This window comes from Eumetopias jubatus, unplaced genomic scaffold, assembly GCF_037043125.1.
Source record: "Eumetopias jubatus isolate StellerSeaLion01/CBP00866 unplaced genomic scaffold, mEumJub1_p1.0 scaffold_6, whole genome shotgun sequence".
NCBI classification, from domain to species: domain Eukaryota; kingdom Metazoa; phylum Chordata; class Mammalia; order Carnivora; family Otariidae; genus Eumetopias; species Eumetopias jubatus.
In genome coordinates, this window is record NW_028274812.1 from 71,719,597 (window position 1) to 71,863,775 (window position 144,179).

Consider the following 144,179-nt stretch of genomic DNA (forward strand, 5'->3'; position numbering starts at 1 on the left):
CTGCTCAGTGGGAAGTCTGCTTCTCCCTCTGCCCCTCACCCTGCTCGTGTTCTCTCTCTCTCTGTCTCTCTCTCAAATAAATAAATAAAATCTTAAAAAAATTTAAAAAATTGGTAGTTATCCTTAGTGGCTTAAGAAAAGGGATAAATAAAGACCTTTATTAAAAATAAAGAGACAATCTGAATTATTATTAAGAGATAAGAATGATGAGCTAATGACTTCAAACCAATAATGACTGCTTTCAAATGCTTAAAGGACTATTGTATGGAGATTCTTAATTTATCGACCTTCATAGGAAAAAACCTAGAGAAAAAAATATACTTAACTTGCAATTGGAAAGACTTCCAGTTTGACATCAAGGAAAGGCTTTTAATGGCAAAATAATAATGATGATGATAATAATAATGCTTGTGGATCAGCTACCATGTGTCAGACTCTGTTTTAAGCCTCACGTGGCTGGTTCTATTATGATCAGAGATGAACTTGGACTTGAACCCATTGAGTCCAACACTGTGCCCAGGCTCTTATCCATTATGCTAAACCACCTTTGTTAAAATTGCACTAACATTAGAAAACCTCTCCCTCCTGAGAAAAGCCATTACCTTTCCATCAGCAGAGAACTTCAAAATAGGATAGACATCTATCAGTCAAATGAAATTCATAATCCTGTCACATTTGATGGTATCAGTCTTCCAATTCTTCTCAAACACCAGTTGCTTTTTTACTGCTTTCCTTTTAGCAAAAAAGTCTAAACCTACTCTTGCCTTCCTCCCTTCTCTAAAACACCCAACAGGGTACTTTCAAATGTTTTGTAACATTACATAAATATCTTTTTGAATAATATGGACAAATGCCCAATGACACATGTTATAGGAAAACATAACACTTTTTGTTTTCCCTTTTTAATCTTTGGGACTTTGTTTTAATAATTCATGGAGACATTAACCTTTCAGGTGGATTTGAGAACGCTTTTTATTTAATACAATTTTGTTTGTGTTCTGAAAACCCAAGGACATTGAAGTATTTATTCCCTGCTGAATAGAGCACTGTGCACATGTATCTTTGTTTTCTCTGAAAACATCTCTTAACCTTCATACATTTCCTCAGGGCTCTAGCGTGTGGGCTTACTACATATTGTTCCCTCTGTAAGAGGTAATGTGACATGCTCCGACAGGTGTGCTGCTATAACAATATCCCAATTTTCTTAACCTCCTCATTCCCCTCACACCATTTCCATGATACTCTTTCAGCTGAGTTATAAAGCAAAAAGTAATAATTTTGTAATAGAAAACAAGACATGAAATGGCAAGGATTTCACCTGAGAAATCACAAAGTATATTAGTGGCAGATCTGGAGCTCTGGCCCACATCTTCTGATGATAGTAGAAAGTTAAACGAAGTGATTTTTACTTGGAGAGATTTTGCCTCATCTCCACAGGGTACATTTGGAAATGTCTGGACTACATTTTTGGTTGTCTGAAATGGGGGCAGGAGGTGGTACTACTGGCATCTAGCTCGTAGAGGCCAGGAGTACTGCTAAACAACCTACAATGCACAGGGCAGCTGCTCGAACAAAGAATTATCCAGCCCCAAATTTAATAATGTCACTGTTGAGAAGCTCTGTTTTAGAGTGATGGAAATTCAATTTGAACACTGTTCTGCATCTTATTTTTTAAATGTGGGAAAGTGGCTTCATTTTTTAGAATCTGCTTTCTCATGTGAAAGAACAAAACATCCATCACCATAAACAAACAAACCAAACCAAAAAACAGAACTCCCACTTTCTAGGGTAGTTGTGAGAGACCTAACTCAAAAGCACTGAACAGAGAGTGCTGAGTATGTAATGGGCCCAACAAACAAATTGGGGGCTACACCACAGAATTCAATTATAAGACAAAATAGAAGGCAGAAAGACAACATCACTGAAATGAAAAAGAAGGCTCTCTAGCATCCTATCAACTTTTTTAAAATTATTTTTTAATTTAAATTCAATTTAGTTAACATATAGTGTATTATTAGTTTCAGGAGAACTTAATGATTCATGAGTTGCATCAGAGCACGCAGTGTTTATTACATCAAGTGCCCTCCTTAATACCCATCACCCAGTTACCCCAACCCCCAACCACCTCCCCTCCAGCAACCCTCAGTTTGTTTCCTATAGTTAGGAGTTTCTCATGGTTTGCCACCCTGTTTTATCTTATTTTTCCTTCCCTTCTCCCATGTTCATGTTTTGTTTCTTAAATTCCACATGAGTGAAATCATATGGTATTTGCCTTTCTCTGACTGACTTATTTCACTTAGCATAATACCCTCTAGTTCCATCCACGTTGTTGTAAATGGCAAGATTTCATTCTTTTTATGGCTGAGTAGTATTCCCTATTTTATATATGCCAAATCTTCTTTATCCATTCATCTGTCTATGAACATCTGGGTTCTTTCCATAGTTTGTCTATTGTGGACATTGCTTCTGTAAACATTGGGGTGCATGTGCCCCTTTGAAACACTATTTTTGTATCCATTGGATAAATACTTACTAATGCAATTGCTGGGTCATAGGGCAGTTTTATTTTTAACTCTTTGAGGAACCTCCATACTGTTTTCCAGAGTGGCTGTACCCAGTTTGGATTCCTACCTACAGTGTAAGAGGGTTCCCCTTTCTCTGAGTCCTTTGCCAACATCCCTTGTTTCCTGACTTGTTAATTTTAGCCATTCTGACCTATGTGAGGTGGTATCTCATTGTGGTTTTGATTTGATGCTGAGTGATGTTGAACATTTTTTCATGTGTCTGTTGGCCATCTGTATGTCTTCTTTGGAGAAATGTCTGTTCATGTTTTCTGCCCATTTCTTGACTGGATTTTTTGTCCTATCAGCTTTTATATGGAAAAGAGCAAAAAAGATGGAAAGAGTTGCAAGATAATTAAGCAGCATCAAGAACATACTAGGAGGAGAGGGGAAGAGATGATGAGACTGGAAATAGAAAGCTGTGGGAAGGCTGTATAGGTGAGAGATATTTCAGCAGTGACCTGGAGGGGAATTTGAGAGATATTTAGGAGGAATCAGAAGAATTTGGTGAGCAATTAAAAAGAGTCACGAGAAAGGAGTCCAGGATGAATATGAGATATCCAACTTGGGTGCTTGGGTATTGGTGATGCCATTAAGCAAGAAAATCAAAGGGCAGGACAGACAATAAATTCAGCTGTAGATATATCAAGTTTGAGATGCCTGTGACATATTTAAATGATAACAAAGAGGCAGTGAGATATGGAAATCTGGGGAGAAGCTGAAGATTTGAGAGTCAGGAATCTGAAAGCAGCAGTTGAATCCATGGGAATGAATGAGATTTTCTAGGGAGAGAATATGGAGTGAGAAAAGAACAGAGGACAGAGCTTTTAAGAACTAGACAAAGAAACCTAAGATGGCACAATCAAGAGGATCAGAACAATAGAAAGAGAAGAGAGAGTAATACGGATGTCAAGGCTGAAAGAGTTTTAAGAACACAAGTTTCAAGAACACAACAGGATCATAGAAAAATTAAATGAGATCCAGAGCATCCAGAAGATTTGGTAGTTGAGTGGTAGTGCTAATTTTAGTGTGCAATGGTGAGCAGAAAAAACTGGACTCAGTGAGTTGAAGAGTAAATAATAACTGAGGAAGTAGAAATAAGGGATAAAGGAAGATGGGGGCTTGTCAGAGAGATAAGCTATGCAGATTTCTCCCATTAAAAAATGGATAACACTTAAGTACACTTATATGCTGAGATGATTAAAATGGTGAGGGTTGGAGATATAGAATATAGAACCAGGGAAAATGGATAGATCAAGAATGGGCTGTAGCGCTGGAATGATCATTTTGAGGCAATATGAGACTGACCCCTCCCTCTAAACTGGGTGGAACAGGTTAAGTTGGGCATGGATGTAAGTCTGGAGGGGTGAGGAAACATGAGTTTGGAGAAGTTCATATTGGAGAGCCTCACTTATCACTGTCAGAATGTAGGCAAGCTCAGCTGTTGGTATGGCATACAGGACACAAAGGGAGGTAGGTGCAGAGAATAACCTTTAGGGATTGGGGAGGGGCGTTGACAAAGTAGAAAAAGTGAGTAGAGATTACAACTTCAAGAAGTGGGTATGTGAGGGCTATCTCAAGGTACCAAAGTCACCTTGGGATTCATATCTAATTTTTTCTAGATCAGTAACAGAATCCATCCATCCTTAGAGAGAAGCAATAAACTGAAGAATTTGTTTGAAAATGGGATAGTGTGTGTGGGATCACCAACCAAATTCCAGATTAAACTGGGCATGAGATAAATTACATCTGTGGACCAATTGTATTATCTCCTTGTTTGAAAGTGTGTCCTCAACATCCAGAGTTGAAATTTGAATTTATCTTCCATAATCCCGTAATCAAGTAAGACAGTGGAAATGATCAATGAAATAAAAATAAGTGAATCATGATGACATTGTTTTCTTTTGCAGAATCTTACCTTCTTTTGAACCCAAGTCATGAGTTGGATGTTCCTCAGGGACCTCCTAACTGGAGTAAACAAATACTCAACCGGGATTGGGCGGATTTGGCTTGCTGTTGTGTTCATCTTCCGTTTGCTGGTCTACATGGTGGCGGCAGAGCATGTGTGGAAAGATGAGCAGAGAGAGTTTGCATGCAACGTTAAACAGCCTGGTTGTGAAAATGTGTGTTTTGATCACTTCTTCCCCATCTCCCAGGTCAGACTTTGGGCCTTACAACTGGTCATGGTCTCCACGCCTTCACTTCTGGTGGTTCTACATGTAGCCTATCGTGAGGGTAGAGAGAAAAGGCACAGAAAGAAACTCTATGTCAGCCCAGGTATGATGGACGGGGGCCTGTGGTACACTTACCTTATCAGCCTTATTGTTAAAACTGGTTTTGAAATTGGCTTCCTGGCTTTATTTTACAAACTGTATGATGGCTTTAGTGTTCCCTACCTTATGAAGTGTGATTTGAAGCCTTGTCCCAACACTGTGGACTGCTTCATCTCCAAACCCACTGAGAAAACGATCTTCATACTCTTCTTGGTTATTACCTCATGCCTGTGCATTGTGTTGAATTTCATCGAACTGAGCTTTTTGGTTCTCAAGTGCCTTATTAAGTGCTGTCTCCAAAAATACTCTAAAAGACTCAAGTCCTCAGCATGTGAGTGCCACAGCCTCAGATATGTTGAATGTGGTGAGATAGGGGCTCCTCCCCTGCTCCAGAATCGCCATTCAGATTTGGCCGTGAGCTCACCCCAGCGAGGTGAAACAAAGCTGCTTTTTGATGTACAAGAGGGTTAGACAAGGAGAACCTGCATCCTTTCTAAGCAAGACCTGGGCTACATTGGAAAACAAAGGGCGTCAGCCTTTATGTCACTTGGGACATTTTTTAAAATTTTCAATATGTGCTCAGTTGTATACACTAGACAGAGATCTCATTGTTGTAGGATTCAGGTATGTATGTGAGTTGTGTTTGAATAGTTAATTGCAAATTAGTCTGAAGAAATTCAACAAGCAGCATTCTCTTAAATGCTTAGATCTGTCAACTGGAAAATATAAAATGTGACAGTTCTGAAAAATGTGATGGCTTCTAAGCTGAGGTTAAGTGCTGGCGGTCTTTCCATAGTGGCAGCCGAGGCTCCCCTCACTCAGCCCTGCTTAATCTTTGCAGAGAAAGAGCATGTTGAGGGTGGGGCAGCAGCTAACCAAGGACACAAAAAAGCACACACAGTGACACTCAGTGAGAAGGCCTGGCTTGGGGAAATGACCACAGAGCCCAGGACTCTGCAGGTTAGGGCTCCCTGGATATAAGTGGAGTAGGGGAGAGGGAAGAAAGCCATCATCTGTGGTCTCCAAGTTGATACAAATATTACTGGGAGATATTCTGCTTAAGCCTGAACTAGGAGACACCTGAAAGGGTCACTCTAGAGTCACACAGGAAGGCAGGCCCCATTGAGTACATTGACCGGGAGCAGGGTAGGACCCAGAAAGAGAACATACCTAACTTGAGAATTACTTGACACTTCTACCACTGAACATTGAAATACTTTTTAAATTTCTGTATTTGTTGAACCTTTCTATAATCAGGAATTCAGAATGTAGTCTACAATATATCATAGTTTGCCCACAATTTACTAGTACATCTCTCTCTAGAATAGATAATAAAATGTGTACTATGCTGTTACATTGGTGTGGAAAAATGCAAAAAAAAAGATGTTTATTATTACTTGATTTGGAGCCTAGCTTTTAGTTTATTTTTATTTTTTTTCCTTTAAAGAAAGAGAGAGAGAGAGAGAGAGAGAGCATGTGAGTACAAGGGGGACAGGTGGGAGGCAGATGAGGAGGGAGAGAGAGAATCTTAAGCAGGCTCCACGCCCAGCATGGAGCTCGGCGTGGGGCAGGATTTCATGACCCTGAGATCATGACCTGAATGGAAATCAAGAGTTGGAGGCTCAACCGACTGACCCACCCAAGCACTCCTTTCTTATTTTTTTAAAAAAATCACAGATATATCATCTTTGGATTTAATACTCTAATGGATGTGCATTTCTCCAGAATAAAATGAAGTGGTTTTGTTGTCTGTCATTGATATTGTTACTTGACTGCACCGAGTGTTATTATTCTGGGAAATAAACTTTTGACAGTTTTAGAACATGACTTGGAACCCTGCTTGGTAAGGATAGCTCAGAAATCATTCTCCACTGGGAATTTTTTAATGAGAAGTCAGTGCATAAAAATGTAATTTTAACTAAAACCGATTATGTCATGTCTTCCATGGCCTTGCCCTCTTCAGCAGAAAGCCACTGTGATACATGCATAATGAGGGTTATTTCTGTCATTATCTACAAACCGTGTCACCAACAGTGGTCATAATCTGTCTTAAAGACTGTGCCCTGGACAAGACAGAGAAAGGTGAACTTTGTGGTTTTCCCCATCTATCAATTTATGCCTCAGATCACTCACTGTTGCACTCATGAACCTACGTCCATTTGATATGAAAACACCTCACCTTCAAAAATGCAGGTAACCACTGAAGGACTTAAAGGAATACACCTAAATTTTTGACAGTGATAAGGGGTTAAAGAAGTTCAAGGTTTTTGAGGCCCCGATCATGGCACATAATCTAGAAAATAGGGTTTTAGTGCACAGAACTGGAATGGAGACAATTTTTCAGTCTGAGGGTAAGTTTGCTGCCAAAAATGTTTTTGAGAAGCTCAGCCTTGTAACATCAGTTATGACAACCAGTTCTGCTCTAGGGAAAAGGATTGGTGGGACATTAGCATTGCTTGCTCTCCCACTTCCCTTGGAGAGGAGATGGAAAGGTAACGGGAGCAAGGACTGTGAATGAAGTTGTTTAGACAGGAAGGGGAATGATTTTTTTTTTTCCCTCCTCTAAGCTTAGTTTACAAAATGAGTTTCCTATAAGAATACTCTGGAACTTGTCTTGGTGCCAGTGAAGACCCAAAGCATTTGGTTGAGAGAAACTAGCGTTTAAATTTTGGCATCTTTATTGTTTCTCTTATCATTAAAGTAATATTTACTGAGTTGTGATCAATAGAAACAAGACACTGTGCTATGTACCTTCAGAGATCTACAATACCTGCCTCAAGAAAATCTCCACCTTCAGGGAGGAGCACGGAGGTGAAGATGGGGGGAGTATCTCACATCTCACACCATGTCCTGTATTGACAGGGTCACCTTCCTTGACTTGACCCCCCCCCCACCACTGGTGCTCAGAAAGCAGACGATAACCTTCGAGATGAAGAAAGTGAGAACCCCAAGTTCAGTCACTTTCTTTCAGGGATCTACATCTAGTAGAAGCAGAGTTAACGATCAACCGAGGTTCTTCCTTTAAACCACTTTCTCACCTCATGAGGCTGCCCAGATCACTAAACAGACATCTTAATTTCATTCAAGCCATTCCTGACCTGCAGGTAGTTTGGCTTTCTAGCACTCAACCCCAAAATCTTTCTGGCTACAAATTTTGTCTGTGGCCACAGGGTTCCTTCTTTTTTCCTTTAAAGAAAGAAAGAGAGCATTGGAGCTGAAGGGAATTTTTTTTCTTTTCCAAGTGCTTGTATGAAAGAATGCCTAGGGTTGCAAGTAGCTACGGTTCCAGTCTTCCCAAGGAAATTAAACCAACTTCAAGACAGAAAGACTGCAAAGTTAAGAGGAGAGGAGAAAAAGGCAAAGACCTGAGGATGTTTGAACTTTTCAGTCCTGCTGTCCCTGACACAGGCTCCCCACTACCCTCTTCCACCCCTGCTTTCTGCAGTTTATATGAAAGATAATTTCCCCACTTTTGCTTGCAACTGGAAGAATTCTAATAAAACCATGTTCTTCATACATTTCTTTCCTGTACAGTTAAAAAAAGAGGAGATAGGACACATCCTTTGTACTTATTCCCTTTCTAGGCATTGAGCAACCTAACTTTGACATGTGTGTATGTATAGAGTGTTTGTGTGAATAGGGTGAGAGATGTGGAAGGATCTCAACATTGGTTACGATAAAGGAGAGGTGAATTTTTTCTTTATAAATCTTTTGTTTCACATATTATTTTCATTCTTAAAATTTTTTTAAGATTATTTTATTTAGATTTTTTATTTAGATTAAGATTAAAATTATTTATTTGAGAGAATGAAAGAGAGAGCGAGAGAGAGCATGAGAGGGGGGGAAGGGTCAGAGGGAGAAGCAGACTCTCTGCTCAGCAGGGAGTCTGATGTGGGACTCGATCCCGGGACTCCAGGATCGCCTGAGCTGAAGGCAGTCGTTTAACCACCTGAGCCACCCAGGTGCCCCTCGTTCTTAAAATTTTAATAAAAAAATAAAGTAATTAAAAGCCCAAAGTGCCCCATCCCATCACATGCATAGCACACCTTCCCCAAATATTGATGCCAACTTATTCCTAGTTTATATTTCATTTTGTTTGTATATTTAATACTGCCCAGAGCACAAAAGAGAGGGTGTGTCCCACCTCTGTAAAAAAATTGGTGAGGAAAGAACGAACCAGTGGTGGAGCATGTAAAGGCAAAAAGTGTCAGCATTCCTTTGGATTTTATGACAAAATCCCAAGGGAGGTGTTCTGGGAGAAACCTACCAGAAGCTCTTTCTTTAGTATAAAATTGGGTCTTTTCTCACAGAGCAAATCTTCCTTCAGCTGTAAGGGACAATGGTGATTGTGGGGGAGTTCTGAGAATTTTCCACAGACCTATCTTGTTTCCACTGTGTCAGGGAAATTTTCCTATTGTAAGTAAAGATTACTTTTTAAAAGGCTGTGATGTATCCATATACTCTGTTTGAAAGCAAAGTAAAATGAATTCTGTATGTTACCCCAAATAGGTCAACATTCTCATCTACTTAAAGGTGAAGTATCTGATCCTTCCCCTACTATGAAGATTTAATTTTATATTAAAAAGGAAAAATAATTGTTCAGAGAAAAGTAATATATATAACTTCTCTTAATTGTCTTGAAAATGTTTTTCAGACATTAATGCCATCAGTCGAGATGGACAGATGGCTGTGGTATAGAATTGTCTGTACAGAGTAAGAGGAAATTGAAGAAGAGGATTCCAGTTTTCTATCCTTTAGAAAAAGGTCATTGTTGAACTCTGTGCAATAGATTGGGTCCAGAGGAGACAAATATTAAGCAATCCCATTTTCACTTTCTTGCTATAAAAATTTCACTAAATTGATGGTCATCAATGCCTTATAACTAAAAGAAGTATTAGTCATTAGGTTAAACAAATGCTTTCATTTATAAAGCATTTATTTTAAAGGAGAGTCAGTGCAGTAACTTGAGATTTGACTTTCTATGGATGTCTAGCAAATGTGATAAAGCAATCTCAGAGAAAATGGCTTCTAATTAGATTTGATGATGACATTAAAAACTACTCACTGTGGCTAAGGTGAAGGTTGTCTTATTCATCTTTTCGTATCCTGTATCCCCACAGCTTAGGTCCCTGGTACTTAGAAGTTCAAGGTTTCTTGGGAAAAAAATCTGTTCCTCTTGCTTCTTCTTCTGTCTACCCACCCATTTACTCTTCTTCACCTAAAAGAATTGATTTTGTTGGAGATGGCAATGTCCCCAGCTAAAAAGTCACATTTCCAGGTCTCCTTTCCATGTAAAAGTAGCAGTGTGAAATCTTCTTGTCAAAACAAGATTTTTTGACCGATGCTCTGGGTAAAAGTTAAAAAGTAGGCCTGACCTAGCTTGAATGCATCTTTTCACTTCCCAGCCCCTTCCTGCCTGAGACATCATAGCCAGAGCTGTAGTAAACATCTTTCTACCATGAGGCGACTTTGAGGATGGAAGCGTGACGTTATGCACGAAGAAACAGAAAGACAGCTCCTGGGACATTTGCTGCCGTCTGTCATGGAACTGCCATATTAACTCTGAACTGCCTATTTCCATGCTTTTGTTTTTGTTGTTATGTGAGAGAGAACTCCTACCTGATGTAAACCATTGCCTTGTTAGGCTCTTTTACTTATAGCCAAAAATAGTTCCTGACTACATTCATGTTAAGTGATTAGGATGAAGACACAGAAGATATGCTTATAACTACTGAAGACAAAAGAAATGACCGGTATGTTGAATGCCAGACATAAAGCATGACTAAAAAATCTCAGAATTTTGTTCAGAACAAGTCAGATGAAATGGAACATGTAGCCATTCTGTATCAAGATTTAAAATTTTAATATGAGACAAGGATTGATATTAGTTCATGACATAAAGTCCTTGGAGTTTAAGCTTGCACCTTAGAAATGAGCAAAGTGTAGTATAAGACTATTGAAAACAAGTTAATCTTATGTTAGAAGTTTGTGTCCAGACTATAGGGAATGATTTTCCCAATCCTGAAAAGAGAAATACCTTGTTACATGTTCCAGTGTTTCAGAACCAGTATTGGTGAACATCAAAGAGATAAACATTTTATCTAATATAGAAATATTCTATTAATTTGAACTACCTCAAAATGAAATGACTGCCCAATAAAGTAGTGAGAACCCTGAAAGCGATGATCAAGAATATTCCTGAATTGTACAGCAGGTATAGCTGCTAAATGACCTCCAAATTACCTTTTGACTCTCCAAGATTCTATGGTTCTCAAACCTACAACATATACTTGGCAATGGCAAAATAAGACTTTGTATTGGTTATCTCATTATATAAACCTGATACCATTGAAAGATCTCTAATAGAGAATTGCCTTAAAAAACAAATTTCATGTACAATACTAAGACACCTCTTTAAACAATTCAGGCAGTTCCATAGAACTGATTATAACAAGATTTATCTTTTTTTTTTTTTTAAAGATTTTGTCAGAGAGAGAGAAAGAGAAAGAGAGAGAGAGCACAAGCAGTGGGAGGGACAGAGGGAGAAGCAGACTCCCCACTGAGCAAGGAGCCCGACCCGGGACTCGATCCCAGGACCCCAGGACCACGACCTGCGCTGAAGGCAGATGCTTAACTGAGCCATCCAGGCATCCCAAGATTTATCTTTATAATCATAGCATTGTAGTAACATGTAAGGTACTTAATATTTTCTATAATTTCATTCTTTTCTCCACCTTGAGAAATCTAATTTCATTTCAAGGCTTGGATAAATATTTCTACCAGAGAGCATTTTTTAAAAAAATGTAAAATGGGGATAAATAATACCTATGTCATAGGTTGTTAACCAAAGATGATCCATGCAAAGCGTTGGTAAGTGGATTTTTTAAAAAAAGTTAGATATTGTAATTAACAATACATGGCTTTATTATATCACTTATCCCTATATAATTTGCTTGTGCATTTGTATCCCCCTCTAAATTATGAGCATATTGAATGTAGGCAAGAGCCATGTCCTTTGCCATTGTACCCTCAAGGCTTAACCCACAGAAGTAGCTCAGCAATAATTAACATATCCACGAATCTTATACCCTATGTTGCATGAACTAAAAAAATCATGGTATTCTGGAATGGAAGAAATCTTTAAAATGTTTATAATGAGAAGAGTACAACTCAGAATGATAAAGTGACTTGCCTAATATTACATGAAGTGATAGAGTAAGAATACAGGATTTTTTCTTTTTTAACTCCAAATCTCTTCGTTCAAAAGTTTTCTGTACAAAATTGTTTCAAAGATCTTTGGAATATTGGCATCCCATATAATAACCAACCGCACTGCATTTTTTTTTTTTTTTTACCATAGTGGTCAATAAAATTCTTATTTTGTTGGCATTGACAATGTGCCTAGCTAAAAAAAAATACACATTTCCAAGTCTCCTTTGCATGTAGAGGTAGCAGTGTGACTTACCTTGCTGTCAAAACAAGATTTTTTGGTGCTTTCTGGAAAGTTAAAAATATGTGTAATACATGCAAGGTGACTCTAGCCTGTTTCATTATAAATGGTGGTCTATTAAAAAATATACATCATAGTCATTTAGTTTTCAAAATTGTACTTCAGTAACTGTTCAATTTATCATAAGTACTTAAAAATATAAATGACCACATCTTAGTGTATGTCCTTTATAACGTATAAATAAAAAATGGAAAAGTAATTTCTAGTTCAATTTCTAGAGCCTAGCTCTACACATTTCCTATGTTAGCTTGCCATCTTGTGGCCTCTTACTCCTGTGCAACTCAGTATCTGACCACCACACACTCACACATCCACTTTTTCATTTGTTTTATATGCAGCATGTAAGTTAGGTGCACATCCAATTTCACTCCGAGACCAACTTCATTCCAGCGAAGGTTGACAAACCTGTAGTCAGAAATACAAATGCTGGCAGCTACAAGTGAATCACCTAATTAAAAAAATATGCTCGGAGAGACAAGTACTTAAAAAACATCTGAATATTTATTGAATAGAACATGCATACGTTTGCTGAAAAGGTGTACGTAATTTTTTTTTTGTGAAGTCAATATGAACATGGCCTCTGATAAAGATGGGAAAGCAAGGTAATAACAGGATTTAGATGCAGACTTTACCAAATCAAAATGGTGAGATGGTCTTTCTTCCCATTCTGACAGAATTATGAAATCTACTACATTTACTTTCTCTGAAGGTATACATGTGTGTATGTGTACACGCACCTATCTACCATTGTAACTACAATTTAAATTTTCCTTCAAGCAGTATTCTAGGTTTGACCTCAGTAAGAGCACATGGGTCTTTCAGAATAGATGAGTCAGGTGGTGACAACTGAATAAAAATTGTGACAATTACCTCCAATACCAGCTACTTCCTTTCTATGGCTGTGATTAAATGAGTTGACATATAATGAACTTAGAGGTCTGACACAACTGTTTATTAAATATAATCTATTGCCCATATGAGATAGATAACGCCAGATTTCAGTCTTTGGCTTCCCAAGCCTCCCTTTAGGATCTTTGAGCTCAGTACTTTTAACTGTTGCTCCCCTTGACAGCCCAATTCAATGTACCAAAGACCTGAAAGCTCTGACGAATGGAGCATATCTGCCCTTCGCTTTAGTGTTGTACTTCTGAGAAAAGCTGCCTACACAGATGTTAGAGCTTGGTCAACGAAAAGGGAAAGAAAAAAAATGTATACATCCTATAGGACTGGGTTTCTGCCGACAGTTTTAAAATCAAAATTCAATTTTTCTTTCATTGTTGGGAATATTGGCTTAGAAAGAATAACAGTTAAAATCTCAGTGATTTTACCATTTTGTGGTAGAAAGGCTCACACCATTAGGTTGAACATTCTGGATGTTTCTGGTCATTTCACTTCTAGCAAAACAGTTGCTGCCTCTCATACTTCTGGCTCATCAACTTTGGCTGGGGAGCTGGTGTAGGATCAAGATTTTAGAATTGCTTGTTTCTCATTTTATACTGGTAACATGTAGGCTACATTAAGAAACCTATTTTTAAAGTGTAAGACATCAACATATGCCGCAACATATGACAGTACTTAGAATTTTGCCTTATTTACTAAGTATATTGCACCGCCTTCCATATTTGCAATGATAAATTTCACCATATAATCCTGACACTCTCCACATTCATCCTTCTGCTTTGAATCTCCACTTTCAGCCAGCAGGACAGTAGAGAAAGCATTCTAAGTGAGGGGTCAGACCTGTTTTGTATGTTTACTATTACAAGTCATTACTTTTCCCCACGTCACTGTCCTCATCTATAAAAAGGCTTACTTTTTCCTCTTATGGGGCAGGGCTTGAGAATTCATTTTAAACTGCCTAAATAAGGTTAGACCCACCACCCAAATGCCATCATGGGATGAGAAAATTCCCTTTGAGGGCATATATACTTGAGAAAAACTTTGTAATGCTCCAGCTTTAAGAAGCTGTTAAGTAGGTTTAGTAAACACTCTTAAGGATTGCTTTGAAATTTTCAAATAAGTAAATATAATAATGTGTTTACCAGGTAACTGTGTTTTAGGGTTGGAGGTAACAGATAAGAACTGCCAAAATGACTTGTTTGAATATTTGGACTGTATTGACTGTCGAAATATTTTTGCAAATACATAAGAGATTGATTCTCTTTATATCCCATCCCCCTTCCTGTGTTTAGGTGTTGGTTAACATCTTGAAGCCTCCACATAAAAGGGGTTACTTTGGCTTGGTGAGAAGGGGGGCACTCTCCTTGTAGGGATGACTCTTAGGTACCTGTTTCCAATGAAGAATTTCCTGGTGTGATCCGCTCCTTAATAGTTTGAAAGCTACTCTGTGTCCTCAAAAGCCCAGTGATGTAAACACTTCACTGCTGTAGAGGGACCACAGCACATGAGGGCTATCATTATCACCCTGACGCCCCATTCCTCTTTTCCAACAAACCCCTGGGTGACAGGGGTTTTTAGGGGATCTAGGGATGGTAGTACTAAAGGCTGTTTTAAGGGCAGCTTGCATAGTGAACATCCTTCTAACATGCCCATAGTTACTTTGAGGGAACACAAGAACCTGGAAGCTGAACTGGCAGCAAACAAAACGTCTACTAATTTAATTATAGGGCTCCCAATACACATCAGCTATAGAGTGAAAAGACAGCTAGCTGGTCAGAATCCATTCAACCCCTCCACAACTGCTTATTTTCCTTTCTCTTAGCTTTTTTTGGCTTAAGAGTGCACAGCTGCAGCAAAGATCTCTAGTAGTGAGCCCTTTGTTCTTCTGTGCTCCCTACTTTCATCAACACAGCTACCTTCTTCATGGTGCCAGACTTGATTCCAGAAGTTCTTTTTTTTTCCCCTTTGGAATCAATATTGATTAACTGTAAACAACAACAAACAATATATATATGTATGTAACATTAAAAATATCATTTACGAATCATATACTAATCGCCTGGGGGAGAATTCTCTTCAGCTATCACGACATTTTTTTACATCGTTCCAAATAAAGACACTGAGCAACTTGTTACTTCATTTGGCAGCCTATGTTTTCCAAATAAAGGCATATACAAGCTCTGGAGTCAATGAACATAGTTTGAACTCTCGGCTATGCCACATACTAGCTGTTTAACTCAGGCAAGATACTTAAGCCTTTCCTCACCTTACTCAATTTCATCTTAAAATGAGAATATAAGCACATAAGAATTGATGTAACAATTATTACGGAAATACAAGGAAAGCTCTTAAGCACAGTCTAGCACATAGTAGCAGCCAATAAATATTAACTGTTACTGTCATTAGCACATCTGATACATGGGACCTAGGCCTGGGAGAGCTAGAAACAGCAGATTCTTGTTAGACTGTAGCCTTGGTCTTGAAGTACTCAAAGCTTCTCTCTCTTCTTGGTCACTATAAATGCCCTCTCCCTACTATCTCCATTCTTACTATTCTAATTCCTCTCCCTGACTTCTGCTTACGCGTTCCAATTCTATTATGTTCTTTCAAGGGTTATCTCTAGAACTGTTGGCTACTTCACAAATTTGTATTCTGCAACCTTAACTGAATCCGGATCTCCCAAGACTTCTGGGCCAAGAGGATGCAAGAATCTACTTCCCCAAAATCCTTACATGTCCCACACAGCCTGGAAGCATTCTCCCTGACAAACCTCTTAATTAAGGACTTCAGCACTTGACGCTCTCCTTACACCCAGTTCCTACTAGGGATATCTTCTGTACACAGTCCATTCAATAAATTAGACAAAAATTCTTTAAATTTTTCAACTCCAGTAACTTTCATCTACATTCTAATTCAGCGATCTACTACAGCTATTTCCAAACACTGCAAGCTGCATTACTCCTAAAATCTTAAATTTCAATGCCCTGGTCTTTCATACCTAAATCTTGGCTTTATTCCCATTATACCCTTTCTTTGGTGCCACAAAGACCTCTAGTCCCTTGACCACGCTCTTCTCTTCAGTCCTTTTGGCTTTGTTTCCTACTCTAATTGGGCTCAATTCATTGATGTATTTACTCCTGCCAGAACTATCCAACCTCTTCTTTCTCCTCCATTCAAGCTGAAGAACAGTACTGGAAATAGTACATAATCATACAGATGGTGCCACTACAAGTTCATGCTCTCAGTTCAGCTGTGCATTGAATGCTGATCAGTAATCCTTTTATATCTGCTACTTAGCTCCTTCCCCCATTCTTCAACTCAAACCTTTACCATTTAAACCTTGGTCTCCTACTTTTCCAAGGCTTGCTATCCTGTATATTTCTGTTTCCTTTCTTCAAGACAAGGAGCTCAACATTTCTACTTAACAATAGTCTAAGAAAGTAGGGTGCATGGGTGGCTCAGTTGGTTGAGCATTTCCCTTCGGCTCAGATTATGATCCGAGGGTCCTGGGATCGAGCCCAACATCGTGATCCCTGCTCAGTGGGGAGCCTGCTTCTCCCTCTCCCTCTGCTTGTGCTGTCAAATAAATAAAATCTTAAAAAACAAACACAAAAACAAGTCTAAGAGATGTCATTTTTAATTGTGTAAAGCTAGTATTTCTAACCTGTATTCTTAAGACCAGGTTCCATCTACTACTCAAACTTCAACCTCTTTAACAGGTACGTCCCCAGAATCCACAAATATTTTAAGACTTATCTTAAAATCTCTCTATAAATAAGGGAAAGCACTGGCCAATTTCCTTTTCTTTCGTGCAAGATACTTAATTCATTGCCTTGACTTCCTTAGCTCATTCACCAATGAAATATAACTAAACAAACATTACTTGGCATCCACCAAAACTTCTTTAAAGATCAATGACTACCAAAGATTAATTCTAGTAGCCTCTTTATTCTTAATGATCTCCCAGTGGCACAATACAGGACCAACTATCCTCAACATTCTCCTCCAGCTTCCATAATGCCCCACACCCTACCTCCATTCCTAGTCCTCACCTAACTTAAACCTTCCTTTCCAAGTCTTCTTTGCTAGTTTCTTTTTTTCCTGCCCACTAAGTGTTGGTGTTCCTCAGGGTTCTCTCCTTGGTGATTTATCTTTCCTTACATGCTTGCTATTTCTTTCAATTCCAGCAAAGTAAGTGCTCACTGTACCTCAGATTGAGCAAAATGCTGATGAGACAGAAGTCAAAATACTTGTACTCAAGGGATTAAAGCCCACAACTGTAGTTTCAGACCCCTATAAAGAACTGATCACTATTCCTCTCTGCCTTAATGACGTATAAGAACCTCAAACTCAGTATTAACCTTTCTTCCAATCCTATTCCTTCTATATTACCTTGGCAAACAGAGTCACCATTCACAATTACCCAAGCTAAAACCTAAGAATTTTACAACATATGCTATTTTTCACATCTTAACCCCTTCTCTCTACCAAATCCTTCTCAATGCAACTTGAATATGCTCGATTTGCCTATACTATGAAAAACTGGTTGGACTCCATGACACTCTTTAGCAACCATTGTTATCAGTCCTCTCTTGTCATTTCAATAAAACACCAAAAATAGGTGTTTACACTTGCTTTCTACACTTCTCAAACTGACTTCCACTCAAACTAAGTAATTGCAAAGGTCACGGATTACTTTCTTACCACTAAATCCAAAGGGTACTTTACAATTTCCTTATCTCAGGAGAATGTGATACCTTGAAATAGTTCCAACCTACAAGTCTCATGATTCTTCTTATTTCTATCTACTTTGAAATTCTGAGTTTCTCAGAGTTAGGTCCTGGATCCTTTTCTATACTCTTCCCTTAGGCAATCATCAACTCACAAAACTGCTCTTTTATCCTCACGTACCTAAATAACATTTCTTCAATCATTTATTCAAACCAAAACCTGTAAATTTTCTCAATTTCTATCCTCTTCCTCTTTCCCCATAACCCATAATGATCAAGTCCTGTCAAATATCCTAGATCTTTCAAGTCTGTCCACTTTTCTCCTTCAGCTATCACCACTCTTCAAGACAGTATTTGTTCTTCCCTGGACAACTTAGCCTCCTTAACTGGTTTCCTTGAATTTTCCACTGGAACACTCCCTCACCAGAATGAACTTTTAAAACAAGCCTGAAGTTTTCTCTAACTTCCCTCCCCTTATCGCCTTCTTTAGAGAAGTCTTTACTAACTTTTCCCTCGCCACAGACTACATAGTACCAAATTCTCACCCTATTATATATTCTTATAATGCCCTTAGTACTAATAATTATAGTAATTGTGTAGACTCTGAGCTCCAGGAGAGTCAGAATCAAGGTCTCTTTATCTCCCATTTAAGCATTCAAGAAGTTTTCACTACCACTAAATATGTAGCATGTGCAAGGTACCGGATTGTTCCATGGCAGAGAATAAAAAGCAATTACAACCTGATAAATGCTATCAAGGAAAGCTGAATGGTGCAATGGAGTAATTGATAATGGGGCTGAGGCCTAAGGCCTAAAGAATGAGTGAGTACACAGTAAAATATAGCATTCCAAGTCAAAGAACAGCTAGTGCAAGGACCTTGAGATGTGAAAGAGCCTGGCTTGAGGAACTCAAGAGAAAGCAATGTGGCTAGAACACAATGGGCAAAGAGGAGCAACAAGATGTATTTAGATAGGCAGGCATCATAGTAAAACACACCTTATTTTATTCAAAGGGCAATGTGAAGAAAAAATTTTTTCTCCACTCACTCCCCACAAACTAAAATTACTTAAAATAAATTAACCTAGCTTTTCGTGGGGAATATTCCGAAGAAAGCTCGTAAGAATATTACAGTGGTCTATGCAAGAAATGATTTGATGAGAAGTGGGTTCCTTTTCGCTTGAGGTAAAAATGCCTATACTTGTGACCAAACATAGAGAAAGGGTATGAAGTGGTTACCATGATGATGTTAGAGAACCTAGACTGAGAAACCTAGGTAGTGATTTCACTTATCCAAATAGGGATACTGGGAGAGGAACAGATTGAAGCTGGGGTAGGGAAAGAAATGATTTGGGGTGTTAATTTTGAGGTAGGCAGTTGAAATTACAAGCCTGGAACTATGAACAGTTTGGTCTTAGAGGTATAAATTTGGGTGTGATGGTACATTCATACTGAACGCCAGAGAAGGGACTAAATCATCGAGAGAGAGTGGAGACATATACAATAAGCCAAGGTCAGGTATTGGGAGAGGAAACAGGGTTGGACTCACTGATGGAGCAGCCAGAAAAGGTAAGACAACCAAGAGAGAATATTTCCAGGAGTAAGTCATTAACCCTGATGAATGCTCCTAAGACAGTGAATGAGCAGAAAAAAGAACAGATACGGCAGCATGGAAAAGAATGGTGATCCTGATGAAAGCAATTTCGTAACAGTTGTGGGATGATATATAAAGTGGGATTAAATGAGAAGAAATGGAATGTTTGACAACTCAGATTAGCTCTGATGGGAACTAAATAAAAAGGATTATAGTTAGATGGAATCGCCCTCCCCATATTAACCCCCCCTTTTTAAAAAAAGATCTTATTTGACAGAGACACAGTGAAAGAGGGAACACAAGCAGGGGGAGTGAGAGAGGGAGAAGTAGGCTTTTCACGGAGCAGGGAGCCCAATGCAGGGCTCGATCCCAGGACCCTGGCATCATGACCTGAGCCGAAGGCAGACGCTTAACGACTGAGCCACCCAGGCGCCCCCCCACCCCCCTTTTTTAAGAATAGTAGCTACTAGGGCACATACATAGACTGTTGAAAAGGATCTAGTAGGAGAAAGTTTGATGAAAACAGAGTAGCTAATTCAAAGTTTTTGAGGTGAGGAAGGATTGATTTTTGGTTAAGAGTGCAGATCTGTAGATGGGCTTATAAATTTGGTGGTGAAAAGTGGAGAAAATTCCGGTCACGTTTTTCTAGTTTCTCAGCAAATGTGATTAAAAGCGCATTGATGAAGGGAGTAGGAAAACTGGGAAAAAAGGAAATCATTTAAGTTTGTGGAAGCAAGGTATTACAGTAACACTGCAGAAAAACTGCCAGGCAGTTTTGAGTCTCTTTGAGATTATAAACTTGCCTGTTGTAGTAATTTCCTCCCACTCAACTGCTCAAAGGCAGACAGGTTTTGAAAATTGTTCTAGAACACGACAGAGAGAGGGGCATGATCTGAGGATACCTGCAAAGGAGTGCATGTAACAGTTGAATCTAGTCTCTAAGTAGGACAAGTTGAGGACAGGGTGAGTGGATGAATAATGAGCAAGTGGTAGGATTAACTGACTAGTTGAGATGAGGTAGAAGTATCTTTTAGTGGAGATATCCCAAGCAGGTGAGCTACCAGTTTGTGGCTGGACAAAGGGAATCTGAATTCCAAATATGGAAGTGATACATGTAGGGCTCCCATTTATGGAGAGCAAATCACTGAAATGAAGCACCTCTAATGAGCAAAACCACTGAGAAATAAAGCAGATACTATCATTTTGTTCATTGAGAGGTAGGTAGTGTTGGGAGGCACAGATAATAAACAATATAAAATTAAAAAAATTGTTGTAAAAGGACATGTGAAACTTATCAATTGGAATGGATAAATTGGCCAATCAGAAAAATCACCACTTGTAAACAGCTGATACATGCTGCACTGGTGCACACACCTGCTGATTCTCAGCCCTGGTTTAATGAATGCCATTTCAGAGGACTGTTCCCTAAAATGTGCTCCTTAGAACACTTAGTAGGTTATATCTGAGTATTAACATTAAAAAAGAAAAATATTTTCCTTGTCAGTTAAGTCTGAAAAATTCCCATTTAACAGTTAACATGTTCTCTGCACAGAACTTTCAGTCTTTAATATACTACTGTGCATTGGATTCTTTTAAGAGCGAGCTAGAACATGCAGTTTAGAAAACTCTGATGACAGAAGTTCCAACCTGGTAGTAACTCATTACAATAAGCATTTTGAAAAAGGTTGCCTGCCTGACTGTTCTACTGCTTCTCAACTCTGTTAACATCTTTTCTTCTGGCCCCCACCATTTTTTGCCTCAAGCCTCCCTGCTTTTAACTTCCAACTTATCCAATCTATCCTCTATATAATACCAATTATCTTTCTAAAATTGGCATCTGGTCAAATCGTTGAACTTAAATGCATTCAGTAACCACTTAATAAATCAAAACTGAAAACTATATGGCATACAAGAACCTTCATGATCTGGCTCATTTCCTCTTCAGCTTCTCCAACCCCCTATCTTTCCACATAAACCACTTGCAATACTGCAAATGCACTATGCTGCTTCATCATACCTCCATACCTAGAATTCGTTTCCCCTATGACCATCCAAGGACTGGTCCTTCATCTTTCAAGAATCACTTTTCTACAGACTTTCATAAACACCCACCCCTGCAATAGCGCATTCCCTCTTTGTTATCTCTAGCTATAGTATTTATGTAGTCTTAACAGCTATAGCAACTGTTTGCTTACCCATGATCAAAACACTGCCTTGCCAAAACTCGATCTCTGTCTAGCCCTTTAAAATAATTTATGCTGAATTTAACATTGCTGAAAATCTCCCAAACTGTTACCTTTTCACTTCACGATACATTTTGAATACGTTCTGATCTGTAGATTCATATTCTTTGGGTTTAGAAGAGGGGAAAAAAATCCATTTTTAAATGATAAAACCTAGGCAAACTAAGGCTGTAGGAAGACAGTATCTCAAGACAACAGACTGAGGAAAAGTATACATGAAAAATATATACTTTAAGATTACTTTTTTAATACTTAGGCATTACATTCCATATCAAATTTTACCAACATGCTGTTCTATAAATTAATATTTTATACCATAACTTGATTTTTCTGTTCCATGCTAAAAAGCCCACTCTGCCGTAATTACTTTTAGCAAACAGTACCTGGAATATAAAAAATATTAATTCGGTGTTGGCAAACCTTCTCCTGACATGTAGAACAATTACAGAAATGTCTAAGGGTGAATTTTCTTGAGCTAATGAGCAAAAGAAAAGCCCCAATACAATGGTATTTTCACTTAACGGTGGCTCATCACTACATTCACCAGAAATAAATCTCCTTGCTACTGTACTATTTAGGGCAGTTTTGCCAAATGCCTATCTTTAAGAGCTAGGTCAACTTCCAAGAAAACTGTACAGAAACATTCAGTTGTTAACAAAAATTTAATATTAAAAATTATTCAGTTAAGTTATTGTTAATTTAGGAAAAAAACATGTATTAATTACCCATAAGAACAACTTTTATTTTAATAAATAACAGTGGGCTTACCAAAGGGAAGGGATTTTAGTTTGTCAAGTTTTATGCATATTGGTAATAAACCTTAAGGAGGTGAAACCAACTATTCAATATAACCCATTAGGCCCTAAAAATAAAACTATAATACTTTAATAAAACTTAAAAAAATATTTTCCAAAAGAAAATAATTCACTCCTTGACCATGCTTATTTATTCAGAGTACCAGCAATTTCAGTTAAGTGCTTCACTTTTCCTGCAAATCTGATGTTGCACAGGGAATATACACATTTTCATATTATTACAACATAGTCAATATCTCAGGCTAATAATATTGTGAATGCAACTGGTTTATAACAAACACAAAGTCAAAAATCAATGCTACTATATATGGCAAACAGAAACAAAAGTAAATTCAAAAGATGTTTTCTTTTGTTTCCAGTACTGACTTTAGTTGGACTTCAAATGAAGGTAATAAACTCTCCTGAAATAACCTCTATCTCTGCCGTGAATCCACAGTATAAATATGGTGAATAAAGCTAAACTGTAAAAGCTAACTATATACTGAATAACCAAAATAATCAATTATAACAACTAATACTGCTCTGGAAGACCAATCTAATGAAAAAAGTATCATTAGATGTGGTGGGAAAATACAAATCTGTACAATCTAACATCTATAAACAGTAAAATCAAAACATCCAACTTCCTTATAGAAAGTGTTTCATCTATGTAATTATAAATGTTAAGGACTCTTGCATTTTATAAACACAAGATGGGCTCACTTTGATGATATCAATTTTAAGATTTATAAAAATGTTTAAAAAAATCTTTCCACAAAAGTTTATACAGTTTAAAGCTATACACCAATCTATAAATCTCAGAAAATGGAAAAAAAAAACTTTATAAGATCACATGTATAAAACAAGAAATGAAATGTGATTTTATTTAAGGCAATACTGGGCTACTTCACAAATCACCACCTCAAATATTTACACTGCTCCACACTACTAGTTTCTATCACATTCACAAAGGATTTTTTTTTAATACCAAATGTTTAAAATCTTTGATGTAGTAAATTCTTTATTCACATTTCCATTATATTTCATGGAATCATAGTAACTATATCCAATTAGAAGCATTGAAAAAAACCTGTAGCTATAGGAAACTGCTAAAGAATCTGCTATAATTTCACATGAATACCATCCCAAAATCCTGGAGGATAAATTTACAAAGCAGAGCAAGGTGTTGATATAATGTGCCTACTTTGTGAAAAGTAATTTTGAGATCTTGTAAATAAATGTTTTATGTAAAAAAAAAAAAAATCAATGAACCATGGCAGAGTTTCTACTTTTAGTTCAAAAAATTCTTAATTTAAAACAATAAAAGAACAGTTTTAAAAACTTGATCACTTAGTTAAAAATTAAAATTCCAAATATAAATGTGTCATTTAATAGTTTAGACTTACACACTGCTGGTGGCAGCAAATGATTTACAATAATAAATATGTACAAAAAAGATATCTACAAAGACTACTGTTCTACATGAGCAGTGACCTGGTGAAACATAACAATCACACAGATAATTCAATTTAGTTCATGGAAAGGGCAACTGGCTGATAGAAATTTGAGGTGTAGCTCAACTATTTACAATAACTGAAGTATTGATTCTGTTCCTCAAGTCCCATAGGGATAAAAAAAAAAAGTTTTACATGACAAATGTCATGTTTTTTTTTTCTTTTTCCTTTTTTTGGCCAGGTTAATTCATGTCAGCAACAAAAATTAATGAGAAAGTTTCACAACTCTAGCATGCTTGATGGCTTCTACTTAAAATAAAACCGTAAATAATGTATTTATAGTACATTAGTTATCAGTACTGCCCTCTACCTGTGGCTTTACCCATACTAATTTCTTTCATAACAGACACATCTGGATCATCTGAATGTACTTCAAGTTTTTTCAGACTGACGGTAGGTTTCATTTCCTGAAGTTGTTTTAACACAAGTTCAGTGCAATCTTTAAGAGTCTTGTCTAAAACAATTTTTACATTATCACTGCACTGAAGCTGTGATGGATTGGCAAACTGTACAAAGGTTTCACTTTCTTTACAAGAGCATACATGATTTCCACTAGTCACAGCAGTCTTATCAGTATTTTTTCTTGAATTTGAATGGGATCCTTTCTTATTTCCACTATTTGGATGGTCTTTGTCAGAATTTTTCTTCTGCTTCACTGCAGACTCCTCAAGAAACTTCAGAAATGATACTTCAAATCCCATTGGTTTAAATGAGCTCCAGTCAAAAGATGCAGGATGCTCCTCCGTGGTTTGAATTGCAACAGCAGTTTCTTCTTCTTTGTGTGTACTACTTAACTCAACTGCTGATGCTGGTTCTGCTTTTTCAACTTTTCTCTTTTTATTTTGGGAGACATTTTTTTCTTTATTAACTCTCTTCAAATTACTTGTTTTTTGTTTTTCTGACTGGCAGGGGTTATTTTCCTGAAAATCATTACTTACATTTGAAGAGGTATGAGCTTGGGTCTCCACACTTGCATTATCTTCATTTATTAATTTTGTAATAAATAATTCTGTTAGCTCATCCATTTCATCTTTCTCGTTTTTTTCACTTTCTCTCTGTGGAACTGTAGCTGTTCTGGAGTTATCGTTGCTCTCTGATACACATGCGTCAGAATTTTTCACATCACTCTTATCACCTTCTTGCTCAGAAGTGTCCTTTAGTTGTGAGCTGCAACACCGTTTGAAGACAATGAGAAGATTACGGTGTTGTGATGTAAATGCCTTTGATAATTTATGGCATTTATAATGTCTAATTATATTGCTTTCACTTGTAACAACCGATGTACACCCTTTTATCATACATGGATACTGGGTCACAAATCTGCTTGTACACTCAGATAAGGCATCATTTCTAGCCTTTATAGAATATACGTGCTTTCCACGTTTCAGAGAATAAGGCTTATTTTCTTCAATCTGCACAATTTTCGCAGTTTTGTTTTCTAAATTATTTTTTTTCTTTCGTTTCGTCTTAGGCATTTTGATTCCTTCCTTTCCTGATCTGTGTTTTGTCCCCCGATGCTTAGACTTTGTCTTTTCTTGGTTTGCTTTGCTTGATATATTTTCCTGACCAGGTGTTAATCTTCTTGGCCGAATCAAATGAGCTTTGTGTTTGTCATTATGCTTATTAAAAATGTGTCGGAGAAGATTTGACCGAGTTGCATATATACGGTCACAGCCTTCACAGTCACACTTGTATATGCCATCTTCTTCAGTTTTACTTCCCCTTATCCCAATTCCATGATCTGCCTCAAGATGAACAACATAGTTCAAGTATGTGGTAAATGAAGACTTACACTCTAACTGGTCACATGGAAATTTCCCAACATCCACAGAAGCAGTCATACTTTCAATCTCCTCAGGAGTCATTTCATGAAGTTTCATGTAGTGTTGTATCAGGCCAGTAATTGCTTGGAAAATTCGAGAACAGTCACTCACCTGACATCGAAATTCTTTCACAGTCTGTTTAGTTTCAATTTCTTCACTTTCTTTACCAGCTTCACTTTCTTCTTCAACCTCTGCAGAAAACGCAGGTAGATCTGACTTGTGTACAGCCTGGTAATGCAGAATTAAGTTTTGCTGTATAGTAAAAGCGGCAAAGCAACCCTGGTGAACACATCGATAAGGTCTGTAGGGACTGTATCTTGTTGGAAACTCAAGGGAGTGAGAAACTGGCTTCTTGCGTTTTTTCTCCTCCTTTTCTTTTTTATGTCTCCTAATTTTCCGTCCTTTGGTTTGTATGTTTGCGAGAGAATTTGTATTACCTTGTTCTGAAGTAACTGTGATCACTTGCACAGAACTTTCTGTTTTTTCAGGACTTTTTTTTTCTACAAGTTGTTTTTCTGGGATCACTGCTACATTACTGAGGGCATTTTCCTTCATTGCTCCCAAGTCTAAAGTGGGCTGCAATTCTCTTTTATTTTCCTCTGTCATAGTTAGCTGTCTTTTTGCTTGTGTAACTCTTGGGGCTGACAAATTTTCACTCTGAGATTTTCTTCCATAAGGCCGTTTTATTTTTAACTTTACCATTTCTTCTGTTGTAAAATGATGGACCAACTGACAGTGTGCCCGGAGATTAGAATTTCTTGTAAATGTTTTTGTACAGGTAGGTACTACACATTTAAATGGAGCAAATTTCAACTGATTCTTCTTAATTTCAAGAATCATCTCTGCAGTGTACTGATGAATCTTACCATAGTGCTTAAATAAAGCATCCTTTGTCATAGCACTGTAATTACAGCCTTGGTTTTGACACACAAAGGGTTTATTAACTTTGTCACTAAACTGAATGTTGCTTATCATTTCGGAAACTGGCTGAATAACTGTGACATTTGGAACTGGTTTAACAGGATTGGGAGTCAGTGTCACTGATGTATTTATTAGTACGCACTGGGGTGCTGGAGTGGACAGGTCATTTTCTAATTTTAATTTCTGCAAGCCTTCTAAAATTTCCTGTATTTGATCCTCCTTATGTAATACTTCAGATGGAGGAATGTTACTTTTTGCTGGCATGACACCTATGAAGGAAGAAAACTGAGAAGAATCAGGTAACTTGTTATTTTGTACAGCATTTACTGAAGGAAGCTGAATGTTATAATTTATTTGGGCATTCTGTGATGTTTCACCAACACTGTGAGATCCACTTTTTACCTCAAGTATTTGAGAATTCATAGCACTTTTAATAATTTCAAGAGTCTTTTCAAAGTTTTGTATAACATTGTCTTCAGAAATCTGCAAATCAGAATTTATTGAAGTTGTGCACGAATTCAAAGCCATCATTTGGGAATCACCATTTTCAGTTTTTAATGTTAAAGGAGCTAACACTGTATGGGACTCAAGATTGGTTTTAAAGTTTTCTTTCACATCAGTAATAAATAACTGATTGTCAACATTATTTAATTTCTGTGTTAGGTTTTCCACCAAACCCTGAGGCTCACAATTTGGAATTACATTTGAATGGAGGTTACTAGTTGGTATCTCTATACTCTTTGCTATAAGTCCCATTGCTGTTAAGTCACTTGTTACCAAGTTTTGGGAAGCATTAGGTGCAATTAGGGGAGGAGCAACTTTCTTTCTTCTCTTCGAAGCACTGTTTCCCTTCTTATTTAAATGACTAGACCTCGTGTTCTGAGGACCACTTATAACTGAAACACGTGAACTGTTATTGGTAAAATTTTGTGATGGCCCATTAGAATTGGGGAATGAACTAGAACACAAACCATTTTCAACAGTCTTCAGTAGTAAGTCATTTGTTGGGAAAACAGGCAAACTGCTGCATTCCTCAATGGAGGAAGTTTTGGAGTTTGGTGTCCTATTCTGGTTTGTCAGCAGGGGGTTTGGGTGGCATACAGTCTGCAACAGGGGTGGCACAGCTGGATTTGGCATCACTGTTGCACTTACTTGTGCCGCATCTGAAACACAACCTGTTGGAACATGAGAAAGCATTTCGGCACCCTCAAATGTACTGGGAATGCCAGCAGTTTCCAAAGCCTGTTTAATTATTTCACTTCCTTCTTGACTAACACTGGTACTAAAACTAGTCACACCAGTCCGAGGAAATGTATTTGGTAAAAATGTAGATGAGCGATTTTCAGCAGCAAGAAGTTGCAGGAACGATGGATCTTTAAAACATGCTTCTGGACTGAAGGTAGACTGTTGCGGCTGCTGCAAATTTACCGCATTTGTGGAGAGAATCATGCTGGCAAGAAGAGAAGGCTGTCCATTATTCTGTAGAAGTTCTTGAGCAATTTCTGCTCCATCCAGTGGTTTACAGTAAGATCGCTTAGATAAGTGTCCACCCAGAGATCTGGGATTAGTAAAAGCCCTGTAACACCTGCTACAGATAAATTTCCCATCTCTGATAATTGCAGGCCATTTAGCCCTTTTGTTGTGCTTGGGTTTTCTTTCCTTCCCATTTGGGACCCGCCCACGGTCTTTTTTCACCTTTTCAGGTGCTGACTGTTGGGCACTGGTGCTATTAAAGTCATTTGCAACATTGACTTGTGAAGGAAAAACTGCATTTTCACCATTACCTCCCTTTAGAAAGGAGGAATTAGTGTTTCCTTCAATCTGTGAGGAAAAATGATTTGTACTATTTTCCAGTTGGGAAAAAACAGAATTAGCCCCATTATCTGCTGGTGAAGGGAAGAGAGACATTGAACTACTTTCTGCAGGTAGAGGAAGGAAAGGATCTGAGCCACTGTCAATATTCAAAGGCAAAACTGTTTTGGTTAGATCTTCCATTTGTGCTGGCAAGGTAGTAGTAGATAAATTTTCCATTTGGGAACATATAATACCACCACCTTGTTCATTTTTATCCTGAGAAGGTATATTTGGATTTATGACACTTTCCACTGAGGGCAACAGCGGAGTTGACACACTTGTTAAATGAGCTGGAAAAATGGAAGGCGAGACATGCTGCAACTGATTTGAACAAGTAGGATTCCCGTTGGCTTTGGTCTGTGGTGTAAAAAATGCATTGTTAGAGCTGCTCACCTGTGATGGCAAAAAATAAATAAACTTTCCATTATTTGGTGTATTTAAGTTGTTAGATTTCTGACCTTTTTTACTTTTGCGCTGCATTTTAAATGCAGCATACTGGTCAGGGTGTGCTGTCTTCATGTGTTTCCCAATACTCTGTGAAGAATTATAGGTTCGAGTACATCCCTCAACCTGGCAACTGAATTTCTGAACTGGCGCTTTTGGAGGCACTGATGGAGTTCCTAAAGAACTACTTGGGTTGGGCTGTGGTGGAACAAATGTGATACTTTCCAATGTCTTAAGAGGTAAATTATAAAGATTGGATGATGTTTTAACATTACCTCCACACTCAAACTTGGAAGCTGGTAAACTGTTTTGAAATCCTGCCTGATTTTGCACAGAAAAGGTCATCAGGCTGTTCACTTGTCTTTCTAAGTTTTGTGGGGTAAGGTCACCTATTTTGAGGGTTTCTGAATTTACTAAAGAATTCTGAGTAATCTGGGCTTCATTAAAGCAATCCTGTTTTCTTTCTTGAAAACCTGGACGACACAAATCATTACAAGTATCTCTAACTGGTGTATGTAAGTCTGTGACCAGTGATTCAGCAGTGCCTTCCAAAGTTGAGTTTTCTTGCTTTCCAAAGTTATCCTCGATCCCCTGATTGAGAGACACTTTAATGGATACAGCTACTTCACTGGCCTGAAGCAGAGGAGTAGTCACAGGGTTTTCCAAACCATTTGACAATGGTCCATCAGCTGGCCTGAGCTCTGATGCAGAAATCTGGTCTTGTTTGGTCACAGCTGATTCTGCTTTGCTTTTATCCCAAGCATCACTTCTATCTGCCGGTATGGTGTTTTCAATATTATTTTCTGAGGGAAGCACAGACCCCTCTTTCTCGATGCTAACTTCTGTGTTCGGATTCACTTTAGAAGGCTGAACACAATCTCCAGATGAAATATGTTGGTCTTCAGGAGGCAGCATTTTTTCAGGAGTACTGTGATCGTCCAGATGCTTTTCTAGCTCACTCTGAGAACGATAAACCTTACCGCAACCTGTGAACTTACAAGTATAGGTATTGTAATGCTGTGCCTCATGATCATACAGTAAATAAGCTTCTGAAAAAATTCTGCCGCATTTAGGAAACATACACTTTGCTCTAAAGACTTGATGTTCCTTTCGGTGTGTTAAGAGCTCTGCGTAACTATTAAAACCAGCCTTACATTTCATCTGTATACAGATATATGGTTTACTGCCACAGTGCATTTGTAGGTGATCATTAAGATGAGTAACACTTACAAAATGCCGTCTACAGTACTGGCAAATAACTTTTTTGCTTTGCATTTCAAGAAAGCGCTTGGCATCTTCATTATCCTTATGCCCCTTTACATGAGCAATTAAATTTTTAAAGTACTTAAAGCCCTTTTTACAAAAAGTTACAGGGCAATTAAATTCATTAACAGGTACTGGTTTCTGGACTGGGATCACTTCTGGTTCATAAGATTTATCTTTGTCATCAGTCTCATCATCTGAACCATCATTGTCATTAAATACTATGAAGTCTGTTGAATAGAGACTATTCTTTTTTATAGGCCGCTGTTCCTGCTTGGTCACAGCATTAGTCTTCTGATTCTCATTGGTAGTTGCGATCTTAGGTGGCCTTCCCAGTCTTCTTAGTGGTTTCATAGCTGCTAGTCTCTCTTTACTAGATTGTTTAACATGCAATGTGACATGAGGGACAAAAGTTTCTTTAGAATTGAAGTTCTTTGCACATATAGGGCAACTGTAAATCCCATCTTTGTAATGTTTTTGAGCATGTCGTACTATTCTATGACCAAGGAATTCTTTGTCACATAGCACACAATATTGCATGTAGGCTTGCCAATTCCTAAACCTAGCAGAAATAAATCCCCTCTCTCTTAATTGTTTTATCTCTCTCTTCTTCTGCTTTTCATCACAGATGTCTTTAAGAAGGCCAGAATTAGCACCAATTCCATCAGAAAGTCCATTCACAGAAGTTTCTTTAATCTCTTCCTGGTAGTCCACTACTTTCTCATAAACTTCACTGTCGTTTAGTTCATCTATTGAAGACACAATAGATGCTTCTTCTCCCATTAATGCAAGACATTGTCGTTTTAATGTTTTCCAATCCCAGAATTCTGGATCAAAGGGCCACTGAGTTTTCAATACAAGTAAGAGCTCACAGCGTAGAGAATTTGGTATTGGAAGATTCTCTTCATCATATTTCTGGTCTGGCTGGTTATACAGCATTTCCACAGCATAATATGCATCTACTGTAGGCTCAATAAGAAATTCACTCAGTTGACAAGCACGTTTAACTTCCAGATCATCAGGCAACAAGCACGAAATGGTCTTGCAAATAGATATTTTCACTTCAGTATTTTCTGTAGATTCCAAACGAAGGGCTTTTACACATAATTCTATACAGGTGGCAAGTCCAGCCCCTTCAGTCTGTGAAAAAGCAAATAGGAAATGTTAATTTAATCTATACTAACACAGGTTTGTGAATTTAGTAATTTTGAAACTGACGTTTGCTATTCTCAAATTTTGCAGCAGCAACATATGAAATGCTGCCTCCTCTAAAGCACTGTAGCTTAGCCTTGTGTATGCGTGTGTGTGTAAAATGAACTATAAAGAATAGCAGAAAAAGGATAAGCATTGGGAACAAAGAGAAGACCTGGGTATAAAGTCATCTAATATAGCTAGGCAAACTTGGAAGTTATTAACTTCTCTAACCGTTCACAGCCCACTCATAAAGATCAAAATAGCATTTAAACTTCATAAAACTGCTGTGAGCATTAATGAATATTATGTATCTAAAGTATCTGATACAGTTTAGTATAATGGTACTAGTGCATAGGAAGTAATCAATAAATATCAACTTTAACAGCATCTTATTTCCTAAGTTTGTATTTACAATCTTTCTAAAATAAGCACCTTGAACTATTATTATAAGATACCAGTAATGAAGGTTAAGAGTCATCTGAAGATATATGTAGTAAAGACATAAAAATGGGTTTTAAAAGGACTAAGAGAACATAAATATAAGAAATAAGCCAGCTATTAAGATGTGGCCACATTCATGGGAATGGAGTATGTATTATACAGGATCAAAGGCAGAAAAGAAATAAGTAAAAAAAGCTGATAGGGTCTGTATTTTCACAGGCTAAGAAGGAAATAAAATATTTTACTAAAACAGAAGCTTAGATTTGTAGGCCAGTAGGAAAGTGAGGGGAGGATACTAAATCGGCCTGACTTTAGGAAAAGCAAGGGCACAAAGACCAAGAAGAAAATGGACAAGAATAGGTATGAGACCTATTTTTAAAAGTGACAGTGAGGAAAGGACAACAGGGAAAGAAGCGGGACCATATGGTTGTCTCCAGCTTTTACGTCAAACCTGTCTAGTTATTTTCTACTATTTTGAGATAAATCTGAGCCAGAAAACTTTTACAGCAAAATATCTGCACCTCTCTTACATGCCTTAGGGACTACTACTAACGGATAATTAGGTCACTCTGTCATAATATGAAGGGGAAAAAAAGACATGTGGTGAGGAAAGGTGCATATTAGAGAGGACGTCTTGGAGAAATCAAAGGTCAAGTCAACCATAAAGATGATCTCAAGTGATAATGCAGACATATACCAGAAGGACTAGTAGATACGTACAGGACGAGAATTCTGGAAAAGGCTATATTTATTTAGAGAATTCAGGAAATGATGGAGAAAGAAATGATTTTAAGAAAGGATTCAGGAAACAGGTTTTGTGGATGCCATCTGCATTGAGGAAGAAGACTGTAACTATTCTGTCATGTGACTGCTGATCCCTTCATAAACAACAAAAGCAGATTCAAAAATTCTACTTACTGCTTATAAAATGCAACTAAGATTATTTCAGAGAGAAACTCAACAGTTCTATTCTAATACAGTCTGCTATTGGATTCAAGGGTGCATTTCAACTCATTAAGGGCAAATGGCTTTGAATAAATTTGCTTTAAAAATATCTTTTTTTTTTAAGATTTATTTATTTATTTTGAGAGAGTGAGAATGAGGGGGAGAGAGAGTACATGAGAGCGGGGAGGGTTAGAGGGAGAAGCAGGCTCTTCGCTGAGCAGGGAGCCTGACGCGGGACTCAATCCCAGGACTCCGGGATCATGACCTGAACCGAAGGCAGTTGCTTAACCAACTGAGCCACCCATGTCTTAATGTTGTAATTAAATGTGAAATCTTAATGCCAACAAAACTATAACAAAGTTTTTATTTTTGTTGAGTTTTTCATCTTTGTGATTAAAAATTGTTGCTGGGTGTATAACAAGTGTTTTTAAAGATGAATTTGAATTAATAAGTTCCCATAAATATGTGATTAAGCAATTAGCCTATAAAAATCTACTTAATTCATATCATTAGTTAATAAAAGTTACTGATAACACCAACTTGAATTTAAGAGTGACAGGAGCAGAAGAAAGCTAAGTGCTAAAAATTCAGAGGAGGAATGGAGATTCACCCCCGACTGACAATGATCCATCATGAGGCAACCTTCTGAAAGATACAAGGTTTTATCTTTGGTAACCCCCCACTTTTCTGTTCCTTTCCTCTGACTCCCTAGTATCCTTGGCCCTAAGCTACCCGAGGCTTACAGACTGATTAGTTCTCTCATGTACATCCTATTTAGCCCTTCTCCATCCACACACAGCATCACGTCTTACCCCGCTTTAAATTCTTAAATGGTTACCTTTGTACCTCAGAATTAAATATATATATATATATATATAAAAGATTGTATTTATTTGAGAGAGAGAATGAGAGAGAGAGTGCATATGAGAGGGGGGAAGGTCAGAGGGAGAAGCAGACTCCCTGCTGAGCAGGGAGCCCGATGCAGGACTCAATCCTGGGACTCCAGGATCATGACCTGAGCCGAAGGCAGTTGCTTAACCAAACTGAGCCACCCAGGCACCCGAATTAAATATATTCTTAATGGGGAATACAAAAAGGCCTTCACAATCTTTAACAATGCCTCATCTGGTCTAGACTCATCTTTTATCTTTTGCCCTACCCAAATAGCCTATAGACCAGGTAAACTGAGCTAACTGTAATTCCTCAAATATGCCATTCTCTCATTTGTCTTGATACCACTTGTGATACTGTGATATAATACATACATACATATTTTGGTTTTCATCCAGGGTTCCCAGCAAATAGCTCCTAAAACCTTTGTAATTTCCCAAGTGATAAGAGCTATAAGGGCATCTTTTGTTCCCAGCTCCTGAAACAGCTCCAGAGCCTTAAACTGTGAAAAGGTGCTATTATTAATAAGGCCCTTCTAACCACAAAAGAGTTTATGTTAATGAGGCGATTTTTGGAAATCCCCTAGATAACCCCCGGACGGGGGCTGATAGGGGAACAAACCTGTGATTAGAGGGTTGGAACTTTCAGCTCTTGCCCACACCCCCACCCTCAAGGAAGGGAGAAAAGCTGGGGTCTGAATCAATCGCCAACGGTGGCTGATGATTTAATCAATTATGCTTATGTAATGAAGCCTCTATAAAAACAAAAAAGAAGGGGGGTTCAGGGACCTTTTGTACTGGTAAACATGTGGAGATCTGGGAAGGCAGATTGCTCCTTGCCCTATGCATATCTTCCATCTGCTTCTTCCTGAGTTGTATCCTTTCATAAAACCAGTAATCTAGTAGGTAAACTATCTTCTTGAATTCTGTGAACACTCTAGCAAATTAATCAAATCTGAGGAGGAGGTTGTAGGAACTTTTGATTTTAGCCAGTTGGTCAGAAGCACAGGTGACAAACTGGACTTGTGATTAGCATCTGAAGAGGGGGGTGTGTGTGGCAGTCTTATGGGACTGTGCTATCTCCAGGTAAACAGTGCTAGATTTAAGTTGTAGGATACCCAGCTGGTGTCCACAGAATCAGATCTGCTTGATGTGGAGAAAATCCCCACACATTTGATGACCCAAAGTATTCAGTGAGTAGTAAAAAGAGGAGAAAAGTTTTTTTCTTTATACCACTTTCTATGCTTTTTCTATTACTAGGAACACTTTCCCCTCAGAGTCAACACAGACAAGTGGGTTAGAATGCCCACCTCTTTTACTCATTCAGCACTACTTTATACCAGGCACTATGCTAAGCAAGGTGCTTTCACAGGAGTCTTAGCACTCCACCAAAACTGAAAGACCCATACTATATTACAACTGTTTGTGTGTCTCCATTAGTAGACTATGAAAGCCTTAAGGGCAGGGCTGTATTTTTCAACTTTTAATTTCAAGGGTCTAGGAAAAAAGCATGAATAACCGGCCAATAGTCTTCAATAGGTCCTGGAATTCTGAAAGAGGGCTGCCAGTTAACCCAAACCACTAACCTTGAGACTAAATTACATCATGTGAAAAATAAGGAGTTATACTAGAACCTAGTTACTAGAGCATAACTTTAAGGTCTCTTTTAGTCCTAATACAATAATAATCTATGATTCTACTTTTTGTTGTTTTTTAAATATTTATTTATTTGAGAGAGAGTGTGATGCATGCATGCCACTGGGGGTAGGGGCACAGGGAAAGAATCTCAAGTAGACTCCCCACTGAGCCCCAAAGCAGGGCTCGCTCTCACTGAGATCCTGACTGGAGCCGAGATCAAGAGTCAGATGCCTAACCAACTGAGATACCACCCAGGCGCCCCTATGATTCTAGTTTTAAGATAAAACCTCTAGGGGCACCTGGGTGGCTCAGCTGGTTAAGTGGCTGCCTTCAGCTCGTCATGATCCCAGGATCCTAGGATGAAGCCCCGCATCACGCTCCCTGCTCGATGGGAAGCCTGCTTCTCCCTCTCCACCGCTTGTGCTCTCTCTTGTGCATGCTCTCTCTCAAATAAATAAATAAATAAAATCTTAAAAAAAGATAAAACCTCTGATCAGATTTCAGAAAGTAAAAAACAAAGGGAAAAACATTTTATGCAATAGGAAACAAGATTTTTGGGGCAGAGTACTTAATTAGCAAGTTGCAAGTCACTCTTGTGAACAGGTGAGCTTCCCTGGCCCAACTTTCTAAGCTATTATTCATGCTTTTAACTGCTCTTTTATGGACTTTACTTCTGAACCCAAAGTCTCTCCAGAAAGGTACTATTCAACAGAACTGTCTGTGATGACAGAAGTATTCTTTATGCTATTCAATACGTCACTAGCCACTAGCCAGAGCTATTGAGCACCTAAAATGTGGCTACTGGTTACCATAATGGAAAGTGTAGCTCTTGTCCAAGATTTTCCCTCTCCAACACAATCTCCTTGTGAGAGGGGTGTAAGGTTGAGGGAGGAGAGTCACTTTTACCTAATCTCCTTGATTAATCGAAGTAAGGAATGAAATACAAAGTGGTTAGAGTTACCAGGTGGTCAACAGAAAGTCAAGATTTATACCCAATCTGTCTGGCTTCTAGTTTCAAGCTCTTTCCACTTTGCTATACTGCTCTTCAAGTTAGACATAAAGCAGTGGCACAACCTGTATTTTATTTTTTTTTAATTTTTTATTGTTATGTTAATCACCATATATTACATCATTAGTTTTTGATGTAGTGTTCCATGATTCTTTGTGCATAACACCCAGTGCTCCGTGCAGTACATGCCCTCTTTAATACCCATCACCAGGCTAACCCATCCCCCTACCCTCCTCCCCTCTAGAACCCTAAGTTTGTTTTTCAGAGTCCATCGTCTCTCATGGTTTGTCTCCCCCTCTGACTTACTCCCCTTCATTCTTCTCCTCCTGCTATCTTCTTCTTTTTCTTTTTTCTTAACATATGTTGCATTATTTGTTTCAGAAGTACAGATCTGTGATTCAACAGTCTTGCACAATTCACAGCGCTGACCATAGCACATACCCTACCCAATGTCTATCACCCAGCCACCCCATCCCTCCCACCCCCCACCACTCCAGCAACACTCAGTTTGTTTCCACAACCTGTATTTTAAAATTGCACATAATTTTTAAAGGAATTTACTATTAAGTTCATTATTTTAACTACAGCACAATATATAAAATGAAAAATCAGAATGAATTAAAACAAGGTTGATAGAAAAAAAAACAACTAGAAAGCAGATGAATTCACTCCTGTTCTTTACTCCTGAAAGAGAAATTCTATTCTCCTGAAAAGCAATTATTTCAAGGGGCACCTGGGTGGCTCAGTCATTAAGCGTCTGCCTTCAGCTCAGGTCATGATCCCGGGGTCCTGGGATTGAGCCCCGCCTCAGGCTCCCTGCTCAGCGGGAAGCCTGCTTCTCCCTCTCCCACTCCCCCTGGTTGTGTTCCCTCTCTCGCTGTGTCTCTGTCAAATAAATAAATAAAATCTTAAAATTAACAAATCAGGAAACGACAGATGTTGGCGGGGATGTGGAGAAAGGGGAACCCTCCTACACTGCTGGTGGGAATGCAAGCTGGTGCAACCACTCTGGAAAACAGTATGGAGGTTCCTCAAACAGTTGAAAATAGAGCTACCATACGATCCAGCAATTGCACTACTGGGTATTTACCACAAAGATACAAATGTAGGGATCCGAAGGGGTATGTGCACCCCAATGTTTATAGCAGCAATGTCCACAATAGCCAAACTGTGGAAAGAGCCAAGATGTCCATCGACAGATGAATGGATAAAGAAGATGTGGTATATATACACGATGGAATATTATGCAGCCATCAAAAGGAATGAGATCTTGCCATTTGCAACAACGTGGATGGAACTGGAGGGTGTTATGCTGAGTGAAATAAGTCAATCAGAGAAAGACATGTATCATATGACCTCACTGATATGAGGAATTCTTAATCTCAGGAAACAAACTGAGGGTTGCTGGAGTGGTGGGGGGTGGGAGGGATTGGGTGGCTGGGTGATAGACATTGGGGAGGGTATGTGCTATGGTGAGCACTGTGAATTGTACAAGACTGATGAATCACGGATCTGTACTTCTGAAACAAATAATGCAATATATGTTAAGAAAAAAAAAAGAAGAAGATAGGGGAAGAATGAAGGGGAGTAAGTCGGAGGGGGAAACGAACCATTAGAGACGATGGACTCTGAAAAACAAACTGAGGGTTCTAGAGGGAAGGGGGATGGGGGATGGGTTAGCCTGGTGATGGGTATTAAGGAGGGCACATTCTGCGTGGAGCACTGGTGTTATGCACAAACAATGAATCATGGAACACTACATCAAAAACTAATGATGTAATGTATGGTGATATAACAATAAAAAATTATAAAAAAAATAAATAAAATCTTAAAAAAAAGAAAAAAATTATTTCAAGAGAAAAAGTGAAGATATATGTAAGATTTACTGACCAACTACAGATTTTAAAAGTTACTTTTAAAGGGGGACAGGAGAGTATCTTCCAGTCTCTCCTTTCAAAAAAAAAATTACAGATGAATTAAAAAATACTTCTTGGGGCTTCTGGGTGGCTCAGTCGATTAGGCTTCTGACTTGATTTTGGCTCAGGTCATGATCTCAGGGTCCTGTGATGGAGATTTTCTCTCTCCCTCTCCATCTGCCCCCCCTCCCCCACTCGTGTCTCTTTCTCTCACAAATAAGTAAATGAATCTTAAAAAAATACTTCTTTCATGCTGCATCCCTGTTAAGGATTTCTAAACACTGTTTGGCACTCCATTCTATGCAATGGCAGCAACTTTGGAAAATGTCTTCTGGGTACATTTAAAATGGAAACCAATTGCATTAATACTACAAGGGTTACTATTAGAAAGTAAATTAATTTTGGGGCACCTGGGTGGCTCAGTCCGTTAAGCAGCTGCCTTCAGCTTGGGTCATGATCCCAGGGTCCTGGGATCGAGCTCCATGTCAGGCCCCTGGCTCAGTGAGGAGTCTGTTTCCTCCCTCTCCCTCTCTCCCCTGCTCATGCTTGCTCCCTCTCTGTCTCAAATGAATAAATAAAAAAACTTAAAAAAAATTCTGTAAAACGTGGATTCCAATTGAGATAATTAGAAACACATATGCAACCCCTGCTTATCACTTTCCTCTTCACTTGTTATCTAATCTGTTTAATCTACTTATTAATAAGTGTTTTCATTTCAATGACTATATTTCTAAAAGTTCTTTTGACTTTAAAATCTGTTTGATCACTTTCATAGTGTCTTTCTCATGCTTTAATTATTTTATGTCTTTAAATATATGTATTTTAGGGGAGCCTGGGTGGCCCAGTTGGTTGGACAACTGCCTTTGGCTCAGGTCATGATCCCAGAGTCCTGGATCGAGTCCCACACATCGGGCTCCCAGCTCAGTGGGGAGCCTGCTTCTCACTCTGACCCTCTCCCCTCTCATGCTGTTCCTCTCTCTCTCAAATAAATAAATAAATCTTTAAATATATGTATTTTATAGAACTTCCCATAATTGTGTTAAAGTGTTAGGCAAATAATATTTCTCTACTGAAATTCATTCATGCCAGTCTGTTTCATATGCTTTACAAATCTTTTTTTAAAAGATTTTATTTATTTGAGAGAGAAAGAGAGAGAGCACAAGCAGATGGAGGGCAGAGGGAGAGGGAGAAGCAGGTTCCCCGCTGAGCAGGGAGCCCGACATGGGGCTCAATCCCAGGACCCTGGGATCATGACCGAGAGCCAAAGGCAGCTGCTTAACGGACTGAGCCACCCAGGCGCTCCTGCTGTATAAATCTTGACGGTTAAATTTATTTATGTCTTTATCTTTTTTTTTAATATTTTATTTATTTGACAGAGAGCGAGAGAGTGAACACAAACAGGGGGAGTGGGAGAGGGAGAAGCAGGCTTCCCGTGGAGCAGGGAGCCCAATGTGGGGCTTGATCCTAGGACCCTGGGATCATGACCTGAGCCGAAGGCAGACGCTTAACGACGGAGCCACCCAGGGGCCCCTATGTATTTATTTATTTATTTTTGGTTTTTTTTTTTGTTTTTTTTTTTTAAAGATTTTATTTATTTGAGAGAGAGAGAATGAGAGATAGAGAGCACGAGAGGGAAGAGGGTCAGAGGGAGAAGCAGACTCCCTGCTGAGCAGGGAGCCCGATGTGGGACTCGATCCTGGGACTCCAGGATCATGACCTGAGCCGAAGGCAGTTGCTTAACCAACTGAGCCACCCAGGCGCCCCCCTATGTATTTAAATATACATAATTTACAGTGTCTATCCTTGTATATTTAATCCTATTCTTATTTTTCTCTGCCAAAATTTCCTCATGAGAAACTGTTTCATGTTCCATAATTCCTGACATGAACTCATCTCAAGCGGAGCCTTACCTGAGGATCCTGCACTGAGTATACGTCCCTCCAAAGAAGTTCTGCATTCTGCCAGGTGTTACCAGCCCAGTACTCCACTCTTTACCTTCTTAAACATTACTTACTCGGCATGGGGATTTCTAGACTATATAAATAGGGTAAATTTATTTATTTATATTTTTATTTTTTTTTTAAGATCTTACTTATTTATTTGACAGAGAGAGAACAAGTAGGCAGAGAGGGAGGCAGAGGGAGAGGGAGAAGCACGCTCCCCGCCGAGCAGGGAGCCCGATGCGGGGCTCGATCCCAGGACCCCGGGATCATGACCTGAGCCGAAGGCAGCCGCTTAACCGACTGAGCCACCCAGGCGCCCCTAAATAGGGTAAATTTAGACCCCAAATCTGTGTGAGGGGTAGACCTATGGTTACAACTGCTTAAGTGAAACATTTTTCCTTCTCTGACCCACAGCCCAGTAGGACATGCACAAGCTTCCCTATCATCTATCTATATTAAAAAGTAGTATTTTTTTTGGTCTACTTTTTCAATGAAATTCTAGGACTTCCCAGGTGGGGTGGGGGGCCAGAGAGCTCAGCTGCAACTCCCCAACTTGAGAGGGCCCAAAAATCTTATCTTTTATCCCCATAAAGCTATCTCTTGTCCCAATGTGCAAACCCCTTAGTTACTGCAAGTCGTTTAACATATCCCAATACCCATCAGGAGAGACCCAGCAGCAGCTTAAGCTTTCTGCTCCAGCTTTTAAGTTCCTCTTCATTTTGGGCCTATGGATTTCCCCTAATCCCCTTGCAATCTTAGTTGCTATACATCAAAAGAAATGTTTATTTTATTTCATCAAGTATTTTGGGGCATTGTGTAGAAGGATTTTTAGATAATGTAATCTGCCAGACTGCTAGTAAAGGAAGCTATCTCTATTATTTCTCTTTATACTTTCTAAATTTCTACAAAGCGAAATTATCAAAACAGTGTTAACACCTAGGAGTAAAAATTGTAGAATGATACTTTTCTTTAGGTCAAGAGCAAACCCCTGGCTCTCATCTGTATTTTTAAGTTCTTCTGTACCAAATGCCTATTATAAGACTAATAAGAAAAGCAATGTTCAGAACTCCAAATGAAATAACAAAAGTCACTGGAAGAGGTGCCAAAATAATACAGTTTTTTATTAAAGATAATTAATATTATCTTAAGAAAAATAGCTTGGTTATTCTTACCTCTGAATTAATAACTTTAATCAGGAAGAAAATGTGATATACCGTCTTGGTTAACAGAGAAAGTTGCCGACATCTTTCTAGGTACACTTGTATAGATGGTTCTACTCTTTGCTGTAATTTACTCCAAAAGAGAGTGAGTTCCCTAAAAAAAATGTATAAAAAATAAGTTGGAGCCATAATATAATAATCATGGACTATGTTGGTCTAGTCATTACATTTGAAATTAAAACTGGTTTTAGATTCCAATTTTACATGTGGAAATTAAATTTAAATTAGATACAAAATACAAAATATTTCTCAATTTTTTAGAGACTAAATAAAATCAGATTTTGATTTATCATTCTTTTAATATTTTTCAATGTCAGAGAGAAGCACTGCTTGTTACTTGTAAAGCACCTCTCATTTAAACAAGTTATACAAATGGTAACTGAGCCACATCTGAAATTTATTTAATAAAGTACGAAATGTGTGTGTATATATAAAATGCACATATAGATCAATGGCATATTTTTAAAAGCATTTAATTTTATCTTCTACCTGAAACTGAAAATTGACCAATTTAATTGGTCAATTAAATTTAAAATTTATTATTAGATGAATGTTAATCAATGATGACACAGAACTCAAAAGTAACTTAAACTAATTTCTGTCCAATTGGTGAAATAAGACACTTTGAAAAATGAACTTTGAAACTTATTTCAAATACAATTAGAATGTATTTTTCACAGAAAATAATCCTACTGAAATGATGAATTTTCCTCCCTTTTACCTATCGTCCTATTTCTCTTCTGTCCTCCGTGGTTAATTTCCACAAAAATCTTCTTCCTTGCTTCAACTTTTTTCATCAAGTATTCTCCTCAGTACAGGCCTTTCCTAGTATTATTTCCTCAGTATGCACTCCTAGGAACTCTGCCCTTTCACCACCCACTTGAATAACTTGCTCATTTACTGGATTTTAAGTCCTATATATTGAGGACTTCAAAATCTGTCTCTCCAGTCTTGACCACTTTCACCTCTCTAGTTCTTTATAAGACTTCTCCACTTTGATCTCTTCTGAAACCTGAAACTTAATATATGAAAAAGATGATTAACATTCTTTCCAGTTCACCATCTTTGTAATTTAATGCATCATTATCAATGACCCTATAAGCCTCTGCTTTCTATAATCCTAAAGACTGTTGTTACCTTCAACATTTTTTCAACCCATCCTACATCCAGAAGGAAGCCTTCATAACTTCCCAGCTGGACTGTTAACTGGTTTTCTGGTTGACTTTTCTAGCTTAACTCTGTTCTGCCACTTCTTCCCCCCAACTCTGTCCTCACTGTTCAGACCCCAATCCATTCTCAAGTACTTGTATTAAACAGCATTTCTTAAACATAAATTTCTTTTTTGCCCTCCTACTTAAGAGCTTATAATAGATTGCCTTTGATGACTTTTTTAAAGCAGAGTGAGAGTTAAATTTTTAGTCACTACTACTATTTATGTTACATAGAAAATCTACTTCTCCTCAGTAAGTGCATGCTTTTTATTCTCCCTTCAGAATCTTTCTACCCTTTTATATCAATCCTCTGTGTACTGCATATATGATTTTCCCTTCATAACAAAACTCATAACTGCTAATAGTGAACTTTATTCTTCTTTACACATTTATTTAGCTTGCCTGTCCCATATTCATGGGATTTGTATGTCATATGTCATTTGGTAAAAATTCTTAAATGTCAGAATGTTGTAAACTAAATTTTGTGTTTCCAATATTACCAACACTGAAGACTAATAATGCAGTTCACCGACCAGATAAATTGCCAGTTTTAGCTAACACATTAATTTAAGACAGCTGATCTTAAGATTTTTTGAGTCAGTTGAAGTCAACATCTCTATTAGTTCTATGTTCCCAAAAGAATATAACAGGCTCTGCACACTTGAAAATGTACCATATAAAGAAATGTGCACTCAAGAAGTTAGTGAAATAGAATGATATCTCACAGATGGAAAGTTAACTGTATTTCCATACATGAATGACTAAGCTAGTTATGTAGTTAAAAGTATGTAAAATGCAGAGGAAAAAAAATACACAATCACAGATGGCTTACATTTCTGAAAAAATTGTGGCATTAGACAAAATAAACCTTTCTTTCATCTTCTAACATCTAAAAATTTCCTGATCATTATTAATCATTATATAATCATTACTGGTATACTAAGGAGTTGTCCTTAATATAAAAAAATTTTAAAGTTATAATATGAACTATTTGATAATCAGTTTGCACAGCATGTAATATCTGAAAATAAGCTTTTGTTTTGGTAAGATTTTAAAGGATTAAAAAATACATCCTTAAGCTCTCTGAATTCTCACAACCTATCTTGTATTCTTATTTAACAACTTTTCTTTACAAAATAAAACCAACTCACCAAGCACAGTACATATCTCCTTGTTGGAGCTGACGTGATAAAAATGCAGTACATAAGACAAGAGCACTTTTTTCATCACCCTCAGATTCTAAGTTACAAATCATTTCTAGTGCATCTTTGCAATCAACTTCTGAAATCTACAGAAAAAAGGGTATAGAAAACATGCCATAAAATGGTTTTATTATTAGGATATATAGTAATATACTTTAGAATCTTCACTAGATATTTACAGATCATTTTTATCAGTAAAACCTCATTGACTCATATACTGTCAATTCATAGTTTGTCATTACTGGGCTGCAGTAAAGAAATAGTCTTTCTTCAAGTCAGAGAACCAACTATTTTCATGAACTTTACAAATATTTACTTATTTGCAATGACTAATGCTAATTATAAGTACCCTCTACCCATTAATCAGGTCTATGATACTGAAAAAGAAAAGCTGTATTTTCCCCCTTTTATCTGGTAATTTAAAAATCATCAACATCAGCAAAAAGGCAAAGAAAGGTCTACTGGATATAGACTAATAAAGTGTCTATTCATCTGAGGGGAAAAAAGTATACTATGAAACATTTTATGTAGTTATACCACCTTTAAATTAAGCTCACCTCAGTGTTCTATAAATCTCCATTATTTTTCTTTTCATATAAATTCATTCCATCTCAAAGCCTGTCAACAGTCATGCATGCATAAGTATAACCTAGATGAAGGCAACTTCTTCATTTAATTATACATGTATATCTATTGCTTATTTTTGAAAAATTAAAATTTACTACATTACAATCATTTAATACATAAACAGATCTCTAGAAGCATTTGCTTGAGACAAGGATATAGCAAACAGCATACAACCACAAATCACTGGCGTTTCACAAAAAGATTAATTCCAACATGGTATAAATGACAAATGGGGAAAAAAAAAACGAAGACTAATACAGACCACTGGCACCCATGTACCACAGAGATAACCATGCCCCTCCTTGTTGATCTTCTGTCCCTCCTGATCAACTTTTGAGTACAGGAAAAGTGTGTGTGTGTGTGTGTGTGTGTGTGTGTGTGTGTGTGTGTGTGTGTAAAATGTAAAGTGTTTAGGACTGAACAAGTGACTAAATGAGGATAATCTTTGAGGAGGATAAAGGTTGCCTAAGGATAGATTCAGAGGTTCCATTTTATACATTAAGTTGGGCTAGAAAACTATAAAGACCCAACTCTGAGTCTATGTATTGAACAATGATTTCTTACAGGAATAATGAAATTAGTGGCAGAGTTAAGACTGAAACCTAAGTCTTGGAATTCCCTGGTGCGATGCTCTTTCCATTATTCCTCCATCTGACTTTCTAACAAATCTTTAAGAGACTCCACTTAAACAAATAAAAAAAAGGGCTGAACAATATATAACCATACAATTAAACATTTTCAAATATCTACATTTAAGTGCATTATCAGACATTTTATTATTTAATCATAAATTTCCTACTAGGTATTATCATTAACATTTTACACACAATGAATGTGGGGTTCAAAGAAATTATGTAATTTGCCCAAGTTGCAACAGTTAATTAAGTGGTAGAGCTACAAATCAAATTTTGTCTGACATCAAACACGCTCTTTCAATTTCATCACATTATCTTTTATTACAAGCTGTGTTAACTTTAAACAATTACCCTGATACACACATGTAGACAAATGTTAGAAGTCAACCCATAAGTTTTATTTTTTCATGTTAATAATAACAATAATAGCAGCTACTATTTATTATTAGTGCCAGCTTCTTCAGAAATAGCATTGCTAACCAAATAGCTTGCCTGGTAGATACTACTACTAACTTTTTAGAGATAAGGTTCAAAGAGGTTAAGTTAACTTGCTCAAAGTCACATGCTTACTTAATTAGTGGCAATCAAGATTTTAACCCAGGTGCAGCTTCAAAGTCCGTGCTCTTTCCTGAATTCCCCATGCATAAGCATACTGAAACCCTTTATTGCTAAATACTGATTTTTTTTTACATGTTTAGGTTTAATAAAAAATCTTTTATCCTGAAAGTCTGATTTGTTTTGAATCTGATCTTTTGTTGTTTTTCTTCTAAAACCTAAGCCACTCTTCTTGAATGCTCAAATGATGCAAAACGCATACATTATTTATAAGGAAACTTATTTTCCCATTGATATTACCTACATTATTAGCTTACACTTAATAATTAGAAATACATAAATATTTGTATGTAAAATAGCCTCAAGATATTTATTTCACATATATACAACATATCAAGTGAAACACCTTTCATATTCAGTTATACAGAAAACCTTTTTATAGGTGTACTAGGAAAACAATTTTTAGTGTGTACTTCATAGCTTTCATTTCCCTGGTTTGCCACTGGATGGTCCTCTTGAAAAAACAGAACACTAAAGAGAATGGCAGGGAAAATTAAACCATATTTAAACTAATGGATGGTTGAATTCAAACCATGAAAGTGAAATACAAATCAAATAGAGCTATCAATGACAAGAATTTTTTTTAAATCCAAGGCAGCATAAAGTAGGAATTACCAGTATATACCTAAATAATGACTATAATATTATAGACATTTTTTCTCTATTGCTTTGAAAAATGAGCAAAAATTTAAACACCAGGAAGTCTGGAACTGTGAATAAATTTTCAAAGTCAGAATGATGTGTTCGTTAAAACAACATTAAAGACATATTATGCTAACTCCCTCTGTAAAACAGAAAAATCATTTCAAGAATGTGAATAATGATTTTTATGTCTTAATATGGCTCGTTATGCCAGGTATTCAAAAAATACAGAACACTTCATATTTTATATACAATTGCCAAGTGTACTTTCAAAATGTATTGGCTCTAAGCACTTTTAAGAAGTCTTGCTTATCAACATAAAATTGCTTTCCAACTAAAAAAGAGCTTCGAGGGCACCTGTGTGGCTCAATTGGTTGAGCATTGGACTCTTGGTTTTGACTCAGGTCATGATCTCATGGGTCGTGGGATTGAGCCCCTGCCCCCCCCGCCCACTCTGTCATGCTCAGACTAGGCAGAGAGTCTGCTTGAAAGATTCTCTCCTTCTGCCCCTCCTCCCACTAGCTCTCTCTCTAAAATAAATAAATCTTAAAAAAAGCAAACAAAACCTAAATGGTAAACCTGTCATACTAAGAAAACATAAAATCAAATCATGAGCTACTATTTTTTAACTCTCAGGCTAGCAAAAATTTAAAAAACAATCTCCAGTGTTAGGAAAGAGGAAATTTCATATACTGTTTATGGGAGTATAAACTGGCATAATCTTTTTTGGATGACAGTATGGCTCTATCTATTAATTTAAAATGTGTAAACTCCTTCATCCAGCAATTCTGCTTCCAGAAATCTGTCCTACTAGTGTACCCCTGACAAGAATGAAAGGATGTATAAATAAGGAAACCGTTTAAATGTCCCCTAGTCTGACTAAAAATATTACAAATCCAAACTATGGAATTATGCAGCCATGAGAAAGAATGAGGTTGATTTATATGGAACAATATGGAAGGATGTCCATAATAAATGGGGAAAAAGTGACCAGCAGGTCAGGGTGTGCATATGTATGCGTGAAGCATATAAAAAAAAATATATGTATGTGCACAGAAAAATATCAGAAAGGTTACATATTAAATTTCAAACTGAATGATTACTTGGGGGAATATTAAATGGGGAAGGGATGGTTAGAGAGGATTTTACTTTTTAAAAAAATTCTATGTTTATTTTAATGACAAAACTAATAGAAATACTGGCTCTAAATAGATCCAAAATACTGAAACACTGCTCAATTTGTTTTATACCTATACCAAGAATACAGGCTAAGCTATTCCTTCCAGAGAAGCCAGATAAACACTCCTCTCTCAGCCCCATTCCTTGGCCATCTACCAGGGCTAGCTGCTATTTCTATTACAATGAAACGATTCTGGGAAAATCCTAGTAGATTCCTTGCCTACTGGCTCCCCTGGACAAGGATTTCCTCAAAAGGATCACAGAATCCAGGCCATGGCTGATTCTTTCCAATATCTCTTCCTACCATACACTAAGGAATGGGTAAAGAACTCAAATGCTTATAAGAACCAGACAGGTAAAAGCAAATGAATGTGTGAGAGAGAGAGCCTACCTCTTCTGAAGAGGGTAATATCTTTGGGCAATTGTTCCAAACAAAGTGACTACCTTCCCTTGGGGCAGAAATAATACAGGCCTTGGTGACAGCCAATCTTAACCCACTTCACATGGAACAATGAAGAAAAAGTTTCTATATATTTGTAATAGGGACATAAAAGAGTAACCAAACAATTTCCAAGCAAAAGAAGACTTTTAACAAGGAATGTGCAGACTTCCACACATCCTGTCCTGTCCTGCACTTCATGATCTAGTGCTGTTTCTGGGGTAGGGTACAGAGCCTTCGGTGAACTCTGCTTAAAAACATGGAATGCCTTAATTCTGCTTACTTAATATAAGAAGGAAAAAAAATCATTTTATATGCCGTCAGAGATACCTGGGGCCCTCACACAGAATTTTCCTGAGGATCTCCCAGAGCAAGCTAGGCTGCTGCTACTCAACTCTGAAAAATTAAACCAAAAGGGAACTTAGGTTCAGTACTGCAAGATCTTTTGATTATTCAAGAGAGTAAGAAATACAGATTTTTCCTGGGGATTACAAATTCATAGTCTTCAACTTCAAACAGGGACTTTGCCTAATGACCCTATGTTCAGATAGTTTCCTATTAGAAGCTAAGCCGCTTTAGGCCAAGACTTATGCCTTAATTCACATTTAAACCCCCAGTGCTTAGATGGCACACATCACTGACTTAATAAAAATTGGATGAAGGGAGGATAGATGAATGGACAGACTGACATAAGGGCAAGGAATGAACTGATAATGAAAGTTTTACTATGGAGCTGAAAAATAAGATGTAGCAGCAACACAATAATTTAAGAATTTTAGAAAAACAGTTAAACACATTTCAAAAGCTATCTCAAGAAACTTTATATGTCTGTCAATTAACTGTCTACATAGCTATTCTGAACTAATAAGAAAACTTCAGTCTTCTGTATGTCTAAACTAATGATATAATTTCCTAGGCTACAGCCCTGAGCTCTATTCTATTCAGCCTAAGAATTGCCAGACATCACTCTTCCCAGTACTCTCACTATCCTCACCATCCACAACAACCTTATTTCTAATCTTGGTCCAAGGCTACCATCTGCCTCTTCATTTTCTTAAAAAAAAAAAAAATCATACAATTACCACTATAATTACAAACTCTAACCTCATGTGGGCATTCAGCTTTTTGTCTGAGGCTATCCTTCTTCCAGACTGATTACAGTATCTGTCTACTCAGCTGATCATGCAAGCTCTCTTAATTGTCTTGGTTTGTATCTCAATTCTTCCTGTTACACATCTTTAAGTGTGTCCTTCAGTCATTTTCTTCTCCTCTCTCTATTGCTCTGGGGTTGAAGGATACTTATATTAGAGATACAAGACACCTGTGTGCATTAAATGCTCAATCAAAACTGTTCAACACATTATAGTTTTCTTTATATAAATTATTTAAATACATATTCCCTGTTTCTTGATCAACAACTTTTAATTTTCCTACCCTGTCTCCAACTTCATTTTGGAATTACGAGTCCTCCAAAATGCAAATTCCCATTTGGACCATGATTCTATCTCAGAATTCTGTAGTATAAAACAAATACATGAATACTATGCTTTATGCCAAACTAGAAGTAAAAAAATCATGTCTCACAGAAAATCAAATTTTACATTAAATATGCAAATAAAAATTTGATCTTAATATATATATATAGATACCAGCTATATATATATATATATATGACTTCTCCCTAGGAATACATTCTGTTTTTGAATACATTGTGTGTGTGTGTGTGTGTGTGTGTGTGTGTGTGTGTGTGTGTGTGTGTGTAAAATAGAGAACATATTTTTAGGAGGAAGTCATATAAATTCTATAGTTACTTAAATTAGCCAGTTAGATTTACAAGTATCTTGAAGTCAGGAGGTAAAACTGAAGTTAAGGTCCAACTGCTAACATATAAAAACACCCTACTAAATTGTTAAGCCACCTCCATCTTCCCATAATTTAACCAGAGCAGTAAAAAGATTCAATTTTAAAAAGAAGGTAGGTGAAATCAGTTTACATATAACTCTGAAAGCTGCTTAGAATCACTACCCCAAAGCATACTAAAATTTAAGACTGACAACAGTCCCTCACTTTCTAAGAGAAATCAAAGACATTCTAATCTAATTGAAAATTAACTTCTTCACTTTTAAAAATACTCACTTTTAAAAATAATTACTAACAAAAGAAAACATACTCACCTCTTCGATTAACTTTTCATTTGGTGATGATGTACAAAGACAAACAAGGTAAGTTTGCTTAAAACTACCTTTTGTACCAATCTCTGGATGGTCAGAACACAGCTTTGCTAGAGCAGTTGCTTGACTTAACTGATTGGTTTTGATTAGATGTTTAATTCTCATATCCAACAAGATGGGACCCTCAAAAGCTAAAAATTCATTCACTTTAAAAAACAAGACATAATAGATTATTAACATTTGGTAATAATTCATTTGCAATACAAATACTTAGAAGGAATATCTTTTTTAAAGCACAGGAACTAATACTCTTTTTTGCTTTGCAATTTTCTATTACTGTCATGGCACTATAAAATACTTGACTTCATAAGCAAAAGGAAATTATATTGCTAACTTTTAAAAGTTGCATTAAATATTTTTACCCCTGAGAGTACCATTTAGAATGAGGTAAATTAACTTCTTTATGACAAAAATAATTTTGCATCGAATTCTAATAGTCCAAGCTATTAAAATTACACTAAATTCTTTTCCCCACAGCATTTATTCTTGACTATCAGAAGTTAGCATCCCTGGAAATCTGCAGTGCTGGGGCATTACACACTTATACTGGTAACCACTGGATAGTCTAGAAGATGAGATCCAACTAAAATTGTATTCAATACTGATTATGTATTTTTTAATTTTACAAAGGCGAAGTCTACTTTGTTTTAATAGATGTTTTAGAACAAATTAAACATCTACAGAAAAATAAATAAGGGGGAGTCTACTGAAACTTCTGTAGGTTTGTAATTTTTAAAACATCAACTGATAAACCTCAACATTTGCTTAAGACCCACATACACATAATACATTTCTATTCTGTTCAAATCTTCAAACACTTGTTTGATCAACTACAAATAAATTTTTTTATTTTTTTGTATTTGTGAAGGAGACTTTAAATTTTAACAAGTGCAAATTTAAACTCTTCCCTATTTTTCTTATCAGAATGAGAAAACATGTTTAAAAGTTTACTTGGTGATAGCTAGCCTGAAACCTCTGGGAGGCTTTTAGTAATACAATTTTAAATACTCTAAATAAAGCACACAATTCCTCTACTTATGAACAGACTGGAAGATATGTCTAGTAAGTAATTTGTGGGTTAAAAGATGGAGAATGAGAGATGTTCTTCCTTCTTTAGATATCTACGACCCTCTAGTGCTTTTATTTTTTAGATCTACCTGCACTGCATCCCACTGTGAGAAGATTCTTCTACGAGACACTATAATCATGGCTCCTCAGTATTCAAACCATGAACACGTATGCATTTTAACACAGGATCCGAAATTCCATCCTTTTTTTGAAGTCTAGACCTTTGTACCTGCCACTCTCTATTCTATTCTACTCCCTGCCACGTTAAATCCAAAAGTATAAAGACTGAGTACAGATAAATACTAACTCTGTGGTGCCTCTGACTATATGTCTTACATATACAGGGTATTACTTTTCTTTTTTTTAATCACATGATCCCACTTGGTCAATTACATTGCAAGTATCTTTTCACCATTTAGTTTGCTGCCAAACCAAAATCAGGGAAGATTCTAAATGAAAACTTAAAAAAAAAAAGTTGCTCTCACTATAAATAAGTCATAGACTTAAAAAATAGCTTTAGTTTCCTAATACAATAATTCTCTCAAAAGGGAAAATCCAGCAATAAAAAGTCTGGGAATTACTTAAAATACTCCCACTAAAACTCATAATCAACAAATTCTGAGGATTGTGGCAAAGAAATTATTTAAAGGTGGCAAGTATTTAACAAAACTGATGATACTGAATAGAATCTCAAATAGTCCCTAAAAATCTCAAATAGCAACATATAAATTAGAATGACAAATTGTGCAAAATAATTTCTGTGCTAATTCAATATATAGGAGAATATGTTCATATTGTAAAATTTCAAAAACATGGATTTTTTTTTTTTTTTTTTAATGATGGGAAACCACTGCCATACTCAGGGCAAAATTGATTCCAAAGAAATATAGAATATTAGAGCAGAAGGGACTTTACAGATCATTTTCTGTAGCTCCATCATTTGACAGATGAGTAAATTGAGGCTCACAGAAAGTAACTACCTAGGGTCATAAAGCCAGTTAATGACAGAACCAGGACCAGAATAATGGGTCTTTTGACTTCCAGCTTAATACAGTCGTGGGATGAGAAAGCCAAATTCACATTAAATGTGTCTACTTCTAATTAGAATGGCACTTTATAGCAGTAAAGAGCTGTGAAGTAGCATTAACTTTTAAAGGAAAATACTCATGTATTCTGAAAGCTCAGGATTCAAATGGATCAAGAGTAGATTACATTTTATTTATTTTTTTAAAGATTTTATTTATTTATTTGACAGAGAGAGACACAGCGAGAGAGGGAACACAAGCAGGGGGAGTCGGAGAGGGAGAAGCAGGCCCTCCGTTGAGCAGGGAGCCCAATGCGGGGCTCGATCCCAGGACCCTGAGATCATGACCTGAGCCAAAGGGATACGCCTAATGAATGAGCCACCCAGGTGCCCCCGTAGATTACATTTTAATACTCAACTCAGAACCTGCTAAATGCTTACTCTCCCTGGCCTTTTTCCGTTTCTCCTGCACTGCTTTCCATTTCCCATTCCTTTAATATCTTTCTCTACTTCTCTCCAATCCAGAACATGCTTTTTCTTACAGCGTTATAATACCACATCAAAGACTACCTGTTTTAGGGCTTGCCAGACTTATGAAAAAAGTTTTATATTTATCCTTGAATAGCTAGTCACATCACATCTCATTCCCTACCCTGCTTTTCCCACATCCCAGAAAAATAAAAATATCTTTAATTTTACTTGTGTGCAGCCTTTTAATCTATTTTCTCTGTATTTATGGACTTGAACAGAAAAGCAGGTTTTACCACAATCGAGCCTATCAAGAGAGCTGGATGACATAAAATGATAATGTAAATCAACAATATTTAGCCAGTTCAATTAAGAATGGCTGCTTCTCACAGAATGTCACTTACATAATATTAAAAAATACAATTTCTATATTAAAGATAATTAACTTTAAATATATTACAATATATAAGTTGAATTTTTGTGATAAATCATTATACAAACATTAAATGAGCACGTCCTATGCACCAAAGCTTAGACTGACTAGGTTCTGGATTTCCTTCAAAGTGGAGTCAACTTATTTACTGGGCATGTATTTCCATGGCCATATTTGCACACAATCACCTCTGTAGCATCTCTGAACTAGCTATTTAGCAAGCATCTCAGACTCTGCATACAGAAATCTCTATACCACAATATGTATTATCTCAATTCACTTAGTCATGCTCAAGCCAGGAACCCAACAGTGGCCTTATAAATGCTCTTTGTGCTTTCTTCTCACCCACACATCCAATCCACCACCTAATTCTGTCACTTCTAATGCCTAAATACTCCATCCCATTCATTTTTCTCCATCTCTACTCCTGCCATTCATCCACTCCTATCAGCCCTCATTAATCCATCAGACTCCTTTGTAGCACTCTGCTAGTCTTCTGCATCCACTCTTACACCATCACATCTTCTCCCAGCTTAAAACACTCCAATGCTTTCCCTTTGCCTTTAAAGAGTAAATTCTAAACTTTTCACCGTGGCCTACCTGAATCTGCATCAACTATTCCTTTTTAAAAAATACAATTTGCATTTTCTCTTAAAAACGATTTAGCATGTGGGCAAGAAAAAAAAAAAAGAAAAGGCATCCAAATTGGAAAGGAAGAAGTAAAATAATCTGACTACAAGATTACATGATCTTTTATGGAGGCAACCCTAAGGATTCCACAAAAAAACTATTAGAATAAATGACTTTAGCCAAGTTATAGGATACAATTAAAATACAAAAATAAGTTGCATTTTATATACTAACAATGAACAACCTGAAAAGGAAATTAAAACAATTCCATTTACAGTATCAACAAAAAATAAAATACTTAGGAATAAACCTAACCAAGAAGGTGAAAGACTTGTACCCTGAAATCTTCAAAACACGGCTGAAAGACTTAAAGACACAAGTAGATGGAAAGATCCCTCTGTTTGTGGATTCAAAGACTTAACATTGTTAAGATGTCCAGCTATCAAAAGTATCTAAGAATTTAATATAATTCCTGTCAAATCGCAACGATGTTTTTTGCAGAGAGAGAAAAATTTATCCTAAAATTCATATGAAATCTCAAGGGACTCCCAATAGCCAAAACAATTTTGAAAAAGAACAAAGTTTCAAGTGTCATACTTCCTCACTTCAAAATAATTTGTAAAGCTACAGTAATCAAAACAGTGTGGTACTAGCATAAAGACAGACATATAGGCAATACAATAGAGCAAAAAGGCCAGAAACAAACCTTCACATATATGGACAAATGATCTTCAACAAGAGTGCCAAGATCACTCAATGAGAAATGGACAGTCTCTTCAACAAATGGTGCTGGGAAAACTCATGTCCACATGCAAAAAGAATGGAGTTGGACACTTACCATATGCCATATAAAAATTTAATCCAAAATGGATTAAAGATCTAAATATAAGACCCAACACTATAAAACTCCTAGAAGAAAACAAAGAGGATAAGCTTGAAGACACTGGACTTGGCAAGGATTTATTGGATGTAACACCACGGTACAGACAACAAAAACAAAAGAGGTAACTACAACTACATCAAACCTAATTTTTTTTATGCATCAAAAAGAATCAACAGAGTGAAAAGGCAACCTATATAATGGAAGAAAATATTTGCAATATATATCTGATAAGGCATTAATATCCAGAATATATAAAAAAATTCTTATAACTGAACAATAAAAAATCAAATAATCCTATTATAACGTGGGCAAAGAGAAAGAGACATTTCTCCAAAGATGATATACAAACGTCCAACAAACACATGAAAAGATACCCAACTAATCATCAGAGAAATGCAAATCAAAACTACAATGAGGTATCACCTAATACCCATTAAAATAATTACTATAAAAAAAAAACAACCCACAAAAACCAACAAACCCAGAAAATAAGTGTTGGTGAGGATGTGGAGAAATTGGAACCTTTGTACACCGTTGATGGGACTGTAAAATGGTGCTACTTCTATGGAAAACAATCTGGAAGCTCCTCAAAGTTAAAAACAGAACTACCTACCATATGATCCAGCTATTCCACTTCTGGGTATATACACAAAAGAACTGAAAGGAGGGTCTTCAAGTGATATGCATAAGCACCCCCATGTTCATAGCAGTACTACTCACAAGAGCCAAGAAGTGGAAGCAATCGCAATGCCCACTAACAGATGAATAAACAAAATGTGGTATATCCATGCAATGGAATATTATTCACTCTTAAAAAGGAAGAAATCCTGGGATATGCTGGATATGCTACAACAAGGATGATCCTTGAGAACATTATACCAAGTGAAATAAGCCCATCACAAAAAGGTAAATATGATATGATTCTACTTGTAAAGGTAACTAAAGTAATCAAAGTCATAGACACCAAAAGTAAAATGGTGGTTAACCAGGGGCTGGGAGAGATGTGGTAGAGGGAGTTGATATTGAATTGTTACAGAATTAAAAAAAAAAAAAATTGTTGGGGAGACTGGGTGGCTCAGTCAGTTAAGCGTCTGACATCAGCTCAGGTCATGATCTCCAGGTCCTGAGACTGAGCCCCGAGTCAGGCTCCATGCTCAGCAGGGCATCTGCTGGCCCCCCTCCCTCTGCCCCTCCCACCACTCGTGCACACTCTCTCTCTCACATAAATAAAATCTTAAAAAAAAAGTTACAGAATTTTAGTTTTGCAAGATGAAAAGTTCTAGAGATATGGTTTACAACAATATGAATATACTTAACACTACCTGAACTATATAATTAAAAATGATTAAATGATACATTTTGTGTTTTTTTACCACAATAAAAAATACATTTAAAAAATCAATGTAATACTGTTAGTCACAAATATCCAAATTTAGAAATTTAATAAAAAACACAACACTTCAAGCTGCAGGTAAGTGGTTCTTAACCATGGCTGCACAATTATGCTGATCTTCTAAAAAGTACTGACGCCTGGGACTCAGACCCAGAGACTCTAGTCAGAGGCAGGCCTCCACACCACTGAAATGTCTAAAACTCTCTAGGTAATTTAAGCACAGATAGGACTGAGAACCACTGCTCTAGGTATCTATATTTCAGTGTCCAAATTACCAATTAGGGATAGTCTTAATCTTCACCCTACCCCTCACCTTTCTGGAGGGAATATGTTACACTTATAAGAAATAGAATTTTTGGGCGCCTGGGTGGCTCAGTTGGTTAAGCGACTGCCTTCAGCTCAGGTCATGATCCTGGAGTCCCGGATCGAGTCCCACATCAGGCTCCCTGCTCAGCAGGGAGTCTGCTTCTCCCTCTGACCCTCTTCCCTCTCGTGCTATCTCATTCTCTCTCTCTCAAATAAATAAAATCTTAAAAAAAAAAAAAAGAAATAGAATTTTTTACTTAAAAGATTTCAGAATTTCTTAAATCACACTGCTTGCTTTTTCATTAAATCTGAAACTTTATGCTCATTACCTGACTATGGTAAAGCTTTATGATCATAACTGATTTTTTGACATGGTTGCTATAAAACAGAATTTTTGAAGACTAGGGGTGCTTGGGTGGCTCAGCTGGTTAAGCATGTGCCTTCAGCTCAGGTCATGATCCTGCTCAGCAGGGAGTCTGCTTCTGCCTCCCCTCCCCACCCCCCACTTCTGCTCTCTTACTCTCTCAAATAAATAAAATCTTAAAAAAAAAAAAAGAATTTTTAAAGACTAAAATAAGTTCCATGCCACAGATGAACCCAGTTAGTATGCAACACGAAAATTTTCATGTGAAGTAAGATTTCCTTATGAGTTCTGAACTTAATTGATGTTTATCCATGTAACTTTATTATAAAATACACTCATTAAAACAGAATGCTTCAAGATGTTTCAAGAAACCAATGAGTGTATTTTAAAACCATTTTTAGTAAAAATGAAAATTTGGAGGTCACTACATTTATATTTAATTATATAAGAGTATAATCAATGTTAAATACAAATATGTCATCAGTGTAAAATGGGAGTGAATACTTTTATAGGCTTACTACAGTTAAATTCTATCAGCTTAATTCTATCCAGTCACTGATCCTCAAGGATCTAAGGGTTATACATAAGTAAAAGGCAGTCTAATTTAGAAGTGATTTTTAAAAATAAAATCTAAAGTGTTCCACATATTTTTTATGCCAAGACAAGGTCAATTAAGGGCACAGAAGAGAGAAGGACATAAGGCAAAAAAAGGGAAATCAAACAAGAAAAAAACAGGGACAGAAAGAAAAGAGAAGAGAAGAGAAAAGAAAAAAGAATGAAACAAAACCAAAGAGAAACAAGTTAGGTCAACTGTATTTCTAAAAGTACTTAATATAGTCTTTAAGGTGCTCTTTTTATTGACTTTCTGTAAGAAATGTCCTAACACAAAATAACTGTCAATAGATTTAAGTCTAATTTTCAGAGTCACTTCTTCTGGCATTCTCTGTATACACATATAAAACTATATATACACACACGAAAAATATACCAAAAGTATCAGGGTGAAGGAACTGGAGATTTACTATCCAAAACTAAATGCAGCTGCATGCAATCAGATCTGACCTCATCCTATTTACCTGGAAAGTATGAGTTATCACCTGCTCTCTCCTCCCGTCTCCCCTCCCTTCAAAATATTACATCTTATGTATGCTAATATCTGATAAAAATGGAACAATTTTTCCACCTTCACTTTCAAATGCAACGTTTATTACTGAAATAAAGACTTATTTTCTCACAAAATTCTTAAGGATTTATAAGTACTGTGGTAAAGCTTAAGCTTTAGAAATTTCCTTTGAAAAATAAGGGGTTCCGGGGGTGGGGGGGAGGGAGAACTGCAGGGCTTAAGATTGAAGAAAGGACTGGCAAGCTAACGAAATGTAATTTGTGCAATTGCAAATTATCTCAATATAGAAGTATAAGGGACAGATTTGAAGGAATTCAGTGTGACTGTAATAGGGTGTTCTCTCAAGAGTTTAGACTGTAAAATGATGACATGTACAAAATGGAAAGCAGGCTCAGGACCAATGATGCATGCACCGTTAGTGTTAGAGACCTGGTAGTAACCTATGCAAAATGTTATTAAAGCTAGAACCCAAGATGACCCCTAGCTCACCAAAAATGTTGAGAACAATCAAATTGGCAGAGGTGGGTAACTTCTGGAGGAAAAACTGCTACTTGGGCTTAACTATGTATTATTTATGATGACAGAGAAAAAGGAGAATTCCTCTAATGGTGGTTCTGTTAATAAGCTTTAGATTTAAAAGGGCAGAACAATGGAGCAAATGGAAACAGACGGGAAAAAGTTATTTTCAAAATGGGGCTGAGCAAAAGATATAATCCTGAATAAGTCTCAAAATTAATTATATTAAAAACATGGCTTGTGATTGTTCAGAAGATATGTGAGTGTTAAGAGCCGAGAGAGATTCACTAAACATAAATTAGGTTATGCTTGTCACAAAAATTATCTCAATATGTATCAAAGACCCGAATGTAAAATATGAAACTATAAAACTTCTTTGAGAGAAATCTACAAAACTCTAGGTTTGGTAATGAGTGAGTATGTATGTATGTACATATGTATGTATTGCTATTTTTATATTATTTCATTTTAATTCCAGTACAGTTAACATAGTGGTAATGAGCTTTTAGATAAAACACCAAAAACATGATCCACAAAAGAAAAAATTCATAAGTTGGACTTCATTAAAATTTTGAATTTCTGCTCTGTGAAAGACATTGTTAAGAAAAAGGATGAGCCATAGACTGAAAGAACATTACTTGCAAAACTCATATCTGATAAAGAACTTGTATCCAAAATATACCAAGAACTGTTAAAACTTAACAATAAGAAGACAAACCTGATTAAAAAGTAGGGAAAAAAAAATCTAAAGGGATGCGCCTCACCAAAGATTGTTACAGATGGCAAATATGCATACGAAAACATGTTCGGTATCTTATGTCATTACAGAAATGCTAATTGAAACAAAAATGTGGTATTATTACACACCTATTAGAATGGCTACAATTCCCAAAACAGGTAATCCCAATTACCAATGAGGGTCTAGAGCAACAGGAATTCTCATTTGCTGCTGGTGAGAATACAGAATGGTAAAGCCACTTTAGAAAACAGTTCGGCAGTTTCTTACAAGCAAAACATAGTCATCCCATATGATCTAGCAATCTTACCCCTAATATTTACCCAACTCATGTGAAACTTATGTCCACCCAAAAACTTACATGCAAACGTTTACAGTAGCTTTATCATAAAGAGCAATGGTAGTAAACAAGATGTCTTTTAATAGGTGAATGAAGAAACTGGTATATTGATACCACACATAATATCATGGAATACTACTCAGCAATAAAAAGGAATGAGCCACTAAGGTATTCAAGACATAGATGAATGTTAAATGCATTTTGCCAAGTAAAAGAAGCTAAGCCAAAAGGCTAAAATTCTATGACAATCTCGAAAAGGCAAAACTATAGAGATGGTAAACAAATCAGTAGTTATCAGGTGTTCAGGAGAGGGTTCAGTGGGTAAAGATAGTTGATTTTTTTATGGCAGTGAAAACTATCTGTATGATACTGTAATGGTGGATACATGGTACTAAGGATTTGCCAAAGCCTAGAGAACTTTACAGCACAAACAAGAAATCTTAAGGTATGCAAATTTTAAAAAATTATTTTGGAGGTTGAGGAAGCCCAGGATGAAATGAAGAATACAGCAAAAAGAATAATAATAAATAAATACATTTAAAAAATCTAACTGTATTACAAATGTTATGAAAGAACTTCACTGAAAGAGGTAGGGAAATAAAGTGCTCACCTAACTAACTTTGGATGAGTGGAGTCTATAAGAAAAATGGCAAGAGAAATTGTACATAAGCATTGTATTCTAATCAGTAAAGTTGTTTTCCACAGAGGTATAAGTTATCAATTCTGAAACCACTATACATGTACACTAAGACTGATTAATTAAGTATACAGATGGCCAATGGTAGGAGGTCAATCTGAAAAGGCTGCATGATTATAGGACATTCTGTTGAAGTGAGAGGTTACAGATAAGCAACAAGACTCGAATGATTGGAAGACATCAGCATGAACCCTCCTATGTAGTTTGATATAAATACAGCTGGTTACATATGGAAATATTTACTGATGTGTCTACACACAGATTAGTATACCTACATATATTTTCTTGCTTTGTCTGCTGAGAGGTCCTAGAAGTAATGACACCCTAGAAGCAATGTCACTTCAGTAGCAATAAACACACCCAGTTATCAGGTCTTCGTTTCTATTACTGTTCTCCAAGAAAAAACAAGGCCTCCTTGGAAAAACAGCTGATTCAAGGACTGGGGCAGGAAATATGTAAAATAAGCTGGAGTACCTTATAGTGCCAGAAAGCAAGAAAGTACCTCAAATAAAAAACATAATCCATAATGACAGGGGTATGTCAAAGGGACACAGAAATGAAATCAGAGGGTTCCCAATGGCCAAAGCTGGGTCAATTTGAGTTAACAAAATAAATAAAATAGTATTGGATTATGACTAAAGTATAAAATGAATATCCATTAGTCCATACTGATATAAATGACTGACTGAATAAATGGGGGAAAGACAAATCTGTGTACATTCCAACAATCTGTGTAGATACTGCCCCCCTTCAGGAGGTGGAGCTTAAATTTCCACCTCTTAACTGTGGGCTGCATGCAGTAACTTCCTTCCAAAGAGTACTGTATGGAAAGGGAGAAAAAGAGTAACTTTAAAGTGGAGAAACCTGACAAACACACTACCTCAGCCAGGTGATCAAAATTAGTATCAACAATGAGAAGTCATGTGGATAGTATGTACCCTTGATATGATGTAATAACAATGGCATTTTACCTCTGTGATCTTCCTCCCCAAATCCATAAGCCCATTTCTAATCATGAGAGCAACATCAGACAACTCCCAATTAAGGGACATTCTACAAAATACCTGACCAGTATTCCTCAAAACTGTCAAGGTCATCAAAAACAAGGAAAGTCTGAAAAATTGTCACAGCCAAGAGGAGCCTAAGAAGACATGACGACTAAATGTAATGTGGTATCCTGGATGGGATCCTGGAACAGAAAAAGGACATTATGTAAAAACTAAGGAAATCTGAATAAAGTATGGAAGTTAGTTAATAACAAAGTATAAATATTGGTTTATTAACTGTGACAAATGTATCATACTAATGTAAGATATGAAGAGTAAGGAAAACTGGTAGTGGGGTATATGGGAACTCTTCACAATTTTCCTGTAAATCTAACACTATTCTAAAATAAAAAGTTCATTTTAAAAAATAATAAATCAGGTCATACTAACCTATATTAAATATTATTACTTAAAAGAATTCTAGCCAAATACTTGTTATGGTGTTATGGTCTTTCATCAAATCCTTATATACAAAAAAGGAGAACCATGGAGCAGACATAAGGAAAAACAGGCATATTTTATCAAACAACCATAATCAAAGAGTATTGATTAAAGGACTGAAGGCAAGAAGAAAGATTTCTTTAAGCATCCCTGGGGCTAGGTTTTTGGACATGACCATTTTATGGTTATTTATAAGGACCTGGATGCCAACAGGATATATGTTAATAAGAGGAAACTGGTAAGGACAAAAACCTTGAATAACAAAATCAAGACTGAAAATAATATTGAAAATTTGCAAACAGAGAATCAATCTAACAGTGAAATTAAGCAGGACAAAAAAAAAAAAAAAAAAAAGCAATGCTTCATGTGCCAAAAGACAAAGCATAAAAATGTAGTTGGTAATTTAAGGGTAGCATTTATATTTAAAAACTTTTGTGTGATTTTTGTAATCTCACCGAGCTGTGAGAATGATAGGCTACCCAAAAAGTTTAATGTCATCTTAAGTAACACAAAGTATAAATAGTTAGGATGAAAAATGAGAGTACCAAAGACCTCAAAGTCGGCCAGATCATATTTAGGGTACACATTAAGTTCTGAGAATTACATATTAAAGAGAACAACAAAATGCACTAAAAAAACCTAGAAATCGTGATTTAGATTTAAAATCTTTGAAAATCTCAACTGCTATGGCATGAAAGAGGGATTTATACTTTGACATGGCTCTAGGGGTAGCACTAAATCCAAAAGATGGAATTCTAAGAACGTAGTTCTCACAATTTTCACAGTGAAGATTTTCTAATCATAGGTTAAGAATAGACTGAAGTACACAGCAAACCACCTCTCTAGCAAATAAACTGGTGTTTAAGAGAAGGCCAATTTATTAGTGATATTTAGAAGGGAGTTAAAATTGGGTAAAAAAATAAGCATTCATTGTCTTTCCAATCCTGAGATTATGACCAAAGAAAGGTACAAGTAATATGTAAGCTTAAAGTTCCTGTGATACTCAAAGGCCATCTACTTGAATTATGTTTAGTTATTAGAGTTACTTTATCCCAGGATGCTAACACCTTAAAGTGAAACCAGCATTTCCACCCACCCTCAATCCCCCAAATCAAAGAGCATGTCTCAGGTTGTTAGCTGGGTTGTAGTGAGTCCGAACTCAATCAATTAAAAAAAAAAAAAAGTTCAGGATTAAGTAGATTACTGTTCAAATACTACATCAAACCTCCAAAGGCTTCACTATAAACAAACCAATGAGCATAGCCTCCTGAAGTGTATTCATTATTCTCTAAGCTCTAGTTCTCTTCAAACTCGCTGTCATTAAGTTAAACTAAGAGGCTGGATATTTAAAACTAAAAGTTCCCCATCGTTTTGAATCATCAAGTTTGAAAATGTAAATAAATTAATATTTTTGTGTAAAATGTAGATTCCTTCAACTTTTTAAAAAAGAGGTAATAAACATCCACTTCTAGCTTTTGTGATTATCCATAAAATGACTGCCATCAAAGAGACATTCTAAGTAGCAGAGGACCAAGTAAAGACTATGGCTGCAAAATCTCTGTCATTTAACATCTGATTGCTTCATTGAGTTGTACTCAAGTCTGGCTACCTACAATCCACTGCTATTGTAAGAAACTGCTCTTGGCTGAATAGTCCAAATTACTCCAGCAGCTATGTCAGGCAAAGAACAAGAAATAAAGCAGCAAAGAGTTGGGCAGAGACTTTGTTAACAGAAACGATGTTAGGCACATTAAAGCAAGTAAGGAAACCGAGCATATATTCTTTTTAAAATAAATTTTAAATCTCTGCTAAGGTAAAGTTTCCATTTTCCTGTTTTAGTGTAATGTGTGAGTTTAGCAAAAATGCTCTTCAGAAACTGACAACAGAAAAAAGGAGTTAATTCTTTACTTAAGCTAGGTGCGATTTTATTAGGCTAGGTGCAACAGGGCATGATATAAAAAGGAGAGAAGTCCTGACTTCAATTCCTGGCTCTGCCTCACAACACTGGCAATGTAATATAGAAAAGACAACCAATCGTCCTGAGCCTCCATTTTCTCATCTGTAAAATAGGGATAATAAAGATCCTACCTTTTTCACAGGATCATCAAGGTTAAATGAAACCATGAATATAAAAGCACATTTCAAACTGTTAGGAACTATACAATGTAATCTGATATTGTTATTAATGTATTACATCCAGTACTTCCAAAAGCTGAATAGATTAGTATAATTTGAGTATAAGAACAAAATCATAGTGGTATTAGTATCGTGGGAATATAACTAATATGCCAAAGGCAAAAAAAATCTAAGATTCTCAACTTTTAAGTGTTGTTTTTATTATTAATTTAAATAATGAGAGTCCACTCCCCATTTCTCCAAGGTCTTAAAAATACTGTAGTTAATCTGTGGATATCCTTGATGGAAGGGGATACTAAAAATAATTTGCTTGTGAAAATTAAGGAACAGGTAACATTGCTAGAACTATCAGGAAAGCATGGAGAAATGGTAAGAGGGGAGCCAGGTAGGAAAAACCAGCTTGAAGAGAAGTTTGGAGAATGTCTGGAAAGCCTTTCAGGAAATATCAACGTACAGAAGAGTTCACAAGCAACGGACCTAACACTCCTTTCTCAGCCTTCACCATTTGCTATCACATCGCAAAAAGCTAAAGTTTGCCATCAATCAACAAGCAAAGCAGCAATAAACAACAGAAGAAGTTTATTTACTTCTTTAGTTAAATACCGTGGGAAAAGTTTGGGTGAAATCTGGGCACTTTCCTAAAGAATTTCAAGAAAAGTACCAAAGACAGTAACTGTGCTCTTCTTCATGGTATATACCACTTTTGAGCTCTGAACATTAAGTCTTATACATATTATTAGTGACTTAGCCATCTACTTCCAACAGAGTACCTGCCAGTTTGAGTTTAACGGGGATCTTTATTGCCCAAGCTCATACAATAACAACAAAACAATAAAATAAGATGGGGCGATAAGCTGTTTGAGAAAGAGTACTAATCTTAGAGGCAGAAGACTTGAGGGTTCTAGATTTAATTTCTTCTCTATTTTGAGGAAAATCATTTAATTACCCTACTTCTGCTTCCCCATCTGTCAAGCAGGTTATCAAATATAAGCTAGATTGCCACCTGTCAGGATATTGCAGAGGGAATTCCTCTATTTGAAAAGATGCTGGGAAAAAAATTTAGTTTTTCTGTTACTCTAAGACTGTGTAATATCCTAAAAATACATCTTCCCCCAAATAAAATAAAGGTGAAGGGCCTCAAGCACCTCAGCTAGAATTTAATTAAATGGTCCTTCTTTGGGAAATCTTGAGATGAATTATATTTATCAAAACAATTTTAAGTACTTATTTTTTTTCTAATCTAATGATTCTTTTTTTTTCTCTCTCTCTAGAAAATTTACCTTTATCCTTATCCAATGGTTCCTGGGAAAGAATAGTGCACAGTACCGGGTTTTTCCACACCCCAGTCTCTTGAGCTAGAGTAGCTAAAAAATGCAATTCACAGCTGCCATTCTCCATCAGCTTTTCATGAGCTACCTATAAATATTAAATAAACATCCAAAGAATTACAACAGATTTTTAAAAGCAAGCTTATCAGGCTCTAAATATAATACTAAACTTTTGAAAAATAAGATTTTTATCTTTAAAATTTCACATCACATTACAAAGTGCTGAATTCCTTTACTTCTGATTCTTAAAGATGAATCTCAAGAATTGTATCAACTGTAAATTTTAAATAAATACAATGTATTTCTAGAGATAAAATTATTTTCCCCCAAAATCTAAACCAAGAGCAAAGTTACTTCTGAAGGAAGCTATCAGAATATCCAAGCATAAAAGACCTTACACATTTTATATCCTTTGTGTTAGTAAAAAACTTTTTCCAAAAAAACGTCTATCATTAATGAAGGACAGATTTGTATCAAGGCCTAAGTGACAACGTACACATATTCCAACAAAAGGGACTTATGAAAACAACTAAATGCATGATTCTTCATTTATTCATTACATAGCCTTGGCAATATTCTATTTAAAACTGATACTAAAACTTGCTTACTAGTTGTTTCCAAGTGTTCATGCAATTAGCATATTCTTCAAGACACAAAAAAAGACCAATGGTTTTTATTCAATTCAGAAAAAGTTTATTGGGACTTTCTATGGGCAAAGGACTAGGGAAGAGAGCAACTGGTCCCTGCATTTATGAGGCTTATCCTCTAGTGGGGTGAAGAAAGGTTAAAACAGTAAAACACAGGCAAAATGAAACACATGCTATTAAGCAGGTATAAAATAACCCCAACGAAGCTCTGAAATGAGAGCAAAGTGTCATGGAAACTCTTAAAGCTACATGCTATGTTTTTAGTCTATGCCTCAAAACCATAAAGTCTCCCCACTGCAACAAGTTCCAGTGCTTTAAGAAAGTTTCTTCGAGCAATCGCTAAAAGCTACCACATAAGGATTTAAAGAGTTATTTCCTTCTCATTAACCCATATGAAAAAGTATCAACTAGTGCTACTGTTTCAAAAAAGAAAGTTTAAAAGTTTATCATATGCTGACAAAATAGCATGAGGAATTCAGTATTATATTTGTATATAAACAACTTAATTCATTCTGGGGTAGAGTGCCAAACAATGAAAAGTTCTAAAATAATTATGTGCCTAAAAATAAATACTTGCTGGCAAAACAACCTAAGACATGAGTTACTGATATGCTGAAGTAGAAATTGTGTGATCAAAAAGTCAGTTGCAACGTGACAAGACAAGACACCTTCATTTCAACAGTTAAGTATTATGTGTAAGACACTATATGGAATCCTATGATAGTAATAAGATATGAAACCTACCTTCAAGAATTTTGCAATTGATGAAGATTTTAATGGTTTATATTAAAATAGCAAAGCTGACTTCTCTAACTACAGTCTATTTCACATGCTTCTAAAATTTGACACTAATTATCTTTAATATATCTCCTACAGAAAAAAAACATCAAGCCAAAACATATTTTATGAACTCTGGCTAGAGAAAGAGAAATACTTTCTGAAACTAGCTAGCAAAAACATTCTTTTTAGTTAATCAATTAATCAAAACTTACTTGAAGCTAGAGTATATACAGCACAATCTAGTGCTTGAAACAAAGTTTAACACTCTTGAAAATACTCCAAGACAACTAAGTACTAAATTGCATAGTACTTCTATAAGGTAGAATAACAACACTAAATAAGAGAGACAAAGCTTTTGTTTTCAGTTATAGGAGAAAAGCATGGACTTTGGAATAAAGAACCTTGATTCAAATAACTACTCTGTAATATGAGCTGTATAAATTTGGGTAGATAAATGTTTTAAAGTATGAGCCTCAGTTTCCTCACCTTTAAAATGGGAAAAATATACTTACCCCCACAAAGTTTTCATAAGAATTAAATGATATATTAAATTCGTGTAAGGCATATTGCAGATGTTCAGCAATTAAACTGTTTCTAAATACAAATTAGGGCATTTTCTATTGTTTTCCCCTTACTGGTCTGGCAAAGTGCTAATTAACTGTTCCTAAAGAACAGTGCAATATTCAACCAATCTATCTAAATGTATATCTTCATTTAACACACATTTATGAACATCTACTATATGCATGACATTAGTGTTAACAAAAGCTGCAATTAATGCTTGTTATTCCTTAAATGTTTTAAAGTGTAGCCAAATAATTTATTAAGAATAAAGAAAAGGATATACAATATACCTATATGAAATCTAATAGGTAAATATTCTCACCTGCACCAGTGTCTGAAATTGTTCCCACTGTTTATCTGATAACTCAACAGGCAGACACAGTAAAAGTTCAACACAGCTTCTAAAAAAACAAAAAATTGGTAAGGATACAAATATTTATTAAAATTCAAAGTAAAATAAAACAAATAATCCTAGTATCAGTAGATACCCCGTAACTATTCTATTTAAAATTAAACTATCATAAGACTGAGATACAGAATTAAAACAAAAACGCTAAATCTAATTTATTTACTCAAAGGTCTACTCACAATGCCAAGCGTTCCAGAACCAATGCTACATTTTCACATTCAGAGGTAAGATAAGGTCGGGCTTTAACATAACTTTGGATAGCCACTGTGTATACCTCCAATAAAGGTAAAGGATCTTCTGAAGTTTTCCATTTCTCTGCATATTCAAGGAGTGTCTGTTTTGGAAGGAATAATAAAAAGTATTCAATGTAAATCAAAATACACACAGGCTAATTGACTGTTTTTCTTTCCTCCCTTAGAAATTTTGAAAAATAACATTTTTTTATTTTTAAAAACAAAAAGCAGCTTATACTGATTAAAATATTAAAAGTAATAAAGTCAGTCTTATTTCCAACAGCTCTCTGTAAGAGAAAGATTAGTGTTAATTATCCAACAACAGCATCGTTTCATGAAGGATGTAAGTAGTGCAAGCATTAACTTTCTTCTCTATCAAAATGACACCTTTCACCTCAAAACTCCTAAGATTTAAAAGTTAGTTTAAAAAGAAGATACCTAGACCAGCTTGACCAGAAGGCATGCAGTAAAGAATTTCAAATATTTTTTTTTAAGATTTTTTATTTATTTGAGAGAGAGAGCACATGAGAGGGGGGAGGGTCAGAGGGAGAAGCAGACTCCCTGCCAAGCAGGAAGCCCGATGCGGGACCCGATCCAGGGACTCCAGGATCATGACCTGAGCCGAAGGCAGTCGCTTAACCAACTGAGCCACCCAGGCACCCTGATTTTCAAATATTTGTTTCTATTTTTCATATAAGGAGCATAAAATTCAACACCTAAAATAAATAAACTGCATATAGTCATCAGAAGACATGTAATTTTTCAGTTAATAAAAAAATAATAGTACAACCTATCACAATTTTTATGACAACCTTTATCATTTAAAAAATCATCTAAAGTACTTCAACATACATAAAATGTATATTAAAGATTAAAGAATGATTAGGTAAAGTAACTTTTGTAATAAAGTGCTTATTTTTTAAAAATAAAAACTCTTTATCCCTTAATGAAGTAAATATCTCAAATAGGCCTTATCAGAACTACTAAAAGTAAACAAGCAAACAAAAACCAACCCGCAATCCTCTGCTGTTTATCCTGAAGAAGGAAGAGGTGGAAGAAACTGGCAGCAGCATTTAAAGACACCCACATTTAAGACTCTACACTATTAAAATAGTGACTTACTAAAAAGTATTATCAAAAACGTTCTATAATTATACTAAATAAAGAAGGACTCTAATTGTTTTTATAATATAGAAAACTGCCATAGTTGGTCCTCTTCACACTTCAAGATTTAAGAATCCTCTCCTCACATATGGACATTCAGGTGCCCTTTCCCAGAAAAGAGGGTCTCTTGAATGAAAACTCCGTGAGGGCTTATATCCTCTCTGGCATAGAGAAACAGCTTTTAAAAAATATGTAGATAGGTAGAAAGGTAGGAAGGAAGTTAGAAAGTTAAGAGGGAGGAAGGAAGAACTTACATTCTGCTATCAAACACTCAAAACACTGCCTTGTCCTCTCTACTACCTGTAACAGTAGTTAAGTGATCAGAGAGAATAAGGAAGGAAGAAAGGACTAGAAAGGGTAAGCTGGTGGGGCGCCTGAGTGGTTCAGTCATTAAGTGTCTGCCTTTGGCTCAGGTCATGATCCCAAGGTGCTGGGATCGAGCCCTGCATCGGGCTCCCTGCTCGGCGGGGAGTCTGCTTCTCCCTCTCTCACTCCCCCTCTGTTTGTATTCTCTCTCTTGCTGTCTCTCTGTCAAATAAATAAATAAAATCTTAAAAAAAAAAAAAGAAAGGGTAAGCTGGTAAATTAAAGAGCAGCATAATAACAATTCACTCTCTAAGCAGTCATATATTCACAGACCCTGATTCTCTCCAAGTTGGACAGAAGTGCAGGTAACCTGGAGACCCAAACTTGCCACTGATATCTGAAGTGAGGGCAGTCTCGTGGGACTGAGCCCTTTAACCTAGGGGGTGTTTGATGCTAAGTTCAGGTAGTTACTGTCAGAATTTAATTGTACGACACCTATTTGGTGTTGGAGAGTTAGAGAAATGGTATTGGGAAAGAGCACGTATTTCATGTTAGCAGTAAAAAAGAAAAAAATCCCTCAACACAACTTATAAACATTTAGCCCCCGAGTCTTTTCCCTCTCCCTCTGCCCCTCCCCCTGACTTGTGTGTGTGCGCACGCTTGTTCATGCGTGCTCTCTCTCTCAAATAAAAATAAAATCTTAAAAAAAAAACTTATAAAATCTAAACCAAACCTACCAAATGAATAGAAAGATCTGCATTTTGGGATTGTTTATAATCATCTATTTCTAGGAATGAAACAGAGTATAATGTTCTATTTTTAATGCTGGTTTTAATGTGTTCCTTGGGCGTTTTATGGTGATGTGGCAGAGAGGATGACCTCGCATCTTCAAGAATTTCAGAATTAACACCAACTGTGCATACAATTCTTACTTTAGCTAGCACCTGTTTCTACACAAAGTTATTAAATATTTTTTTTTTCTGGAAAAACATGTTTAGATGTCTAGGAAATTTCATGCCTGGCAAATGTTTCTACTCTAACATGGATTGGACTGAATGCTTAGGTTTCCCCTATTAGTCCTCTAGCAGTAATGAATCAATTTCCAAAAGAGTTTTAATTTTTGCTGGAAAAGAAGAGAAAATATAGCATACCACTTTCCCAATGGGTTTGAAATTATAAGCTTCTTCCTTTTCTTATCTCCTAACCAAAAGAAACCCTAAAAAAGGTCATACATTTCTACATATATGTACATATCTAGGCATACCTCATTTTGTTGCACTCCACTTTATTATGCTTCAAAGGTATTGAGTTTTTTAAAAATTGAAGGTTTTTGGCAACCTTGCATTGCAGCAAGTCTATCAGCACAATTTTTCCAACAGCATTTGCTCACTTTGTGTCTGTCACATTTTGGTAATTCTTACAATATTTCAAACTTTTTCATTATTATCATATTTGCTATGGTGATCTGTGATCTTTAATGTTACTACTGTAATTGTTTAGGGCACCACAAACTGCATCCATCTAAGACAGTGAACTTAATCTATAAATGTTGTGTGTGTTCTGAATGCTCTACTGACCATCTATCTCCCTATCCTTGGGCCTTCCTATTCCCAGAGACTGACAATACTGAAATTAGGGCAATTAACCCCACAACAGCCCTCTCAGTATTCAAGTGAAAGAAGAGTCACACATCTCTTACTTTAAATCAAAAGCTAGAAATGACTAAGCTTAATGAGGAAGGCATGTCAACGGCCAAGACAAGCTGAAAGCTAGGCCTCCTAGCCAAACAGCCAAGTTATGAATGCAAAGTTAAAGTTCTTGAAGGAAATGAAAAGTGCTACTCCCATGAACACATGCATGCTAATAAAGTGAAACAGCCTTCTTGTTAATATAAAGTTTTAGAGGTCTGAATAAAAGATCACCAGCCACAAGATTCCCTTAAACCAAAGCCTAATCCAGAGCAAGACCCTAACCCTCTTCTATCTATGAAGGCTGAGAGAGGTTAAGTAAGTGGCAGAAGAAAAGTCTGAAGCTAGCAGAGGTTGGTTCAAGAAAAGGCTTAAGGTTTAAGAAAAGAAGCCATCTCTCATCAAAGTGTAAGGTAAATCAGCAAGTCACCCAGAAGATCTAGCTAAGATCATTAATGAAAATGGCTACAGTAAACAACAGATTTTCAGTGTAGACAAAACAGCCTTCTATTGCAAAAAGATGCCACCTATGACTTCCTTAGCTAGAAAGGAGAAGTCAATGCCTGGTTTCAAAGCTTCAAAGGAAAGGCCAACTCTTTTGTCAAAGGCTAATGCAGCCAGTGACTTTAAGCGAAGCCCATGCTGAAGACCCTAGAGCCCTTAAGAATTATGCTAAATCCACTCTGCCTGAGCTCTGTAAATGGGACAAAACTTGAGGGATAGTACATCTGTTTACAACATGGTTTATTGAATATTTTAAGCCCACTGTTGAAAAAAAGATTCCTTTCAAATATTACCACTCACTGACAATGCACCTGGTCACCCAAGAGTTATGATGGAGATGTACAAGATTCATGTTGTTTTCATATCTGCTAATACAACATCTGTTCTGCAGCCCATGGATCAAAGAGTTATTTCAACTTTCAAATCTTATTATTTAAGAAATACTTTCATAAGGCTAGAGCTGCCCTAAACAGTGTTTCTTCTGATGGATCTGAGCAAAGTAAGTTTAAAACATTGTGGAAAGGGTTCACCATTCTAGATGCCTTTAAGGACATTCATGATTCATGGGAAGAGGTCAAAATATCAACATTAAAAGGAGTTTGGAAGAAGCTGATTCCAACGCTCATGAATGACTTTGAAGAGTTCAAGACTTCAGTGGAGGAAGTAACTGCAGATGTGGTGGAAACAGCAAGAAAACTAGAATCAGAAGTGGAGCCTGAAGGGGCGCCTGGCTGGCTCAGTCAGAAGAGCATGGGACTCTTGATCTCGGCTGAGGTAGTGAGTTTGAGTCCCACATGGCGTGTAGAGATTAAATTAACTAAAAAAAAAAAAAAGAAGAAGAAGAAGAAGAGCCTGAAGATGTGACTATATTGCTGCAACCTCATGATAAAACTTTTAAAACAGGTGAGGAGTTGCATCTTAGGGATGGGCAAAGAAAGTAGTTTCTTGAGATGGAATCTACTCCCGGTGAAGATGCTATGAAGACTGTTCAAATGACAACAAAGGATTTAGAATATTACATAAACTTAGTTGATAAAGCAGCAGCAGGATTTGAGAGGACTAACTCCAATTCTGAAATAAGTTCTACTGTGGGCAAAGTGCTATCACACAGCATCACATGCTACTGAGAAATTATTACTGAAAGGAAGAGTCAATCAAAACAAACTTCAGTGTTGTCTTATTTTAAGAAAATGTCACAGCCACCCCTACTTCAGCAACTACCACCCTGATCAGTCAGCCCCTATCATAGAAGCAAGACCCTCCACGTGCAAAAAGATTATGACTCGCTAAAAGCTCAGATGATGGTTAATATGTTTTAGCAATAAAGTATTTTTAAATTAAGATAAGTACAGGGGTGCCTGGCTAGCTTAGTCGGCGAAGCATGCAACTCTTGATCTTGGGGTTGTAAATTCAAGCCCCACATTCAGTGTAGAGTTTATTTAAAAATAAAATCTTTCAAAAAATTAAGTACATATTTTTTAGACCTAATGCTACTGCACACTTAACAGACTGCAGTACAGAGTAATTTTATGTGCACTGGAAAACCAAAAAATTCATTTAACTCACTTTATTGTGATATTTGCTTTACTGCAGTGGTGTGAAATTGAACCTGCAATATTTCCAAGGTATGCTTGTACCTACATTTTTCCCAAGACCCACATTTCTTGATATGTCTAGCTCTGCAAAGAGTACTCAGACATTATTTCTTTCCTTTATTAACTGAGTTCTACTGTCCCTCAGATGAAAGAAGTTTTTAAACTTAACTCTAATAGATAACCAAAGATGAATTCTTTTGGGTTTAATAGAGTCTGGATTGATGAGAAAAATAACTGACAAATCACAGAATGTTAGAACCAGAAAAAAACTCTCTCTATTCAGGGGCGCCTGGGTGGCTCAGTCGTTAAGCATCTGCCTTTGGCTCAGGTCATGATCACAGGATCCTGGGATCGAGTCCCGCATCGGGCTCTGTGCTCAGCAGGGAACCTGCTTCCCCCTCTCCCTCTGCCTGCCTGCCTGCCTACTTGTGATCTGTCAAATAAATAAATAAAATCTTAAAAAAAAAACAACTATCTTTCTTCACCTCATTTTATAGATGAGGAAGAGGGAGAGGAAGTAGATTCTGGTGAAAACAGAGACCACTAAGGTGGCTATTTAGTAGTCTGGGAATAATGTAACTAGGGAGAGGGTAGAAAGATGATAGCAGATTGAGATAATATGAGAAAAGTGATGATATACTCATAATGATTCCATGTAAGAAAGTAAGTTAAAAAGCTGGTTAAAAAACAAAATATCTATGTATATAAAGCTTTGAGAGTTGATATTTAGAGACAGTAGTGTGTTAACAGTAGAGCTTCCCTTGTTTCTCAAGGCACTAAGTTCAGCAGAACCACTGTGAAACTGAAGTACCCCCAACATAACTGGTTAATAAAATTATGCTTTCTTCAATTAAAAAAGAGTTACTTATTTATACCTCCTGCCTTAATCTATACAAGGGCTTTTAGGTGGAAATTTCAGAATGGTCTCCTATTCTTTTCACAGAATTAGAAGAGACCTTAAAGATCATTTAATTCTGTTTTACAGAGTAGTAATTAAAGGGTCCAGTGACCTGCACACTATTAAAAGAATTAGTAATTAGCAAAGCCGAGCACGCTCATTCTCTGTGAAACACTCTGTCTACTACAAACAAATACTGGTTGTGGTACTGTAAGAGAATTATGTATCTGTGGTGTTACTCTGTAACTACAAAGTACCTTTTACCTCTATTACTTCAATTATTCCTAACTATGCGATGAAGTACTATTTATCCCAATTTGCCAGCCATACTAGAATTAAATAACCTTTTATTTATTATATTATTTTATTTTAGTTGGAAGTCAGACTCAAAGCAGCATACAATAAAAAAGGAAATTAAGAGGAAGGGCAGGTTCCAGGATTGGTTAGTGTAGTAGCTCAACAATGTCTTCAAGATTGTGATGAGCACTGGGTGTTGTATGTAAGTAAATGAATCACTAAAGCCTGTACCTGAAACTAATGTTACACAGTATATTAACTAATTGGAATTTAAACAAAAACTTCAAAGAAAAAAAGTAGAAACAAATAAAAACAATGTCTTCAAGAACCCACCTATGTCAAGAATGCACCTATGTCTTTAGTCGGCTATCCTCAGGTGGTACCCTACCCAATCCCCAGGCCTTAAGACAGTGAAACAGGTTTCTTACCCAGACTCAGCAGTAACCAGAAAGAGGAGACCATCTCTTCATGTGCATCTCATTTAGGAACAAGGAAACCTTTCTCAGAAACCCAAACCCAATTCCCATCAGATTTCTCCTCAGGTCTCAATGGCCAGAACTGCATCACACACCTGTGTCAAAAATCACCCAGACATCATGGAACACCCTGGTTGACTTTTAAACCAATCAGAACCCACTCTCCAACGCTGGAGATAGGGCCTGATTCTCTGATGCATAAAGCCGTGTGGAGGAAGGAAACTGTGTGAATAAAATCAGGGTTCTGTTAGGAAAGTGAGAGAGAAGCCAGTCTTACAGTTTGGTTGTCTATTGGTTTTTATGTCCACATACCCTCAAGAATGATGTGAATGTATGTGTGCATATATATGTATATTTATATATACATATAAACATATTTATATATCCATATAAACAAAGATAAAAGTCATTGGATCAGGTTTTGAGAGGTGTGAGGGGATAGTATAGAAGATAAGTCAGGGAAAGAAACTTAAAAGTTTTCCTGTAAGGCACCAAATTGCTTCCATTAATGAGTAAAGTATTAAATATGGCAAGAAAATATAAAACTGTGTTATATGAAGAATGACTGATGGAGCTAAGGATGCTTAGCCTGGACAATAACATTTACTGAATATTTACTACAGACTAGGCACTGTTCTGAGAGCTTTACATGTAATACCTATTAGCAATTAAATAAATTACAGTACTATATTAAAATTGGACAAACTGGGGTACAAAAAGATTAAAGTAACAACTCCACCACTACAGAGCTAGTTAAGGGGCAGAGAAGAGATTCAAACCCTAACAGCTTGACTTTAGAGTTTAAATTCTATGCTCTACATTTCTGGAGAAATTTCTGATTCACAGTCAAATTCACAAATTTGAAGGCCTGTCATGTAAGAGAAGAGTAAATTTTATTCTGTGTGGTCTCCCAAAACAAACCAGGACCACTAGGTTAAAGTTTGAAGGAGATAGATTTCTGCTTCCTCTGAGGCAGAGCCATCAAACAATCAGAGTTAACCAAAATAGGACAGGTTAGCCTCTTGGTACAAGAGGATCTACCACAGTTATTCAAGCAGGAGCAAGATGACTCTGAGCTCAGGATGCTGTAGGAGAGTCATATTCTGGAGACATTCTATCACGGTGGAAGAGACTACACTTACTGTGGTATGTGTGGGGGTGTCCTATAGCAGTGGTTCATAGAGGTTTTGATTGCTCTATTATTTATAAATTATTTAAATTAGCTTCTGATATTTAAAAACAAGTTTTTTAAAGGTGGGAGAGCGACAGAGGGAGAGGGAGAGAATCTCAAGCAGGCTCCACACCCAGCATGGAGCCTGAGGTGGGTTCAATCTCACAACCTAAGATCATGACCTGAGCTGAAATCAAGAGTTGGACGCTTAACCAGCTGAGCTACCCAGGAACCCCTAAAAATAAGTTTTCACTAAAATTTGGATTTCTGGCTTTTCTTTCTAAAAAATTTAGGAATTCTGGCAACTTTGGGCCCATATTCCACTACGACAACAACTGGCTGGAGCTGAGTGATAAGCCAAGGTCCTCGGACGTAAACTCTCTGGTTGCCACAAGCCTCAACTAGTTGTCTCCCTCTTTAAGAGACCTATTGCACCCCGACAAAGTATTTGTGGTTACAGCTTCTACTCTGTGGCATTATGGAGCAAACTTAGAGAAGAGAGAGAAACGTAAGTAAAAGAGGGGTTAACAGATCATGCTATAACAGGATCTCCAAAGCAGGGTTTTGCAACCTCTTTTTCCTTATCATCCCTTCCTAAGGAACCTTTTGATTTTTCTTCCCTAATCATCCCCTATCTCCAATGAAATTTTAATACCCAGATGTATCGTATACCTGTTTATGGGCCACAAACTATTATAATATTTAAGTTTTTCTCTTGAAGAGCCGATTTTCACCCCGTTGGGAATAAAAATGCACACTTTAACATTTTGGCTCTTAAACTTATTTCTCATTACCGAAGTCAGCAGAGACTGGAACATATATACTCTAGGGAGAAAGACAGTACAGATTAACTTCCAGCAGCTTCCTTTTGTTCCTCTAAGGATTATTAGGTGAGAAAACAAAAGAATTTTGAATAAAACCACAGTAGTGTGAAATTTAACGAGCATGAGGACTAACTCACATTATTGTCCCATGTAAAGCTGAGACTAGTGGAGCGTTGGATATGTTTATACTGTTATACTCATATTCAGTTCCAATTTATATCTAGGATTGTCTAGAGTAGAAGCCCTCAAAAGTTTTGACCTCATGAATCTTTATTCTCTTAAAAATTACTGGACATTGGGGAAAGTATGTGCTATGGTGAGCGCTGTGAATCGTGTAAGACTGATGAATCACAGACCTGTACCTCTGAAACAAATAATACATTATATGTTTAAAAAAAAAAGATAGCAGGAAGGGAAAAATGAAGAGGGGGAAATCGGAGGGGGAGACGAACCATGAGAGACGATGGACTCTGAGAAACAAACTGAGGGTTCTAGAGGGGAGGGGGGTGGGAGGATGGGTCAGCCTGGTGATGGGTATTAAAGAGGGCATGTACTGCACGGAGCACTGGGTGTTACAGGCAAACAATGAATCATGGAACACTACATCAAAAACTAATGATGTAATGTATGGTGATTAACATAACATTAAATAAAGTAAAATTTAAAAAAAAGTTAGAAACAAAAAAAATTACTGAGGATACCAAAGATTGTTTTTTATGTGGGTTATAACCATTGATACCATATTTGAAATGAAAACTAAGATTTTTAAACTATACATTTTTTTAAAAACACAATCCTTTTTTTTTTTTTTAAGATTTTATTTGACAGAGAGAGACACAGCAAGAGAGGGAACACAAGCAGGGGGAGTGGGAGAGGGAGAAGCAGGCTTCCCACAGAACAGGAAGTCTGATGCGGGGCTCGATCCCAGGACCCTGAGATCATGACCTGAGCCGAAGGCAGACACTTAACGACTGAGCCACCCAGGCACCCCTAAACTATACATTTTTTAATGGATTTTAAAAAACAACAACAAACCTATCACACGTTACTACAAATAAGGTATTTTTAGTGAAAAAACTTTCCAAAAAATTAGTAAAATGAATGCCATTATTTTACATTTTTCAAATTTCTTCAGTGTTTGACTTAGAGAAAAAGCATGATTCACCTATTTCTGCATTTAATTCTGTTGCCATATTCACACATCATGTAACCTCTGGAAGACTCCACTGTACACAAGTGAAAGAAGGCAAATAACATCTTATAGTTTTGACCCTTTGGACTCCCTGAGCATTTGGTGTGTAATGCTCTTTAAATTTCGAAGTTATTAAAATTTTAAGGTTTTGTGTAAAAATGGTGGACTGGATACACACATTTTTGCACCTTGCTCTCTCCAAATTTCACTAAAACAAATTTTTTAAAGTAGCAGGGGCGCCTGGGTGGCTCACTGCTCAGCGGGGAGTCTGCTTCCTTGTGCCCATGTGCACGCTCTCTCTCAAATAAAATTAAAATAATAAAGTAGCATAAGGCCACATAAACTAAGAAAATAGAAATGGAGGAAAGAGAAACAAAATTTTAAACACTAAAAAGCATATAAAAGAGTGGCACTCTCAAATTGACTCCTAAGGGGACTTTACATAAAGACACTAATGGGAGGAACACCAAAGGGCTCAAGAATTGGGAGCACTAGGCCTCTAGAAATGGGGGTCAAGGTGGGTCTAGGAAGAAGACTGGTTGAAAGTCTATTTAAGCGGTTAAGCCTCTCTGATATCCTAGTCCTTCTTCTACAGTTAGGTGACCCAAAGCTAGGAACTATTCCTCTCTTTTGCCAGCAGAAGCTATTCTGTAGAGAAGTTTTCTTTCTTTCTTTCCTTCCTTTTTTTTTTTTTTTAAGGTGTCTGTAAACAATTGAGGGGGGTATCTTTCTTTTATAACAAGCCATTAAGTCAACTTTACACACTGACTACAGAGGCAGCTCCCTTTCTCAAGTCCTCTTCCCAAAATCATTGTCAGACCCTCCAGAGGCTTTAGTGGAGTCTTTCTCTGGGAACTCAAGAGAAAAGACCCAAATATTCTGCAGGCTTTTCCCAGGAAAAAAAAAACCCAGCTAGGTTCCCTTATGGTGAAGACAACAAACGCCATTCAGGGGTTTGGAGCTTGAATCACTTTTTCAGTAGTACACCTTTAAATATGCACAGCCAAGGACCAACCAGACATTTGAAGAAAGCATCTAATAGTGAGAGATCAAAACAAACGGTAAAAAACAAAAACAAAAACAAAACCACACACAAACACAAACTAAAAAAAAAAAAACCAAAAACAACAACCCCCAAACAAGAAAGAAACCTGGAGGAAGCAGAGACTATGAGACTATGGGAGAAGACAAAATCCAAAAACTATCATTAATGTTCTCAAAGGTGAGAGAACATTTTAGACCTATGAACAAAACACTGTATCATATTTAGAAAAAAAGATTTAATTAAAAATAATAGCAGAAATGAAATCCTCAAAGAGCTTAAGACAAATTGAGGAAATGTCGCCAGCAAGTAAAATAAAAGGGATAGGAGAGAAAAGATAAGAAAATTTGGAGAACAGTGTTCAAGGCTCCACAGTTAAAACAGGAATACCAGAAAGTCAAAACAGAGAAATGGAAGGGAAGAAATCAAAGAACTAATTCAAGTGAATTTCCAAGAACCTAAGGACATGAATTTTAATGGAAAGACCCACTGAGTGCCCATCATAATTGCTGAAAGTAGACCTACACCAAGGTACTTTTTCATAAAATTTCAGAGCTCAAGGACAAAGAGGATCAAAATAAGCTTAAAGGAGGAAATAGCAGACTTCTCAAGAGCATCACTGAAGCCAAAGGAAAATGAAGCACTGTATTAAAAACTGAGGGGAAATTATTTCTATCCAACCATCTAAGTATTAAGACAGCAAAGTTATTTTCAGACATGCAAGTTCTCAAAAATTTCACCTTCTAAGCACATTTTTCTAGGATGCTACCGAAGGGGGAATTTTGCCACAATGAGAATAAAGCAGGAAAGAAGTGAGAATGATATCCAAGAAGGTAATCTAACAAAGAGAGAGGTGATGAAGATCCAAGAAGAAAGCTGTGTAACAGGCCTGAAGAATAACTGCAACCTAATGGTTCTAGCAGAAATTTCTCCAAGAGGAACTTGATAAACTACCTAATGTGCCTGAATAAGCTGAGAGGAGATTTACACAACTGAAGGAAGAGTTTGGATTCAATTAGCAATACATACACAGAAAATTCAGCTAAGGCAGTAAGTCTACAGAAAATGGCAAACAATTAGAGAATGAACATTCTTTACAAACACAAATAAAATATTTATAACAACTAACCACAAACCAGTCACACACACACACACAAAACACACAATTAATGTCATACATTTCATTCTTTGAACAAAGTGAAATAAAGTTAGAAACAATTATCAAAAGAATACCCTATAAGGAAAACTACAAACTTGAAAATCTTTAAATGTACTTCTAAATCATGACTAGAAGAATCATAATAGAAATCAGAGAATAATACTTGGACTTGAACTATAGCAAAACACAACATATCAAAATTTGTAGGATGCAGCTAAAGCAATCTAAAAAGGGAAATTTATAGATGCAAATGTTTATACTCCAACTTCTGCTATAGTTTTTTCTTAAAAAAAAAAAACAAAAACCCACACATTTGTTTCAACACAGTATGAGCAGGACATGAATTTCCCACTTGCTTATGTGTGATTTTTTTTGGTGAGAAACATCCGGTAAAAGCTGAAAACTGAACCCAGTTAGAACTGAGCTGTGCAGGAATATGCAAAATACACACAACTAAAAACACGTACCATCTATCTCAGTTCACCAGGTGTGTTGAACCACACTACACACACATGGTATTACACTTTCCGTCCAATGTCAGAGAACTCTCCTTCCACCACCTCACAGTAACTCGCAAGCTGTATCCCTTCTGACACCTATTTCCACAAGCAAACTTCAGGTCTTTTTCAAGGTCAAGTACCACATTCATTTTAGCACTTATGTATGTCTTAACCACTAAATGGATATAAAACAGTACCACTGTTTTTATAAGGTTCTCTGTGGGGGGAGGGGAGGGAGGTGGGCAGGTAGGGAGAGGGAAAAGGAGGGAGGGAAGGAGAGAAAAGGAAGGAGGAAGGAAAGGAGGGAGAGACATTAAATTTTTGAGTGTTGTGCCTCTAACCCCATTTTCTCCATAAAACCTGTGATTTTTGTTGTGCAATTCTGCACAAGGTGACTGCTAGGAAGACATACATTTCGATAAAGCAAAACTGACTGCATTAGAAAAGATATAATGAAAAGCACTTAGAGGGGATACTATTGGGACAAATACAGAAGTCTAAACATATACTGTAATTAGGTAGTATTAATGTGTCAATATTAAATCTCCCAAGTGTGATGACTGTCTTTGGCCTTAGGATATAAAAATATAAGGGGGACACTTTTGGCTTTCGGCTCGGGGAGGCAAAGGTGCAACTTTCTTCAGTCGTCCCGAATCCGGGTTCGTCCGACACCAGCCACCTCCGCCATGCCGCCTAAGTTCGACCCCAACGAGATCAAAGTCGTGTACCTGAGGTGCACCGGTGGCGAAGTCGGTGCCACGTCTGCCCTGGCCCCGAAGATAGGCCCGCTGGGTCTGTCTCCAAAAAAGGTTGGTGATGACATCGCCAAGGCAACCGGTGATTAGAAGGGTCTAAGGATTACGGTGAAACTGACCATTCAGAACAGACAGGCCCAGATTGAAGTGGTACCTTCTGCCTCTGCCCTGATTATCAAAGCCCTCAAGGAACCACCAAGAGACAGAAAGAAGCAGAAAAACATTAAGCACAGTGGAAATATCACTTTTGATGAGATTGTCAATATTGCCCGACAGATGCGACACCGATCTTTAGCGAGAGAACTCTCTGGAACCATTAAAGAGATCCTGGGGACTGCCCAGTCTGTGGGCTGCAATGTAGATGGCCGCCACCCTCATGACATCATAGATGACATCAACAGTGGTGCGCTGGAATGCCCGGCTAGTTAACTACAAAGGAAAATGTTTCAATAAAGGATCATTTGACAACCAGTGGGAAAAAAAAAAAAAATAAGGGGGACAATGTCATGATGCCTGCTAACTTTAAAAATCCAGGAAAAAGAAAAAAGAAAGTGTGAGACAAAGCAAATAGAGCAAAATGTTAACCAGCAAATCTTGTGAAAGGTATCCATTGTATTATTTTCTAATTTTTCTGTAATAAAAAAGATTTTTGTGATTATGCAGAAATTTGTGAAAACTAAGTAGCCAACTTAAACCAACTTAACTTAGACAATGAACAGAATAAACTCAAAGTACAATAATTTTTTAAAAGTAAAAAAAGTATAAGAAATAAATGAAATAGAAACTAAAGATACAAGAGAAAGGATCAACAACTCCAAACACTGGTCATTTGAAAAGATTAAAAAAGAAATCTTTTGATGAAATTTATCAAAAAAGACAAAGCACAAATACACAGAATTAGGAATGAAAAAGAGACCACCACTACAGAAGCAATACAATTTTTAAACTCTTAATACATTAAATAACTTTATTTCTTATTTGAAATGCTTAAAAATCTTTTTTTTTTTACATAATTGATTTTTAATGAAAAAGCTTAAAAATCTGAATGGGAAATATTTTAGAAAAAGTTTCTAAAACTATCTCAAAAAGTAGAAAGAGTCCTTTACCCACTAAAGAACCTGAATCCAGTTAAATAAAACAAATCACCAAATGATTCTTACAGGAAAATCCAGCAAACAATCTGTTAGAAAACAGATCATCTCTTTAGTATAGAAACTTTTGCAAAAAAGGAGAAAATGGAGGGAAAGAAAACTCTCCCAATTCATTGTTTGAGGCTACTAAACTTGAAAACTGGGCATACGTAGTATGAGAAAGGAAAATCACAGGCAATCTCACTTACAAGCAGAGATTTTAAAATCCTAAATGCTGGGCACCTGGGTGACTCAGTCGGTTAAGCGTCTGCCTTTGGCTCAGGAAATGATCTCAGCGTCCTGAGATGGAGCCCCACATTGGAGCCTGCTTCTCCCTCTCCCTCTGCCTGCTACTCCCCCTGCTTGTACTCTCTATCAAATAAATAAATAAAATCTTAAAAAAAACCTAAATGTTACTAAATCAAATCCTACAATAAACATTTAAAAATTTTATTTATTTTTTTTAAAGATTTTATTTATTTATTTGAGAGAGAGAATGAGAGAGAGAGCACGAGAGGGAAGAGGGTCAGAGGGAGAAGCAGACTCCCCGCTGAGCAGGGAGCCCGATGTGGGACTCGATCCCGGGACTCCAGGATCATGACCTGAGCCGAAGGCAGTCGCTTAACCAACTGAGCCACCCAGGCGCCCAAACATTTAAAAATTTTTAAAATATTTTGAAACAATCACAGAGTTACAGAAAAGTTGGAAATACAGTACAGAGAAAAATTTTCCCTGAACCATTTGGAAGTTAGTTGCCAATCTGATGCCCCATTGCCTTTAAATATTTGTGTGTATTTCCTACAAACAAGGACCTCCTATGTCAACAGACTATGACCATGAAAATCAGGAAATAAATATTGATAAGTTAATGCCATTTAATTCTCAGACACCATTCAAGTGTGCCAATTATCCCAATCATTCCTTGTAGAGAAAAGGATACAGTTCAGAACCATGCGATGTATTTAGTTATCAGTTAGGACCATTATACTATCAAAGATTATGGGCCAGTTATTTTGCAGAATGTCCCTTAATTTGGGTTTGGTATTTTCCTGTAATTGTATTCATGTTATGCATTTTAGCAGGAATACCACAGAAGTGACAGGGATTTCTTCTCATTGTATCGCACTGTATTAAGTGGTACCTGATTTCAGTCTGTCCCATTAGGACATTCCTTTTGATCACTTGATTAAAGCAGGGTCTGCCCTCCTTCTGGGTTCTGACTTAGCATGCTGGAATTGGCTCTCTCTCTAGGTAATTCCCCCCTCCCCCAACCACCCTTCTCCTTCTGCTTAGGCTCTGACAGAAATGCCCCTCTGCAGAAATGCACCCCTCACCCTGGTCTGGCTGTGAAGCCCCACCTCAGGCTGCTCCCTTCCCCCTTCATGGATGCTCTCTCCTCATTACACTTGGTTTCTAAATCTCCACACACAGCCATGTGAGCCACCTCCCTATGGAGCATACGTCATCCTAACTGGGCCCTGACTCCTGCCCCACTGAGCTGCTACTCTGTGCAGACACCCTCCTTGCCCAGTCTGGGCTCTGACACTCACTGTGGGTCAATGCAGCACCCCTGCTCCCATCCCCAGATTACCTACTTCACCCTAAGTAATGGATTAAAGATAAGGACTGAGTTATTTGGGAAGGAAAGAATGGCTACAATGTATTTTAAAAAAGTATTCTGGACCCAGTAGGATTTATCCTAGCAATACGAGGACAGTTTGAAATTAGAAAAATCTATTTACTAATTTACCATAATAATAGATTTATTTTTTTTAAAGATTTTATTTCTTTATTTGAGAGAGAGAATGAGATAGAGAGAAAGCACGAGAAGGGGGAGTCAGAGGGAGAAGCAGACTCCCTGCTGAGCAGGGAGCCCGATGGGGGACTCGATCCCGGGACTCCAGGATCATGACCTGAGCCGAAGGCAGTTGCTTAACCAACTGAGCCACCCAGGCTCCCATAATAATAGATTTAAAGGGGACACTATATGATTATTTCAATAATTACTCAAAAAAGAACATATAAAAATGCAACCCATTCAAAGTAAAGAAAAAAAAACCCTTCTTTGCAACAACGAATAAAAGGAAAGCTCCTCAACATAACTGAGGGTATTCAGTAAAACCCACAGCAAATCTCATACTTACAGGTGAAATGTTAAAAATATTTCCCTTTAAAGTGAGAAACCAAATAAAAATGCCTGCTATCATTGCTTCTATTCAACATTGTAGGGCTAATCAGTGTAGTAAGAAAAAAAGTTTAAGTAATAAAGGCTGGATAGGAAAAAAAATATCATTTATCGGGGCGCCTGGGTGGCTCAGTCAGTTAAGTGACTGACTCTTGGTTTCTGCTCACGTCAAGATCTCAGAGTCCTGAGAATACAAAATGGGAAAAGTAATACTTTAAAACTGTAAGAAGAAAACATAAGAAGAGACTATCTCAAGGGAAAAAGAAGGACTTCTTAAATAAGACACAAAGTACAAAACCATAAAGGAAGACAATGACAACGGCAGCAACATTAAAATTCAAAACTTCTGTTCATCAAAACCCCACAAAAAATCAAATGAAAAGCCACGAACTGGGAAGAAATATTTGCAACCCATATTCCCAAAGAATACTTATTAATATATTCATTAACATAAAAATAACTCTTACAAATCAGTTAAAAAAAAAAAAGAAACACACACACAATCCAACTGAAATGCACCAAGGATAGAAACAATTAGCTAGATGGCTAATCCAGTGTAAAGATAAAATTGTGATCAACTAAAATCCCAGGTAGACTTTGGGGTAAAAGGTACCTCTGACTAGAATTGGTAAAAGTGAAATGTTAAAATCATTTCCCTTTAAAGCCTGAAACAAAACAAAAATGACTGCTACCACTGTTTCTATTCAACACCATAGGACTAATAAGTGCAATTCAAAGAAGAGATGAAAGTAATAAAGACTGGAAAGGAAAAATAAAAATGTCATTACGGCGGACAATGCAAATACATAAGAGATCCAAGAGAATTCCAACTACCAAGCTTGTTAGAAGTCTGACTTAAAGAACTGATGTTCATCTACATCACTTAAACTCCTAAGTCCACCTCTGTATTTCAGGTTTGAGAGCTTTCCATCACTGTATTTTCTTCTGAGGATGCTACTTTTATACACCTTTCTCCTAAACAGCAAGAATTCAGGAGAGTCTCTTACTTAAAATGAAATCCAAGATCATTTTATGATCTTACTTCAATATAGATGCTATAAACACTCTCCAGAGTTTCTCAGACTCCAAGGCCTACTTTCTTTGCAGCACTTGGGTGGCATGAACATCATGATCTCCAATTTCCTATTCCCTATCCTGACATAGCCCAGTTCTTGTAGAGTATATCCTTTGCAATAAGGAAGGCGTACACATGCAACCAGATCAGTTTCTTGGTGTAGAGGGTGTCAATACTGGATCAATATGAACATGTTTGATACTAAACTATTCACAATGCTCACAAGTGACTAACTTCCTATGAAACTCGATGTAATGGAAGTAGTGAAAAAAAAATGCTTACTACATAACCTAGAGTAGGAATGTTTTTAGATCCCATCCAATGAACTAATTCTCATAATGCTAGTTATTTCTGTACATAGGGCACCCTAAAAAGGACAATTCTGACTTTGTATTTATATTCCAAGACCCGTAAGGGCATATGTCCAGCAGACCTGTACCTTTATATCATGATTCCAGTAGTCAAACAGTCATAGGGAAGGGAAGCATATGGCTCAAGTCTAGAGGGATGACTTTATTCCAACATAGAGCTAAATGCCACATGGGAGGTCCAAAATCCCGCAGGGAGAAAAAACAAACAAACAAACACCCTCTACACAGAATTTAACCCTAGTATATCCAGGAACCTACAAACCCATTTGCACATAACCATATTCAAAGAAGCAGAGTCAAGATACCATAAATAACAACAGCATGAGTTTCAATCTGAACTTGCTGGGGCTCAGCCAGAAAAGGTACCAGAGTCTACTGGGTATGTCTATCATGGGCCAATGCCACATATATGATATCCCCACTGCTATGGACTGAATACATGTGTCCCTCAAAATTCATATGTTGAAATACTAACTCCCAAGATGATGGTATTAGGAGGTGGGGCCTCTGAGAATTGATTAGGTCTCTTGAGGATACCCTCATGAATTTGAGTGTGCCCTTATAAAAGAGGTTCAAGAAAACTCCTTTGCCCTTTCCACCATGTGAGAAACAGCAAGAAGGCGCCATCTATGAACTGCAAGTAGGCTCTCACCAGACACTGATTCTGCCAGTGCCCTGATCCTGGATTCTCCAACCTGAACTGTGAGAAATGAATTTCTGTTGTTTTTAAGCTACACAGTTTATGGTATTTTTGTTATAGAAGCCCAAATGGACTAGTATACTTACCTTAGAACATGAAATACAACTGCAGGTAGCCCAGCTTAAAAGATGCTCAATTTCTTTCATTTCTGTAACTTTTAGTAACTATCCTGGATGGTAATAAAATTAATTAGAAACCAGTTTTCCCCTAGTCAGTTTCATTATACTCAATGATCCACAAGGAGCTTTGATTAAAAACAAATTAAAAAGTTACTTCTTCCCAGGAAAAATGTTAATCAACATAACCTGAGCTATGACGGGATGTGATCCATTCTCAACATAACAAATGGTACTGGTACAATTGGATATTCACATGCATAAAAAGGAAATGAGACATTTACATCACATATAAAACTTAACTCAAAATGGACCATACTTAAATGAAGAGCCAAACCTATAAAACTCCTAGAAGAAAATGTAGGATAAAATCTTAGTGACAAAGGGTTAGGATAAGAGTTCATAGATACAACACTAAAAGTGTTATCTATAAAAAGGAACAGCTGAATTGGATTTTATCAAAATTAAAAATTTTGCACTTCAAAAAATGCCATTAAAAAATGAAAAGACACATATTCAGTAAAGTTGCAAGGTATGAAACCAAAATAGAAAAATCAGTTGCATTTCCATATACTAATAACGTTATCTGAAAAAAAATTAAGAAAACAATCCCACTGACAATAGCATCAAAAACAGTAAAGTACTTAGGAATAAATTTAACCAAGAAGGTGACCTGTACCCTGAAAACTGTAAGACATCAATTAAAGAAATGGCAGAAGATATAGTTTTCCCTTGTTATCTGAAAGTTCGTTTTATGCTACTAGGCTTTTACTAAAGACCTACATTAGTACCTGTTTTCACTAACTGAAAGAACTCTGAAGACGATTTTTGCTTTTATGAAACGGTAATTGCTTCTTCACTTTACACAATTTTGGCTTATGAAAAGTTTCATAAGAATGTTCTACTGTGGATAGTGGGAGAAACCTGTAAATGCAAAGATTAAGTCCATGCTCATGGATTGGAAGAATATTATTAAAATGTCTGTAAATACCCAAAGCAATCCACATATTTAATGCAATCCTATCAAAATTCCAATGACATCTGCCACAGAGAAAGAACAATCCTAAAATTTGTATGGAACCACAAAAGACCCCAAATTACCAAAGCAATCCTGAGAAAGAACAAAGATGGACACATAACATTTCCTGGTTTCCAAACTATATTATGAAGCTAGATTAATCAAGACAGTATGGCACTGGCATAAAAACATATAGATCAATGGAATGTAACAGAGAGCCTGGAAATAAACCCATACATATATGGTCAACTAATCTTTTTTTTTTCTGGTCAACTAATCTTTTGACAAGGGTGCCAAGAACACACAATGGGGAAAGACTCTTCAATAAATGGTCTCTTCAATAAATGGTCTTGAGAAAACTGAATATTCACATACAAAAGAATGAAATTGGGACTCCTATCTCATACCACTCACAAAAACAAACCTCAAAATATATTGAGGACATAAATGTAGATAAGACCCCAAACCATAAAATTCCTAGAAGAAAACAAAACTCCTTGACACTGGTCTTAGCAATGACTTTTTTTGGCTACGACACCAAAAGCACAGGCAACAAAAGCAAAAATGGACGAGTGGGACTACATCAAACTAAAAAGCTTCTGTTGAGCAAAGGAAACAATCAACAAAATTAAGAGGAAACATGAAATGAGAGAAAATATTTGCAAATCATATATCTGATAAGGGGGTTGATACTGGAAATATATGTATCTGAAATATATAAGGAACTCATACAACTTGATAATGACAACAAAAAATCCAATTAAAAAATGGGCAAAGGACCTGGAAACATTTTTCCAAAGGATACAAATGGCCTGTTAACAGGTATATAAAAAGGTGCTCAACATCATTAATCAGGGAATGCAAATCAAAACCACAATGAGATACCACCTCACACCTAGTATCAGAAAGATAAGAAATAAGTGTTGACGATCATGTGGAGAAAAAGGAACCCATGTACACTACTAGTGGGAATGTAAATTAGTACAGCCATTATGGAAAACAGTATGGGGTTTCTCAGAAAATTAAAAATGGGGCTACCATATCATCTAGCAATCCCACCTCTGGGTATATACCTGAAGGAAATGAAATCAGTATCTCAAAGAGGTATATGCACTTCCATATTCACTGCAGCATTACTCACAATAGCCAATATATGGAAATAACCTAACTGTTGGCAAATGAATAAATAAATGTGATATATATTCAACACAGAATATTATTCAGCCATAAAAAAAAAGAAAATCCTGCTATTTGCTACAATATATATGAACCTAGAGGGCATTATGCTAAGTGAAACAGGCCAAACACAGAAAGTCAAATACTGTAATGACGTCACTCATACATCGAACCTTTAAAAAAAAAGTCAAACTCACAGAAACAGAGAATACAGAGTGGTGGTTGCCAGCGACTGGAGGCGGTGGTGAGGGAAACTGAGAAATGCTGACCAAAGAGTATAAACTTTCAGTTATAAGATGAACAGATTCCGGGCAACTAATGTTTAGTATGGTGACTAGAGTTAATATGTATTGCATACTTCAAATTTGTTAAGAGAGTAAATCTTAAGTGTTCTCGACGCATGCACACACACACAATTGGCAACTGTGAGGTGATGAATGTTTTAATTGACTGTAATCATTTCATAATGTATATATCAAATCATCTTGCACACCTTAAAAATACATAATTTTATCTGTCAATTATACCTCAAAAAAAACGGAGAGTAAAAGCATTTCTCATTTAAAAAAAAAAGATAAAAAAATGAAAAGAGGCACAGGCTGAAAGAAAATGTTTTTAAGTGATATTATCAGATAACTTAGAATACATAAAGAACTATTACAACTCTATAATAAAAAGACAAAGGACTCCTCAAAAATAGGCAAAGGTTTTAAATGGACAGTTTGTCAAAGAAACAAATGGCTTAAAAAGTACATGCTATATCATTAGTCATCAGGGAAATGCAAATTAAACTACAAGAAACCACTGCATATCCACTAGAATGGCTTTAATTAAAAAGACAATACCAAGTTTTGGTGAGGATATAGAGAAAGTTTGTTTGGGATTGTTCTGTGGAACCAGACTTGACAAATTTTAAACAAATTAGTGTCACTTAAGTCATAGATCCCTGGCTGTCTGAATTTTCTAATATAAGTAATCAAATTTATAGAAATAATTTGCAACTAATGAAAAAGAAAATACCAATCAATGTATATTAAACATTGCTTAAACATTAATGGTTCAAAATCATATTATTTTTTAATATAAACATTAACTATAATTCAGAGGTACCTGACAGAAAGGCTTAAAAAATACTCCTACAATAGAAATTATCTGAAAACGACTTTTACTATAACACCCTCAATACCCAGATTCAGAGATGGAAAATCAAAACTTTTGAAAGACTTCACTGCAAAGCATATGTGTAAGAAAAAGAAATTAAACCTCCAGAGTTGCCAGAAATAGAGATTACAAGACACCATTTCACCCTGCAAAATGGCAAAAATTATAAAACTTTAAAAACGACCAGTGCTGTAGAATGTTTATCAGTACAGTCTTCTGGAGGTCAAGCCAGCAATACAAACATTTTACATGGGTATAACTGCTAAACTAAAAATTCTGGTTCCACAAAATAATCCTAAACAAATACTGTCACACACATGCAAAAATAGATATAAGGGTATTTGACATTTCTTGTAATCCAAAATATTGGAAATAACACAAATGTCACTAATAGAAGACACTTTAATAAGTTATGGTATTTCCATACTATGAAATGTTTATTTAAAAAGAATGAAGTAGAGGCGCCTGGCTGGCTCAGTTGGAAAAGTGTGTGACTCTTGATCTTAGTGTCATGAGTTAGAGCCCCATGTTGGGTATAGAGATTACTTAAAAAAAAAAAAAAATCTCAAGGGGTATCTGGGTGGCTGTCATTTAAGAGGCTGCCTTCGGCTCAGGTCATGATCCCAGGGTCCTGGCATAGAGCCCCGCATTGGGCTCCTTGCTTCTCCCTCTGCCTGCTGTTCCCCCTCCCCCTGCTTGTTCTCTCCCTCTCTCTGTCAAATAAATGAAATCTCTTAAAAAATAAATAAATAAAAATCTTAAAAATTAAAAAAAAATAAAATAAAAAGAATGAAGTTGTTTTGAATTTATTGATATGGAATGATGTCCAGGATATATCATAAGGTGGAAAAAAATGTATGGCACAGAACAATATACATGATCCCACTTTTTAAGCTTGAACATAAAAATACGAATGAATTAGACTTATGTGAATACACAGAAAAATGTCTGGAAAGATACTCAATTTTGCAACTAGTTACTTCAGGAGTAAAGAGGGGAACAGGATGGAGAAGAAAATAACCTTTGTATTGCTTGGATTTTTAAATAACAAGCATGTTATTTTTATAACTTAAAAAAGGAAACAGTGAAGAAATAACTGGAATTAGTATTAATACTATGTACTAGAGAGTTGTGACCCCCCCTCCCCACCCCAACCAATGACTTCGCTGACTCCTAGTAAATCAAACTATACAAGCTGATTATATATGAAAGTCCAATTACTGGAAATGAGTTTTATATCACCAAAAACTATTAAAGTTGGTCAAAAGTAAAACTTATGCTTCAAAGATGTTTTTAGCTATTTAAACATTCCTTTGAAGGAATTTTTTTCTTCAGTCTTCTTAAAAATATCTATCCACTTGCCTAAAATCTCCATTTCCTGGTAAATTTCCCTGTAGCAAGCATGGGCATTCTTCACTGCTTTGAGAACTTCAAAATTTTCTAGGCTCTTCTTTCTTGACACAGTAGTTGAATTTTGTTAATTATTGGGTTTTAGGGTTAGCAAGGGTGTAAAAAAGGAGGGATAACTAGTACATAAAACGTAACCTGTATTTTAAAATTTTTCTTCTAGATAAAAAAAACTTGTGCTAAAACACACCCACATGCAAAACACACACATGGACTGGGGTGAAGAGCTATGTCAAAGGAATACATGAGTCAACTGAAAGAGCTCCCAATGCCCAAAGCTCCAACAATTTGGGCAAGAAAATATAATACTGGATTATAACCCAGGGTATACAATAAATAATCCATGGATCCAGACTGATGTAAATAAGTGACTGAATAAATAAATGCAGGAGAAGAGACAAACCTCCTACAGAAAAAAATTCCCAATAATTTACCTAGACTCTACTCTCAAGGAAGTAGAGTATAACTTCACACCTCTTAATTGTGGGCTGTACGTACACAGCGTCTTTCCAAAGAGTACAGTATGGAAAGAGCTAAAAAAGAATGACTTTACAGTGGGGAAATCTGACAAACAGTGCTAAGCCAGGTGATCAAGGTGAAGATCAACAGTGTTAGGTCATGTTGGTAATATGCACCCTTGATAGGACTGTGATGACAATGGCACTTTACCTGTGTGGTCTTCCTGCCAAAATACCGTAACTCCAACCTAATCAAGAAAAAACATTAGACAAATTCCAACTGAGGAATATTCTAGATAATATCTGACCAGTACTCCTCAAAACTTAAAGTCATCAAAAATAAGAAAAACCTGAGAAATCATCACAGCTCAGAGGAGCTGAAGGAGATATGACAACTAAAAGTTAATGTGGCATCCTGGATGGGATCCTGACAGAAAAAACATTAAGATAAAAACTAAGGAAATCTGAATATAGATTTTAATGATACTGTATCAATACTGGTTAATTGTGACAAATGTACCATACTAAAGCAAGATGTGACTAATGTGGGAAACCAACTGTGAGGTATTTCGTAATTCAAAGTACTGTCTTCACAATGTTTCTGTAAATTTAAAACTATTTTAATAAAAAATTTATTTAAAAAAAAATGATCTGTCAGGTCACCTGGGTGGCTGAGTTGGTTAAGTATCCGACTCTTGATCTCAACCCAGGTCTTGATCTCAGGGTCATGAGTTCAAGCCCTGCATTGGGCTTCATGTGGAGCCTATGTCAAAAAAGATGCGTATTTATAATTATTTATTTTTAAAATTTGTATTTTTTAAAGGTTTTATTTACTTCAGAGAGAGAACACAAAAGGGAGAGAGCAAGGGAGAAGCAGACTCCCCACTGAACAGGGAGCCCAATGAGGGGCTCTAACTCAGGACCCCGGGATCATGACCTGAGCCAAAGGCAGATGCTTAACCAACTGAGCCACCCAGGTGCCCCTAAGATTTGTATTTTTAAAAACCTTCATTATTATACTCATTTTCATACTTGACACTGGCTATTTTTACTTGGTTATCACACTTGATACTGGCTCTTTCAACACAGTGTAAATAATCAGAAGCTAATACAGCTGGCCATTATTAATCTAAACTTGAGAATTTTCTCAGATAATGCAAAAAATTAAGCAATGTTGACATTCTATAAGCTAATTTTAACATAAGTATATTTTTAAAATTTTAATCATGTAAGTTGCAAGTTAACATGGTTGCAAGCTAGTTATCTGACTGGCTCTCTTCCATCCTTCCACTGAGATATTCATTAAATCACACTTGGATATATACAGTTTAAATAGTTGGAAAGTTAAAATACTGGCTAAATATCTGTCAGGCCTCAGGATAAATTAAACAAAACAGGAGAAGACGACCAGGAAGATGTTAAGAGATTTCTACCTATGTGCCAATGGGAAAATTTACCTTAGAGATCTCTCTATTCCAAATTAGGTACCAAAGCAACCTGAGTTGTTTCCCTCCTCTTACCTTATTGGCTATTTGTACACCTCTCTTTCCAGATGCATTCAGGAGATTACAATTCCCAGGGATGCAAATGAAAAATGGAAACACACAGACTGTGATGGAATCACAAAGAACCAAAACTCACTCTGAGGGAGGAGTTGTTTTTCACGTCCTGTTTCTGGCGAACGATAGATTGCTCAAAATATCCAGGAATAAATTTAAATTACCCAGACATGTTTTGTTTGGCTCATACAGTGTATGGGGGTGTTTCTCCCCCCAGACATTTTTAATTAGTTGCCAATATTTCAAAATTGTGATGTTATACTAAGAATCTGGATTTCTAGTTCTTCTTGAGAAACCAGAAGATCTAGCAAAACTAGGCCAGAATTCCCACATAGCAGTAATAAGGAGGTAGTCAGCAATTAGTCAATCTGGGTGGGAACTCTAGTTCCTCACTGTTCTTTCCCTAAGTCATTCATTTACTTTATATTCCTGGGGTTTGTAGACATTTATTGTCACTGCTGGCAGAGACAAACAGTTAAGTAATGACAGTAGTTTTTAATCCAGAACCAAACTATATTTGGTCACCAATAAATATCAAACATTTGTCCACGGAATAGGCTCATCCAAGAGCCCTTCAGCTGTAGATCTGGCTATGGATATATGTATTTTCCAGTACTAAGTGGCCAGGCCTTGGAATCCAGAGATTTAGTCAAGTAAGTTACTGAACAAGATGATTTTTTTTTAAAGATTTTATTTATTTATTTATTTGAGAGACAGAGAGAAATAGCACGAGAGGGGAGAGGGTCAGAGGGAGAAGCAGGCTCCCCACTGAGCTGGGAGCCCGATGCGGAACTAGATCCCAGGACTCCGGCATCATGACCTGAGCCGAAGACAGTCGCTTAACCAGCTGAGCCACCCAGGTGCCCTGGACAAGATGATTTAAAAAAAAGTTCACTGATACTTATCACGATCGACCTGTACCCATAATTCACAATACTTTTTATGTATTTAAGTCAAAAAGAATTGACAAATTGTTATATGTAAGCACTTTTTACCTAAAAAATTGATCACTATTTTTATTAGGATGAGAAATTCAACACAGGTCACCTAAATGAAAAAAAAAGGTAACTTACTCACTCACATCGTAACTGTTAAAGACCAGAGTGATGATGGCACAACTGGAATCCTGAACTTAGTTGCCCTATTCATCTACTCCATGAAGCCTTGCTGCCAATGTAATATAAGTAGTTAGGAAACACTAAGAATCTGACCCAGCAGTGCCTAAACAGGGAGGGCCATGGAAAACAACTCTCTATGGTATAAGAAGAACTGCAGGGGGAATTGGGGTGTTAGCTGCTGGCTCTCCAGGAAGGAGACATGATGTTTGGGGTGTGCAACGTACATGTCAGGGGAACTATGGTGAGATGGTCACTAAGTTGGGGCTGGGGCTGTGAGCTCACGAAGAGTGTGTCTACTGTGAGCACTCAATCTGGGGCAGAGGACCAATGGATATCCCCATATCTGTCCTACTAGCAGTCATGCAGTAGGAGCAAGAAACCAAAACTAAAGCCCCTAACTTGTGTAGTGTCCCTTCAGTATGTTCTACTAACAAAGCTGAACATCAATCAAAGAAGAAATGCTTAAAGGGTCAAGCTCCAATACTGCAGAGCAAGTAACTGAGTTGATTCAGAGCTGAGAGGGAATCTGGTAACTGGGATACTTAATACTCAGGTATCTTCATAAAGGGTAAAGCATGACATAAACAATAAACTGGAAATATACACTACATTAAATTTGAGTAATTAAAATCTGCTGTCACTGCTGTTATATCTCCAGTACACTCTGAAAACGGGAAAAATAAATCAGTTATTTAATAATTTATCTCAGAAACATCAGCTACTCATAGCACTATAAACCAGTGGTTTCCAAAGAAAGTATACAGTGAAGTATAGAAAAAACTTGTTCTATTGAATTTATCTAAAACATAAATTTTTAATTTAGTACACAGACTCAAATAACTATATAAGCTGTAATAGTACATATATGTGGTGTGTGTGTGTACACACTCTCTCAAAATATCTTATTGTGCTATACTAACCCTTCTTCTTCTTAGGATGAAATTATATAATGCCTACCCAATGAGATAAAGTGAGGTGAATGACATAGGCACTGTGATGCAGCATTAGGCTACCTGACTGAGGTAGCCTCAGTCAGGCTGAGGCTGACTATGTGTTAGAAGGAAGATCATCTGCTCTGGACCACAAATGACCATGGGTAACCGAAACCACAAAAAGTGAAACAAAGGACGGATAAGAGGGGGACTACTGTGTATATAAACATATATAATTTATAATTAGATATTCCTATATTGAGGTTTCATATTCAAATGTTTACTGGTAGAATACCCAATTAAAAGCTGCATAAAGATCACTGATGTGACAATGGCCCTATTTTTCTCCAAGAGTTTTAGGTACTTCTTTGTGCCAAATAAAAAAACGAAACACATCACAAATGCAGATTTTTTTTCCTTAATCCAATAAAATAAAGAAATTATCTCGGTTATATGTGGAGAAAAAAAGTTATTATGTGGCGATTAGAAACCAATTTCTTCAACAAGCTGCTCCCATTATAGTTCATAAATATGTATTGATTACCTTTAAAAGACTTATACATTACTCAAATAAATTCAAAACTAATAAAATTCCCACTACTGCTAAACAAAGAACCCTAATTAACACATTCTTAAATAAGGCTATTAACTTAATCTTCACTACAATAGTAAAATGCTTATATTCATTGTTCTTCCTGATAAATTTAGTTTCAAATTATTAAAGTTTACTATTCCTTCTGTAACCTAAAACAAATTTTCAAAAAAACAACATCTATATATTCCTCCCAAAGAAGAAAAAAATGTTTTACTTAGTTTGGGTTTTGCTTTTCCTGTTTTTGTTTTGTTTTGTTGTTGTTCTTGTTGTTTTAAAGGCTCCACACGCAGCGTGCAGCCCAATGCAGGGCGTGAACTCACAACCGTGAGAACAAGACCTGAGCCAAGACCAGGAGTTGGATGCTTATCCGACTGAGCCACTCAGGTGCCCCTCTTGCTTGTTTTTTAAACATTAAATCCTATTACTTGACTTAAGACAAATTATTTTACTGCTTTGTCCCTTAGCAATCTCATATAAATAGGAATAGCAACTCTACCTATTTCAGAGGGTTACTGAGGATTAAATGAGTTCCTCCCTCTCAATCTCTTTCCCTTTCCTGCCAACATACATACTCACTCTAACACACACACACACACACACACACACACACACACACACACACACACACTTTTAATAATTCTGGCACATAGTCAGCATTTAATAAATATAAGCTATTGACTACTACTGATCGTGTACTCATGTTTGCTTTATAAGAACTCTATTTGACCAAACTCAATCCTTGCCCGAAAACAGATACCCAATGTTAGAACTGAGATGAAGTAAGAGTGGTCAGAACAAACTTAATTTCAGTAAGTAACAGCCTCTTATAAGCACAAAATTTACTCTCCCCTCCAATAATTAAAACCACCTATTCAAGGGAAAAAGAAGAGACAAACATCCAACAATATTTAATTACCTATGATTCAGTAAAATAAGGCATGGCCCCTGCTTTTTATTTTTTTTTTAAAGATTTTATTATTTTATTTGAGGGGTGCCTCGGTGGCTCAGTCGGTTACACATCTGCCTTCGGCTGAAGTCATGACCTCAGGGTCCTGAGAATGAGCCCCATGTCAGGCTCCCTGTTCAGTGGGGAGTCTGCTTCTCCCTCTGCCCTTCCCCCTGCTCGTGCTCTCTCTTTCTCTCTCTCAAATAAAAAAAAATTTCTGTTATTTAAGAGAAAGAGAGAGGGGAAGGGCAGAAGAAGAGGGAGAATCTGAAGCAGACTCCACACTGAGGGCGGGGCTCAATCTCATGACCCTGAGATCATGACCTGAGCCAAAACCAAGAGTCCAAGAGTTGTATGCTTAACCGAATGAATTACCCAGGCGCCCCCTGGCTCCTGCTTTTAAGAAGCTCCAATTTGGGGGTAAGGTGAGGAGACAAATGCAATCATAACACAGAGAAACTATGATAAACGCCAGAAAAACATAGTCTAATATAAATATGGGAAATATGTCATTAAATCCATTTAGGAGTGTAGGAAGGCCTCCTTAGAAATTAATACCTAATAATTTTATCAGAGATTAAGGGAAAGAAATGTATAGACATGGGGTTGATGAAAGGAGGAAACACCAAAGGAAAAAGCTAAAGCCAAAGCACAGACATGAGGGAGGATATGAAAAATGCAGTATAAGAACAGAACATAAAGTTCTAAGGCTATAGAGAAAGAATATGGCTCCTCCATCAGCCCTGGGAACCAGGTCATGAAGGTCATGAAGCCAGGTCATCTAGCCAGAGAAGGCTAGAGGAAGCAGTGCATGAATAAAATCAACAGAACATGGTGACTAGGTTGTGGAGGTGAAAGGAGGAGGAACTAAAAATGACTCAAGGTTTCAAAAACCTAAATGTAAGTGTGAGTGGGGGCAATGTCACCAATACCAACAGGCTTTCTGCTTGGTGGGGAATAGAGGAATGTAAAGGAGAGTGGATAAATTCAATTTCAAACATATTTAATTAGAAGTACCTATTGAACTCCACGAGGAAGAGTTCCATAGGTGGCTGGAAATAGGAGCCAAGAGCTAAGAGCTAAGAAGAGTAGTAAGGTCTAAAAGAATGGATAGATACTGGAAATCCTATTCAGACCAGGTAACAAGAGATGCTGTTAGAATGGATGACTGCTGAAGATTAGTATGTAAGCATGGATTATCAACCAGGGCATCATGAGTCACTTTCTGGTAAGAGTCCAATCTCAGACATGATGATAAGGTGAGAAAAATGGCTGAGGGTCATTCACATAAAATGCAAGGAAGAAAAGCACATTTGAGGAAATGCCACCAAAAAAATTCTGCAATTTTGGATCTAGTCTTCTTAAATATATTAATTTTAGCTAATAATTACTGTGTTATTCCAGCAGGTGAAAGGAAGAGTCAGTGAAGATGACCAAGGAGCAGTCACAAAAGTAAGAGATTAGGAGAGTGATGTAAATAAGTTGAAAGGAGATGAACTTAATATGGGATCACAAACACTTTAAAATGCCAACAGGGGCTGAGCAGACAGCCACTCCAGCCTGTAGCTATGAATGAGTGCAATACTGCCAGATCTTCTGACTTTCCAAGATAAGCCAAACATCCATATTTAATTTTAAAATTCTGGACCACTACATTTTCTTAAAAACAACGCAGGCACTCACATCTGAACTGGTGGATTGCTACTTGGATCTACAGTTAATATAAGTATTACAGATATGCTGAACCAAGTGACCTTTAAAAGAACATTTTCTTTAGTATGGTGAGGGGTAGAATCCAAACTGCAATGAAAGGTAAGAAATGAAAACAATAAATAGGGTACCTTTCCAAGAAGCATGGCAATAAAGATTAGAAAACGAATTTAAAATGCCCCCTGTATAAGGTAAGAAAGGTCTCATATGTGAGAGAAGGGTTTAAAGAAAACAAAGAAATCTGAAGATAAATGACTAACAAAGCAAAAAGATGAAAAAGACACACACACACCTACAGGCTCAAGGACAGGAGTGATGGAAAGAAAAATGATGAAGACAATAAAAGTGGAAAGGTTCTCTGAGGGGGTGGGGAATCAACTGCACAGATATAAAGATCCACTTTCTAGGGAACAGCCACTTCTCTGGAAACCTAAGGAAGAAAATGAAAGATCCGGAGAAAAAGAGATCAAGTTTGGAGGGAATGTGTAAGATGGTGCAGGTCTTCTCCATGAACTTTCAAAAAGAATTAAATGTTAGCACTGAGTATATTTGTGGAAGTGTGCATAAGTTTCACTATTATTTAACATTTACTGTTCCTCTGATAAGGTACCATTTCTTTATTCATGCTATATACATGTCAGTGCCATGCTTCCAGAGAAATAAATGTATTTTAAATATTAGGTACCCAAAAAACGAGTTTATTTAATGTGCCTTAGTATGTAAAACAAAAGTAAGCAGCACAATTAAAACTCTTTAAAAATTAAATAGAATATATGAAAGTTCTCAGTGATGGCTTTATTATGTCTCTAAGACAAGAACATTTATTATGTTCTCCAAAATACAGAGAAGCAGTAAAATAGGGAAAAAACCCACACCTGTTTAAGAAGAAAATAATGTCAGAAAAGTATGCCTGAACTCCCTTTACAACCTCTGGCAATGGTACTCTTATATGCTAGATTAGTACGTCTCAAACTTTTCTGCAGAGGTAACTTTTGTTTTGTACATCAAGATATCAAGTTAAGACTTTGGGGTAAAGGGAAGGGGTTCCCTTAAATTTTTTAAGTTTTAAAACCACTATCTAGATGGCAATAAAGGGTATTTTACTAACACTAAGATTAATGTTCTTTTACAAGGGAAAATTTCAGATCTAGTCCTCTTAAGTGTATCAATATCTAGCATTTACTGTGTACTTCCAGCATAACAAGCAAAGTGCTCAGCAAACATCAAACCTTAATCATGACAGCTTTAAGGCAGATATTACCTCCAGTCTGTAGATGAGGACTCAGACACAAAACCAAGCCTGAAGTCCATAGGGAAGTAAGGGAGTTGTAATTCGAATCATAGTTCAAAATCTGTACTTTTAGTTACTATGTAATACTACCTTCTCTCATCCCAGCCTCTCAAATCCCATGTTAAAATTTTGGACAAAGGAAAGGTTTCAATTGTAAAACTAGTAATCTTCTCCTGGTACAGTCCACACATCAAGTAATCTCTCTCCTGCTCACACCCCCAAAATCAAAAGAATTTTTTATAAATTATTATGAAATAAAATTCCACCTTCTCTAAAATAGAGACTACAAAAAAGTTGGTAGATCAGTACTCTGTTATTTTTCAAGGTGATGATAATAGATGGCATTGAACCTGACAGAATTATTGTTTTCAGATTATGCTAGGTCATTATCATATATAAAACATCAAAGGTATTTCCAAAGTAGTCTCTAAGTGTAAATGAAAATGCTGCTTTATAACAATCATTTAAAATAACTATGTCTTTGATCAATTCTTACAATGTACCATTTCCATTTCAAGGATAAAGCAGCAAAGAAAAGTTATAAGTAGCATGTCAAGGGTCATAATAAATAATTCTGTGAAAATTAAAACCAGTGTCCTTAGAATCCCAAGACTTTAATTCACAGTATCTAATGGGCTGTCAAGCAAAGTATGTATGCAAGAAAGAATGTAAAGAGTAGGTTTTTCCATTAAGTAAAACAAGATCTATAAAAGACGATTCTCGGGCTTGGTGGAGGGGGGGAATTGAACACCACAAATGGTTTCATTCAAGATAAGTAAATCCTCAAAGGTCTTTTTGGTGTTAAAAATAATTTCTCTTTGGCAGCATTTGCAACATCAGATCACCTTTTCAGAAATATTTTATAAACAGGTCACAATACTGAATATGCTAACTGTGACTTGCCAACATATTCAGTTTTACATAATAGGATGAATTCTTAATTAACAAAGAGCAGTTATGACACAAGCATTCAGAAATGTTTCCTACAAAATATCTTCATGCTGACCATGAAGTTCATGATCAATTTGTTTGAGGATATAAATTTTATTCACAATATCTGTTGTTACATGCAATATCCCACTTTGGGCAGGTAACTTTTTTTTTTTTAATTTCCCTAATAGAGCTTTAAAATAAAGTTATACAGGAGCGCGTGGGTGGCACAGTTAAGTGTGGGACTCTAGGTTTCAGCTCAGGTTGTGAGATGGAGCCAAGTTGGGCTCTGCACTCAGCATGGACTCTGCTTAAAGACACTGTCATCCTCTCCCTTGTGCCTTCCCCAACCCCCCCTCGCCGCAGCACAGGCACACTCTCTCTGAAATACAGAAACCCTTAAAAAAAATAAAGTTATGCAAATATGGTTTGGATAAGTTGTGGCAAGTCACAAGATCAAACGTAAGTATCAATTTCAGTAAGTATTTTATTAAATTTGTTTTATTCTTTTGAAATATAATCTTATGAAAGTTTTGTTCAAAAAATTAAAAATTTGTATTTTTCAGAATATAAATTAACAAAATGATAATGCTTTTGAGTTAAACATACAATGTTTCAGATTTTTTATTGACTGAGATTTATCATATTTGCAACAATTAGGGAAAGATCAAGAATATGTACAAATATTTATAGAGGATACAAAATGTAAGCTATTAATTTGGAGAAAAATTCTAAATGCCTCATTTTGATGATAATGGCTCATCTAAAAAAAGTAGGAAAATCATTCTTATTTAATGAAAAAAATTTTCTCTCAAAAATCACAAATATCTGCTTCAATTAACTTTGGTAAACTAAAATTACCACAGGAATTAATTTAAATATCTGATATGCTAACTTTCTAATAGCCCTATAAAATTGGGATGGGAATCCAGTCAATTATTAATTACCACTTTTAAATTTAGATTACCTCTTTTTAAATATAAAACCTGTATCTGTTATGAAGTTAATATATAACACTGCCTATGTCAGGCATCAATAAGGACGCCAAATGTTCCATATGAATACATTGTCCAGATATTTGAACTGCTTCATTTTAGCCATTTAACCAAATATCTGTCTTCCTACAGAAATACCTAATAAAATTTAACATTTTCTGATGATTCAGTGTCATACTAAACAATTATTATATAGTAATGATGAGATCCTAGGAGGCAATTTGGATTGAGATATTTAAACAAACTGAAGGGTATTTAATCCTATGATCTCACAGGTCTTCAGAATAAACAATTCACTGTTAGTAAAGCATCTAACATTTCTGAATATTAATTCTCTTTCTAAACGTTAATTCTCTTCATCTTCAATCTTAGTACAGCCTCTAACTCCAAAAGAAAGCATGAGCTAAAGATCTTGTCCAATGACAGAGGAGCTCATATCTGAAATCAAATCCATTTGGCTTTCCACTACGTAACACCGCTCCTCTAAGCAAAATCACAAAGGAAGTAAAACGAACAGGGATACTTGTGAGGAATGAAGAGACCAATTTAGATGGAGCAGAAAGTTCCTGTTGAACAGTGAAAGGATGGGAAAAAAGTAAACAGAGCAAGCAGAGCCCTGGGCTGAGGCTTAAATTTGTATGTTACCTTATGCACCAGAATTTCTCAAAATTGGGTTCCACGGCCATAATGCTGGGTTTCTAGCATTCACAGTAAGAAACTTAAAACTGTATTTTAATTTTGATGCTCCTCCTAAATAAACTGTAAGAAGGTTCTGAATCAGCTAGACTAGAAGGCCACCTTAGAACTTAGGACTGCCTGCCTACCTTTCTGCTTACTACTAAACGGAGCACCGTGATCCCCCTATAAGTAGTATTTTTTAAACTGTTGGTTATGACTATTCAGTGACTATAAAGTCAAGAGCAGCTTTGCAAAATAATAATAAATAATAAAACAGAATGCATCACACACATAGTAAGGATAAGTACTGTTTTGTGATATTTTTGTTTCAATGTGACAGCTAGGTGGTGAAGTTAAAAAAAAAAAGTTACATCTTACTATAAGCTGAGTCAAAACTTGTAACTCTTAAGATCTACAATTACTCTCCTGGGTTTCTGCAAACTCCAACTTAAGACACACTGTTACAAGTATTGGACTGCCAATTAGGTAGAAAGATAAAAGCAGGATACTGGGGACTTTCACAAATTGAAAGTAAGGTTAAAAGCAAGTTCACCAGTTAGAAAAAAAAAAAAAAAAGAAGGCTGAAGATAGGACAAGACCTAGGATGCTATTATTGGACTACACAATGTTCAGACAGCATAAAACACCAAACTGAGAGCATACTTAATATTAAGGTAAAACTACTGTAAATAAAGAGGTTGTTCTACAAATTTCCCAAAGTTTGAGTGATATAGTGGAGACACTGGAAACCTTTAGCCAATCCAAAAGAAAAGGAGCAAAGAGATGTGCTTTGATTACAGAATATGGATTGACAAGAAAAAAAGCAGAGGCAGGGCTACAGAGAGGAAAAATTGAAATCTGACCTATAAAAGTGCCTGACATTGCAGCGGGGAATAAAAAGAATTGGGATATGTGGTAGACTGTTATGTTATAGAAAGAATCACATCTCCTTGTACCCAAAAGAAGCTGGGTTTACCACTTTTGTACCCAAAAGGACCCTGGCAAACATGACACAAGCGGAGGCTTAAAAAGCAGTTGTGCAACAGAACTTGTTCCCTTCTTGCCATGTAAAGAAATCCCAGGTAACCTTACTAGATGGTAAGACTGGAGCAGATGAGCCAACCCAACTGAGGAACCTTGACCAACCCACCTGACAACAAGACAAATGAGTGAGACCGTCTGGGACCATTCCATCCCCGACAACCTACCAGCTGACAGCAAACCACCCAACAGACCCATAAACTTGAGAACATTAATAAAAACAGCTATCTTCAGGGGCACCTGTCTGGCTCCAATGGTAGAGCACGTGACTCTTGATCTTGGAGTACTGAGTTCCAGCCCCACATCAGGGGTAGGGTTTACTTAAAACAAAACAAACAGACAAACAAAAAACAGCTGTTCTGAAGCCACTATGTTTTTGGGTAGTTTGTTACACTGCAATAAAACTGACACAGGATACTTCAAGAAAAACCAAAGTTGGGAGCGCCTGGCTCGCTTGGTCAGTAGAGCATATGATTCTCAATCTCAGGATGTGAGTTCAAGCACCACACTGGGCACGGAGCCTACTTAAAACACAAACAAACACCTAAGGCTGTAACATTCTGAACTTCTTTTTGTGTGTTTCAATGTCCCAAATTTAGGAAGGTGAGTCTTTAAGCAATGTAACCATATATTATCTATACTTAAAAGATTAATTAAAACTCCTTCTTTCGGATCCTAAACCCTTACTCTGGTTCTCATCTATCTTTTCTACCCTATTTTTCAACCCAACCCCTGACATTTTTCTCCAAGATGCCAGTTTGAAGTTGTTCCATTTTTCTGAGTGTTTATTCCCACCCTTCTCGCTTCTGTTTACTTATCCAAATTGATTCAAGACTCAATGTAAATAAGTGTTTTCCTTTCCTGATCAATTTTTACTAAATTAACTTCAAAATGCTCTTAATTTACACTCCACTGTTATTTATCACTAGATACTTTAATACCTAATACTATTGCCTAACTGTTAACATATGCATCAAATTTGTAAGGGCTTTGAAGGCAGAGATCTCCGTTAATTCTCCACAGCTCCCTTAGTGCTCCCACATGACAAATTTAATTACCCAATTAAAATAAATTAAGAAAGGGGCGCCTGGGTGGCTCAGTTGGTTAAGCATCTGCCTTCAGTTCAGGTCATGATCCCAGAGTCTGGGGACAGAACCCCACATCGGGCTCCCTCCCACATCTCCCCCTGCCTGCTGCTTCCCCTGCTTGGGCTCTCTGACAAATAAATAAATAAAATCTTTTAAAAAATGAATAAATTAAGAAACAATATATGTAAGTGACTGAATTTTAACACATCTTCTTGGCTAAATATGCATACTCACAAACCATAAAGCTTTTGTAATGGAAAGTTAAGGGGGGAAAAAGGTAACATATTTCTTCTGAGGCACACTGTGCAACTCTCAATACTAAAAAAGAAATAATGAATCAAGAGATTTTCCTGGAAACAATACATAGTTAAAAAGTTACATGGGGTATGTAACAAATGCATTGATAAAAAACAAACTTTCCATTTTATAAATGAGGCTCCTCCCATAGTGACTGGTTAATTTTATGAACTGGATTTATGTGTGGGAGTTGGAAAAAAGTAAGGTAATTCCTCAACTTTGACAGAATTTCAAAGAAAATAAATACAGCAGCAGCTTCATATGGTTAAGAACATATATTTTCAAAAATCCTTGGTTTTGCAGGTTAGTCATATAAAAATATTATGAAGGGCAATTGCAGAATATATCTTATCTTCCTCCACGTCAAATTAGGACCAGGAAGTGTCAAGAAGGAGGCAAGCAAAATTTGGTAAAGTTTTCCTTTGCTAAAATTGTTATAAGCATATTCTGGAAAGTGGAATATCTCCAATATGCAATCATACTAATTATGAACATTAAAAAAATTATTTCCCTTGAGCATTACCTACACTTTTAAAGTTTAAATGACTTATTACTCCCTCAATACCTAAAGTAATTATCACTAATTAACAAGCAAGCCATCCTTTCTTCCCATTTGAAGTGTCCTAAAAATTAACTTAAGATATCCTCTAATAATCAGAAGAAAAAAAAGTCTAGCTTTTTTAGGAAAGTGAGCATTTTCAAAACACTTGCCATATAACAAAACTAAACAGAACACGCAGATAAAACAATTAACTCGTACCAAGCAGATGAAACAAAAATATATTCTGAAATATTTTAACTACATAATTTAAATACTCAGAAGCTAACAGTTTTATTTTGATTTTTCTTCTTATTCCAATAAGGCACCAGTTAATAAAAGCACTGAGGTCCAGCTCAAATCCTATCTCAGTAAAGTTTTCTGATATCCCAGCCAGAAATGTTTACCTCCTACTTTGAACAATTTATTGAAATTACATAAAATTAACTTATTAAATAGCCACCAATAATTAACTGATTAAACACAGCCATAAACTGGAATTATTACGGTTTAAGATTTTATTTATTTATTTATTTGAAAGAAAGTGAGAGCGCCTGGGGGGGGAGGCAGACTGCCCCCTGAGCAGGGGGGTGCCCGCTTCTCCCTCTCCCTCTGCCTGCCACTCCCCCTGCTTGTGTGTGCTGTCAAATAAATAAAAATCGTAAAAAAAAAAAAAAGCCACAGATTTACACGAGGAGCTTTGCAATGATCTCGAAGATATATTTTTTGGTAAATAAAAGCAAGTTGCATTGTACAGCGTGTCCTCATCTTAATTTTTTAAAAAGAGCAAACATGTATTTCTGGAAAGAGGGATAAAAAAAACTATTAAGGGACTATCTTTGTTGGGGGTGACAGGAAGTCTGGGAGAGGAAGATCAAGTTTTTGTTATATGCCCTTTTTCTGTTTGAATTTGTAAAAAAAAAAAAAAGAAAAGAAATCAATACACTACACCTACACTTCTTTTTTTAAAGATTTTATTTATGTGCCAGAGAGAGAGAGAGGGCACAAAAGCAGGGGGAGCAGCAGGTAGATCTGGGGCTCAATCCCAGGACCCTGGGATCAGGACCAGAGCGGAAGGCAGACGCTTAACTAACTGAGCCACCCAGGCGTCCCTATACTACACTTTCAATTAAAAAACAGAATAAAAAATAAATTTGTTAATGATACACTGCCTTTTGACACCTCTTCAACTGTCATCTTGAAGTTTTATTTAAATCTTATTTTATATGCTACAAGAGTCTTCTGTATCTTATATCCCCTGCTAACATCTAAATCTAGTCTTTGCACTAAATGCTTTCTTAAAAATACAGAATTTTAATTATCTCAAAAGGTCAAATCTGTGCTTTAATCAGGATAATTAAGAATGCTGAAATTGCTACCCTCTTACCCCCGTAAAACTGAATTGTTTTAGTAATTGTTTAAGTAATTGCTTGTAATTTCTACTAAGGAAGTAGAAATTTTCTTGACCTCTCAAGCTCAGTGTGAATTTAAATATGGTTGAACAGCATTTACCTGGACCTGTTCCAGATTAGCTACAGTTCTTAATATGATAACTATATTATCTTAACATGAAAACATCATAACAACTAAAAAAAGTCTTAATATATTATTTTTCTTTCTGTTCCATGTTTCTCAAAAGAACACTGTGGGTATTTAGGCAGACAGAATACATTTCAATGGGGTGGGACTGTCCTAATCACCTCAGAAAATTTAGTATCCATGGCCCATGGGCACTAAATGCCAGTATCACATCTGCAGACGCTGCAATGACAGAACTGACCCCACGCATTTTCAAATGCCCCTGAAGAGAGAACTTCAGGGGAAAAAGTACTAGGCAGTTGAGAAACATTGCTTATATGAATTAAAGAAGTGTGTGCTTGTGTGCACATGTGCAAGATACAAACATATTTCCAAAACTGCAATTCAATCTCTTAAAACAATTATCGGCCACCAGAAGATAAATGAGCAAAACCAGTCACAACTCATGTATTAATCAACCAGTCATCCAGCCCTGTATATAATGCTGTCAACAAATACTACGTCCTGACAAACCGTTCTTCAACTATTACAATGGCTTAACTTTTTAAATGAATAATTATTTTAAAATTCTTTTAGAACAATTCTTCTATTGAAATGGTTTGTTTAAACTCCCAAATAAATAACCTTTCACTGTACTGCACTGATCTCCTAAATAAAAGATATAAATCACAGTTTACAATTAGTAGTTGTCTACCGTCCTTCAAAGACTGTAGGCTCCTTGAAGCCAGGGACCACGATCATGATTGCCTGGCCCACAGTGTAGGTATTCAATAACAATGTTGAGTGAGTGAGTGAATACTGACCCCGTCTAATACAATAAATAGTCCAAGAAGGTCCAATTATAATCAATTTTTATGTATAGTAATGATCCTGACACAAATAAATCCAAGAAATTATTTCTGGTTATCCTATATTCTTATTCTAAGTTGATTTTAAGAAAATCAATGAAGTAAACTACATTACCCAGATTAAAGCTAGCTTGTAAAGATTTAAAGAAATTTGAGATTTTTGACAGGCACTCCCTTATATTCATCCTCTATCACCCTTACCTCCTCCTACTTAACTTTAAGCAAATGTTCAGGTAAACAAGTAAAAGTGGGGCATACTTCCAACACAATATTATAAAGAACAAAACAATACTGTTTACAGTAAGAAAAACTTACTTTACGTCTTTTATTTCTATTTTGCTTCTCAGAACTCAAGAAATCTGTTACATTGTACTTCATTCAAAAAGAAAGAAAATCTATAAACTAGGATGCATAAGCAACTTCTTCTTTTGTAGGTTTCACTATATTCTCCAGAAACTCATGTTCTGCTGAGTTGTAAAAATTCAAAATATAAACTAGTTCATTTTTAAAACTAATTCATTTTTTAAAACACATGCAACAATAAGGATTACACAAGCACTAAGTGTTAACAGATATAGAATATTAAGTCTGAAACCCACTAACTGACAAATATTGTTCATCTTTGCCTTTCTGAAGCATGTGAATACCAGTTTTACAGAAAAGGCTTACAAATAAAAAACTAATCTCAAGGTTAGAAACAAGACATAATTTCTGGCTCCTAGCATTTCCACTATTGTTTTTAAATTGCTCCAATAAATTCTTTAATTGTTAACCACTGCTTTGCTCAACTCATGTCCGAATGTTAAGTAATAATGGCTAGGATACAATTTTAAAGAAACAATTATGTTTCAAGTTACTGCCCATTTGACCAAATCACTAAAACAAACAGATTAAAAAAAAACATAGCATTTGTTACAGAGGGGATCAAATATCAGATACATTCTGTAACTGTTTGAGTAATGGAGATTACTTTTAAATGCATTTAAGTTATTGTGGGATTTTAATGCATGAAATAGTTCATTATTCTTGAAATCCAGAAACCCAGCATGTTTTATTACTGTTTCCTGTAGCACTGGTCAATAAAAACTATATATATGTTATAAAACTAATCACTTAAAACACAGTAAATTCCTTTTATAATGATAAAAAAACAATGGTGTTTCATCCATTAAAAATACTTTTTAAAGTGGTAACTTTATGATATTGCATACACTCAAAGTCCAACCTGCATGAGATTTCCATTTTCCCAGAATTATTAATCCTGCTTATAAATACTGCTCGCCAAGAATATTTACGGTAATTAGCCTTAAACCCATCAGTAGATAATGCTATCTGAAAAGTATCTTTCAGCAAAGCTAGACTTTAATACTTTTCACCGGTTAAAGCAGACTTTACTTATAAAAGAAACACTTCCTTTTATGGGTACTTCAAGTATTCTTTTACAACAAAATAAATCTTTATATCTAAAAGACCAATTAACAATTAGTTGGAGCTGCCAGGGTAGGTCAAAATGGCAAATTTCAACAACTCTTTAAAACAAGGATTCAAAGGAATGATGGAATCTCTAGTTCTGCCACAGGTATTCTGATATCAGACCTTTATTACCTTAAGTGGGGAGCTTCCACATTGCACAGACTCCTAGACAAGTCACCACTTGATCTCACAAAGTTTTTTTTTTTTTAGATAATGAAGTACTATCAAATAATTAATGGCAATAACGTGCATACATTAATGGAAAATTTTCTTGTATGGGTTCAAGTATCCTTGATTTTCGAAAGGAAAGATTTCTGAAGACTAAAAATTAAGTGAAAATGTAATCTACTCGGGGATTCTAAAATAGTCCACCCATTGTTCGGCCTTAGGCTCATTATCTTTCCAAAACAACTTCTCTATAGTGATACATTGACAAGTTAACACTAAATGTGACCTGTATAAATTGTCTTTTTCCTCCTCGAGACGACAATCTAACCAAAATCTTCACCACAGCTAGTAGCAGCTCCTTGAAATTTAAAACTAACTGGAGGGTTTGTAATCAGGTCCAAATGTAGACCCAAACTCTCCGATTTCTATCGAGCAAACAGTTCTTTTAACATTCCAAATCCTGGGTAGAACGCAGTTACTGGAAAGCAGTGTCCTTGTTCAAGAAAAGAAGGAAAGGTCTGAAACTGCCCTGAGCACAGATCCACAAGAACCTCAATCCTCAAGAACCTCCGTTTCACCAGGAGGCCAAATAGGGAAGGCTCCAAGTAACAGGGGCGGTGGGGAGATGGGGGAGGAAGCGCAGAGGAAACCGTACTCCTCGAAGGGTGAAAGCAAAAGAGAAGCAGACTCTGGAAAGCCGCCCCACAGGATACAGGGAGAGCTCCTCTCCTCTACCGAGGAGAGCAACCTTTACCATGGAAGCGGTGTACCAAGCAAGCAAAGGCAGAAAGGGACAACCTCTGCGCCCCCACCCCAGAAGGTCTCGGCCAGCTAGAAGGGGTCGGCGGGGACTGTTCCTCTGAACATCAACAAAGGCCCCTTCAGTCCTAAGGCGAAACTCGAACAACAAAGGCCGGGAGACAGCGAGGACGGGGCCGGGGGCGGGACGGATGAAAGCAGGGGGAAGCAAAGGAATCAAACCAGTGGGGGCGGAGGCCCGTCGGAGTGGGAAACCAGAGGCGCAGAGGCGGGGGGCGCGGTAATCCCCAGTGCACAATAAGAGGAGGAGGAAAAAGAGGACCTGGCCTCCATTCCTCCTTTACCCTCTCCCTGCGGAAGAGAGGACTTCAGTCCTCGGCCGTCTACATCTCCTTGGCCTCGGGGACCGCGCAGTCCCGAGTTCGGGGAAGGGAAGGGGAGGGGGGGATTTTCCGCCCTGACCACAACTCCCTTCCCCCAGTCGGGAGCTGCCGACAACAACCGCCACAACGGCAGCCACACAAAGGCGCCTTCCTTGTACTCCCCGCTCCCGCCTGGGCGGCGGCGCCAACGATGCCAAAGAAGCGACGACCACCGCTCAGCCCCCAGGCGCTCGCTCGCCCTCTTCCCCCTCTAGCTGGGGAAAAGGGGGAGGGGACCCCCAAGCGCCCTCACCTGGCACAGCTGCTGACAGTACTCCGTGGCCGCTTCCACGGCCGGCACGCGGCTCTCCCGCAGCTGTCGCTCCAGCTCCTGGAGCCGCTCACCCAGGCGCTGCAGCTCCGCGACGCAACCGCCTCCGCCGCGACTCAACCTCTCCTGCTCGGCCTCTTCGTCCGCCATCTTCACACCCCGCTCCGTCGCGTACGCACCTGGGTCACGTGATAACACAATGCCACGTTCGGCGGGGTCACGTGCCGGGCGCGCTCGCACGCCGCCGAGCACGTACAAAGGGCCTGGTGGGGAGGATGGGGGAGAGGGGAGAGTGGCGCGAGGGAGCCCGAGGGAGGTGAAGGGAAGGGGAAAGGAAGAGGGCGGGGTTGGGGCGGTGCGGAAAACCGCGGTTTACTTACCCCGAGCGGGAAGTGGGCTGCAGCGGCCGAAAGGGGCGGGCCGGTGGAGGCCTGCTCTCGGTCACGTGGGCCCCGCGACTGGGGGTGGGGGAAAGCCTGGGGAGGGGCTGCCCTCTCGAGTGTCCCGATTCCGGCGTCCCTTGCCCCAATCCGCGAAGTCTTCTACGGACATTTGCCCCAGTTCCCCAAGAGGATGGGTGAGAGAAAGCTCTGGGTGGGCTGGGGCAATGGCTGCATATGCGGTTGGCCTGTGGGCAAGCCAGAACAGGGGAAAAGGGAGAAGGTAAAACCTACCCATGGACCGCAAGCGTGAGAGCCAAAGCCGGTCTACGAGCTGTCAAAATTGTCTGTGCCTTCTCACCAGGCGGGGGAGGAGGGATCTAGTTCCTGAGGTGCCACATCTCATCCCACCAGGCTCTCCTCTTCAGCCCCAAGAACGCCTCTCCCTTGGAAACACAATCTCTAGGGGGTGGAGGCAACAAAGGAAAATAACAATTGGATCAGAGCAGAATGAGGTTCAAATCCTCAGTCTGGAAAACGGAGCGAACTCATGACAAGCACAGCTTAAAAGATTTCGCTCTGTGAAATTGTGGACGTTGTAATCAGATGATTTTTAAACCACGAAAACATTTCTAAATTAAGTGATAGCCAACTAATCTGTTTCACTGTGATTTAAGACTTTCTCCTATACACTACAGAAATCACCATCACTGAAAACACTCTACATGAAAGCTCTTGAAAATAAAGTAGGTCAAGGAAAAAACAACAACAATAAGAACTCCATTAAAATCACAACGAAGGAGGGGAAATTAATGCTAAAATAAAAGAACAAGGTTACCAAGAATTATAAATTCAACAGCATTTTTTTCCTGGTGCTGCAAATAGAGATGGCATTCTCAACCATATTTTATATGGTTACCTGAAAGGAATGAATACGTGACACTTGAACAAAACAGTAGAAGAGGTACAACAAAAAGTCAAGTCCTTAACCCTAATGTTCAGAATAATGAATATTTTGTTAGTAGTAGAAAATTAGACAAGCTGCTTATCTTTCTTAAAACTGAATGGTCTATAGAAATTCAGAAAAAATGATACTGATCAGGCACCTAGTCTTTTCACTATCATTCCAAGTGAAGTATATTTTTCTAGTACAAGAATTTAAAATAAGAATTCCTATTGTGTGCAGCATCCTCTTCCAGAGATTTCTAGCAGCTACAGAAAATATTCTAGGTAGTATGTTGTCCAGAATGAATGTTTTGTAATGCATCAGTGATAGCAACAACATCTGTTAAGTGCCAGTGTATAAGGTGAGTGAGCACAACTGAATCCCTTATGAAAAAGAGTATCAGCTAAAATATTAGTATAACATATGTGTAGTGATATTACATATTAACAAGACAAGTTCTTCAAATATGTACTTATGGAAGAGTCTGGGGAGTACATTAAAAGGCTAAGGAGTGGGTATATTTTTTAAAAGATCATTGATAGCTGAAAAAGCAACAATTAAGGCAGCTAATAGATTTTAATATTTGCAGCTCACTTTCCCAAGTGAATTATTTTAGACACCTGAAACCAGGTTTCTCCAATTTATGTTATTTTAGGATGATGGTGCAAATATAAAAAGTGAGAAATATGAAATTAGCCAAATGTACCAGTAAATCCAAAAATAGATATCAAAAGGTTAGCAAAGCATATTTTCAGTTCAAGTATAATGGCTTATACCACATACAGAAAGAAAGAAAAACAGAGAAAAGAAAGGAAAATACGTGAAAAGAGAAATATATCCAAATACTGATTTAAAAAAATAGCCTGAGAATGTAGGTCATTCCCACCTCTTGCCCAGGATAGCCCTAAAACCAAGGAGACTTGATTAGCACATTGATTCTGAGCACTCTTAAGGTCTTGCAAATGTCCTTCATCATGAACGTCTAAGTCCTTCACCTTTATCCGTTATCTTTGAGCTGTACCTCCCCATTCTTCTGTTTTAGAGCCTACAGGAAATGGAAGGACTGGGAGTGAGTGGTGGTGTATTTAATTATCATTTACTGAGTATTTATGCACATGCACTGCTTGGTTTGGGAAAATCAAAGGTGAATAAAAACTATTCCTGCCTTGAAGAAGCTTACAATTGTGATGACGAGTCACCTGCAAAGGCATTATTTACAACATGACAAGTGTTCTATTATGAAAATGCGTGTAGATTCAACTCAGAACACAATAGTCTGAGGTGCTAACTAGAATGTCTACAGAATCTCAACAAAGTACAGGTTTTTAATTAAATGAGAAGGATTGGAAATATTCTCCCTTCGGAGGTCATGGAGATCTCAGAAATCTCATTCTTATCCATAGAAAACATGTATCAACAAGTACACGATTTGTTTGTACCTAAGTCCATTTGTTCTTAAATACCAAACTGTCAGTTCATTAAAGAATCATTACACACACACACACACACACACACACACACACACACACCTACTTACTGAGATGTTCTTGGGGGAATTCGGAGGCCTGTTCCATGGAGAAACAAGAATAAACCCTAGGGCCAAGAGAATCCTTCTCTCTGGGGAGCTCAGTGTCTGCACAGCGAATGCCGGTGCCCATTTTGGGCACAGTGCGACTGCTATGGACGTGATCTAATCATATGGACCTTCACTCCCAAGAGGCTCTATTTCAGAGTAAATCTGAGAGACAGGAATAGACCCTTACCCCACTCCTGCGATCAATAAAGCTGGGGAAACCTTTAGGGGACAGGTGTGTTTGCTTTCAGGCCACCTGTGCCTGCCTGCTTCGCGAACTGCCCTGCCTGCCCAGGCCTGCACCTCGCCGGTGCACATTTTTTCACTAGAATTCTTGAAATAGCAGGGCCCAGGGGCAGGAAGGGGCTGGTTTGTGCCTGCTAACAGAGCCAGAGGGCCGTGCCAGGGATGCAGCGAGCGCGGTGTTTGCAGAAAACGGATCGCGGAGGGGTGAGGCCGGGCAGGTCCTTACGACCCCGGGCGCGGAGAACCACCGCAGCCGGGCCCCCACCCCAACACGCGGGGAGAGAGCTCAAGGCCAGGAGGTGGCAGAGATAGCGCGCCGCTCTCGAGTGGCTGTTTCCCCTTCCCCGGCTCTGTCCCTGGGCACCCGCGGCCGAGAAGGTCCACAGGACCAGAGCCGGACCGAAGCTCGCTCCGCTGACCCTGTATGCGGGTCTCCAGTCGGCGGAGGCCAGACTTGGCTCCCTGGACCATGGCCCATCGGTCGCTAGCCCGGCAGCCGCGGGAGCGCTTGCGTCCTCGGTCCTGGGGCCGCCGCCACCGCCGCCGCCCGCGTGCAAGCTACCAAGCCTTGGCCAAGGCGTTTTTCCCACCTAGCGCTGCAGATCAAGTCCACAGAGTGGCTGTGTCTCCTGGCCCGGGAGCAGCGGCCGCCGGGGGGCCTCCAGGCCCAGAAATGCTGGAGCCTCAACAGGGCGCGGCGGGGCGCTGGGCCTCCGGAAACCGACCGGGAGGCGATGCTCCAGTCTGTCCTGCGGAGGCCGCGATGCGGGCACTGCTGCTTGGTGTCTGGCAGGCTCAACCTGCTCTCTTCCAAAGAGCTGGGCCGCCGGCCCAGACAGGCCGCCTCTTGGAACTCAGAGGTGAGGGCTGGAGTCTGTCTGGGGTTCGGTCCAGTAGAAAGTATCCCCAGAGTCTGGGAATCACTGCCGTGCCCAGAGACACAAAGAAGGAGCATGGGTTTGAAGCTCTATTGGCATCGGTTAAAAATATACCACACTTGGACAAGGAAGACATTTTTCTTGAGAGGAACAGCGAAGGGAGTCAAATAAGATGTTGAAAACACGAGGCAGGTGCTGTTCCACATGCTGAAATGATTCCAAAGGCACCGGGACACAGGACCCACATTTAGGAGGATTAATTTTAGTCCTTGAGTTGTCCCAGAAAGAAGATGGACAGGTAATTAAATGAGGAGGGGTGTTTTTATTACCTATTTGGGTATTTTTTTTTCTTTCCACAGGAGGAAAAGCCACATATGAATGAGAAAGAGGAACAGCACCTTAAGGAAATGCTTTTTAATACAGCCTCAATTATTCAAACTTATAAATTAACCAAGGTGAAAATAATCACTAAAGCAAAATAAAATCTTGGAAGCATGAAAATTGTATGCACTGTTTCTGTAGAGAATCCTTGAGTTAGTTCACAGTATCTCTCCAAAGAAGCAAAGAGAAATGTAGAAAGTGCCTTTCTTTTCTTACATTTCTGTTTTAATCACTGTATCTCATTTACCTCATTGGAAATCCATCAGAGAGTATTACTTTTGTGGCATGAAGGGTCAGAAACGTTTTCCCTGCTAGGTTCTAGTGATTAGTTACGACACAGATTAACAGGAGGAAACAAGGTTCAACAACATGTGTACCTCCTGTATACTTGGGAACAGACCCAGGAAAACTGTAAGCCAGGGTATGGTTGTTACACAGATCTAAGTCCTGGTCTTTTCTCTTGATATGAGTTTCTAGAGATTGAATCATCCCCTTCTTCCAGACACAGTGAAGGATGGGGACACCCTTACAAATGGAGATTTCCCTTATAAGTATAAATGTCTCTTACAAAAGAGTAACTTCGGGGCACCTGGGTGGTTCAGTCATTAAGCATCTGCCTTCAGCTCAGGTCATGATCCCAGGGCCCTGGGATCGAGGCCCGCATTGGGGTCCCTGCTCCGCAGGACGCCTGCTTCTCCCTCCCCTACTCCCCCTGCTTGTGTTCCCTCTCTTGCTGTGTCTCTCTCTGTCAAATAAATAAATAAAATCTTAAAAAAAAAAACACCAGTTTAAGTTAATCCACAGGCTAAGAGACACATTTTGGGGTAACAAATTCTGCTGCCCTTTAGTCCTTCCTTTGAAACTTTAAATAAGAAATTTCACAATCAAGAAGCTTGAGTTGCTCCATCTCACTGAAGCTGTCTCTTAGTCCTGACAATTGGTCAGTTCAGTTAAGCACTCGTGTCTCATTTCAGAAGGCAGTCTAGGTGGGATCCCAAAGTTAGGCCTATATTGTGCAAGCAATCAGGTAATTAACAAGAACAATTTCTGTGAGACAAAAGAAAAGCAAAGGTTAATGATTGGAGCAAATTATAAATCAGTCTGAGCCCAGGGGCAGCCAGTCAAGATTTCTAGTTGTCAGGGTTGGAAGCACCTTTGGATGGAGTGAGGGGAGGGAATGACAATCTGAGAGATTTTCCTGGTTTGCAGTTTGAATACCTCTGATTATATCATCTGTGTACCAATAAACTTTCTAAGGGGACCATACAGCAACAAGCGTGAAGAAGATTGTCTAAATACCAGCTATTGTGGCGATTTCTCTGAATTTTTAAAAAGATTTATTTATTTAAAGTGAGAGAGAGCATGGAGGCAGGGATGGGGAAGAGCAGTGGGAGAGGGAGAGGGAAAGTCAAGCTGACTCCGAGCTGAGCATGGAGCCCAACTTGGGGCTCGATCTCAATACCCTGAGATCACGACCTGAGCTGAACTCAAGAGTCAGACACTTAACAGACTGAGCCACCCAAGCACCCCGATTCCTCTGAAATTTGTATCAGGAGTCTAGTTTCAGTTTGCAGGGCTTAGGGGTGAAGGACAGTTTTAGTTCTCAGTGATTCCAAATCAAAGGATGGGAGAAAATTGGAAAAGTTAGTTTGGAGATTGTAGCCAGATGAGGAAACTAGGAGAATTTAGGATCCATCCAATTTATAGGAAATACCAAAACCTCAAAGACAATTAACATGACTGGAGTTAACAGGACTAAAATCTGGTATCTACATATTATAATTTCTACTGAGGCATTTTTCCTTTTACTTTCTACATTTACTTTCTAATTTTTCTTTCTACAATCACTATATTTTATCTTATTTGAAAATGATCTAGATATTCAATTAATATTTCATCATTTATTTTAACTTAGCAAAACTAAAGTTTCAAATTACAGAAGAGATTTGGGAAACTGTTTCTAAGAACACATACCTTAAAATATAATTGCTGCTAAAGAGTTTATCTGTAACTCTTATTCCACTTACATCTATCTAAACAATTTGTTCCCAACAGTTATGTTTAGAAGAACTTGTTTTTAAGCCAATTAAATAGAGCTCACCTACAAATTAATTTTAGCAACAAAAATATCACACATCTATAACATGTGTATACATGCATAGATACACATAAACATATAGACAGACTCAAAGAAATCTTAAAGCTTTGTTTTAAAATTTTAGCTATGAGGGATGTCTGGGTGGCTCAGTTGGTTAAGCATCAACTCTTGGTTTCAGCTCCGGTTATGATCTCAGGGTCATGAGATCAAGCCCTGCATTGGTGCCCAAGCTTGGTGTGGCGTCTTCTTGAGATTCTCTCTCTCCTTCTCCCTTTGCCCCCCTGCTCATGCTCTCTCTCTCAAATAAATAGATAGATAAATAAATAAATAAATAAATAAAATCTTAAAAAAATAAAGTAAAATAAACTTTAGCTGTGAGATGGGCATAATAATGCAAAACTTACTGGTTTATAAAATAGAAGTTGGATCCAAGCTGTGTTTCTGGCAAATGGAAAAAATTAAGTTTACCTCCCAGATGGCTAAAGCTTTTTCTACTAATATTTGTGAAGAATACATTTAAGATTTTGTATTAGCCCACTTTCTAAATACCTAACCCCTTTGGATTTCTTCTGATGAGAAACATCTCCCTAAAGTTTGCATTTCAAAAAAAATGATTCTTAGTTCCCAGAGAAGATGGGAGTAGAAAATCTACATCACAAAGGCCCAGAGAAATTATCCAAGTTTTCTCCAACATAGTGAGAGAGGAAACTGAAGGGACCCAAAGAAAAAAAGCTGTTTTTTTTTCTTTGCTCCTTTTCCTGCTTCTATTCTTGCTAGAAGCTGCACCCCTGCCTTAATGTATGTCCTCCTTGTAAAGGTCAAGGAGTTAATGATTTTTGTTGGGGACTTCCAGCATAATAGATAACATCTAAGGAATCACCAGGCAAGGTTATCAAGTATGTTTTCCAAGACCACTGACTACAGACACCCTGACACCAAGACCCCTGGCTTTAGGGCATAAGTGACTTATGGAGGACAGCTGAACACTTGTCTTTGTTCGACCAGTTCCTGAATGCCCGAGAAGACAAGTACACCAGATGACTGTTCTCAATAAAAACACCAGACCCCAAGCAAAAACAAGACTCATTCTCCTTTTTCTTTCTGCGTCTACCAGCCTCTCCATCTGTATCTGCTCTCTCTCCATGTATATCATCAGTAAACTCTGGTCTCACTTCCTCCTGGCTCAAGTTTGATTTCTATCCTGCATATAGCCAAGGACTCTTCTGGCTGGTCATTCAGGACCCCTTCTGGGTCCTCGGGCTTGGCAAGGCCTCACAGTAGGAGTTTTGAGGGTGTATTTGCCTATTATCAGAGGTTTAAATTAATTACTGTTTTGTTTTGTTTTGTTTAAGTAGGCTCTCTGCCCAATGTGGAGGTTGAACTAACGACCCCGAGGTCAAGAGTTACATGCTCTACTGACTGAGCCAGCCAGGCGCCCCTACATTAGTTACTATTTAAGTTTTTCCTTTCCTTAGGTGCAAGACATTTGTGTTTCCAGTTTCCTGATCTTTTACAATAGCTACAAGAATTTTGAGAGGAGTAGGGGTTTTGGGATTGGTGAGAATAGTAAACTTTGAATTGCTTCTAGAACCATATTTCTGGCTTTGTAGAGATTTGCAAGATAAAGACCATTGTTCCCAATTCCTTAAAGAACTGAATTGCAGGGCGCCTGGGTGGCTCAGATGGTTAAGTGTCTGCCTTCAGCTCAGGTCATGATCCCAGGGTCCTGGGATCAAGCCCTGCATTGGGCTCCTTGCTCAGTGGGGAGCCTGCTTCTCCCCTGCCTGCCACTCTCCCTGCTTGTGTTTCCTCTCTCTCTTGCTCTCTCTGTGTCAAATAAATAAATCAAATCTTAAAAAAAAAGTACTAATATTGCAGCCTGAATATCAAGGGGCTGACCTACCCATCCAATTAAATTATCTTCAATTTGTTTCTTTATACCAGGAAGACTTCCTTTGCAAATAAAACGGGAATTTAAAAAGATGTCTTTGTTTTAGAACTTCTGGGCCTAATGTTTTATGTCTTTAAAAAGTCTGTATAAAACATTTAACAAAGGCCTTTAGATGCTCTTCTTTCTGAATGCATAACTCAAACTTAGACCAATTCACTTTAGGGTGAAAGCCTCTAATATTGCTCCTATCAAGCCCCTATCAGCCTCCAGCTGAGCTATTTCCTGGTCATTTGTAGAAGGGCCTGGAAGAGATTCTGGTCATCTGTTTCCTTTGGGGATTGGGGGGGGAGCCATCTGGCTTGTCTGATAACTATAGTATAATCTTGCCAGGGAAGAACTCCCCTTAACAGCCAATCTAGGTCCCTCTGAGTGGGCTTGTGAATGACCACTAATCTTTCCAACCCCCCTTTAAATTTGGTGGGGTCTTCTAAAAGGGCTGTATTATTTAGAAAATCTGTTGCTGTCCAGGGGATATGAATTTTTTTGCAGTGGAGGCCTGGGATACATCCACAAAGAGCATTGTATAGGAAAGCCTGAAGTTGGCACAGTGTGATTACAGAGCCCTGGAAAGTAGGAGGAATTGTAAGAAACAGCAGTGTGAGCTCTACCTCCAGTCTCAGGTGCTTCTGCTAAATTCACTTCCTGAATTTTAATGTTTACATGAGTAACCTGTATACCCTGGGACCCTGGGGCTGGAAATCAGACCAGAGTGCTCTCTACAAATCTTGCAGAGCGGGGCGTCTGGGTGGTTCAGTCGTTAAGGGTCTGCCTTCGGCTCAGGTCATGGGCCCCGGGTCCTGGGATCGAGCCCCACATCAGGTTCCTTGCTTGGCAGGAAGCCTGCTTCTCCCTCTCCCCCTGCTGGTGTTCCCTCTCTCACTGTGTTTCTATCAAATAAATAAATAAAATCTTAAAAAAAAAATCTTGTAGAGAAAGGTAAGTCAAAACAGGCAGCTGGAGGGCGCCTGGGTGGCTCAGTTGGTTAAGGGTCTGCCTTTGGCTCAGGTCATGATCTCAGGGTCCTGGGATTGGGGTCCTGTAATGGAGCCCCATTGGCAGCAGTGGTGTTGATTCCCTGCTCAGTGGGGAGTCTCCTTCTACCTCTCCCTCTGGCAAGTTCTCTCTCTCTCAAATAAATAAATAAAATCTTAAAAAACAAACAAACAGGCAGCTGAGTATTTAAGGGATTTTCTGGGGAAGGTAGAAGAGTTTTAGGTATGAAAGGGACTTTGCTGGGACAATGGGGCTGGATTTTGAAATGGGGTTTAAACCAGGGGCCCAGAGATATAAAAGATCTTCTGGAGGGTCAGGGACAGGGAGGTGGGGATAAAAGGCTGTATGAGAGAGTGGACAAGGGGAATTTACATTAGATGTGGACTTTAATTTTTATAACATGTTTAATTTCTGTTCTTCCAACTTACTAAGGGAGTCAGTCCCTAAGGCTAGCTATCATCCTTTTTATTTGCTTTTCAATTTGGTCTTTCCATGGGTACCAATAAGACAATTGTTTAGGATAAAAGCTCTTTGGAAAAAAAAATTAAATACAGAAATTTGTCCAGTTCAAAGGATCCATCATCCAACCATCCAATAAGTAGGAACTTATTTTAATCTTAATAATGACTGAAACCAACAAGCCTTTTTATGGCTTAACCACAGATACAAGAAGTGTCCCCAAGGGAGAGCGCAAAAGATGCAGCCCTCACAAGATTCAGAAAGCTCACTCCCAGAGGTAGCCTCAGAAGTCAGACTTCACTGGCACAGGTGGTAAGAATGGTGTAGTGCAGTGTATCCAGTTTCCCACGAGAATGTGAGATGCTGAGATGCCTCCAGTCACAGACCCGCTAATCTGTGACACTGGGCAGGCACTACTGGAATGGGAATTTTCCAGCACTAACAAAACAGCAGAGGTTGAGACAACAAAGGTCCCTTATGAACCGGGACCGCTTATAACAAACTCCCCCGAGAACCGGCACAGTTGGACAAACAGAATGTGGCTGCCAGTTGCAAGTCCAGGTTGTTACCCATACTTCTGACCCACTGGCTATAAATCAGAGGTTCCCATGACTCCCCCTCTTTTTTGGATCCACAGCCTATTGGGCTGCCTGCCAAATGGACACCGGTACATGCATCCTACAGTTGGCAGGGAGAATATTCTCTCTGGTCACAAAGCCATGCTCCCAAGACATAGAAGACTAGAGGAAAGCCTCATCCAGTTTTTCTGATATGTGCATTAACAACTTTAAGCCCTGGGTCTCTTGAAGTCAAACTAATACCTTAGAGGGACTGCATGGTGTTTTACAAAGTGTCTCATTGCACAGAAATTGTTTTGGGGTTGGTGGATGACCTTGTGTCAATTTAACCTGTTCTGTGACCAACTTATCCTAACATGGGGGTCTTTGGGTTAGGTGGCAAGCACTCTAACTGCTCTTAAGTGCTCCATTTGTGCCCACCAATTTAGTGGCTTTGGCTTCCAGGATGCCCCTTAGCAACAACTTTTACCTCATGTGCGCATTAACCTACAGTCAAGTTTGTCTAGACAGATGCCGGTCTGTTGAGAACCATGAACTGCCAGTCTGAGGCAGGCTCGAACAGCAGGTATAGCGGCATGCCTATGCCTACATTTTACCTTATGGTTTTCCTCTTGATGACAAATAACACAATAGACAGAAACTAAGAAAAACTTTGACCATCTCTGGGAGGAAAAGGATCAATAAAAACCAAGAGTACTCAAAACAAATCTTTACCAGAGTCACTATACCCAAGGAAATAGTTCCATAAATATTTTCTCTGCTCATATAAATTTAGAAAAGCAAAGCAAGTAAAAAAATAAATAAGGACTCTCATCACTTTCACTTCCACCAGACCCTGCAGGCAGAGGTCCGGGAGACTGATGCGGTAAGAATTCTTACCTTCTGCCAGCTTTTTGTCAGAGGTCCCAGAATCTCTCAGCTGCAGCAACCCTAAAGCAAGCTGTGTCTGGCCAGTGAAGGTCCCGCCTGGCTTGCCAAAACTGTAGGGGTGGAAAAGTTTTCCCTTCTTACCATCTAGGTTCCTTGTCTGGCCTAATCATTAAATTGATATAAAACAGATTAACAGGAGAAAAATGAAGTTTAATAACATGTATGTGAAGGGGCTCAGGACAGGCCCCTCCCTGAATGTGCCACTTCGGCCTGTAGATTATTTTGAGCTGAAAGCACTTGAGACCTTGTGGGCTCAGAAAACTTTTGTTCCTCCCTTAACCACACAGAAGAATCTAAATTGGGGGTCTTTCAGAGTAAGAATTATTAGCAGATGTAAATTTTATCTGAGTGACCCATCTGTGTGCCAGGGCAAACATCTAATTACCAAGCATCTGCTCTTCTTATCACCCTGTGAAGTGCATTCCTCTCCTCTGAAATCCCAGACCCCCACTCCCTCTACTTAGTTCAGAATGACATATTTGCCTCATTTTGCCTGACTGTCTTTGGAATTTCCTTGTCTATGTGAATTCCCTGTGTGCAGGCCTATTAAATGTGATTTTCTCCTGTGAATCTGTCTTATGTCAATTTGAATTTTAGTCCAGTTAGAAGGAACTTTGAGGGGACGATGAGGGGTGATCCGATTGCTTGGAGCCTGGTGGCACGGGTGGTGAAAGAATGTACCCAAGGCAGAACAAAGGAGATAGAAGGTTTTTTAAAAAATTCTTTTTAAAGATTTCATGTGTTTGACAGAGAGAGAGAGAGAGAGAGAGCACACAAGTAGGCAGAGTGGCAGGCAGAGGGAGAGGGAGAAGCAGGCTTCCCACCGAGCAGCAACCCCCCAACGTGGGGCTCCATCCCAGGACCCTGGGATCCTGACCTGAGCCGAAGGCAGAAGCTTAACGACTGAGCCCCCCCACGCACGCCCTGGGATAGAAGTTTATTGACTACAATGCAGGAGAGCAACAGGCAGGACAGCAAAGGAGAGACTGTCTGCCAGGAGGCAGGGGTGAGGGGCTATAGTGAAGGGGGGAAGGTGAGGAGGCATGGGAACATATGGAATTTTCCCTTTTTGCTTCCTGTGCCAGGTTGTAAGTTGCTCATTGGTCTACTAGGGCCTATGGCTATTTCAGGGTGGGTTGCCTAATGAGCCTGTTTGCATTCAGTCCCATGGTTGCTGCGGGCCCTTTTATCTCCATCGGGTTTCCTTTGCTCAAGCCTGTTGCCTAAAAGTGGCCTCTGCAGACAAGAATTCTTGCTTCCTCATATATACTTTCTGTGTACATGGGAGAGACCCTGGAAAACTGAGTAACTCCCCCAAATGGCCAAAGCCATCACCTTAAATATCATCTTCAGCTAAAGACAAAAGAAGATGTTGGGTGGGGGGTGTCAGTTATGGGGGTTGCCAGGAAAAGCACACCAAACCAGGGTATGGTTGTAATGCAGATTTCAGTCTTGTTTTCTCTATTGATAAAAGTTTCTAGAGAGGGCACCTGGGTGCCTCAGTCAGTTGAGCGACTGCCTTCAGCTCAGGTCATGATCCCAGAGCCCTGGGGTGGAGCCCCACATCGGGCTCCCTGCTCAGCAAGGAGGCTGCTTCTCCCTCTCCCTCTGCCTGCCACTCCCCCTGCTTGTGCTCTCTCTCTCTGACAAATAAATAAATAAAATCTTAAAAAAAAAAGTTTCTAGAGATTGAGTCATTCCCCTCTCCCTGGCACAGAGAGGGAGACACCCTTAGGAACAGAGATTTCCCTCATAAATATAAATGTCTCTTACAAAAGAGTGACTTCTACTCAGTTTTCAGAACTTTACCTGTGTCTGCTGTTTCTTAATCAGTTTATAATAATAACCAGTTTAAAATAATCCTCATGCTGACCCTTAACTATAGGAAACAAACTGAGGGTTGCTGGAGGACAGGTGGGTGGTGGGATGAGGTAACTTGGTGATGGGCATTAAGGAGGGCACGTGATGTGATGAGCACTGGGTGTTATACGCAACTGAAGAATTATTGAACTCTACATCTGAAACTAATGAGGTATTATATGTTGGCTAATTAAATTTAAATTAGAAGAAAATAAAATAAAATAAACCTCATGTTAAAGGGACACATTTTGGGGTGGCAAATTCTGCTCCCTTTCAGGCATCTGGATTTTTTTAATGCTTTCTTTTATTGAAATAAAATCGATGTGCAGTGTTATATTACTTTTAGGTATATAACATATTGATTAAACAATTGTATCCATTACTCAGTGCTTGCCCCAATAAGTATGGTCACCGTGTGTTACCATACAATGTGATCACAATATTATAGACTATATTCCCTATGCTGAACTTTTCATCATCACCATGACTTCTTTATTTTATAACTAGAAGTTTGTACCTTTTAATGCCCTTCAGCTATTTCACCCATAAGCATCTGGATTTTTTAAAATAGGCCTGTCAAAGTGGGATGAACTTGGAAATGCACAGGTCTCATCCCATTTTAGGACATCAACTTTAAAAAGGTTTCCTTTACGAAGTTTTGCTACTTTCTGTGAATCTTACAGACATATTCTTCAATAAAACGATAATAATCATTCAGCCAATATCACTTGGGGTATTTAGTCTTCTGTTCATATACTGGGCAGAATCAGTCCCACTAAGCACTAACCCTCTCTCATACCTTTACAAAACTGTTCTCCTACTATTTCTGTCCCCACATCCCCATCCTCTTGAGTTCCTTTCTAACCAGAGCTCCTCTGTGAAGCCTTCCTTGATCTGTTTGGGTGGAGTGAAGTCTGGGTGTAACATCGTCCTTAGAGTAGATTTGACTCATTTGCTCTGCTTTCCCTTACCTGTCCTTCCCATACAGAAATAACAGCTCTTCAGAACTCTCATACCTTTGATTTGCTACTTACTCTATTTGGTTTGAAATCTATCACTTTGCCTTTCATTACAGTTAATCTATAGATGAGCGTTGCTCAGGAGCCTGTAAACCCTTTGAGGGTAGAGATTGTGTTTTGTATTCAGTCTCAGTTCTCTAATACCCTTTGGCACATCACAAGGTAATAATAAGTAGTCAATAAATGCCCACCGAAACAAATTCAATTCATTTTCTATTTTACAGTCTTATGGATACGGATTTATACTTATCCTCATTATTTAAAATGTCCTAGACTCTGTAGGGAGAACATATGCCCTCCAAAATTTAGGAGCTTATTTACAACTGTCTTTCAAATATTTGGGGGATCTATACTTGAACAATAAAATTGTCTATAATCAAAATTGTAACTCAGGTACAATCCAAAGAGGACAAGATATATGCTCATTTGTTACACTGTAACAGAGGAACTGCAAACATGTGGGCTTTAGCTTTCTCTTTCACAAACTTAATCTGTGCTTTAGGTCTAATTTAATTTTGTCTTTGCTCTTAGCTTTTGTCACAATATTGATTTTTTTTAATCATCTTCTTGAGAGATTCTAAATTTCCAAACCAATGGTTTTCCTAACATGACAGGTTCTTTTCTCAATTTCTTCACCATGAGTTTACCAACTAGTAATGTCCAATGCACTGCTTAATATGGGCCCTTACTACCTTCTTAGAAATCTAAGGAGAAAATTAATGTGAGGAGACTACTTCTGGGTCTAAGTAAGACTTATTCTTCAGGATCTGAATTATCTGAGAAAAGCTTTCAAATTTTGGTGTAGTAGAGATCAACTGGACCAGTTAACTTAAATGCAGATTCCCAGACCACATTTCTTTTTTTTTTTTTAAGATTTTATTTATTTGACAGAGAGAGACACAGCGAGAGAGGGAACACAAGCAGGGGGGGTGGGAGAGGGAGAAGCAGGCCTCCCGCGGAGCAGGGAGCCCGATGTGGGGCTCGATCCCAGGACCCCGGGATCATGACCCGAGCCGAAGGCAGACGCTTAACGACTGAGCCACCCAGGCGTCCCTACCCAGACCACATTTCTAGAAAGTCTGTCTGATTCAGTAGACCAGAGTTGGGCCCTGGAAAGCTGCATTTCTAACTAATACTTCAGGGGCCTTCGGACCATACTGTTCTAGATATGATTGTCTACTTCTGCCTTTCCTTCCTTCCCTCCAACTCATGGCCCTTGCATCAGTTTTTTTTTCTTTCTTTAAGTAAACTGTACCAGGGCGCCTAGGTGGCTCAGTTGGTTAAGCTTCTGCCTTTGGCTCAGGTCATGATCTCAGGGTCCTGAGATAGAGACACACATCTTGCTCCCTGCTCAGCGGGGAGCCTGCTTCTCCCTCTCCCTCTGCCTGCCACTCCCCCTGCTTGTGCTCTCTCTCTCTCTCTCTCTCTCTCTCTGTCAAATAAATGAATAAAGTCTTAAAAGAAAAACAAAAACTTTACCCCCAACATTGGTCTTGAACTCAAGACCCCAAGATCAAGAGTTGCATGCTCCACCTGGCCAGCCAGGTAACTCTACCAATTTTGTAAAAAATGTCTAAACACCTTCCTTCTACCTTCACTCACCAATGAACACAAACTGCTTTTTAAAAACTTATAGCGAACGCTTCATAATTTGTTCTGATCATTCTAATTATAAAAGTCTTTGTTTTGTGAATCCTTTGGATTCTAAGCCCTTAGTTCAATGGTGGGCACATAATTAATGTGTTTTCAATGAATGTGCATTTTTTAACCCCTTCTTCATACATTCTCTAGTGAGGTTACTTGTTGAGAAGAACTTTATTACTTCTTAAGAGCCCTATCAGAGTGGGATGTTCAGGGGCGCCTGGCTGGCTCAGTCAGTGGAATGTGTGACTCTTGATCTCAAGGTTGTAAGTTCAAGCCCCACATTGGATGTAGAGATTATTTTTTAAAAAAATCTTAAAAAAAAAAAAAGAAAGAGAAAGGGTGGCAGGGATAGAAGGAAGAGAGTTCAAAGCTTTCCTGGTGTTTATCTGTTATGATAAAATGCATTTTAAAAATACACATAAGGGTAAATGGAAAGGGAAGGAAGACTTAATTTAAAATTTGATTTATGAATTCCAGCAGTTTCTATTATTACTGATTAGGTGCCATTTATTTTAAAATTATAAACATAATTCATGTTTGCACATATTTTTCAAGCAGCAAAGACAGACATAGGGTTTTAAAAAATCTTCCTCATTCTTGACCTCTAGTCCATCACTGAACTCAATAACAGTTTATTTATTCTTAAGAATTTTCTTCTGCATATGTAAGCATTTGCATGTATATCACCACTTCACTTTCTTAAACAAATCAACTCACACCACCCCGGCATTTTTCTATTTTGCTTTTTTTCTCTTAACAATTCATTTAGAAATTTTTCATATAAGCATTATTTGCAATGACTGTATGGTATTCCATGGTATAAATGAAGATAGTTTAATTATTTATATCATTAATGAGCAATTAGGTTATTCCCTTTTTTATATTACTATAAAAGGTTGCAGTGACCTTCCTTGTGCATATATCTACTTATCTGAGAAAGCAAATATCCATGGGATAAATTCCCCCAACAAGGAATTATTGGATCAAAAGCAATGTGTGCTTTTAATCTACTCACATATTGCCAAATTGCCCTTCCAAAATGTTGGACCAACTTACAGTCCCATCAACAGTGGAAGAGAGCCTGTTTTCTCTAAATCCTTAGTGGAACTGTTTTGTCAAGCTTTTAAAACAATTTCATGGTTTAAAAATAGTATCCCATTTTAACGAGCATTTCTTAAATTTTGGGTCAGATTGAGTATCTCTTGACTTGTTCATTGCTCCTATTAATTTCAGAAGGATATAATCAATTAAAATCAGATAGTATTTTAAGCAATTGCTAGCTCTGCATAACATTAATATGGATTTCCATTAGTATACTGTGCTTGGAATTGTTTAAGTTAGATTTAAAATATACCCGTAAGGGAATACCTTACTCGTAAGTCGATAGAAGAATATTAAGATGGAGCTAATGTTTCTTATTTGATATTTCTGCCCATTGAATAGCTTTCTGGTATATTATTCCTCTTTTGAATTAGCGACAAAGGTAAGCGGCTTGATTTCTAGGGAGAGTTACTTATTTAATGCATGAAATATAACGTGAAACAAGGAGGCAACTTCCTTTCCCCTTTGCTTCAGGATGCTCAAATCTTGCTGTCCCTTCTCTTCCACTGTAGCATTTCCTTCTTTGGTGCTCTGCCCTGTTTTGAGCGCAGAAAGTAACAGAACATTTATAAGCACTCAACTGTCTGCAGCTTTGGTGTATCATTTAGAAAGCAAGAATCATTTCTTGCAGAGTACTGGCTGGCACAACACAGCAGGGGAGTAAAGCTGAAAGGAGAAACCACCAGAAATTTGTTTTCTTTTTGCTCGAGCTTCCTGTCAAACGCATAAAACCAAGACTTAAAAATGAACCAGATGTGGTTCAAATGAACTTTCAAGATTAAAGTCAAAACATGATTTCTTAACTTCCAAATGATCAGTCTGTATTGCTCCTCACGGGATTATTAGAAACTGCTCTGTACTTTTTATTTGAGGTTATAAAACTAGAAACTTTAAAAACTAGTTTTATGACAAACTCAGTTTTTGGAGTATTTTGCATCTTTCCTATACTTGCACTATTTATGTGGGAAGCAAAAGACTATTTTTAAAAGGGTAACTGATTACCATCACTTCCCTGTATAAGGTTTTTTTTTTTGTTTTTTTTTGTTTTGTTTTTTGCACTGAGAATTTTCACAGTTACTCCAAATGCTTTCCCTTCAAAGCACAGTAAAAGTAAAGCACCCCATTCTGTTAAAGATGACTGCAGATGATCACATGTGCCTTGAGTGTGTAGTGTAGGATGCCCAGAAACTTGCTGTGAAGACCTTCATGAATTGAACCTCAAGCTCCTTACTTCTACCCCTGATCTCATAAAGCCCTTATTTTTACAATTATTTTGGAGAATAACTGCTTTGTGACACATTTACCATGATTTTTCCCCATAAAACTTAAAAAGATTTTAATTTCCAAGTCTTTTTTGAGAAAACAAAATCAATGCAATGCAAATCAGAACATCTAATTAATAAATTTAACAAGAAACCATGTAATTTTGTTGCCTACATTCACCCATTTGTGATATGGCTAGCATGGTTTCAAATGGTGGAGCGTCTGTAGGTCTCTCAATTCATTCAGTCTTCTGAGGGCCGACGTTACCGTGACGGCAGAAGTGGTGTTGGGGGTCCAGGGACCACTGGCTACTGTTTTTTGCAGGAACCACAGCACCAGATCCCCACAGCTGGTCTCTTCACTTCACTGCCACCGAAGGAAAAAGTGTACTTGGCATGCTGGCTTATTTCAATTTTCCGAGCCATTTTCTGGCGGGAGGCACCATAATGGGTCCTCTATTTGCTGACGATTCTGACCTTGGTCTGTTTAGCTATGTTGCCACAAACTAGGACCAAGCCCAGAAAGAGCCACTTTGCACTATTAAGTTTCTAGTTTGGAGATGTATCTTCTAAGGTCCTTAAGATCTGAAATTGCATCTTCGTTGCTCAAGATACTGAGTTACCAATTATTTTCTTTGTTCTTGCCTCCAGTGATATAATGTAATTCCATTATATTAGATCTCTGATCTCACTAGAAACTCTTCAGGCTGCTAAATGTTTTTTTAAGTTCCTGTTATCAACCTTTTCTTCTTTTTTTTCAAGATTATATAAATATTTGCCTTTATTTTCTTTGAGTATTCTGCTATCAACCTTTTCATTATATCCTCTCCTTTGGCAATCTCATCCATGTTCATGGCTTCAACTTTTATTTTTATGAAGATAACTCCCCAAATCAATATCTCCTATCTGAACTTTCCCCTGAGCTTTAGCTTCACACATCCACCTGCCTGTAGGGCAGCTCGACCTAGATGTTTGGTTGGCATCTCAATCCCCGGATGAACTCATCAACTCATCCCCTCCCACTCTTGCCCTCACCAAGGCTCTTGCTTTCCTCTTTCTGTTTGGGGCATTACTATCCTTCCAAGCTTTAGGTTCCAAACCGTGAGTTCAGCTTTGACTTTTTCCTACCTTTTCCCTGTTGCCATAAGCTGTTCAGATGTGCCAAAGAAATCATTGTATCCTTTCTCTTCTCCATTCCCAATGCCATTCCTTGTGGCTCTCCTAAATCTCTCCTAGGGTAAGTTTTCTTAATTTGTCTTTTTACCATCTGCCTTTTCTTCTGTTTTGTGCTAAGGATTTCCAGCTAGAGCTGTCCTTCTAAAGTACAACTCTAATTTTGAGATGAGACAATCTAAAAGAGTTGAACCCCAAATCTGGAGTGAGCTAAGTGTGGGGGATTGGTTAAGCCACTTTATCTCTCATTCCTTCTTTCCTTATTTGTATTGTGGATTTTAATTATTCCCACAACCTATACTTGTTGCAACTGAATGGAAATATGCACATGAAATTCTTATCCCTGGCACATAATTAGCGCTCGATAAACGTTAACAGTTATTATCGTGTCACTTTGCTGCTCCAAACTGTCAATGGTACCATGTCAACCAAACGGCGCAGGTCTAACCTACCTTTCTAGCTCAGAATCCCACTTATCGACCTTCTAAAAACTCTCTTTAGTCATGGATGCTGAACTGTTCTCTGTAAATATATTGTTTATCTGAGATGTTTCTTACTTTCTAGTTTGTCTTCTAGCTATTTATGTGATTTCCCCTGTCTTAGTCAATGTTCTCTTAGTTACAGATGACCTACACTCTTCATAGTAAGTTAAGTAAAAGGGAAGGAAATTATTAACTCACACGTGTGGGCTAGCCAGGAACTGGAAAGCGTTCAGGGACCATGGAAGGCACTCTCTCAAACACTCTTGATTTGGGGACCTGGGGGCTTCATTTTCTGCCCCTGCACTTTGACTTTCTCAACTTCTCCTTAAACCCAGGAGCAACACATCTCTCCATTCAGGCCTTGTTATTTCCAACCACTTGCTTCCACACACAGATCAAATAGCCTTACATCGCACTTCCAAATTTCGGGGAAAGAGAATCAGGTCAGCGCTCATTCTAAGCCAGTCGGTCAGTCACAGCAGCAGGTCAGTCATCTCAGAAAAACCTGCTTGCCAGGGCCCACCCTATGTGGCTGGGAAGTTCTCAGAGAATGTCCCTTCAGGGTCAGATGCTCCAAAGATATTTAATATATCAAAAAATCTGTTCATTAGAGCCTGAGTAGTGTTTTATCATTTTTGTATTTTCTCACTGTTGCATAGACCCCTTCAATAAGTTGTTATGGAAAGGGCTGAAAATTTCTATTGTGAGGTTGCTAGAAACAGTGCTGATATTAAAAGTGAAGTTAACTTGATAATTTATTTAATCTGCAGTGAACAATACAGGTTTGATTGGGGACCTCACAATGCAATGGAAAATTTTGCCACAAAATGAAGGAAATACTTGAACATGTCTAAATCAGGGAACTTTGAAGAAATGAAAGAAGTCATCTCAACTCTTCTTTGGTAAAACACCATTTTGGGTAAAGATTTGCGTACTTTGGAGCCCATTAGAAGAAAGATGCTGATAGACTAGAAAGTATCCATACAGCGTTAATGGGGGTGATAAGAACAGAGAGCATGCATTAGTTTCTTAGGCCTGCTGTAAGAGAGAAGTGCTTTAATGGCACAAGCTGCATGGCCTAAAAGAACAGAAATGTATTGTCTCATAGGTCGGGAGACTAGAGTTTCAAAATTAAGATGCTGGCAGTGCTATGTTCACTCTGAACCCTGTGGGGGAGAATCCTTCTTTGCCTCTTCCTAGCTCCTGGTGGTGGTGGCTGTGAGTCCTGGACGTTGCATGGTTTGCAATTCCAGTCTCTACCTCTGCCATCACATGGCATCCTCCCCATGTGTCTCTGTGGTGGTTCGTCTATGTATCTATGTGTCACAAGGCATTTTTCACTTTTTTTCAGGATCCCAGTCATACTGGAGTAAAGCCCACCCTGATGACTTCATCCTAACTCGATTACATCCGCACAAATCCCATTTCCAAGTAAGGTCACAGTCACAGGTAACAGAGGTCAAGACTTTGACATAATTTCTGGGGGACACAATCCAACCTGTAACAGAGCATGACCTATAAAGATCTTTTAAAAGTTGAAATATGTCTTGGGGCACCTGGGTGGCTCAGTCGTTAGGCGTCTGCCTTCGGCTCGGGTCATGATCCCAGGGTCCTGGGATCCAGCCCCGCATCGGGCTCCCTGCTCCGCGGGAAGCCTGCTTCTCCCTCTCCCACTCCCCCTGCTTGTGTTCCCTCTCTTGCTGTGTCTCTCTCTGTCAAATAAATAAATAAAATCTTTAAAAAAAAGTTGAAATATGTTTTATTCCCAAAACGAGTCTTTGAGGATGTGATAAATTATAATAAACATTAGGATACAGTGGTGGTCAGAATGATACCTTCTCACCTACGGATGTCCATGCTCTAATCTCCAGAACCTGTGAATATGTTAGGTTACAAGGCCGGGGAGGACTATGGTTGCAGATGGAATTACAGTCGCTAATCTGACTTTAAAATAGGTGATTATTCTGAGGGGACCTAATGTCGTCACAAGTGCCCTTTAAATGTGCAAGAATTCAAGGCAGAAGAGGTCAGAATGGTTTGATGTGAGAAGAGCTTGACTAACCATTGCCGGCTTTGAAGATGGAAGCCAAGGAATGCCCCAGAAGGGGCATTTTGTCCTAGAGCCTCCAGAAGGACTGCAGACCTGTCCAAACCTTGATTTTAGTACAGGAAGACCCATTTAGGACTTCTGACCTCCAGAGCTATCAGATAACAAATTGGCTTTGTTTTAAGCCGCCAAGTTTGTGATAACTATTATAGCAGTCACAAACGCTACGGTCATAAAAGGAAGATAGTATTTAAACTGGTCAATTTTAATATAAGAGGAGGAAAACTTGAAACTTGAAAATAGACATACTTAGGGTAGATGATAATAATTTGGCTCAGATAATGATTTATCCAAATCAATTGCTAACGTGTTGCTGCTGGAAGTAGTTAAAAGATGCCACGTTAAATAGGGATTTTGATGCAGAGAGTGTTTCCATATTTGTTCAGTAGCATATACTTAGAAGACAAGTAAGTCTTTCAATCATATTATTTGTGCTTTGTTTCCCTTTACCAGAATAAAATTTACTAAAATGAGTATATGCCTGTTAGAGTGTGTTGAACTTAATGTACATAGCTGGATCTAGAATTTCAAATTCACTGGCAGTATCAGAAAGTTCACCTGTAACCAGCTCCCTCTGAAGAAGATTGCCTTCCTGTGTAATCTGATTTCCATAGTTACATGGAATGAGAACCTGGCCCCTTGAAAACAAGGTATTGATCTGGTAAGAATCTACCTTATTCTTATTCATAAAAGCTGTTATCAGTTGCAAGCATTTAAGTTTCCAAAAACCACCCTATTCTAAAGGAATACTAACTAAACCCTGAAGGGATAACTGTTACCCTAATTTTGCTTCTAACATTTTATGGGTTACCATATAGCCAGAGATAATATTAGCCATAGAGAAGTCAAGAAGTTTCTGGCTCTGACTTTTCTCCGAACTGCAAATTTCTAACGGTCCTTATCCCCTTTTGGTTTGTTGGTCCTTTTCAACAAAATACCTCTGATTCTAATTTCTAAGCCAAAAGGCAGGAGAAGGGGAAGGCTAGCTCTGTGACAGCTTTTATGGAGAGGTCAGAATGACTAGAGAATGATTTGTGAACCCAGAAGGTTTATGGTTATTTTAGAAAATTCCCAGTATCTTGCAGAGATTTATAGTTAATTGTGTTTTTTAAAAGTTTTTTTTTAAAGATTTTATTTATTTATTTGACAGAGCGGGGGGAGTGCAAGCATAAGCAAGGGGGAGCAGCAGAGGGAAAGGTAGAAGCAGGCTCCCCACCGAGCAGGGAGCCTGATGCGGGGCTCGATCCCAGGACCCTGGGATCATGACCTGAGCCAAAGGCAGACACTTAATGGACTGAGCCACCCAGGTGTCCCTATAGTTAATTGTTAACTTTAATTCTGTCCAAGTGTTTACTCCCTTCCTTTCTTTTCTTTGTCTCTACTATCGAAACATTCCCTGGCAAGTTTCCTTTATAACTTTTGTGGGCACATACATGCGTACTGCCATTCCAAATAACGCCGAGTTCAATTTCATGAGGATGTTGTGTAAAAATCATTGCAGTAAGTTTCTTTAAATTGAGAGAGAGTACTTATACACTGTTACTGCCCTGCCATATTAATATAAGTGAGAAATTATTCATTGGTAAACACTCAACCATGAAATTCTTCCTGGCAGGTGGGAGAAACCTGCAGGTGGGTTCCAGAACCCAAAGTAGTGCAGATTGGACTATGATGGGCTATGATAAGGGACTAGGTACCCGTACTAAGGAGGATTATACTATACACAGGAAGCAGGAATTCCTAGACACTCTGCAGACATGGAAACTGATGTATGAAAAGTTTGAGGTCCTGGTGTAGCAACAGTTGATTTCTATTATCTCCATATTTTTTGTATCTGGACTTTTCCGGTTTTCTTTACCTCTAAGTGCTAGTTAGATTCTTTTGATATGTGTACCCATCCACAGCCACATTTGCAAATTTCTTTAATTTTAACTGTGTATTTCCCGTTCTACTCTCAATATGATATTCTAATTTAGGTGCTATAATCACTTTAAGTTTTTTTGATCCTTAAGTTTTTTTTCTTTTCTTTTTTCTTTCCTTTTCTTTCTTTCCTTTTTCTTCCTCTTTCTTCCTTCCTTCCTTCCTTCCTTCCTTTCTTTTTCTTTCTTTCTTTCTTTCTTTCTTTCTTTCTTTCTTTCTTTCTTTCTTTCTTTCTTTCTTTCTTTCTTTCTTTCTTTCTTTCTTTCCTTCTTTCTTCCTTTTTTCTTTCTTGTACGCTCCACACCCAACATGGGGCTTGAACTCACATCCCTGAGATCAAGAGTCACATGCTGTACAGAGTGAGCCAGCCAGGTGCCCCGGCCCTTTAAGTTTTTAGTTTCTCTCATTTTAGTGTTTTGACTTGTGGGCAGGTGGTATAATCAAATAACCCAAAGAAATTCATGGTTTCATATAGCTTTTCCTAAGAGAGGAGTTTGGTTTTGCCTTCCTGGAAAGCAAACACTCTATCTCCAACACTTTTTTTAAGTGAAGGCTTTCTATACAAAAATTGCAGAAAATCAAAGTAGTCTCAAAATATCTTTTTGTGCTGTATTACCAGAGGCAGAACAAGTTTGGAAGAAAAAGTTTCCAAATTTTCACATTCCAGCTATGTGAAGTAAATAATTTTTTTCTGAATTATATTTCCTCAAATTTTTGTCAATTAGTATTGAGAATTGCATTATTTTCTTGGTAAAACAAACCAGGACCTTTAAAAAAAGCTTTCACAAGAGACAATAATAGCAAGGATGAATTCAAACTCAATTTACTAAGTACTATGTTAGGTCCTTGGGGTTTTTGATTGATGATAAAACTATGTATATTACTTGTGAATTGTCTATTGATTTCAGCCATATGGTAAAAATCATTGCTTAGTGGAAAAACTATAGCTGTGAAATGATGAAATGAAAAACAATATAATATTTATTTATTTATTTATTAAAGATTTTATTTATTTGACAGAGAGAGACACAGTGAGAGAGGGAACACAAGCAGGGGGAGTGGGAGAGGGAGAAGCAGGCTTCCTACCAAGCAGGGAGCCCGATGCGGGGCTGGATCCCAGGACCCTGGGATCATGACCTGAGCCAAAGGCAGACCCTTAACGACTGAGCCACCCAGGCGCCCCTATAATATTTATTTTTAAAAAGATTAATAAGAATACAACGAATGCAATAAATTTCTCTTGTAAATAGTTGACTAGTGGTAATAAGACTGTAGAAAATATTGGGAGAAGAATGTAATATTAACCACTTTTTAACAAAAAGCCTTTATAACATATATCTTCAGCAGCTAAATTTACTTTCCTACAGCTCTTTGTATACAGATAATTTTCACTCATACAAGCCTTTGCATTATTTACAATTAGTTCACAGTTCATGGTGATAGAGATTTTAGCAAGAAAATATTAACTTCCTCCCCTAAATCTCCCCTCAGAGATCAACAACTTGCAAATACATTCCTTGTCAGAGATGCACAGTCTCCATTTTTTCACACCAAGATAACAGCTCCTTACACAGCTATTCTCTTACTTGATTAGGGGCAAAATGTCACCTTTGCTGAAAACAACCAACTGCTTTCACAGCAATTAAGGATCAAAATTCCATTTTATAGATATAAATTGCACATGGACTTTCATAGGAGAAAGGTTGTTAATAACATTAAGTTGTTGCCTGAGCTAAGACACGGGGAAACATGAAGGAATCCAGGATAAATTTAATTTTATGATTCATTGAAAAATAGTGTTTAAATATATTACAAAATCTTGTTTCCCAGAAGTATCATTTTATTTATTTATCCTTTTGAGAGAGAGAGACAGAGAGAGCACAGCAGAGGGAAAGGCAGAGGGAGAGGGAGAAACAGACTACCTGCTGAGCCGGGAGCCCAAAGTGGGGTTCAATCCCAGGACTTGGAGCTGATGACCTGAGCTGAGGGCAGACGCTTAACCATCTGAGCCACCCAGGCACCCTACAGAAGTATCATTTTAATAAGTTCTTTGATACTTATTGCAGTACCACTGACATTGATCCAAATTACCATAATCTGCAACTAGATGATGTTTCAAAATATGAAGGGATGTGGTCCTCTTCTATTTTTTTTTTTCTTTTGGTTCCCCTAACTCTTCCCCAATAACACACTACTGGATGGTAGGCCATCATTGCCCCAAGGACGACTGAACCAGAGAGCTGAGGCAGCAGCTTCCGGTTTTTTTTTTTTTTTTTGCTTGCTTGCTTTTTCAGTTCAAATTTCCAGGACCAAGGATAAGGCGGAAAGATTGGAAATAATCCTTGATAAGTGAGTTCCACTCTGCCCCAACCTCCGTTTGTTCCTACATGAGAGCAATGGAAACAAAACAACAAAACGAAACCAAACCCCCATAGGAACGTCATCCTGCACTGGGAGGGGAAGACAACATTGGAAAGTAAACAGTAGTCAGGTGTTAGTGACAGGTCCCCTGGAAAGAGGTCTGCATCTCTTCAAACAAAACTCTGGGTTAGGGGAGGGATGTTAATAGACTCTCCAGATCCTAGAAATTTGGGTATCCAAGAGTGGGTGTGTCTGGTGTCCTGTCTTCTCTAGGGGGTCAGATGAGATGCTTTGGGTGGCAGAAACAATAAAGCGGCTCCAAAGAAGAAGTCCAACTGCGCACAACTTGCTTTCTCCCCTTCTCCCTCTCTCTTTTTAAAAACTGTACACCGTGGGTATGTAATTAATGGACTAGAGCTATTTATAAAGAATGTCAATGAATCAGTCAAATATTTATTGAATGTCCTGACTACCTTCAAAAACTTTTGAGAAAGTAATTGTGCAGCCCACATAACACGTTTTAAGAGCCAGCGAAAGGAAAAATTCACAGTAGAATGAAATAAGTTTCATGAAAGAGATAGGTTTTGGGTGGGAAGTGGAGACATGTTGGTTTTTAGGAAAAATATAACAAACCCCAAACACAAAAGCCAGGCAAGGAAGGAATAGGTCTTCAAAAGAACAATATTTTAGGGATTCTGGGGTGGCTCAATTGGTTAAACATCTGCCTTCAGCTCAGGTCATGATCCAAGGGTCCTGGGATCAAGTCCCGCCTCAGGCTTCTTGCTCAGCGGGGAATCTGCTTCTCCCTCTGTTTGCCACTCCTCTGCTTGTGTGTGCGCTCTCTCTCTGTCTCTCTCTGTCTCTGGCAAATAAATAAATAAATAAATAAATAAATAAATAAATAAATGCAATCTAAAAAAAAATACAAAACCCAAATAATCTTTTTATTCCTGGAATCCCCTGTAGGCTAAACCCAATCACTGAAGCACAGCCGTACAGAAACTGAGAAGAATTAAAAATGAACAGTAAATGACAACTCCTTTTCCCTTCAACATGTCCAATCCAGTAATGGGGCAAAGGAGTGCCATTGTGGAGATTCACTTGTGGATGCAGATATGCGAGGAGACCACTTCAGCAGGGAAAAGGGCCAGGGAAAATTTACTGCTCCCTTTTGTTTCTGGGGCTAGTCTTCAGGTGGAATTGTCAAAAAACTGCAAAAATTATTCTGAAATGTAGATTTCCCTAATAGAATCCTCAAACTAGAGAGTGCATAGTGGCTTATGTGAAGAACCAAGCACTATAGTTTGGGGGATTTTCTCAGATGCCACAAAGCTTAGCTTCTGCATAACTATTCCATTGTTCACTCAGAAGAGTTATTATGAAGTTGCTGTAGGCAGAATGGTGTCCCTCCCCCCACCCCCATGAGTGGTTAAGCCCTAACCCCCAATGTCATGGTGTTTGGAGATGGGGCTTTGGGGCGGTTATTGGGTTTAGACAAGGTCATCAGGGTGGGGCCCTTGTGATGGGTTTAGTGCCCCTTTAGGGAGAGATGCCAGAAGCCTGCTCTTTCTCTCTGCCATGTGAGGACACCGTGCAGAGGCGCTTGTCTACAAGCCAGAAGGATTCTCACCAGAACTGACCAGGCTGGCACCCCGATCTCGGACTTCCAGCTTCCAGGACTGGGAGAAAATAAATTTCTGTTGTTTAAACCCAGTCAAGTATTTTGTTATGGCAGCCTGAACAGACTGAGGCCGAAGAATTGGGTTTGCCGGCCTGAGGACGCTTTCTGAATGTCAAGTGGTTCTTGACTTTTAGTCTCTAGGAATGCATTAGGATGCACATAAACCACTGCTTCTTACCACTTACATGTCATCACGTCCATCCGTGCCAGAGCTGGGTCTGGTCATAAAATGGCAGTGGCAAAGACACTTTGCCAGTGGCAAAGACATACCAATTGTTACTTATTTAAGAGAAGATCACTTAGAGAACAAAGTACGCAAAAGTGACAGAGAAGCCCTTCGTGTTGTCTCAGGGATTAGGAAGTCTCACATCTTCCTCTGTTCAGGCCATGCTGTTCCAGTTTGTACAGCTTACAGACTTTCTCTGGGAGTCTTATGGAGAAGTAATCCTGTGCTGCTAATTATTGTTGCATACACAGAGCTCAAGATTTTTTGCTTGATGTGTTCTTCTAGTTTAACAAGTAGAAACCTAAAAGCAAAGTTGACTATTGAAGATTGGAACCATCTACCAGAGAAAATGCCCGACTCTGTAGCAATGTCTTCTTGGAAAAGTGTGGTGTAGAGAATCTTCAGGATAATCAGACTGAATGATTAAACTAATCCCAGATTGGTAACGGCTTGCATTGCCTGTGAAGGCATGTGCAGGAAGAAACTGCTTGAGTTATTTAAGCCACTCATATGCTAGGAACAAGAATTATCAGTCTTGCCTTTGGGGGGAAGTCACATTATTCCATAAATTATTATGACTATGCTGTAAATACAGAATCAGGGCTGTCTGCGTGAAAGTGATGTCTAGAAATTATATCTGAAGTCTTGTAAGGTCAGCAACCCTTCCCTAGGTGCAAGTTCCTTCTATACAAAATTCTAGCATACCTACTTTTATTTCTATGTGCATTTTGATAATCATGAAAATTTTATTTCCAAAATAGGTGCACAATTATTTTGGGAGCAATAAAGGAAAGAGACAGTTGAAAGCAGAAAAGAAGAAAATGACAAAAGTGTTGATGGCAGATGAGGAGAGCAGAATTTTAGAAATCTCGAGTTAGATAAAGGTGGAAAAAAATAAGCCAAATGTGGGAACCAGCCTGCTACCTCTGTTAGAACAAAGGATACTGGGATGCCTCTGAAGGAGCAGGTGAATTGGGGCCTTCCTTCAGGCTACACTGGGATTCCGGGGACAACAGTACACGTCCTGGGTGATAAAAGCAGAAGAAAGGCCTTAGCATTTGGGTGAAGAAGCAGGAGCACAAAAAGGATAACTTTCAGGATGTGTACCATCTCCAGCGAAGCAGAGCAGGTTTCCCAGCATTGCCATGAGACTGCAAGTGAAGGGGATTTGGAAAACTTTCTAGCCAGCAGGAAATGGTAAGTGAAAATTAATTGTATGGTGCCCATTAGTACTCATTTAAAATGTTTTTAGACCCAGCCTCAATCAACCCCAGTTCCTATCTAATAGGTCAAACACAGGGCAAAAGGATGGTTGTACTTGGCAGGTGTTTTCATATCTGTTCAGGTTCATAATTCCATGTCTGCAACCCTTGGGGATAGGTGTGTTTCAGAATTCACAGACATTTTTAAAAAAGTGTTAATTTTAGAAAAAGTATATATATATACGTTTTACTATATATGTATATATATGTTTTGCTAAGAAATATTGGGGTGCTTGATTACTTGATTACAAGTTACTTTCCCCAGCTCTACCAGAGGCTATAGACATCGATTTGGATATATAGAGAGAATATAACACTGTATGGTATCTCTCTTTAGTACAGTTTGGGAAAGTAACTCAAAACAAGTGTACCAACATTTCTCAGCAAAACATAAATATTCCCACAAAGTAAAATAAAGATTATAAATGGTCTCCTCAGTTCAGGCCAGGATTTACTGCCAAATGAATCTAAGTTGGGTCAGGTTTTACTGCCAACAGAGTTATGAATAAAATTTCAGTTTTAAGAGATTTTTAGATTTCAGACATAGAGCTGTGGACTTATGAACTTACATGACTTTTTTTTTTTTTTTTAAAGACAAAACTCAGTTTTGGCTAAGAACTATGGAGTTTTGTATGCCAAGTTATACTTTTTCCATGATAACTGAGGTCACTGAATCTGGGTTGGACAAAGTATAGAGCAGATGGGCTTATACGGAGTCCCCCATGGGAGAGGACTATGGAGGCATTTCCTCATAGAGACCAGGTGTACACAGAACCTCTGGAATAGTCTTGCTTTGTGATGCTGGTCAGGACGACATGTTCAAATGTTCCACAACTTTATCAAATGTCTTTGATGAGGTTGAGGAGGGTAGGCAATCTTATTAGCACCTGTTTGGGCCTCACAGATGGTCAGGAGTCCAGGGTCTTTCAATTCTGGGCTGCTTCGCTTATTCATCCCAGAATGCCGACTCATGCCATCAAACTCCAGTTTGCCCCCAAACAGTGACAAACACATTCTGCTCAGCTTTTATGATAAAGTGTGTATTTTGTTGCTCACCAGTAGCATTCTTTCTTCATCAACAAGATCCCAATTATGCTGCTAAAAAAGATGCTGCATGGACTATTACTAGAAGCCAGATCTTTATGTCTTTATGGCTTCAAAAGCTGCAGCCTGACCTGTAATTGTTTTAGCCTGCGTCTTTAACAAAGCAAAAGAAACAAATACCAACACCAAACCCTGGTAAACCCAGTCGTGAAAATCAGGAACATTTTGGGAAAAGTGAATAGGGTGAACAAAGCTGAGAAGCAGAAGATAGGAAATACAAGGAATGTGAGGAAAGTAGATAAGAGCCTTGCAGGGCAACTCCATCTTGGATTGTAACTGAAAAGAAAGCTAGAAAAGCAGTGTGGGACTAGGCAGGGACTGATATGCATGTGCTAAAGTGTTTCCATTATTAATCTTTGTAACCCTTGTGCCAAGTGTAGGGGATAATAATAATAATAAATTTGTATAGAACTTCTTTTATGTGCCAGGCATTGTCTAAGTGCTTTATGTGTACTAGCCTTTTTTTTTTTTTTTTTTTAGAGAGGGAGAGAGAGGGTCAGGGGAGGAGCAGAGAGAGAGGAAGAGAGAGAATCTTAAGCAGGCTCCATGCCCAGCACAGAGCCCAAGGTGGGCTCCATCTCACGACCCTGAGATCATGACCTGAGCCTAAATCAAGAGTCGGATGCTTCACTGACTGAGCCACCCAAGTACCCCTGAATTAGCTTATTTACTTCTCACAGCAACTCCATGAAAAAGATACTATATCCACATCTTATAGATGAAGAGACTAACAAAAAGAGCAGTGAAGCAAACTTGTGCAAATTTACAGAGCTAGGAAAGAGTAGAGGTGGTATTTAAGCCTGCACAGCCTTCACTCTGAGTGAATGAGTATAGGGATCAAAGAAGAGAAGTCGAAAACAATCCCCCAAAAAGTGGTGATACTATTAGCAAGATGGAGAATGAGGCTGGAACGGAACTGAGGTTGTAGGGTGGACAATGGAGTCGTGGTCTGGCATCTAAACTCCCTTGTAGTTAGTCAGAGCCCTCAAGTTTTGTTTCGGAATCTCTCCTCTCAGAGTCGCAGTCCGTGTAGCTCTCATGTATTGGGCTCCATCAGGCCCTGAAACGTGGAGGCTGGGGATTCAGGTGATTCCATCCTGGAGAGGCCTTCAGTTCCCTTGGCCCTAGTCATCTAGGGGTGACCGATCCCCAAGGAGCCCATAAGACAGTAGGAGTCTTTCTTGAGGAGAAAGGCAGATACTCTTGACTGCTGAGTAAGAACTCTAGAGCTGCTATAGCCAGCTGGGTCATGTGGCACCTGTGACTAATGCCCACACAGTGGAAGGGAGAATCAGTCTATGGAGGGATCCGGAGCTCCAAAGACAAGGTTTGAGCCCTGAAGCCAGTCCAACTATCCCTTTTAATGGAAGCTTCAGTTCTATGAGCCAGTACATTCCCTTCTAAAATGAGCCCCATTTGTATTAGTTTTCTTGTAACTTAAAAATACACATACCAACAAAAATAGAATAAGAATTTGGAAGAGAAATAAGTTTGGTTTGAACAAGTTGTGCATGAGGTTGTTAGAACAGTAACTGGAGATGTTCCACAGACATTTGGAAGTATAAACTAAAATGCAAATGTGTGGAGATGTCTGCTCAGAGAATCTCCCTTTAACAGTTAAAGTTGATGATAAGGGCTCCTGGGTGGCTCAGTTGGTAAAGCGTCTGCCTTCAGCTCAGGTCATGATCCCAGGGTCCTGGGATCGAGCCCCGCATCGGGCTTCCTGATCTGGGGGAAGCCTGCTTCTCCCTCTCCCACTGCTCCTGCTTGTGTTCCCTCTCTCGCTGTGTCTCTTTCTCTCTCTGTCAAATAAATAAATAAAATCTTTAAAAAAAATAAGTGAAAATAAAGTTGATGATAGGGAGGCTAATTGAACAATGAGTGTGACTAAGCAGGTGATATAGAGTAAGTGGAAAATCAAAGACAGAGCTCCAGTCTTCATAATATTTTCATTATATATGTGCCCAGTCAATACATTTTTTAGGTTCTAAAAAATTTCCATTATAAGTTTAAGTAGTTGCAAAGTGTGTAATTT

At 37.8% G+C, this 144,179-nt stretch overlaps 3 protein-coding genes and 1 pseudogene across 5 annotated transcripts in view; 3 read left to right on the forward strand and 1 right to left on the reverse strand.

Moving 5' to 3' along the window:
* GJB7 (gap junction protein beta 7) overlaps positions 1-5,305 on the forward strand; it is a 10,927-nt gene extending 5,622 nt beyond the window's left edge. Inside the window, exon 2 of the mRNA XM_028107994.2 lies at positions 4,472-5,305. Within this exon, the coding sequence (XP_027963795.1) occupies positions 4,499-5,305 (807 nt within the window). The 5' untranslated portion in view covers positions 4,472-4,498. The remainder of the gene's footprint in view (positions 1-4,471) is intronic.
* Positions 5,306-23,458: 18,153 nt separating this feature from the next.
* Positions 23,459-111,687, reverse strand: ZNF292 (zinc finger protein 292). Of its 3 annotated transcripts, none has more exons than XM_028108018.2 (8): positions 111,512-111,687; positions 67,910-68,064; positions 67,644-67,722; positions 65,283-65,418; positions 50,342-50,544; positions 43,980-44,116; positions 41,570-41,711; positions 23,459-31,561 (listed from the first exon to the last, which is right to left on the reverse strand). In XM_028108018.2, exons 1-8 carry the CDS (start codon positions 111,677-111,679, stop codon positions 24,410-24,412), a joined length of 8,172 nt encoding a protein of 2,723 aa, XP_027963819.1. In that variant the 5' UTR covers positions 111,680-111,687; the 3' UTR covers positions 23,459-24,409. The 3 variants fall into 3 exon arrangements, with proteins under 3 accessions (XP_027963819.1, XP_027963820.1, XP_027963821.1); XM_028108019.2 differs by having other exon boundaries at positions 68,005-68,064; positions 111,512-111,594; XM_028108020.2 differs by lacking the exons at positions 50,342-50,544; positions 65,283-65,418; positions 67,644-67,722; positions 67,910-68,064; positions 111,512-111,687 and adding an exon at positions 44,588-44,630.
* On the forward strand, positions 81,451-82,003 carry LOC114212978 (large ribosomal subunit protein uL11 pseudogene; annotated as a pseudogene).
* Positions 111,688-114,776: 3,089 nt separating the features above from the next.
* On the forward strand, positions 114,777-116,020 carry LOC148164089 (uncharacterized). The gene is made up of 2 exons (XM_088024286.1): positions 114,777-115,534; positions 115,912-116,020. The coding sequence occupies exons 1-2, from the start codon at positions 115,099-115,101 to the stop codon at positions 115,932-115,934; spliced, it is 459 nt and encodes a 152-aa protein (XP_087880412.1). The 5' UTR covers positions 114,777-115,098; the 3' UTR covers positions 115,935-116,020.
* Positions 116,021-144,179: the final 28,159 nt, after the last annotated feature.

What these genes read in the sequence shown, in the direction of transcription:
- LOC148164089 (XM_088024286.1), top strand. Translation starts at nt 115,099, where the DNA reads ATGCGGGTCTCCAGTCGGCGGAGGCCAGACTTGGCTCCCTGGACCATG. An exon ending in CCGCCTCTTGGAACTCAGAG is followed by an intron (nt 115,535 to 115,911) that starts GTGAGGGCTGGA and finishes TTCTTTCCACAG; the next exon opens with GAGGAAAAGCCACATATGAA.
- ZNF292 (XM_028108018.2), bottom strand. Translation starts at nt 111,679, where the DNA reads ATGGCGGACGAAGAGGCCGAGCAGGAGAGGTTGAGTCGCGGCGGAGGC. An exon ending in ATGAAAAGTTAATCGAAGAG is followed by an intron (nt 44,117 to 50,341) that starts GTGAGTATGTTT and finishes TTTTTTCTGTAG; the next exon opens with ATTTCAGAAGTTGATTGCAA. An exon ending in GGAGATATGTACTGTGCTTG is followed by an intron (nt 41,712 to 43,979) that starts GTGAGTTGGTTT and finishes CATTTTTTTTAG; the next exon opens with GGAACTCACTCTCTTTTGGA.